This window comes from Pelophylax lessonae (genome assembly GCF_965119305.1).
Source record: "Pelophylax lessonae genome assembly, chromosome: 4".
Lineage (NCBI taxonomy): Eukaryota > Metazoa > Chordata > Amphibia > Anura > Ranidae > Pelophylax > Pelophylax lessonae.
Window position 1 is genome coordinate 548531975 of NC_138771.1, and position 144179 is coordinate 548676153.

The 144179-nt window shown below is 46.6% G+C and overlaps 3 protein-coding genes across 3 annotated transcripts in view; 1 reads left to right on the plus strand and 2 right to left on the minus strand.

Moving 5' to 3' along the window:
* Positions 1–11066: 11066 nt before the first annotated feature.
* LMAN2L (lectin, mannose binding 2 like) lies at positions 11067–58437 on the minus strand. The gene is made up of 8 exons (XM_082252787.1): positions 58166–58437; positions 41885–42003; positions 38088–38205; positions 37921–38003; positions 17455–17616; positions 14750–14864; positions 11551–11670; positions 11067–11447 (listed from the first exon to the last, which is right to left on the minus strand). Exons 1-8 carry the CDS (start codon positions 58317–58319, stop codon positions 11305–11307), a joined length of 1014 nt encoding a protein of 337 aa, XP_082108913.1. The 5' UTR covers positions 58320–58437; the 3' UTR covers positions 11067–11304.
* A 335-nt stretch (positions 58438–58772) lies between these two features.
* ANKRD39 (ankyrin repeat domain 39) lies at positions 58773–97218 on the plus strand. The gene is made up of 4 exons (XM_082254553.1): positions 58773–59026; positions 69096–69199; positions 92596–92799; positions 96921–97218. Exons 1-4 carry the CDS (start codon positions 58918–58920, stop codon positions 97056–97058), a joined length of 555 nt encoding a protein of 184 aa, XP_082110679.1. The 5' UTR covers positions 58773–58917; the 3' UTR covers positions 97059–97218.
* A 10688-nt stretch (positions 97219–107906) lies between these two features.
* Positions 107907–144179, minus strand: part of CNNM3 (cyclin and CBS domain divalent metal cation transport mediator 3) — a 44080-nt gene continuing 7807 nt past the window's right edge. Inside the window, exons 4-9 of the mRNA XM_082254551.1 lie at positions 138269–138438; positions 138094–138190; positions 137886–137992; positions 128203–128338; positions 116051–116127; positions 107907–108374 (exon numbers count right to left, since the gene is read on the minus strand). Coding sequence (XP_082110677.1) covers positions 116078–116127; positions 128203–128338; positions 137886–137992; positions 138094–138190; positions 138269–138438 — 560 coding nt within the window. The 3' untranslated portion in view covers positions 107907–108374; positions 116051–116077. The remainder of the gene's footprint in view (positions 108375–116050; positions 116128–128202; positions 128339–137885; positions 137993–138093; positions 138191–138268; positions 138439–144179) is intronic.

Sequence of the window (144179 nt, forward strand, 5' to 3'; positions counted from 1 at the left end):
AAGTAGGGAGAGCTGCAGGACAAAGCCGCCAGCTCCGACACCCTGCGAGCCGAAGTGATCGCCACCAAAAAGGCAACCTTTTTGGACAACAGAGACGAGATCTCCCTGATCTTTTCAATGGGAGCCTGTTGTAACACGGACAGAACCAAGTTCAAGTCCCATGGAGGCAAAGGTTCCCTCCTAGGAGGGGCCAAATGTCGCACCCCCTGAACAAAAGGTGCTAACCAATGAATTAGACGCCACAGGGCGTTGAAAAAGAACGGCCAGCGCAGAAATCTGACCCTTAATTGTGGCCAGCGCCAAACGCTGGTCCACTCCAGTTTGGAGGAAAACCAACACTCTCGACACCGAGTATGAGCGAGGGGAATACCCCCTGGACTCACACCAGGCAAAGTACGCTTTCCAAGTACGGTAGTAAATTTTTCCCGAAGAGGCTTTTCTAGCCTTGATCAAAGTGGGAATGACCTCAGGGGAGAGACCCCTATCCTTCAGGACCTGGCTTTTAACAGCCAGGCTGTTAGAGCCAGCGACTGTAAAGCAGGATGGAATATCGGCCCTTGAGACAGAAGGTCTTCCCGAAGCGGCAGGCGCCACGGAGCGTCGACTGCCAGATTTACGAGATCTGCGTACCAAGACCGGCGAGGCCAGTCCGGTGCCACCAGAATCATTGCGTGCAGTTCCGGAGGCCAATCTGCGAAGCAGCCTGGACAGCAGCTGAATCGGTGGAAAGGCATACATCAGACGATACTGATGCCAGGGCGCCACTAACGCGTCTGAGGATCGCGCGTCCTTGCCACGAACCTTTCCACCTTGTTGTTCAGACGAGACGCGAACAGGTCCACATCCGGAAGACCCCACTTCGCGCACAACATCTGGAAGACATCCGGGTGAAGGGACCATTCTCCCTGGTCCAGGGTCTGGTGACTCAGATAGTCCGCCTGCCAGTTCTCCACCCCCGGAATGTGCACAGCCGTTATCGCCGGGACGTGTGTCTCGGCCCACAACAGAATGCCGTTTACTTCCCGAGCAGCACGGGCACTCCTGGTGCCCCCTTGATGGTTGATGTAGGCCACAGCTGTGGCATTGTCCGTCTGAACCCGAACCGGACGGCCCTGAAGCCGTTCCGACCAATGCAGAAGGCAAAGTTTTATCGCTCGCAATTCCAGAATGTTGATCGGAAGGGAGGATTCCTCCTCCGACCAAGTTCCCTGGGCGGACAGAACGCCCAGAACACCACCCCAGCCCGACAGGCTGGCATCCGTGGTGATCACCGTCCACGACAAAGGACGAAAGGACTTGCCCCCCGACACCGCCAGGGACTGGAGCCACCACAAAAGACCCCTTCGGGTGTGGCAGCTCAACGAAAGCTGCCGATCCAGAGATTGCGGACACCCGTCCCACCTGGCCAGGATCTCCGCCCGAAGACCCCGCGTGTGAAACTGGGCGAAGGGAATCGCCTCGAAAGCCGAGACCATTAGACCTAGACATCGCATACATGTCCGGAGGGACGAACACTGAGTGTCCCTGAGGGACCTGACCTCGTCCCGAAGTGTCCGGAGCTTGTCTTCCGGCAGGAAGACCTTCGCTTGAGCAGAGTCCAGGATCATCCCCAGGTAGGGAAGACAAACCGACGGGCACAACGTTGATTTTGGAAAATTTATCGTCCAACCAAACTCCTGCAGAGTCCGCATCGTGGTGGACAGGTCGTTCACCAGGCCCTGACTGGTCGCAAACCGAAGCAAGATATCGTCCAGATACCCCAAGACAGACGCCCTGGGCTCTCAATAAAGCCAGGACCGGCACAAGCACCTTGGTGAAAACCCGCTGAGCCGAAGCGAGACCGAAGGGTAACGCCACGAATTGGTAATGATTCTCCGCAACGGCGAATCGAAGGTACCTCTGGTGACCCTCGAAAGTGGGGATGTGAAGGTACGCATCCTTCAGATCGATGGAGGCCATGAATTCCCCCGGACTCAGGGCAGCCACCACTGAGCGCAGGGATTCCATGCGGAACTTGCGAACCCGCACAAAGCGGTTCAGAGCTTTCAAGTCCAGAATCGGACGCACTTTGCCCTCCTTTCTGGGCACAGTGAACAGATTGGAGTAGAACCCCCGAAATCTGTCCCGATGAGGCACTGGAACCACCCTGGGCCCGCAGATCCCGCACCGCCAGGTGCAGATCCTGCAAACCCTCCGGAGACAGCTGAAGATTTGAGGGAAAAAATCTGCTCGCCGGCCGAGAGAGAAACTCGATCTTGTATCCAGATCGAACGATTTCCTGAACCCACCTGTCCCGAATGCGGGCCAGCCAGAAAGAAAACCGAGCAAACGTCCCCCCACCCCAGAACCGGGTGAGGGCGCCCCTTCAGGCCGAATGGGTATGGGCAGCGGACCCGGACTGACCGGACTTCTGCTTACCTGCCCACGGCTTCTTCTGGGAGCCTTGGCCCTTGAAGGGCTTGCCCTTGTATTGCGACCGAAAGGCACGAAAGGACCCCTGAGAGGGCCTAAGCGAGGTATTCTTCTTACCGCGAACAAACTTCTTCTTGTGAGTTTGTGGTAAGAGTTTGGGGTAAGAGAGTGCTCTTACCCCCGGAAATTCCCTTTATCAGAGAATCCAAAGACTCGCCAAAAAGGCGAGATCCCGCGTAGGGAAGATTTCCAAGTCCGCATCGCACAAATACATGACACCCTGATGAATTTGATCTACCATAGCCAACGTTGTCGGCGGAGCAGAGTCAGCCACCAGGGTGCGCCTGAGCACCTGCGTCCAATCCGCAATAGCTTGGGCTGCCATAATGGAAGCAAAAATAGGCTTCAGCATAGAACCAGCAACCGTATAAGTATGACGGGCCGGAGACTCCAATCTCCTGTCCGTAGGGTCCCGGAACACCGGGGTATCCTCAGCAGGAATCGCAGTAGATTTATTCAAAACTGCCACCGCGTGATCCACCTGAGGCGGCACACACCAACGCTCATCAGTGGTGGGTGTAAACGGATAACGCAGCTTGAACTTACTTGGCACAGTAAAAGGCTTCTTTAAATTGCGCCATTGCTCATCAACAGCGCGCTGAAATTCCGCTGGACAGGGAAAAACCCGCGTGGATTTGCGTTTCCTTTTCGTCCCATAAGAGGACATCAAAGCAGGAGGACATGGTTCATCCTGCAGATGCAGCGTTTCCTTGATAGAAGTAATCAGCTCATCCATGAGTGCAAGCTCTTCAGGCGAGCCAGGGGGAGAAGTATCAACCCCTTCTACCTCAGCCTCCCCCTCTGACCCCACAAGGTCCAGAGATGAACGAGACCCTGAGAAGGGCACTCCAGCCATAGCAGCCCCATCGCCCTCTGAATCAGAGGAAATAGATAATCTGGGCCGTTTTGCGGATCGATCAGCCAATAGCATCTGCACCTGAGAAGCCAAGGTTGCTACAACAGCAGCCAGATCACGCCCTTCGGGGGATGCAACAGCCCCTTGGCCCCCCACCAGAGTGGGAGGAAACTTGCAATCCTGAGAATCCATGCCCCAGTATCAACTGAAATAAAGGACTGCCCCTTTAAGACCGCGGCGAGCGCAGCCCACCGCACACTACTGTATGTACCGACCCCCGCAGGGATGAGGAGCACTGAGCAAGGAAATACAGGATAAGGAAGGTAAAAACCTGGAGAGACCACACAGGCTGCTGCCACCGATCGCTGTTCTAGAGCAAAAGGAAATGATGCAATGACTGACCGCCCTATATAGCCTATGAGGCTTCACAAACATGGCCGCTCGGCTGAGGGAATCAAGGCAACAAGAAAATGGTGCCGATATGTGCTCGCAGGAGCGATCGCCGCCAAAATGGCGGCGTTTGGCGCCAAAACACTGCGCTGTACCACACAGGGCCGGCCACCACAGTTTGCCGAGAAAAAAGGGCGGGCTGCATCAGCGGTCACCGCACAGCATGTCTGAGCCCAGTCTGCCCCATACATCACACACAGCAGAGCGGGAGAGCCCCCCCCCCCGCAGCTATTCCACACAGGAATCTGACAGAGAGCTCAGCATTTACACAGACATGCAGGGTCACACAGTCACAGACTGACACCCAAACAGACAGGTCCCCACATAGAAATTTACTTACCAGTCCAAAATCGCTGTACTGAGGACAGGGAGTGTCGCAGCCAGGACGCAGTGGACTGCGGTGCGAAACCGCAAATGGCGTCCGGTGAGGTAGCCACCTCACAGGCAGCATCCCTGCAGCGAACAGGGATGGGTCGTTCAATATGCCAGGAAAACCTGAGCTGAACGCTCGATGGCAGGCTGGGGAAACCCCTGGCTTCCAGCCCTGGGATCCAGGGTGGCCAGACCGAGACCCAGCTCCGCATGATCATCTTCATCCGAAGAAAACTAAACTAATGCCAAGTAAAAGAAAGAGAAAAATACTTGAAATAAAATCAAAAAGAGGATAGAAGGCTGAGACTGAAAACCCCAGCACAGGAACAGCCAGCTACTCCTAAGCTAGGCAATTGAAAACTGAGTTGAGAATGCTGGAAGCAGGGAGGTATTGACTGAGGGGACCACCCCCTAGGGGTGTGATATGCTAAAAGCTTTGATATTAACAAATCTTGTTGCCTAGCTACTCCTGCGGAGCAAAGGTCAATTACCCCCCATTAGTGAAGATTATGAAGTGGCGGCGACTGTCGGAGGACGCAAGAGAAAACAATATTTTTTACATTCTGATATATAACATTCCCCAAAAAAAATTAAAAATCAAAATTTAACATTTTAGGCCAATTTGTTTTACGCTACATATTTTTGGTAAAAAAAAAAAAAAAAAAATCACAAGCAAGCGTATTTTGATTGGTTTGCGCAAAAAAGTTATCGCGTTTACTAACTATGGGAAAGATTTTTGTTTATTTATTTATTTTTTTTTAACTAGTAATGGCGGCGATCTGATTTTTTTTTTGCAGGACTGCAACATTGCAGCGGACAGATCGGACCCCTAACTGACCATTTTTACACTTTTGGGGGTATCAGTGACATTACTACAGTAATCAGTGCTATAAATATGCACTGTTACTGTAATAATGACACTGGCAGGGAAGGGGTTAATTTTATTGGTGATCAAGGTGTTAAATGTATGCCTCATGCTTACTGACGTGTGGGGGGGGGGGGGGGATTGTGTGACAGACACAGATCCCAGGTTCAGCTATGCTGAATCCTGTAATCGGTCTCTGTCTGTCACAGAGGAGATCCACCCGCTTTGTTTACACAAGTGGGCGGATTTCCTCACTCGATCCCCAACGATCGGGGAAGAGCGGCGGTGATCACCACCTCTCCTCCCCTGGCCCGACTCCCGCTGTGTCTGAATACAGCGGGAGCGCCCCGCCGAGAGGGGGCGGGATCCAGCGACATAGGTCTTTGTCGCTGGACGATAACGAGCCACTTTGCCGCAGTACCAGCTCAGTGAGCGGACAGCAAGTGGTTAAAGTGGTAAACCAGGGAGGGGACTGGTAGTAAAATTCTAGCTTGTAGCGCCTGGAAACCACCTCCCACACCTCTAAGAAGCAGGCTTCCCAAGTGTCCACAAAGGCTAAAAAATGGAAAGGCAGGAGGCCTCCAAAAACCCATCCACACTATAGCTCAAGACAGCAGGCATAAGTTCCAAATGCTCTATGATCAGATCAACTGCCACAGTGATCAGATCCCTTATAATAAGCCTTAGACCAGTCAATCTGGGTTTGATAAATCAAGGTCATGGCTAAGCCTAGAAAGGACCTACAGCCACTTGTCAGTGAGGTTCTTAAAAACCGGTGTATCTTCTAAAGCAGGGATCCTCAAACTACAGTCCTCCAGCTGTTGGGGAAACTACACGTCCCATGAGGCATTGTAAAACTCTGACATTCACAGACATGACTAGGTATGATGGGAATTGTAGTTCTTGAACTGGAGGGCCAAAGATTGAAGACCCCTGTTCTAAAGGAATGGTAGATTCTTTGTTAGCAGAGGGTAAAATTCAAAGATGCAGACAGTAGGTCACGGCTGTAGGCATGGCTAGAGGCACTGAAGTCAGTGTGAACTGGAAGCACCTGGTGCAGCCGCACTATAAAAACAATGGATGCAAAAGGGGTCCTTCTGCAGTATTTGACATGTGCTGTTGATCTGGAAACAGTCAGGTGCTTATATTATATGTAGAACATTTGATTTTATCAATAAACGGTGTATTCTGGTAATTCACTAGGCTGGTTCACCCTTTTATTTGCAGTGCTCCATACAAAATAATACCCTTAGTCCCAGGAGGACGGCAAAGCTTGTGAGCACTGCAACCATAAACTAGTAGAGGGGAGAGGCTGTAGACTCCTAGCACCACATTAGAGCACAGGAGATTGAGTGTATAAAGTTCTTGACATGGTAGAGCTGGAGTGGCACCCCTGTGTCTGGAATCAGACAAGTTGCACCACAAGGCGAAAAGCAATATAACTAAATGTAGAGAGGCAAAGTCTATGATACTAATGAAGTGAACTGCTTGGAAGATGGTGCAGGGTCACTGTAAGTAGGCAGTAGGAACAGACCGATTGAACTCATGCAGGCCAGAGCAGCAGAAAGGTGCTTCCGCAATGCTGATAAATGGGAAAGAGAGGGCCAGAGCAATATACAGTAGATAACAGCAGTATTAAACCCTTCTGCAGTAAAACCAAAAAGTAAAGTGGGACACTTCAAGCACTCAAGAGTACCAAATAACTATGCAGCTTCCACTGTTTAACAAAGTTAGACTTCAGTGCCAGGGTAAGCACCAAGGCGATGCCATGGAACTAGACCTCAACAGTAAGTACCCTGCAGTGAACACCAGTATACAATGTCTGGAAGGTGGCACATGTGCAAGAAGGTCACATTCCAGACTAGCTTCTCAACATCCAGTCCAGCAGGGTCCAGGTACAGGGCAGTGGGAATCTGGATTTAAGAGGGGGGGGGGGGGGGGGAATATGGGATATATTTGTGCATTCTTAACAAGCAATTAAAGCAAAATCCCTGACTTCTATAGTTGCAGGTAGTGTCAATTCATCCCCAAATATCATAAACGAGATCCCCTTTAAAAGCTGCCCAAGAAGTAAAAGGGAGAGGAGCCACCTTTTCAAAGCCTCTAATGTGAACTTGAAATATACATAAATATACATTTGTGTTGTGAGAATGTGGTGTATGTAATCACATCTCAATGTTTGCATGAAACTCTTTTCACATGTAATAATAAAAAAAAAAAAAAAAAAAAACTGTTCTTGCAAAGAAACAAATGCCAGCAGTAGGTACTATTGCCAGAAGATGGTTTATTGAAACACACAGGCAGATTTGAGATGTAGGCAGCAAAAGACACATTCACAGCTTAAAGTTCAGTGCTACGCCCGGATAGATATTTTCCCTGAGCCAGAAATGGACGCGAACAAGTATGCAAGGTTGGTTTCTGTGTGTACGATGCACAAACCCAGGAGGCACAGTTCATAAGGGTAGTAGAAAAGCCCAGCTACACAGCCTTGTAGGTTTGTGAATCCCCCCAACCTGCAGCAAAGTGGTATGCACCCATATGTAACAACAATTCAACAAATAATTGAAGCATTTTTTTCCAAACATAAATCTCCCTTTGTTGTATAGTAATGTATTGGCATAAGACAATGACATGGTATTGTAGAAATACAGAACAAGTATTTTAACAAATAGGCAAAAGGAAGCACACATTAAAAAACACAAAAATGATAAAACAATGAGCTGGATGGAGCACTAACCGGTCTTTGGGGATGCATTCCTACTATAAAGAATTTCCCCTACTGCATTCTTTGGTAGAATTCAAGCCAGGTGACTAGAGTCAAGAGACCTTGTGTGTAGGAAAAAGCTATAAAAGAAAAAACCCGCTGCTACACCAGCTATTACAGACATTACTGTAGTAGTATGGAGACACATTTTATACTCAGGCTGCATAGTGTCACAGTACTTTAACAGCTGCTATTCATCACTGTTCTAACAACCAGAAAATAGTTTGTCTCAGAATTCTGTAAATCTAGAGATTAGTTAAGTGAAATGCCTTAACAGTTTTGCTGTAATCCTGGTTTCTCAGCCAGGCCCTTGCACTACATAGTGGTTGGTAGAGCTGCAAGGAGATTGTATAATTTGATTGTAATACATGTGGTGCACTTTATAAATGATGGCTTTGTACCAGTATCCCACTGTTCTGGGACTCCATACTGATGTGCTCCCTAAATAGATAAATAAGTAGCCCAATTATTAATGTGGTCATAGCCCAAAAAAGTATTGACACATACTGTGCTGCTTGTTATTATTGCATGAGAAATTATATTTCACAAGTCATACTAAAACACAAATTTAAAGCCTTTACACACATTAGTTTAAGGAAGTGCAGGTGTATTTCTCCACAGCCTCAGTGCCTTCCTGCCACTTTCTTATACCTAGCAGCATTTTTTTGTTACTGTGCCAGCATTCAGAGTAGACATACTGGTTAAGGCCTCAGTCACAAGGACGTACCAATCTCTACGAAGGGCATGTATCAGACCTGATGGGATGTACCCCCCCCCCCCCCCCCAAAACCATTGCCACGATGCTTTGCATCACAAAATAAGCCCCCAATCCAGTTCGGCAGATGGTACCACCCACTAAACAGGACCTATTTAACTGAATAGGGCCGCACTGCAACTGCCACAGTTGTGTGGTATTTTAGGGGTGTTGAAGGTGATGCAGCACCTCCTCGTCACCCGTCAACGATCCTTTTAAAACTAATCTGTCACAGTTTGCTCTTGAGAGGGCAATTTATAAACAAGCCTTTAGGCCCTGTTCACACCTAAGCGTTTTCAGCTCGTAAAAAACGCTCATCTCTGAAGTATCAAAAGCCCAACAAGCAAAATTCTATTCATTTCAATGGCCCCAGTTCACATATGGGCGTTTTGTCACCTGAAGCAAAATGCCTGAAGCTCAAAAAAGTACATGAGGTTCTTTTTTGGCAGATTACAAGCATTTGTTAGAGGTCAATGCCTGCCTCCAAACACCTGCAAAAAAAACGCTAAGGTATGAATGGAGCCTTATGCTGAAATCCAGTCAAGCAGATAATTACACAGCTTACATGTGTGGGAACTGTTTTACCTAACAAAATATTCTGCCAGTCTTGTAATTCAAAACACAGCCAGGTATTTGACCTCCAATGCAGCAGATGCACAGCTAGGTCAAAACACCCAAGGCTACTGCCTAACAAGCAAGCAAAAAACATTTTGGAATTTAAATTTACACTGGTTTATTCTATTTTTTTTTTTTAAACTTTTTTGCCTGGAGTTAAGCTCTAAACTAGAAATAGAAAGGCAGATATCTGCCCAGCTACGGCCAACTTAAGAATCCTTACTTCGTGGGTGCTCAACCTGTGGCCCTCCAGCTGTTGTGGAACTACAAGTACCATGAGGCATTGCAAGCCACTGACAGTTACAAGCATGACTCCCAAAGGCTGAGCATGATGGGACATAGTTTTGCAACAGCTGGAGGGCCACAGGTTGAGCACCCATGCCTTGCTTGAATACTGGCCACTAAGGCCCATCTATAAGCAATGGTGGTGCACATCTGGTACTTGTTCTTTTAAGCTTCCCTCTTCTCCAACAAAAGGAGGAAAGGCCAGAACTGCATGGAGATTTTCAGTCAAACTACATTTTAGGGTTCAGTAATGGGTTTCTCAGACTGCCTAAAGGCCCACTCCTGGATAATTCCAAGAAATTCACTACCACATACGGTTATCAGTCACTCCAGGGGGAAAAAAAAAAAAAAAAAAAAAAAAGTGTAAAATAGGATGACGGAGCAGATATATGCAATGGTAACATGCAGCAAGTGAGTATATAGGGAAAAAAAAAAAAAAAAATGTGCTGACAGAGCCAGAGTTTCTCATGCATACCAGGAACAGCTTGAGTCACCTCCAAGCCATATACAGGCACTAAACAGCAATCCATAAAGCAGAACAGGATAATCCTTAAAAATTCTTACATTAGTTGCATCAGCTGTGGAGCCAGCTGACTCTCTTCTAAGACACTAAGAAAAGAAACCCTATAGTGTTTACCCAAAACTGAAACACCAACTTGGGGTGTACTGATCTTTAAAAAAAAACAAAAAAAAAAAAAAACACAATCAATAGTTTTTTTTTTTTTTTATCTCTAAACTTTTAAAACCTTTGATATGTAACTGGATACATTTCTCACAACTGTTTGAAAGCAGAAGTTAATTTGTGCTGGTGTGTTCGTTTACATCCAGAACAGATATCAAAATAATTGCCCAGATCCATATGAATAACCCCACAAGTGGCTTCTACCCCTGCATAAAAGTGAGAAGTCTAAATGGTATATTATGTTGCAGTTTTGTAGGGTCCGATAGCAGCTCCCAGCTGATAAATATATAACATATGCAGATAAACAAGGTGTAGACTAAACCATTGTCTTTGGATAGTTTCAGCTTTCCTGGACAGCTATTTAAACTATAATAAAAAAAATAAATAAATTCAGGGCATATATAACGTTGCGAAGTTCTAAACGATCCACATTTCATTTATTTTCTAGTTTGCATTTGCAATAATGACCGAGTATCCTGTAAAAGAGGTGGAACTTGCTTCAATGGAAAAGTCTGGTGGTTATAGATGTAGAACAGCAACAAAAGCTCCATTTGGAATGACATGGAGCACAGCAGGCATCTATTCCTACAGATGCTTGGAAAACATCTGTGTGCCATTAATATATAATTTGGGGGGGGGCTCAAACTGGTAATTATATACAAGGAGAGCAAGAATAACACCTACCTAGTGCATTCTTATGATTGTTCTTAGGAGGTCCTGTCACTGCCATACAGTAAAAAGAGCTATTCGGTAGACTAGTTACCAGCCTATCACTTTATTAAAAAGGCAACCCACTGAAAACATATAGATGGGTGTCTAGCAGTCACCAGTACCTACACCATTGACCACTCATATATTCTTATTCATCAATGTCACAAGTATGCAGTAAGGTGACAGGCTGTCTTCTCAGAATGGTCACAAAAATGGCTGAATGGCTGATTAGGCAGTGAGTGACAGGTAGATAAAAAGGTAAAAACTGCATTGATATACAAACTGAGTTCAGTAGCAGCTTATAAAACATAAAACCAGTGTCAAACAAATGAAAAAAAAAATAAATACAGGCAGCACATTTGGCTACGTTGGTTGCCACAAGTTAAAGGATAACAATCTGGCTCATTCACAGAATGACTCTCCTCACAGACTTCTGTCTGTAGGTCCTAGCAGTGCTCTGATTCTCCGTATACCATGCTCAGTAGAAATGCTTGCGACTTCTTTCCTGCCACTTGTTGTATACAATGAGCAAGATGACGCCGGTGAAGACCAGACCGATCAGAGAAAAAAATACAATGAGGAAAATGGCAAAATTGCTCATGGACTCCAAGGATTCATCAACTGAAATGCATAAAAGGAAGATACATAGGTTATTTTAATAAAAAACACAATAAAAAAAAAAGAAAAAAAACTGTAAAAGAAAGCCAGAAAATGTTGTGGTCACCTCCTGGTAGCTTCATGTTGTCCACACTGGGGATAAAAACTTCTTTGTCCATCTTCTCCTCTGCAGGAGTACGCTCCACAGTGATCTGGTACAATTTCAAAGATATGACGTCATGGTTATCTGTGGAAGGAGATTCAATAGATACAAGATATAAAACATGAAAGAAGCAGCAAGACATTATGGTTTGAGACAGGATGTTGCAGAACGGTTTATAAATGTGCAAAATAAGGTTCTCACGCTATCCTGCATAATTGTTCTGTTATCTGCCAAGGTAAAAAGATGGATAACAACCCTCTGACCTAAATTTTTAAAAGCAACAGCAGTTCCAAAATTTCGACCTGAGCGTCTGAGTTTAAATTTACACTTGAGGCACCATCTGTACTGAGTAAATATGTTTCCTAAAATAGGTCTGTGGTAAAATACATCCCAAAAATATGCAGATAGCCAATGATGAACATTTCTTAGTTGCTCGCTTTTGGTCTGTCAATTTAAAAGCGTTCCGAAAAAAAAAACAAAAAAAAAAAAAACAAACAAACACACCTTTTGACACTGATAGAAACCCAATTAGCTAATAACTTTCTGCCTGCTCTACCTTGGCTATCATTGGTCATGGACAGTTCGGCAGGAACTGGCTGACTTTTGGCCTGTGTGTATACCTGTTCATCCGACAGATGCAGGCCTTAGTGAGGGGAGATCGGTGCACTAATTAGTACAGCGAGCACTCTGTGTTGATTTAACCCGCTGTGATGGGGAAAAAAAAAAAAAATGCCTCATGTGTACTAGGCTTTTGACTATTATAGAGATGGAAAGAGGGAGAGGTGTTCTGTAGTTGGAAACCCTGCTTCTTCAAAAGATACAGAAGAGTGTTGTCACTCTAGGACAGAAGTGTATTGCTGCCAGTATCACCAGGTAAAATTAAAAAAGGGTTTGATTCGTGGGTGGGTGGGGTTCATTGGTCATCCAATCCGTTTAAAATTTGCAAAACCTGAATTCTATCAAAGACTATGAGGGCCGAATCTAGATACTAAATTCTGGCCATTTTCAAGGCTAAATAGGCTAGCTACTGTCAAAAAGGGCATGGGGTAATGGGCACTGGCGTGGAGGACATTTATCCGGAAAAAAAAAAAAAAAAGTAATCTAAAGCCCAAAATTTATATATTTTTTTTTTTGTTGATTTGAGCGTAGAGGGATTTAAACACCTATGAGGTTTTTACTACTGTCTGTGTCCCTGGTAAGGGATATACAGGTCCCTCTCAAAAAATTAGCATATTGTGATAAAGTTCATTATTTTCTGTAATGTACTGATAAACATTAGACTTTTATATTTTAGATTCATTACACACAACTGAAGAAGTGCAAGCCTTTTATTGTTTTAATATTGATGATTTTGGCATACAGCTCATGAAAAACCAAAATTCCCATCTCAAAAAATTAGCATATTTCATCCGACCAATAAAAAAAAAAAAAGTGTTTTTAATACAAAAAAAGTCAACCTTCAAATAATTATGTTCAGTTATGCACTCAATACTTGGTCGGGAATCCTTTTGCAGAAATGACTGCTTCAATGCAGCATGGCATGGAGGCAATCAGCCTGTGGCACTGCTGAGGTGTTATGGAGGCCCAGGATGCTTCGATAGCGGCCTTGAGCTCATCCAGAGCGTTGGGTCTTGCGTCTCTCAACTTTCTCTTCACAACATCCCACAGATTCTCTATGGGGTTCAGGTCAGGAGAGTTGGCAGGCCAATTGAGCACAGTAATACCATGGTCAGTAAACCATTTACCAGTGGTTTTGGCACTGAGCAGGTGCCAGGTTGTGCTGAAAAATGAAATCATCTCCATAAAGCTTTTCAGCAGATGGAAGCATGAAGTGCTCCAAAATCTCCTGATAGCTAGCTGCATTGACCCTGCCCTTGATAAAACACAGTGGACCAACACCAGCAGCTGACATGGCACCCCAGACCATCACTGACTGTGGGTACTTGACACTGGACTTGAGGCATTTTGGCATTTCCCTCTCCCCAGTCTTCCTCCAGACTCTGGCACCTTGATTTCCGAATGACATGCAAAATTTGCTTTCATCCGAAAAAAGTACTTTGGACCACTGAGCAACTAGTCCAGTGCTGCTTCTATGTAGCCCAGGTCAGGCGCTTCTGCCGCTGTTTCTGGTTCAAAAGTGGCTTGACCTGGGGAATGCGGCACCTGTAGCCCATTTGCTGCCCACGCCTGTACACGGTGGCTCTAGATGTTTCTACACCAGACTCAGTCCACTGCTTCCGCAGGTCCCCCAAGGTCTGGAATCGGTCCTTCTCCACAATCTTCCTCAGGGTCCGGTCACCTCTTCTTGTTGTGCAGCGTTTTCTGCCACACTTTTTCCTTCCCACAGACTTCCCACTGAGGTGCCTTGATACAGCACTCTGGGAACAGCCTATTCGTTCAGAAATTTCTTTCTGTGTCTTACCCTCTTGCTTGAGGGTGTCAATGATGGCCTTCTGGACAGCAGTCAGGTCGGCAGTCTTACCCATGATTGCGGTTTTGAGTAATGAACAAGGCTGGGAGTTTTTAAAGGCCTCAGGAATCTTTTGCAGGTGTTTAGAGTTAATTAGTTGATTCAGATGATTAGGTTAATAGCTTGTTTAGAGAACCTTTTCATGATATGCTAATTTTTTGAGATAGGAATTTTGGTTTTTCATGAGCTGTATGCCAAAATCATCAATATTAAAACAATAAAAAGGCTTGCACTGCTTCAGTTGTGTGTAATGAATCTAAAATATATGAAAGTCTAATGTTTATCAGTACATTACAGAAAAAAATGAACTTTATCACAATATGCTAATTTTTTGAGAGGGACCTGTACACCCTCTCCATTTGTCCTGTTTATTGTATTCACCATAAGTAAAAGGAAGGGAAAAAAAAAAAAAGAAACCCCCAAAATTTTGGGTTTTCCCTTAACAGTAATAGAGGGAAAATCTTCTAATGCAGACATTAGTTTCAGTGCCACTAGTGACAACCAGGCATACCCTCACTTGGGAGTTCCACTCATTTTCTGTTTTGGCTATGGGACAGGAAAAAAACAACATTAAAAAGGCTACTGTTCTGCTTTAAGCATAGGATACAAAGGCCTTACTTTTAAAACCTTTAAAATACACATGGGTCACTGTTGCCCGTAAAGTTATTTAAGTTTATTAAGTGCACACTGTACCTGAAAGATCCCCAGTAACTGCAGAAGAGCCAAAGTAATATCCACGGGGCAAGCGTACGCCAGGTACATCCAAGCAATCTCTCCATTCTTGTTTTCCATCAATATCTAGCATGATCTGTAAGTGAGGTGCACAGCAGAGAGTGGAGGGGCTTAGTGAAATGAAGGAGGCAGGTAATGAAAAAGAATCTTAAGAATTTAGCTAGACTGATGTACTGTACTGTCACATCTGCAGATAAGCCATTCCTTTCTGCAGTTTAATTAAAAAGACTTCTCCATAGTCCCACTAGCACAACAACTCCAAGCAAAAAGTAACTTCAAACTAAAAACATACAACCAGAGATAAATCAGCTTTTCATGAAGATTTTCAGTCGGTGCACTGTCTTTTCTAAATGAGTGAGTTTCATAGTTGAGGTGTATAGGTGTATGAGTATACCAACAGCTAGGCCTATAATAAGGCTTCATGCAAGTACAGTAAATATCTCCTAAATGTGCACCATTTAGGAGATATCTTTAGTAGCAAGCTGTGATGTCACCGGCGCAAGCATTCCCAATGGACAGTATGCGATCCATTAAGAAATGTGGGGCGGCCATGACACCCGCGCACATGCACAAGAGTGACATCATCATGGCTCAGCCACTCAAACGCCCGTGAACCAGGAGGGAAGATCAGGTGATGATAAAAACCCTGTCGGCAGGGACATCGTGCCACTGGAGGGCTTTGTTTTAGTCAAAGTCTATCACAATCTGCTTAAATGTGATGCTTACCAGCACATTATGACATTATCCTGCAGGGGCCCAATTTTTTAATTATTTTTTTTGCGGATTACTACTGCTTAAACACAGCAAACTCTTCAGAAGACAAACATGAGAGATACAGATATAGCAGCGCTTATCTGTAATTCAAAACACAAAAACTACAGACACAAGTTTTTAAATCTGAAAATTTAAACCTTTTTTTTTTTTTTTTTTTTTTTACAGCCAAGACACCTTTCCATAATTAGAGCAGTAGGTTTTAAAATATATTAAACTACAGTAAGTTTAGACACCTTTTTCCTCATACAAGCCCCCCAAACCAATAAAATCTTCAATTTTTTACAGAATGACTGGAGGATAACTGGTAATGTAGCCGCTGTACACAGCGGCATTTATACTTTTAGGGAGCCTGGTATTGAATGCATTTATATCTACTATACTTGGGATCAGCAACCAGTTGATGGGTAGATCACATCTCTTCCTTGATGACCCCTTGACTATTCCTCCCGCATATGCAGGGCAGTGCAGGGAAGGAACAACTTCGTATGCTGTGCCACTGACAAGCAGAAAGGGAACTTGGACGGGAGGGTTGGCATTTACTGGAACCAATCCCCTGTAGTTTCCCCCTGCAGCTGAAAGCCTGCTTTTCTCCCTCCCGCTGTCTTTCAGTTGGGAGTATTACAGAGGATCGATTCGGTTAACAGGGGGCTATTGAAAATAAATGAATAAAATAAAAAACTACTGGCAACAAACTCCTGCCCTACTGACTTACATGGTCTACTTTTAGGGTAGGTGAAGGTTATATATTTCTACAGTGACATTTGTTTTATTCTATTTATTTTTCCTTACTATTGTAGTTAATTTCCTACCACACTCCAGTGATCTTTTATCTCTTTCATACTGTTCAGGTAGATCCTCACCTCTTAAAAGGTTGCCTACCCCTGTACTATACACTAATGAAACAGGCCTCCTAACATGGATATTTCCTAAATTTGTACATGCTAGTGAGTTAAATCAGCTGACAATATTCTAAAATGGTTATATATCTGTGCCGGTTGTATCTGTTTTATTTTATTTTATCATTTATTTCAGGTACTTGTATAGCGCTGTCAATTTACGCAGGGCTTTACATATACATTGCACATTCACATCAGTCCCTGCCCTCAAGGAGCGTACAATCTAAGGTCCCCAACTCACATTCATACATACATAGTAGGGCCAATTTTATATAGGATCCAATTAACCTACCAGCATGTCTATGGAGTGTGGGAGGAAACCAGAGTACCCGAAGGAAACCCACGCAGGCACAGGGAGAACATGCAAACTCCAGGCAGGTAGTGTCCTGGTTGGGATTCGAGCCAGCGACCCTCTTGCTGCTGAGGTGAAAGTGCCAACCACTACACCACTGGTTTTTACTTCCCTTGTGGATTTACTAAATATTATGTAAAATCGAAAAAGGACATACTGGAACATGCAAAGGTGGGTCAGAAGACCCAACTTCCCAGGTGTCGGAAATTATGAGTGAGGTTTTGCAGACTCCTCTAACAAAGCTAAGCATCACTTTGGTGAGCTGTTCAACAGGAAAGTATATATACAGAAAATGGCTGTATTATGTGTTATTAATGCTTGTTCCAAGAGGATTGAAATTCTGAAGCGAGTCTGTGGTAGAACAGGCAATACTGACTTTATGTATGCCTGGAAAATACACAGAGTTTCCAAGCCATAACATGTCACCCCATTGCCACCTTTTTACCCCAATTAATGGCTATACATACAAAGAACAGAATTTAAAAATGAAGTGGACAGGGAAAAGAAACGAAAAAAGGACGGGAGGGGACCATGATAAGTAAGATAGAAAACCAGAGAAGTGGCACAGATCAATAAAAAAAACAAAGACCGAAAAAAAAAAAAAAAAAAAAAACACCTTTCCTCAGAGACTGTAAAATTCTTACCGTGAGTCTGCGTTTCACGTAACGGATGACCAGAAAAGTGTCATGGTTGAGATTCCGCACCATGGCTGTGCAACCTCCAAGTTCAGTAGGACGGCCATCTCTGCTGTGATCATATACCAGTGATCCATTGCTCACCATTGCAGAAACATAGGGAAACACACGCTGTCAGGAGACAAAGTTTGCATTAGGAGGAGCGAATGTAAGCCTGTTTAAATACATTGGGTATAGAAAAGATCACCCCCTTTCAAATAAATCAATTTTTTTTAATTTTCAGCCTGAAATGAAGACAGACACAGTTTTTGTTTTATCCAGCTGTATCTGTGCAACTTATAGCATTCAATTCAAAGATAGGAACACCAACATGTTTGCTAATCCCCTTCTCAGTGCAGACAAAGGCATTGGACTTTCAGCTGTGATGTGCTGTACTCGTTTTGATTAGGTCAGCATGAAAAAGGAGCTTTCCTGGAGCATTTTAGTCCCTGATAGTGCAACTTAAGCAAGCAAACAATCAACTATGGTTGGCAAGGCATTGCCAAAAGATCTCCAGGATAAAGTGGTGGACAGAAAAAGTCAAGAGATGAATACAAAAAAAAAAAAAAATTCAAAGGCTTTATCAATGCCTAGAAGCACAGTGAAGTCTTATTAAAAAGCAGAGTTCCAGACATGTTTTGTTTATTAAAAGTCAGCAGCTACAAAAAGTGTAGCTGCTGACCTTTAAAACAGCCACTTAGCTGTCCCACGATCCAGCGGTGTACTCACCCCAGCCCTGTTCTCCCCCTATGTCCTCCCTCGGTGGGGCCAGCATCTCTACTGTGGGCACTTGCGGCTTCACAGCCAGGTGCCCAATGTACATGCATGAACGGTCCCAGAAGACTTTGGGAACGAGAACTTCCGATCACATAAGGCAACCGGAACAGAAGTGGGAGCAGGTACCTGTCAAAATCGGGTACCTCCCCCCCTCCTCCCCAAAAGCACAGTTTCACATACAGGAGCCGGGGAGGAGGCCTTAAAGCGAAAAATTCCACTTTAAAAAGTGGAAGGTATTTGATACAATACAGACACTCCCTGGATCAGGATGTCACTCCAAACTGGTTGAAAGAGCCAGAAGGAAACTGGTCAGAGAGGCTACCAAGAGGCCTACAGCAACTCTGAAGCAATTGCAGGAATTTGTGACAAAGAGTGGTCATTGTGTGCATGTGGCAATATCACAAATTCTTCACAAATGTGGCTTGTATGGGAGGGTTGCATGAAAAAAAGCCACTCCTCAAGAAAGACCACATGCAGTCTGCCAAAAACGCACCTTGAAAATTCTGAGGCCACATGGAAAAAGGTGTTATGGTCAGATGAGACTAAAGGCCCGTACACACGTACCGATCGTCGGCATACAAACGTCGGTGGACGAAGGATCTGCCGATTGTACGCGTGTTAGTATGGTGCCTCCGACAGATGTCTGCGCACAATCCGCGGACAAAAGTCTTTCGTGCAAACATGAAAATATTTGTATGCCGACACCAGAACGGACGATTGTTCGCCTGTCAGTACACAATTCGGCCGACAGACCGCAGATTTGCAAGACTGGGCATGCTCAGAAAATAGAAAACACAGGGAAAGTTAACCATTACATGACATCACTTCTGCAGTCGGCGGACAAAATTCTTGTGCTGTCCTTGTGCTGTCTTTGCACTTTTCAGCAGACACCGACATCCCGGGGAGAAAAGAGGAACATTTGTAAGCCGACCATCGGTACGTGTGTACGGGGCTTAATAGTGAATTATTTGGCCTCAGCACCAAAGGATGTCTGTCGGAAATCCAGTACAGCTCACTATCCAACTAACCCCATTACTACAGTAAAAGATGGAGGTGGCAATATCCAGTTGTGGGGGGTGTTTCTCTGCAGCAGGGACTTGTCAGGATAGAAGGAAAAATTGATTGGGCAAAATGTAAATTCTTGAGGAAAATCTGCCAGAAAGCGGTCAATGGGAAGAAGGGTTTACCTTCCAACATGACAATGACCCAAAGCACACAGCAAAAGTGATCACACAGTGGTTGAAGGAGAAAAAAGGTCAATGTTCCTGCATGGCCTAGTCAGAGCCCAGATTTTAACTCCATTGAAAATCTGTGGAACGGTCACCATCAAATTGAACTGAACGTGTGCAGTTCTGCAAGGAAGAGTGGGCAAATATTGCAGTCTAGATGTGCAAAGTTAGTAGAGACATAGCCCAACAGACTAAAGGCTGCAATTAAAGAAAAAGGTTGTTCAACAAAATACTGACACAATGGGGTGATCCTTTTTTCCAACAGGGATTCTGTTTTTGATTTTTTTCTGACATGTTTGTGTTACATCTTTCATTTGGATGTTATAAGTTGAAAATATAAAGTAAATAACCGCGCTAAGCCAAAGAAAAAGCAGCAGCTGTAGTGGGAGTCACTAAAAAGAAGATGTAAAGGGAGAGCTGCGCTAAATTGATGGAAAACCAGAGTCACCCAGTATGAACAAAATAAGGTAAACCCACAATAACAGATGGTGCTATGTCAAATAAATTCTCCTGCAACACAGACACATGTATGTCACAAATTGTCAGCAGGCATAAATACAGATGTGAGAAATAGTCCATCAAAAGAGTCCATAAGGTTGGATAGGTGTCCAGTGAAAAGGGTGAAACCACACACTACTTTCAACGTGTCTAATTCCACAGGTGCCACATGCAAAGAGCTCAAGATCTGCTTACCAGAGCTCATAGGATTATGAGCATAACACACATGTCCACAAATGGGCCAACCAAAATCGACCATGTGTAGCGTAATACCACTATTCTTGGGCGGATGACCTCGAGCTGAAATAGGAGCCTCTCGGTGTTCCACGTTCCAAAAAAAAGAAGGGTACGATAGCGTAGTACGTCCACACAAGTTTATTAAACATAGGTTAAAAGAAACACTTACATTGTAAAAAAGAACAAGCGCTTGTAATAGTCTAATGCCGCCCGACTTCCGGGTCGCGTCGTGGTGACGTCAGCACGCCTTCCCTACGCCGTTTCGTGACACCTCACGTCTTCCAGGGGATGCGGGCGGCGCGCTGACGCACCACTTAAATAACAAACAACAGACCACCTCCTCCGCTGTCACACGGGACGGAAGCCGCCATCTTAACTAATGGAATGCCACTACCCAAGAGGTTTAACACCAAGGCAGGCAAAAAAAACCCATAATCTCAAAAACAAAGCCACCGGAAGGGGCTAGGTCCGTATCGATATGCCATTTTAGACAGAAAGCTACATTGCAAAACAAACATCGTGTTGGTCCAAAAGCCCCCATGATGCTGCAATCAATTATACTGACAAACGATATGCAGTTAGCCTCAATATCATAAAACCTTCACAAATGGGCAAACGCCCAATCTGCCATACTAAATGCTGGCAAAGTGGAAAAGGGAACCTGATCCATATAGCATAATGACAATAATATGAATAGATACTAGTATTTAAATAAGTCTACCGGGGCAGACAAAAAAGTAATTTGGGCAAAAGTAAGGATAGATTAGATCGTAATCTCTATATTACTAGATACTGTCCAGGCCCTTCTAAAATATATAAAAAATAATCAAAGTTCACCTATGTGACATTACATGAAATGTCCACATAATGGAAATGTTAAAAAAGGGGGCCAATCTTTATCCCAAATCCATACAGCATAAACGCAGCATCATGAAAACCCATGGACACTACCCGATGCTTGTTGATAAATACATGTAAATTACATAAATACATATAACAGCATTTTAAATATGTCAAGCATAGCCAAATAAATACACACTTTACGTGCGAACAAATGAAGGCAACCCCAAGTAAAAGGATCTGGAAGATTTTTAAATAAATAAGAAGATCCAAGCAGCGAAAATAAAAGGTGAATAAATAAAAATTTTAATAAATAAAAAATTCCTTTTACAAGGAAGCATAATCCAAGGGACAAAAGGGGTTGAGAAGGATCAGATGAGTACATAGACCTCAAGAATTATCTATGAATGCGTTCACATCCGTATCAATATTCAAACCAAACGGAGTGAACGTCTTCATCTTGTAGATCCAGGTCATCTCAAGTTTGGACAATCCCCTGACGAAGGGCAGTATATGCGGCTCAAACGCAATTGTACCCGTCACGAGGACTTTGTATGTCAAGCACAGGTCCTTACTGACCGTTTTTTGGACAAGGGTTATGAGGAATCTTTTCTCACTGGGACCCTCAATACAGTGGAGGCTATGGATAGATCTGCCATGTTAACTGGCTCTACTAGATCAGCTATCACACAGCCTGCTTACACTGCTCCCTTTGTGACCACCTATTCCACTCAATATAGAAAGATAAAAAACATCATAGAACGACACTGGCACATCCTAAAAAATGACCGGACCTTGAGAGAGGTTTTACCCACGAAACCCAGGGTCATCTTTAGGGGTGCCACTACTTTGCGTGACAAATTGGCACCGAACGTTCTTGATGCACCTGGGCCTAAGCCTACTTTCTTTGATCAACTCAAGGGTTACTATAAGTGTAACCGTTGTCAAACTTGCTATTATAATGCATGCAAACAGAGAAATACCAGGGATATTCGCTCTACTAGCTTGGGTGTCAGCTTCCCTATCAAGCCCTGTATTTCTTGTACTTCAACAGGGATTGTGTACTTGTTGCAGTGCCCGTGTGGCCTGCAATATATTGGCAGGACCAAACATGCCTTTCAAGTGCGCTGCAACGAGCACATTGCTAACATCAAGAAGGGCTTCAGGAAACACTCTGTTTCCAATCATTATAGGATCAAGCATAACAAGGACCCTCGAGGTACTATCTTTCTCGGGATCGATAAATTTTCTCCACATTGGAGAGGGGAACCCTTCGTCAGGGGATTGTCCAAACTTGAGATGACCTGGATCTACAAGATGAAGACGTTCACTCCGTTTGGTTTGAATATTGATACGGATGTGAACGCATTCATAGATAATTCTTGAGGTCTATGTACTCATCTGATCCTTCTCAACCCCTTTTGTCCCTTGGATTATGCTTCCTTGTAAAAGGAATTTTTTATTTATTAAAATTTTTATTTATTCACCTTTTATTTTCGCTGCTTGGATCTTCTTATTTATTTAAAAATCTTCCAGATCCTTTTACTTGGGGTTGCCTTCATTTGTTCGCACGTAAAGTGTGTATTTATTTGGCTATGCTTGACATATTTAAAATGCTGTTATATGTATTTATGTAATTTACATGTATTTATCAACAAGCATCGGGTAGTGTCCATGGGTTTTCATGATGCTGCGTTTATGCTGTATGGATTTGGGATAAAGATTGGCCCCCTTTTTTAACATTTCCATTATGTGGACATTTCATGTAATGTCACATAGGTGAACTTTGATTATTTTTTATATATTTTAGAAGGGCCTGGACAGTATCTAGTAATATAGAGATTACGATCTAATCTATCCTTACTTTTGCCCAAATTACTTTTTTGTCTGCCCCGGTAGACTTATTTAAATACTAGTATCTATTCATATTATTGTCATTATGCTATATGGATCAGGTTCCCTTTTCCACTTTGCCAGCATTTAGTATGGCAGATTGGGCGTTTGCCCATTTGTGAAGGTTTTATGATATTGAGGCTAACTGCATATCGTTTGTCAGTATAATTGATTGCAGCATCATGGGGGCTTTTGGACCAACACGATGTTTGTTTTGCAATGTAGCTTTCTGTCTAAAATGGCATATCGATACGGACCTAGCCCCTTCCGGTGGCTTTGTTTTTGAGATTATGGGTTTTTTTTGCCTGCCTTGGTGTTAAACCTCTTGGGTAGTGGCATTCCATTAGTTAAGATGGCGGCTTCCGTCCCGTGTGACAGCGGAGGAGGTGGTCTGTTGTTTGTTATTTAAGTGGTGCGTCAGCGCGCCGCCCGCATCCCCTGGAAGACGTGAGGTGTCACGAAACGGCGTAGGGAAGGCGTGCTGACGTCACCACGACGCGACCCGGAAGTCGGGCGGCATTAGACTATTACAAGCGCTTGTTCTTTTTTACAATGTAAGTGTTTCTTTTAACCTATGTTTAATAAACTTGTGTGGACGTACTACGCTATCGTACCCTTCTTTTTTTTGGAACGTGGAACACCGAGAGGCTCCTATTTCAGCTCGAGGTCATCCGCCCAAGAATAGTGGTATTACGCTACACATGGTCGATTTTGGTTGGCCCATTTGTGGACATGTGTGTTATGCTCATAATCCTATGAGCTCTGGTAAGCAGATCTTGAGCTCTTTGCATGTGGCACCTGTGGAATTAGACACGTTGAAAGTAGTGTGTGGTTTCACCCTTTTCACTGGACACCTATCCAACCTTATGGACTCTTTTGATGGACTATTTCTCACATCTGTATTTATGCCTGCTGACAATTTGTGACATACATGTGTCTGTGTTGCAGGAGAATTTATTTGACATAGCACCATCTGTTATTGTGGGTTTACCTTATTTTGTTCATACTGGGTGACTCTGGTTTTCCATCAATTTAGCGCAGCTCTCCCTTTACATGTTATAAGTTGCACTGAGTGAATACAGCTGGCTAAAACAAAAACTGCATCTCTTCATTTCAGGCTGCTGCAGCAACAAAATGGGATTTTAAAAGGGGGGGGGGGGGGTGTGATTCTTTTCTATACCCACTGTATGTTAAAGTCAATAATTTCCATAAGGAATACAAACTTTTTCACATGACTATGCACCGTGGAATGATCTAGTACCTGCAATGCAGTGAAAGCAATCCACAAAACTCCCTGGACTGTCATGTACCAGCTCATGCCACCATAGTACTGCTATTGGAGCAGCAATATGTTATTTTCAAACAGTAATACATTTCCCAGCTGCATAAATTCATGGTTTCAATTTAGGCAACCTGAAAAAAGCACTTTCCCTTCCAGTACGAGTGTATGGTATTGAAGCAGAGCCCAGAAAAAAGCAAAATGTACAGAGGGGACAACCTTAAAATAAAGCCATGGTTCCAAGGAGTTCAATTTCTACTGCTTTCTTTAGAATTACTGAAAAAACATACTGTATTCATTCCTTTGCTCTGAATCATACAGACATTTTTGTATTGCAGACCAGGATAATTGGCACCAGATAGAGCAAAGGGATGCAGTTTTACAAAAGATGGTTTTCTGCGATGCCAAGGAGGGGAGGGGCTGGACCAATGAGCTTCCCAAGATGCATCTGGATAGCAGAAGGCTCATGGGTTTGTTGTGAGGACCCGATTAGATTTCATCTGATTGTACAATCTATTGCATTTTTAAATAGGTTCTGGGGCCTCCCATTAACTGTGCTTTGTTTAAATTTAGACTCGCTTTAAGCAAAAGGAGAAAAAGGTTTCCCCGATACACTGATCAGCCATAACTTTCACCCACACAATATTGGAGTGGGCCCTCCACTTCTGCAGCCAAAACAGTCCTGACCTGTTGTAGCATGGACAGACTTCTGAAGGTATGCTGTGATATCCAGCACCAAGCCGTCAATAGCAGATTCTTTAGGGTTCAAGGTGGGGCCTCCATAAATTGGACTTGTTTTTCCAGCACATCCCTCAGATGCCTGATTGGACAGAGATCTGGAGATTTTTAAGGCAAAATCAACACCTCAAACTCATTGTGGTGTTCCTCAAACCAGTCTTGAACCATTTTTGCAGTTTCACAGGGCACATTATTCTGCTGAAAGAGGCCACCGCCATCAAGGAATCCCATTTCCATAAAGGGGTGTACTTAGTCAGCAACAATGTTTACGTAGGTGGTACATGTCAAAAGTAACATCCACAATAACAGCAGGACTCAAGATTTCCTAGCAGAACATTGCCTAAGGCTCCGTTCACATCTAGGCATTTTTGGGCGATTTTCCGCTCTAAGCCTTAGCTCTAAAAACGCCCAACAAGACAAATCCCATTCATTTTATTGGCCCCTGTTCACATCTGATCGTTCTGTCGCCTTAAGCCAAATGCCCGTCTGTCAAAAAAGTACATGAGCTTCTTTTTTTGGCAGATTATGGAGGTTTTTATTTTTTATTGGTCACTTGCCAACCTAAAAACGCCTGTAAAACACCAGAAAAAACACCTGTAAAAATAGCAATGCCTAGATGTGAACATAGCCTAAAAAAAAAAAAAAAAAAAAAAAAAAAAAAAAAAATCACACTGCCTCTACTGTCTTGCTTTCTTCCCATACTTCATCCTGGTGCCATCTCTTCCCCAGGTAAGTGATGCACCCCAGCCATCCAAATGATGTTAAAAAACATGATTCACCAGGCCACCTTCTTCCACGGCTTTGTGGTCCAGTTTTGATGCCCACATGCCCATTGTAGGTGCTTTTGGCTATGGAAACGGGTTAGTAGTAGTTTAAGGGTGGAGGGTTCGGAAAAATTTATTTTTTCTGTGCATTACTGCAACCCATGGTGCCTCACGGTTTTTTTTTTTTTTACATTTTAAATGCCACTATAAATGGACCTATGACAATGGTATACTGGGATAAAAAAAAAAAAAAAAAAGAACCAGGAGGTGCATTAAAGTGATTGTGAACCTCATGAAAAATGAACAAAGCATATATCTCTATAATGTGTACTTGTCTCAATCTCAAGAGCACCAAGTGTAATTTCTGTCTGCTGCTTTGTTCCTCTGCTATCAGCATGAATCACTTCTGACAAGTTTACCTGACACCAAGAGAAAAATGGTGACAGGAGAGGGAGCTCCAGCTGATTGACAGCCTCAGCTCTGTTCCTGTGTGAAAGGGGGGAGTGGTGTCCCTTCCCTCCAATCACCTTTCAGAGCTCACCTCACTGAGCTCTGCAGGGTGTAAACTTCAACTCTCTGCCCTCTGTTTTCTGACAGCTCAGACAAGCTTTAGGCTCCTTTCACACCATAGCATTCCGGATCATGGGCGGAATCTGCTCGTGATCACAAATCGCCGCAAATCACAGGACGCGCTTGCGATTCCCGGTAATTCCAATGGCACCCCAAACGCGGCGTGATTTTGCTACGATTGTCGCCCAATGAAATGCTGTAAAATAGCGCAAAAAACGGAATCACGATTTGCGGCGATTCGGGATTGCGGGAAGATTCATGGCGATTCCACCTGCGATCCGGAACTCCATGGTCTAAAAAAAGAGCCTTATAAAATTCTGGACCTTGAACAGCTGGAGAGAAGAGAATACTGCAGATAAACAGGGACAACTTAGGTAGGAGGATTTGTATAATCTCTGTATCACCTGAGGCTAGTCACTTCACTGGGGATTTGTAAGGGTTTACAATTACTTTAAAAAGGTCCATTGTGGTTTGTTGGCAGCCCATTCATTCTAAACAGGCTTACTGCAATGCAGGGTAATGTGCATTTGGTGATGTACCACAAACGTCTGCACATAAAATTATTCATGCCCACTGATGTCATGGCCTAGTTCTTTACAGATCACACTAATCTGAATATTGGCATGTCCAAAAAAATAACTATTTTTAGGCAGGGTAGTTCAAATTTCATACAGCAATGTTAGAAAAGCCAAGTAAAACAAGTCTGAGGCAGCTTTTCCAACTCAATTCCACAACGACCAAGTGGTTAGCTACAAAATCCTCTGCTATTATCTTTACTACGATTTAAAAAAAAAAAAAAAAAAAAAAATTTATATTTATTATATATTTATATATATATATATATATATATATATATATATATATATATATATATATATATATATATATATATATATATATATATATATATATATATATATATATATATATATATATATAAAAATAACTTATCGTTAGTTCACTGGTAACGGCTTTTCTCTTCAATCCTTCCAGGACGGCCTACATTTGGGGAGATTGTGGCTCCGCCTCACAGGAAACAAAACTAATTTGCAGCTGTTTAAAAGGGTCCCACCCATCCTTAGCTCCAGTAAATAGGAAAGTAGTTTCCAACCGAACTTTAAGGAATATAGTCAATCAAACAGCTACATATAAATACATATACATTTATATATACATATTCTTTTAGAACTCACCACCACATAGGGCGGGAAGTAGGCCGGCCGTCCTGGAAGGATTGAAGAGAAAAGCCGTTACCGGTGAACTAACGGTAAGTTTTCTCCTTTCATCCTTCCAGGACGGCCTACATTTGGGAGGATAATGAAGGAATCCATACTGGCCTACCTTAGGGCGGGACCACTGCCTGTAAAACCTTTCTGCCAAAGGCAAGGTCTTGTTGCGACAGTACTTCCACACGATAGTGCTTTAGGAAGGTATCTTGACTGGACCAAGTGGCAGCATGGCGGATCTGTTCCCAGGATGCTCCGGCTTTTTCGGCCCAGGAATTTGCCATGCCCCTTGCGGAATGTGCCTTTAGAGTTGTTGGTGTGGGGGTACCGGACACCTTATATGACAAACTAATGGCTTGTTTAATCCACCTAGAGGATTGAGGGTTTTGATGCTTGTAAACCCTTCCTTGGTCCAGAATGCAGAACCAACAAGTGACTAGATCTTCTAAAACTCTTGGTTCTTTCTAGATATGCTAGAAGGCATCTTCTAACATCTAAGCAATGGAATTTTTCTTCTTTTGCACACTTAGGTTTCTCACAAAATGATGGGAGAACCATCTCTTGATTCTTATGAAAAGAATACACTACCTTGGGCAGGTACAGTGGATCTGGTTTAAGAATCACCCTGTCTTGGAGAATTCTCATAAAGGGTTCTTTTATGGATAAGCTTTGCAAATCTCCCACTCTCCTGGCTGTGGTGATTGCTAACAAAAAGGTTAACTTAATAGACAAAATATTTAAACTAATTTTGTTTAAAGGTTCAAACGCTTCACTAGATAATGCCTCTAGTACTAGCGTTAAGTTCCAGGCTGGAACAATAGTTCTGTTAATTGGAGACACCCTTCTCCGAGCCAACAGAAATCTTTTAATTAAAGGTTCTTGGGCTAACCTTTTGTCTAAAAAAACAGAAAGTGCCGCTATCTGTACTTTAAGGGTGTTCACCGCCACCCCCTTATCCACCCCATCCTGTAAAAAATCCAGGATCCTTGGGGTTGAGGCAGAGGAATCCTTCTGACACTGCCAAGTACAAAAAGTTTTCCAGATTTTGGAATACATTTTTCTAGTTACTGGCTTTCTACTAGAAAGGAGGGTCTCAATGACTCTGTCTGAGCATCCTTTTTCTTTTAATATTTGGCGTTCCCTATCCAGATTGTTGATCTGGGGTGAATCAGAGTTCCTTGTAGTGATAGATCTAGTATTTTCCGAGGTACTGTCACTAATAGAGACACCAGGGTTGCAAATCACATCGTTTTTGGCTACCCAGGCGTGACTCGGATGAGGCGTGGTTGCGACCATCCTTGAACTCTTGATATTGGATTCTGTAGTGGAAAGGCATAGGTTAGCTTGAAAGGCCCAGGTATTACTGGGGCCTTCAAGCCCAGCATATCCTTCTGTACTATCAGAAGGGAGAACTGCTCTACTTTTTGGCTCTGCTGCGTGACAAACATGTCCACTTCTGATTGCCAAATTTATTGGACCAGGTGTTAGAGAATTATGGGGTTCAGTTCCCATTCTACCTGTTGGATGAGATGGTAACCGATTCCCAGTAGATCTGCTGGTTTTATCCAAATCCACATATCGTCCAGACACGGGACCAAACTTTGGCCTAGTAGGTACAGAAGACCTACTACCTTGACCCAGATTTTTATAAAGATCCCTGGATTTGCTGCCAAGCAAAAAGGAGAAGCTCTGGGCTGTCCACGTGCAGCCCCCTCTCTCCACAGCTGCGTCTGCCAAATAGGACGCAGCTTTACTAATCATGTTTAAGGAATCTATCAGATCTTGTGATCCTGCCATACTGCGGACACGTTTTAACAGTTCCTTAAGCCAAAAGTCTATATTCCTGACCAAACATGTATCAGCTAAGGCTATAGTTGTATTATATGCATTAGAATCCCAGGCCTTAATACGGATTCAATCCTGCGATCCATAGGATCTGTAATATGCCCGGCATTTTCAAAGGATAAATCTGTTCCTTTTGATAACTGTGCCAGGGGAGCATCAAGTTTAGGATTTTTTGTGAATACCTCCAATTCTTGAGGCTCAAAGGGAAACCTTCTTTTCCAGTTTTTTGGTCTGGAAAAGGCATGTGTAGGCACCTTCCATTCCTGGTGTATTATGTTTTTTAATGACTGGTGAATGGGAATGGTTCTGTACTGGGCTTTCCCCAAGCCCTTGTACACTTTGTCTTTGCAAGAAGACTTCTTTGCCGGAATAGGAATTTCGTCAGTGTCATATACCACTTTAAGAAGACCCTGCATATATTCCAAGGAAAAAAGATTTTTTAACTTTTCCCCCTTCACTGTTATTTTCTGAGTCCTCCTCTGAACTAGAAGGGTCTCTTAAATAACTAGAACCTTCTTCTGGATCCTCTTGTTCCCTAACTTGAGTTGAGGGAATGGATAGAGAATCTTCCCAGAGGGATGGGGGTCCCCTTGACCACCCACCGTCTTGGGAGGACGCATTATCTGCTCCTTCCACTGCTGGGACTAGAGGGATAGCTGCTGTAGCCTTAAAGGACTGTACTGTAGCTACCATTTCCTCCCTCATAGATTTAAGCAAATCTTTCATTAGGTCCTGCCCTGCCAATTTATTAATGCAAGTCTGACATAAGGGCTTTGTGTAAGATTTAGACAACCTAACCCTGCATTCCCCACATTTTTTAGTTGAGGATAAGGGTCTGGCAGGGGCTTCCTGTGCCGGTGGCGTACCTGTGACACACATGAAACGACAAGAAGAGAGGACACCATGAAGCGACATAACCTTCTTGCCTACCACTACGGCAATATACAGGAAAAAGCATGGCATGGCATACCTGTCACATAATAGACAGCAGTCGGCCGCCATCGGTATCACTTACCCGATCCTGTCGCCACCTGCGTTGCCGCTTTCTCCCCTGTAAGGATTGCGGCTGCTTGTGTCTCTTTCTGGGGCTCCCGCCCTCTCGGAGTCGGAGAGTCAGCCATGGTAGTACCGAGTTCGCTCCGATCCGGCGTCTCCTCCACGCTGGGTTTCTTCCGGGAGTCAGCCGCTCCGCCCCTTCCGCCGGAACTTCCTGTCTCCATAGCGAGGCTTGGGGCTCACCGCTCGGCGGGAAATTCAAAATCCTTACCGCTCAGCAAAGTGAATGGAGGAGACTTCCTGCAGAGACCAGCAGGACTTCAGGTATGAGGGACCTTCACCACAAGGCAAACCGCACTACCTGGTATGTTTGGCGACCTGAAAGCTCCTTTTTCCAAGGACACAGCTAGGGAGGAACCTGCTATTAGGCCGACCGAAGCTGCCTTCCAGGGGTACCGTCTTGACCAGCTATTTGCCTCAGGTTAGTAAAAAAAACAAACGTTCCGATGTGAGGTTGGAAACACAACTGAACTGGAGCTAAGGATGGGTGGGACCCTTTTAAACAGCTGCAAATTAGTTGTGTTTCCTGTGAGGCGGAGCCACAATCTCCCCAAATGTAGGCCGTCCTGGAAGGATGAAAGGAGAAATATATATATATATATATATATATATATATATATATATATATATATATATATATATATATATATATATATATATATATATATATATATATATATATATATATATATATATAAGGAACAGAAGTGTACACAGCACAGAACTGCTGATCCACTGAGCTTGGCTATTCCACATCAAGAAATAGTTGGGGACTGTGTGTACCTGGTCTTACAGCCTCACCTTCACACATCCAGATAAGGTTAATGTAGATCATGCTAAAATAAGCACAGTAAATCGTTCACCAGTAACCGCACTGTTAGCAATGCCTGAGGACTAGTCCTTGGGGAACACTGTTCTAGGGAAGGAGGGCCTAAATTACCACAGACATCTGAATATTATTAGTGCCATTTTACCATATACCACCAGAGGGTAAAACAAAGAATGCATATTAATAGACACAGAAGAGATACCTGGTCGCTTGGAGAAAACCTTTTCTTCTGGGAACACCATCCAAATGTAGCAGAGGAGAGAGAGCACACAATACAAACATTGCAGCTTAGTTACACAGTAGATAGAATAGAAGCTAGAGAACCCAGAGAACCCCTTACACATAAAAAAAGCAGTTAGATTGTAATGCGATTTCTTACAAACATTACTTTGGTTCATCAAAATTTTTAAAAGAGACTACAGGAAACAGATTTTACTCTTATAAGGATAGGTTATTTAAAACCACTTATGTATAGTGGTATTTTTTAGCTTTTATTTATTTTTATCAGGTCTTTCAGTAGCCAGACCTGTCTGTGGACATTTACTGGCCAAAAAAAAAAATCAAGCACGTGAACCTGTTCCTATGGCTGTGGTTCCTATGCTGTAAACTATATTTAAAAAAGATCCAACAGCAGATTAGGACCATGTAAAGGCCACAATAATTTGAAGAGTGGAAATATCAGATTAGATATTTCACAACTACAAGCTCTGACAGATACAGAAAAGTGCACAGAGCAGGAGGGGGGAACCCAATACACACAGAGCAGGAGGGGAGAACCCATACACACAGAGCAGGAGGGGAGAACCCATACACACAGAGCAGGAGGGGGGAACCACCAATACACACAGAGCAGGAGGGGGGAACCACCAATACACACAGAGCAGGAGGGGGGAACCCATACACACAGAGCAGGAGGGGGGAACCCATACACACAGAGCAGGAGGGGGGAACCCATACACACAGAGCAGGAGGGGGGAACCCATACACACAGAGCAGGAGGGGGAACCATACACAGAGCTTGCACAATTCCCACCTCCTCTGTACATCTGCAGCCCTCCTTGCTGTCTAACTCGGTTTCTCCTCTGCTCCCTTTGTACTGTGAAAAAACAATCTCCCACAGCCATTAGCTGGTTCAGAGGTTACTGCAGTAGTAGTTGACGGCTTATGTTGTGAATGACGGTGGCTGGAGAGCAGCACAATCATTTGCAGGAATAAAAGCCTACAGCAACAAACTGGCAGCCATCACGCTAGTATCTCTCAGACAAATGTAGTAGTTGTCAACTTGTGCTGCTTTCGGCTTGAGTTTAGTGACTGAAAGCACTGATCTTCAATCCCCGTCATAACATAGGTTTTTCTTCAAGTCTAGTTTAAAATTTAAAAACAAATATTCAATCAAATTCAGTACTATGGTAGGGTGTGACAGGCAATCTCATCACTGGTGTAATCACTACTGTTGTTGCTGATAATTAGCAGACAGCAAAAGAAATGCTATTAAAACTATAGAAGATACATTTTTATTATGCATTATGAAAAAGGGTCAGTCTTCTATTCGGCCCTCACTGAACAAAACTGCATACAAGCGTGTTCTTCCAATACTGACCGCAATTGGATCGGCTAAACTAAAGATAAAAACTCAGTACTCCTTCATCCTTAGATGATCAGTACTCCAAATTCCCTGTTTCTCAGTTCAGGCACACTAGTATCTTATGAATGGACTCCTCAAAAGAAAACCATTATGGTATTTCCTAAAGAATAGATATCAGTTTCATTTTCACCAAGAAGTATAATCTCTATTAAGAAATGCTCAATCCCCAACATAACTATAAAATATTTTAACAAAATTAATGCAATTTTAGTCAGATTATATAGATGGGGGGGGGGGGGGGACTAAAAGCAAGACTGTTTTTTTTTTTTTTTTTTACAGACTACTGTTACTTCCATTTAGGAACAACCTCCAACAATATATCTGTCTGGAGACTGAGGTCCATAGGAACCAGATTACTTTTTCATTCTTCTAGTGAAGGTTAGAATAAATGATTTGATTGGTTGACCTTGGCAACACAAACCGTTCTGTTTCAAATAATTTTAAGAATGAGGTTAAATACCATATAAATCATGACTGACAAATCCAAAAACAAGGCAGCCAAAACATCTTTAAAAATTACAGCAGAAACCATTTGAGTTTTTCTATCCACTTGCGGACCAGCGATGTACCTGTATGTCACTGGATTTCAAGTGGTTGTATTGGGAGAATGCCTGCAGCTGCAAGCAACATCCCAGTACCGTTTTTTAAAGCTGGCAGTCAGCGCTCTTTTAACCACTTAAGCCCCAAAAGATTTTACCCCCATTCCGACCAGGGGGTATTTTGCGATTCGGCACTGCGTGATTTTAACGGACAATTGCGCGGTCGTGCGACGCTGTACCTAAACGAATTTGACGTCCTTTTTTTCTCACAGAGCTTTCTTTTGGTGGTATTTGATCACCTGTGCGATTTTTTGATCACGCGCTATAAACAAAAAAAGAGCGTCAATTTTCGGCCAATTTGTTTTATGCTACCTATGTTTGGTAAAAAAAAAAAAAAAAACGCAAAAAGCGTATTTTGATTGGTTTGCGCAAAAGTTATCGCGTTTACTAACAAAGGGAAAGATTTGTCATTTTTGTTGTTTTTTTTTTAACGCGTAATGGCGGCGATCTGCGATTTTTTTTGCGGTACTGCGACATTGCGGCGGACAGATCGGACCCTTGACTGACATTTTTGACACTTTTGGGGTTACCTGTGACATTTCTACAGTAATCAGTGCTATATATATGCACTGTTACTGTAAAAATACACTGGTAGTGAAGGGGTTAACTTTATTTGGGAGGGAGGGGCTGTGTGTGTCCCTAGGGGCGTGCTTTCTACTGTGATTGGCTGTGGCTTGAGCTGTAAGGACACTGATCAACGGATCTACATAGTAGATCCATGTGATCAGTGTCTTTACAGCGAGAAGAATGACAGGCAGCTTGTTTATACAAGCTGCCTAACATTCTCCCTCTCCCCCGCCGATCGCCGAGTGGCCGGCGGACATCGGGTCCGCTGGTCACACGCGCGGGGGGGGGGGTCCGTGACCGCGCGATCCCTAGACCCTCACAAGCAAGCAACGTAGCCCTACGTTAGTTTGCCTGTGAGGGGCTGACCGCCGACGTAGATAGTCGTGCGGCGGTCAGCAAGTGGTTAAAAGCAATCCTAGCGGGTATTTAGCCGCTGAATTGCTTTTTTTAAAGCAGCAGGAGGGGACATGGGATGCCCTCCCACCGTCTTACATGGCTTTCTCAGGCTCTTCCGTCCCACCGGGAGATCCAAGCAACCAGATGCCGCTTCCGCCAGCTGATAGGAGAGCCGAACAAAGGCTGGATTGGCTTTGATCGTCTCTCGGCTATGATAACCCGGAAGCGATGACCTGACATCACTTCCGGTTTACCCAGATGTCAACGCAACCATAAAAAAAAAAAAAGAAAAATCAAAAGCATTCGGAAACCTTAGTCAAGAGCCTTTCAGGACAGCACCTGGAGGAATGGAAGAGGACTCCAGTGGCAACCTGTGAAGCTCTGGTGAACTCCATGCCCAAGAGGGTTAAGGCAGTGCTGGAAAATAATGGTGGCCAAACAAAATATTGACACTTTGGGCCCAATTTGAACATTTGCACTTCGCCCCGGTTCACACTTGTGCGAGTGCCGGGTTCGCATGTAATGTCGGAGCGCACTGCTCCTTCATTACATGCGATCGGCTGTGCGGTGCGAGTTCAGCCATACACTTTGTATGGCTAAATTCGCACCGCAGCCAACACGCACAGGGACCCTTTTTGGAAGCCGCATCAGGATCGGATCGCACAGCGGTTCACACTTGTGCGATCTGCACGATCGCACTGTGATATGCGATCAAACTGGGGGTGTCGTTAAGATTACATTGACACCCCCAGCGTATCGCATATGGCAGTGTGAACTGCCGGGGGTGCGTGTGCGATGCGGGAACAGGCTGCGGATTCGCAGCCTTCCCGCACTCGCATAAGTGTGAACCGGGGCTTAGGGATGTACTCACCTTTTGTTGCCAGAGGTTTAGACAAAATAATGGCTGTGTGTTGAGTTATTTTGAGGGGACTGCAAATTTACACTGTTATTCAAGCATTAAACTCACTACTTTACATTGTAGCAAAGTGTCATTTCTTCATTGTTGTCACATGAAAAGATATAATAAAATATTTACAACAATGCGAGGGGTGTACCCACGTAGATCTGCTAGTAGATTCTGTGACCCCTTTAGGTGAATGGCAGACAGAGGGGCCACATTGCGATCTGCCCAAGTGAGGATCTGCAAGGCCAGCTCCAAAAGACCCCTGCTTCTTGTTCCCCCTTGTTTGGGCACATAGGCTACTGCCGTTATGTTGTCCAAAAGGACCTGCACATGCTGTCCCCTAAGCTCTAGCTAGTTCCCTCCAGTTGAACGATTTTCTGGCCTCTGTCTTTGACCAAGACCCGCCAGTACATTCGAGTGGGCTCCCCAACCCCACACGCTAGCATCTGAAGTCAGCCCTTTGTCCTGGGGAAAAGACCAGGAAAGACCCTCTGTCAGGTTGATCGGGTTCCACCACCACCGCAGGTCTCTCTTCACACTTTCCCTTTGGAGCAGACGAGAATGCAGTCTGGCCCACTAAACAGCCAGAATGGATACCACAAGTTGCCCCAGGGTCGCCATGGCCATCCGGACTGACTCAGAGAGGTTGGTCTCCATCCGACTTACTGCAGATTGGACCTACCCCATCTTCTCGTGGGAAAAAGATCTTTTGGCATACTGAATCTATAGCGTAACCCAAGAAACACACCTCCTGAGCCGGAACCAAGGTGGATTTCTCGAGATTTAGCAACAACCCAAGCCCCCCCCCCCCCCCCGGGTGCTTCTGCCATTACTTTTGTGAATACCCTGGGGAAGGCTGACAGACCGAAAGGTGGGGCTCTGAATTGGAGATGCCAAAAAATTATTCCCAGATAGACAGCCAAGCGGAGAAATTTTTGAGATGACTGGGCTGGTGGGGATGTGTAGATATGCATCGCTTAGATCCAGTGATGCCAAGAAACAACCTGGTGACAATAACTTCTTCACTAAATAGATTGTGTCTATCTGGAAGTGTTTGTATCAGATTAACTTGTTCAGAATCTTCAGATTCAGGATCAAACTGAACTATCCAGAGGGTTTTCGGAGTAAAAAGCTGGCCCTCCTGATCTTTGGGAACTTTAATTATGACTTCCTGTTGCATCAGCTACTCTAAGAGGGACATCATTGCAGAAGCCATCTCTTTGTCCTTTGGAAGTCTGGTGACAAAGAACCTGCTTGGAGGGGTTTTGGAAAACTCTAGGTTGTAACCCTGGCTAATGATGTTCCTGATGAAAGGGCTTGAGGTTGTTGTCTCCCATTGTGGAATAAAGGATGCTAAGCCACCTCCCGATGAGGGGGGTTAGCATCCTGTCACTTGTTTTTAGCAGACTGATCCGGGGGACTGAAAAGCACTCCTCTTCCCTTGCCCTTCTGGAAGGTCCATTTCCTCTTTTGGCCCTGGTTACCATCTCTTTGGGAATGCAGAACAGTACAAAACTTTGGGGGAAAGCTTTTTTTCTTATCAGCTGTCCTATCCAGTACTGACTCAAGATCTGGACCGAAAAAAAAAAAAAAAAAAAAAAAAAAGAATCGCCCAAGAAAGGTATCCCACACAATTTGACCTTAGAAGAGTCCCGAGGCCAAGTCTTAAGTCAGATGGATCGCCTGGCCGGGTTGACCAAGGCTAAAGACCTTTCCGACATCTTCCCTGCCTCAGCCGAAGCATCTGCTATATATTTTAACGCTTTTAAAAAAGGAGAGGAAAGGATTCCAGCAGATCTTTCGTAGAGGTCCCGGCTTCCAATTGCTCTTTCAGCTGATCCAGCCAGCCCTCTAGATTCCTGGAAACCACAGTGGATGCCTTTGCGAGCTTGAGGTTGGACAAAGTGAAGTCCCACGCTTTAAAGGAGAGAGTCTGCCCTTTTGTCCATCTCATACTTTAAATAGCCCATATTCTCAAGCTGCACTCTCCCCAGGTGCTGTTCTGAAAGGCGATTGGGGAACACACAGATCTTGGTGTGATCAGATGCTTAAAAAAGGGCAGAGGAGGGATTTAGGGGGTCTTAGATCTCTCCATAAAAAGTACCTGTCACATGCCTATTGCGGTCACAAGGATGTTTACATTTCTTGTGACAGCAATAAAAGGGATACAATTTTTTTTTTTTTTTTTAAGCAACAGTGTAAAAATAACTAAACCGGCATGTGCAATTTTAAAGCGTGACAGGTTTGGAATCTATTTACTCAGCTGTGCAACATTTTTTTTTTTTTTTTAGGTTTTGGGGTTCAAAGTAATTTTTCTAGCAAAAAATACTGATTGTTACACGAAAACAAAGTGTCAGAAAAGGCCTGGTCTGGAAGTGGCTATAGAATGCAAGAACATCCACATGCGTCCTTTACTCCTGGAGCCTGTTGGACCTGTATAGGCTGACAGGCTGCCAAGTTAAAACTCAGTTTGATCACTGCCTACATGAATACACAAATAAAGGACATGCAAGGAGTAATGTATTGGTGAAAGGGCAGACTTACTTCATGTTGTTTCTCCTCATTTGGGTAGGTGTCTACAAATATACCTAGACCAACAAAGTTATCTTTGCTCCCAAACACAGAACCTGTAACACAACACAAGCCTCAGTGTATATTCAAAATACAGTGCTTTAAAATAAAAGATGGAGAGAGAAGATGACCATCTTTACCTAGCTGCATCCGATCCTTAGTGTACCAGAGAGCGAAGCCATCACCATTTAAGTTCTTCTTACCCTGACCGTGAATTTTGAAGTGGACTTGTAGCTCCCAATCTCTCAAATAACATGGCTGAAAACACAAACACTGTATTATTAAAGGCACACTTGCACACTGATAAACTGCCAAGTACTCCCTTGGATGGATATCCTCATCAGTACCTATCGTCATTTGTACATTAAATACTAGTACCCTCTAACTAGGTCTAAATGTTTTTCAAACAATCCATTGTGGTTATAATTGATATCCTGTCCTGAAAAATATTTAGGAGGCTTTCATTGCTGACCTCCATCTGGAAAGGCTAGTTCCCCGTCTGTTATGCTGACCCTTTGACTTAAAAAGCATGTCAAGCCAAACTTTTTTCTTTTTTTGTGTGGGGGTATTGAACAGAGTGGGGTGAAGGTAGAACACCTGTTTGGTTTTGCCAGACACCAGACAGGAAGCAAGGGGAAGGTTATATTCTTCATTATGAACACAGGCAGAAATTAAAGTGGTTCTAAAGTCTTAAAGGGTTTTAAAAAAAAAAAAAAAAAAAAAAATCTTCTGTGCTGCAGAATCCGCCCTTATATTTACTGAAGCCCGATCTGATGCAGCGATGTGAAAAAGAGTGCTCCTGGCTCTGTCCCTCCTCACCGAGTAGATTGATAGCAGCTGGAGATACTGGTTCCTGCTGTGGTCAATCAAATCCAGTGATCAGGGAGTGGGGGGCATCAATGGGCGCAGACAGGGCAGTTCAGGAGCGAGCCTGCGTGAGTGCCCCATTGAAAGTGGCTTTCTATGGGGGCAACTGTTGAAGAGGAGGAGTCAGGAGCTCAAGCGGGGAACCCCAGAAGAGGAGAAACAGAGCTGTTCTGTACAAACCATTGCAAAGAGCAGGCAAGTACAACATGCTGGTTATTTTATTTTATTTTTTTTAATTAGATGATAGATATATTTATATATTCCCCCTCCCCCTTTCTATTGCAGTTACTCTTTCACTTCCGGTCTTGCAAAACTAGGGCTGTAAAGGAAATGGAGGGGGAAAACACATAACCGAAGCCCTGGATAGCAATAAAAAGGCAACAGTGAATCTAACACTTCCACACTATTCAAAACTTAAAAAAAAGCCAACATTTGGCATGAAATACACCTAAACTTCTGTCTAAATCATGTGCCCAGAAGACCTATACAGAACAGAAATGTCAAAGAAAAGTCAGAAGTCCTTATCTGCATACAGGCACTGTGATTCAAACTAATGAAGCAAGAGGGTCAATGTACCATTTAGATAAGTAAAGTTGTATCAAAAGAAGAGATCTGCAATGGCAGCTTACATATTACTCCAATACAAGTTTGCTTCAAGTCAATAATTATATATGTTATTTTCCTAAACCGTTGAAACTCATTTGAAGAACCTGTGGTACATGATAAACGTGCGCTTAACGCTGCATTCGCTCCTCAGCGGAGTGGTTTTCTGGCATATTCACTTTATTCAAAAAGCTTCATTTATATACACAAACATTTTAGAACCATATTTAAAGCATTTTACATGTGCATTGAAGCTTCAGGGGTTTTGTTTTAGTCAATTGAAAGCACTAGGGGGGAGGAAAACGTACAGGCTAAAAAGAGCTTTAGAAAAAGTATGAAAACACTCAATGCATGCATTTTCAAATGTTCCTATTCTATGGAGGCCAAAACACCAATTTTTGCCTCAAAAGTAAGCAACTCATACAGCTTTTGTATTGCCAGGCATTGAGCTACAGGCAAATGAGCACTCATGTGAGCAACCACCATTAAAACACATAGGATTTTGAATGTTGGGCGTTTTGTAGCTTGACTCTTCAAAATGCTCAGGTGTTAATGGAGCCTTAACCACTTGCCGAACAGGCCATAGCCAAATGAAGGCTACAGCACGGTCAGCTAGTTCTGGGGGGGCGTACAGGGACATCCTCCAGACCCTGCGCTTTCTACGCACCCCCTGGGGCGCGCACATGGAAGTGTTCGTTTGCGCAGGGTTCTGCGTCACAGATCACGGTAAAGGGCCAATCACAGCGGCCCTTTACCACGTGATCGCTCCATCCAATGACAGAGCGATCACAACGTAAACAATCAGAGGCATGCAGGGGTTGAGCTCTCTCCTCTCCTTACACTGATACAGCCTTGCCTTCCTTCCTGGGAACTGTAAACAGGTTTGAGTAAAAACCCTGAAAACGTTCCGATGTCGGAACCGTGTTAATTACCCCTTGAAGTAACAGGTCTTGCACCGCCCCAAAACAGACCCTGTAAGCGGTCTAGGGACAGGCACAAGTTGGAAGGAAAGAACCAAGCCAGACAACGTTCACTTGGATCCACCAGTGGAGGTCCTGAAAGGCTTTGATCCCTTGTCAGTCGCCCCTGAGGGACAAAAAAAAAAGTATTAGCTGAGAAGGATGGCCCACATCTACGACGAGGGTCCTTGCCCTTACTAGCCTGCAAAAGAAAAAAGGTACTCTTCCCCCCTGTGAGACCCTTAATGAGGTCATCTAGGGTAGCTCCAAACAGGCGATCGCCTTGAAAAGGAAAAATCAGTCAAGGCCTTTTTAGAAGTCTGGTGCACAGACCAGCATTTGAGCAAAAAAAATACGCAGAAGGACCACTGCTGAAACAGAGAGCCTAGCAACTAGGGGAGCTGAGTCCAAAGAGGCATCACAGCTAAACTGCAGCCACTGGACCAATTGGTCTGCCAGCTCAGCAAAGGCAGGGGGGAGCTGCTCCCTCTCCAGGTCATGGTGTAAAAGCTTAGCCCACTCGGCCTGCCCCCAGCACAGCACCCTGCCCCCAGGGTGTGGACAAGGCCACGCCCACAGCCCCAGAGCATATGAAGGAGAGGGGGGGGGGGCGTGAGATGGACCACCATGAGGGGGGTTCCTAACAGGAGGGAGGGGAACCCTAGGGTCCGACTGTCCCAAGGAGGGGCCCACGTCCACCCCAAAACCCTCCAGGGGGAGACAGTTACTTACTATACCAGGAACCAGACGGGCACCGCTCCAGACAGAACCTCCTCTCCATCAAAATAGGGGGTTTGTCGGCCAGGAGGAACCCTGCGACTCGGGCACAGACCAGGTCATATGCGACCTTGCAAGGCGTTTAACTGGCAGGCCAGTACCCGTCTGGTGTGGCTAGGTTGTGGTCGGCCTAGCACGAAGCTGAGGTCTGCGTGCGCTCGCTAGCCAGACTGAGGTGACAACTGGATCTAGATTATCCAGCCTGTAGCCCAGTCCTTCAACTGATTGTAGATCTCACAGGAAAAAAAAAATAAAAAGACCAGAGATCCCAGCAAGGTACTAGGTCCTTACCCCTGACTAGGCAGAATAAAAAAAAAAAAAAAAAACTGGAGTACCTATAGCAGAGAGAGGGAGTATACCCCAGGGACTGCCTATAGGCGTAGCCTAGCCAGACTTTTTTCTGCTTAGTGTCCTACTCCTGTAGGGGGCAGTATAACCCAATGGTTAAAAAAAAAAAAAAAAAAAACAGGAGCTAGGTCAGTCAATGATTGAAAAATTAATCTTTCCCCATCAACCCGCTGTGTCCGCCAGACTCTGGATAAGGAATATCCCCTTTTCCAAACATATGAAGTTTCCTACAAGAGAAGAAGAAGTTTTCACTACTACCACTATATTTTGACACTGCCATCCCAAATCCCAAAACATGGGAGCACCTGTTAAATCCTGGGTTTCAAAATCATTTTCTCAGACACATCATTAATTGAGAACTAACGATTTTGTAGATATCTTACCATTCGGTTCCAGATGGCCCCCTGTTTGCTTTGCTGGTCTGGGGTCAGACGTACATACTGAGGAGTAACAAGTACATTGCCCATTAAATCCCATAGCGATGAGGAAGAGGAGCCCACCCCTGAAGAGGAGAGAGAAAAAACAAGATTTTGAAGATGCATGTCAACTTCCCGGAATAATTGGTTTTCTGCAGTAATTTGCCATAAAATGTGATCTGATCCTCAGATATTCACAACAACAGACTCACAACAACAATAGACACACACACTGAACTTAAACTGATAACACACAAACAATTCTAATTTCTTGTGTGTTTATTGAACACACCCATTAAACATTCACAGTGCTGGGGGAAAAAGGAAGTGAACCCATAGACTAATTAGTAAGTCAATGAAAGGCAACCTGTTAAAACCTTTCAGAATTCTTGTGATTTAATTGGGGAAATGTGCAAAGTTTCTACTTGTAACTACATTGGATTGCCTTGCAGCTTTGTTGATTACTTCTGGGACTACATCCATTACCAAACTAAAGGGCTATACACACTATAAGATTTTCTGAAGACTTTTTCCTTCAGATTTACCTTTTCTATGTAGTGCAAGGGCCTGTCAGATTGCATACAAATTGAAAGTGTTTAGGTTTGACCTCATATTATATGGTTTTGGTAAATCTAAAGGAAAAAAGTCTTCAGAAAATCTTATAGTGTGTATGGCCCATAAGTCTATTACTAGTGGAGTACTTTACATAGATGTCTAGATTCAAGGAAAAACGGATTTTTGTAAAATCTTACCGTAAAATCCTTTTCTCTTAGCTCATTGACAGACGTAGTCCTTGGTGATTCAACACCCTCGGGTTATGCTGCCCTCCACAGGAGGACTAGACAGGAAAGAAAATACTCTGGCCACAACCTAGGGGCAGTCCCCGAGGGTATATCCTCTCTCTCTCTGCTACAGCAAATCAGTTATGTCACAAAGCAGTGTTTAGAGAATTTAACCCAACCCAACTCAAAAACAGAGGGCGGGTACTACGTCTGTCAATGAGCTAAGAGAAAAGGATTTTACGGTAAGATTTTACAAAAATCCGCTTTTCTCTGTTGCTCATTGACAGACGTAGTCCTCGGTGATTCAACACCCTCGGGACGTCCCAAAGCAGTACCACAAATGAGGGGTGGGAAAATGGAAATCAAATCCAATCTAGAAGGCCCAACCGGTGCCAACTAGAAGTTTACAATGCTCATCCTCAGTGATGAGACTCAACAGAAATTTTTCAACAGAAAAAAACCCTTGAGGTAGACCATCGGTCTCCTCAAATTGCGGCCTGCAAAACCTTGCGGCCAAATGAGGCATCCGCCGATGCCATCACATCAATCTTGTAAAATTTTGTAAAGGTATGTACCGACGACCAGGTGGCCGCCTTACATACCTGGACCACTGACGGCTGATGGCGGAAGGCCCAGGAAGTACTGAGCGCTCGTGTGGAGTGCGCCCTAACAGGGAACGGAGGATTCCGACCCTTAATAGAATAAGCCTGTACCACCGTCTGTCTGATCCATTTGGAGATAGTCGCGGCAGATGCAGGCAACCCCTTTCTGGGGCCATCCGGGATCACAAAAAGTGAATCCGTCTTACGGAACGATTCCGTCGCCTTCAGGTATAACCTGATTGCCCGAACCACATCCAAGGAATGCAACGCATGTTCCCGATGATGATTGGGCTGAGGACACAAGGAAGGTAGTACAATATCTTCATTCAGATGAAAATCTGAAACCACCTTTGGAAGAAAGGATGGCTTAGGATGAAGCACTACCTTATCCCTATGAATCACTAAGTATGGGGACTGGCATGATAAAGCAGCCAGTTCTGACACCCTGCATGCAGACGTGATAGCCACCAAGAAGGCTACCTTCTGGGATAATGTAAGCAAGGGAATCTCCCTGATGTTTTCAAAGGGAGGTTTCTGTAGAACCGACAAAACCAAATTAAGATCCCAGGGCGGTAAGGGCGCGCGGACTGGTGGAGCCAGGTGCCGCACCCCCTGGATGAAATTCCGCACCAAGGACTTAGTAGCTAAAGGCTTCTGAAAGAAGATTGCCAATGCTGAAACTTGACCCTTGATGGTGCTCAAGGCTAGTTTCTGCTCAACCCCTTTTTGCAGAAAGGCCAATATTCGGGTCACCGAATAGGTACGTGGAGGAATCCCTAAAGATTCGCACCACGCGATATAAGTCTTCCATGTGCGATAATAGACCTTGCTGGAAGTCGCTTTCCTTGCTTTAATAAGGGTAGGAATAACTGAAGCTGACAACCCTCTGTCCTTCAGTACCTGGGTCTCAATGGCCAGGCCATTAAAACCAGCGACTGTAAAGCACGATGGAAGATTGGTCCTTGAGACCGCAGACACTCCCTGAGACAAAGTTCCCAAGGAACGTCCGCGACTCGCATGTCCAAGTCGGGTAGATCGGCTTGACGAGGCCAGCCTAGAATTTCTAGGACCACTGGCGCTGACTGGATCTGAACCAGGCGGCCCTAGAGCTATCTGGCCCCGACCATCCGACAAAGTCTGATCGTTCTCCGTTCCCACACATTTATCAGACACCTGATTCCTATCAGGAACGGTGATCTCTCCTGGTTGAATCTCAGGGACCAAAGTCACCCGGCTAGAGGCTTCTTGGTCTGTCTGTTCAACCGGATCCGATTCTTGTGGGGAACTGAGACTAATCTTTGGAAAAGGTAAAGAAAAAGATCTGTTCAGGGAACGGTAACTACCGCTCCCTGTAGTACTTAAATGTTGGAAGGGAAGAATCGCACCGGTAGCAGTGGTCGATGCTCGATCTAATGCCCTGAATACCGGTGAAAACGTCCCCCCACCCTCAAGCCGGGTGGGGGCGCACCTTCAGGCTGTGTAATCCTTTGCTTCAGGTTTGGCTGAGTCGGTCTTTTGTTTGTCCGACCAGCCCTTCTTGAACCCTCCTGGAGGAGCCTTGCCCTTCCCGCTTGCAGCAGTCGGGCGCAAAAACCCTTTATGGGCGGTAAAGAAAGGTCCCCGCTTGTTACAAGGTCCTTTAGCTTTAGCAGCCTGTGGCAAGAAAGTGCTCTTGCCCCCAGTGGCATCCTTAATGATCTCATCTAGGGTGGCCCCAAATAGGCGATTCCCCTGAAAGGGAAGATTCGTCAAGGTCTTTTTGGAACCTAGGTCTGCTGACCAGCATTTTAACCACAGCACACGTCTGAGGATTACCGCTGACATGCCCTAATAGGGGGGTAGCATCCAAGGCTGCGTCACAGATGAACTGTAGTCCTTGTATGATCTGTTCCATCAATTCAGATGTTCCCTGGGGGATATCTTTCCCCTTCAGGTCCTGGCGCACCAATCTCGCCCATTCCGTTAGTGTCTGGGAAACTAGACCAATGACAATTACTGGTCTAAAGGCTGACCCTATCAGGGAAAAGATAGTGCGGGACTCCGCTTCTACCTTCCGATCCACCGGGTCCTTAAAGGACGAAGTGTCCTCCACTGGAATAACCGTGGTTTTATTCAGTCTGGAAATAGGTGGATCCACCACTGGTGGTACCGTCCATTTCTTAATGAGGGATTACTCAAACGGATAGCGTCTAGCAATACGCTTGGAAATAGTAAAAGGTACGTTTAGAATGCTCCCAGTCTTCTTTAATTTTATTACCAAAACACTTGGGTACAGGAAAAACCTTCACCGTTTTGGTGGGTTTGTTAGTACCAAAGGGAGTCTGTTTCAGTTGCCTCTGCCGGTAAAACCTCAAGTCTTAAGGTTTCCCGAACCGCCACAACTAGTGCGTCCACCAATGCTTCTTCCCGAATTATGGCAGAAGCATGAACGTCCTCCTCACTGTCTGAAGGAACTTTACCTGAGGTCTGAAGTGTCAGATGATATAGGGGTAGGCGGGGGTCGCTTTCTTGACCCCCGTTCCTGACAGGCGGTCTCCACCCGAGCCACCAAAGACTCCAAAACTGCTGTAAATGCATCTATATTCTGTGCACCGGCGGGTGCCGCAGCCCCCTCGAGGGAAACAGGTGGGGTTACCTGTGTGGCAGGGTCCATGATAATTCCAGTTACTACCCGGAAAACAATCAATCCAAAAAAAAAAAATAAATAAACTTTTTTTTTTTTTTTCAGACCCCCAGCGCCACAAAGCCCCTCAATGTTACCTGCTTAGGGACCCCTATCGAGCGAGAGATAGACCCCTAGGCTCACCACTTGATGCTCAGAGTTTACTGCAACTTGTCTCAGCACTGTCTAGAACAGACAGGAAGTCTCTTGGCTGGCTGCCTGGGAAGAAAGGAGGCGGCTCCGCCCCTCTGTACGCCTTCCGGCGCCTCCCCTAGCTCCACGAGGTGTTTTGAGTCACCTCAAACATGGCCGCCCCCATGCTGGAGACACGAGGCTACGCCAAAATGGCGGCCTCGTGCGATCTACCAAACAATGGCGGCGGACATTTACAGGATAGCGGCGTGACTGCAGAGTATCTCGGCATCAATAAACCTCTCTCTACATGGTGATCCGCGTGGCCGGCGGTACCGGACCCTGGCGGACCGCGTGGCCGTCGGGAGGCATGCTTTTGCTGGAGGAATGACCTGGAAAGCAGTATACATGTCCTGTGGCTTCTGACAGGTAGGATACCATATCTATCACAGTAAGATTCTAGTACTGCCACTGATTACAATCATTTAAACATACTTGCAATTAGATTGTCAGCTCCCAAACCAAGCCTCCTGGCTTTTTGTACACAAAAATCACACTCAAATAGGAGAATCTGTGCCATGTTATAGGATAGAGGGGAACCCATCCTTACCATACAGAGAGGGGCCCGCGTTCACCACAAGACCCGTCGGGGGAAAGGGGGGGAACATACTACTCACCATACCGGAACCAGGCGGGCGCCAACTCCTGACAGTACCCCTCTCCACCGGGGTGGGAGGGCTGTCGACCAATACGGACGCAGTGACTCCTGGTCTTCGGCGTTTCAGCGAGACGTTTAACTCGCAGGGTCAGTCCCCGTCCAGTGGAACTATGTCGCGGCCGACCCAGCGCGGAGCTATGGCCTGCACGCGCTCGCAGGCTGAACTGGGGTGACCACTGGATCTCAACATCCAGCCCGTCGCCCAGTTCAGCTTTCTTGCTTGAAGATCTCACAGGAACACTGGAGAAAAAAGCTGTCTAAAAAAAAAAAAATCTTTCTAAGAAAAAAATCCTGCCAGGACCGAAGATCCCAGCAAGGTATCTAGGTCCTTACTCCTAACTAGACAGAAAAAAAACTGATTTGCTGTAGCAGAGAGAGAGAGAGGATATACCCTCGGGGACTGTGGCCAGAGTATTTTCTTTCCTGTCTAGTCCTACTCCTGTGGAGGGCAGCATAACCCGAGGGTGTTGAATCACTGAGGACTACGTCTGTCAATGAGCGACAGAGAAAAGTACATTGGTTTATGAGCTAGAGACTGCCGTGCCTGAGTTGATCTCTTAGGTGTAGGGGATATGTTCTCCAAATTAGCTGGAAAATTAACTACTTGTTTAGAGCTTTGATACTTGCTATCAAGAGCCAAATACTTGCTCTTGATACCGTCTCCTGTACCATGTCTGCGGTCTCTGACCCTCTCCTGTAGTGTCTCTGCGGTCTCTGACCCTCTCCTGTAGTGTCTCTGCGGTCTCTGACCCTCTCCTGTAGTGTCTCTGCGGTCTCTGACCCTCTCCTGTAGTGTCTCTGCGGTCTCTGACCCTCTCCTGTAGTGTCTCTGCGGTCTCTGACCCTCTCCTGTAGTGTCTCTGCGGTCTCTGACCCTCTCCTGTAGTGTCTCTGCGGTCTCTGACCCTCTCCTATAGTGTCTCTGCGGTCTCTGACCCTCTCCTATAGTGTCTCTGCGGTCTCTGACCCTCTCCTATAGTGTCTCTGCGGTCTCTGACCCTCTCCTATAGTGTCTCTGCGGTCTCTGACCCTCTCCTATAGTGTCTCTGCGGTCTCTGACCCTCTCCTATAGTGTCTCTGCGGTCTCTGACCCTCTCCTATAGTGTCTCTGCGGTCTCTGACCCTCTCCTGTAGTGTCCCTGCGGTCTCTGACCCTCTCCTGTAGTTTGTCTGTGGCCTCTGACCCTCTCCTATAGCGTGTCTGTGGTCTCTGACCCTCTCTTGTAGTGTGTCTGTGGTCTCTGACCCTCTCCTGTAGTTTGTTTGTGGCCTCTGACCCTCTCTTGTAGTGTCCTGTTTGTTTTAAGAACAGATAAAATAACCATGGGCGTTAATCGTGATGCATCGCGGAATCAAATCGTATCGAATCGTGACCCTAATAATCGCCCTACCGCAGATACACTTTAATGCTCCCCCTATTCCATTTCGCACTCCTTCGCAGAACTGCAGCCTCCAGGAAAATGTTAACATCCATCCCCTCCAGGAGTAACAGATACCTACATTCCCTGCCATGCGATGTGGTTTCAGCTACCGGCCCTGTGTCATTACTGCATCCTGTAGGCACTTCGGGACCAACAGATGAAACCAAAGCGTGTGGCTGGAGATGCAGCCATCTTTCAGTCACTCTTTCAGGTGTCCGGTGTAAAGATTTTGCCTGAGGCTATATCCCAGCATCCCTAGGAAAAGAGGGAGAACAGAGCAGTTTTCAAGCACCCGGATCCCTGCATTGGGTTGAGAGGACTGTGAAACTATCATCCACAGAGCAGCGGGGACCGGGAGGGTGTAGGGTGTTACTTCACCTTTTCATTTTTTATAAAAAGTGAACACTTTAAAAAGGTGAGCTCCAGGAATTATCTGTATTACATAATTACATCGGTCCAGCTTGGAACAATGTCATACTTCCCCAACTTTTTGAGACTGGAACGAGGAACACACTGAGGTGAAAACACATCGGAGGAAGATGCGTAAAGTTTTGTGGAGTGCGGAACAGAGCCGGGGCCCAGGATGCTGGTGAAGGAGTACTGGATCTGTATGCCGCCATCAGTGGACTAGAGTGTCTTTCCCTGGGAAATTGATTATTTGAAGTCACTATCGAACATGGGAGTTCTGCTGGGATTGAGGAGACCGGATGAGCCTGTGATGGTATATCTGAATGCTCTCATAATATCAGCCGGATTGTAAGAGGCAGCGTGGTTGGTGGTTTGCTGGTGTTACTCATCTGCCTAATCAGCTGATCCCTGCTAAAGGACTATTGGACTAATTTGCCTGTAGCGCTGCATCTTTTATTTTAAAACGAGGGACACCTATTAGCAAACGTATGTAGGCATAGGACACCCCCCCTGCCATGCATCCTTAACCACTTTCCAACCACAAGCAGTACATGTACTGCAGCAAGTCGGCTCTATTGCGCGAAACGACGTACCTGTACGTCGTTTCCTGCAATAGCCAGTGGGGGCGCGCGTTGATTGGCCAGAAGAGGAGCCAATCAGCGGGTCTGGTGGACGCAATGTCTGCTGGTCACCCGCGATCTCTCCCCATTGAGGCAGAAGGTCAGTCTGCAGATGTAAACAAAGCAGACCGACCGTTCCGTCAGAGATGAACACCCCGATCTTGTGTTCCTCCTATTTAGGAACACAAATATCTATGTTCATCTAGCGAGACCTTCCCCCACACAGTTAGAAAGCACCCCCAAGGGACACACTTAACCCTTTGATCGCCCTGGTGTTAACCTCTTCCCTGTCAGTGTCATTAGTAAACTAACAGTGCATATTTTAGCACTCATTACAGTAGTGTCATTGGTCCCCTCAAAGCATCAGTTAGGGGTCCGATCTGTCTGCCTCAATGTTGCAGCTCAGAAAAAAAAAAAAAAAAAAAAAAAAAAAAAAGGCCATAAATCTATCTTCTAGTTTGGTTTGCACAAAAGTTATTGCATCTACAATCAATATACACTTATGGGGATTTTTATTTTACCAAAAATATGTGGCAGAATATATATTGGCCTAAAATAAGTGTTTTTTTTTTTTATTGCCTGTGTTTTATAGCAGAAAGTTAAAAAAATATATTTTTTTTTTTCAAAATTGTCGCTCCTTTTTTGTTTATAGCGCAAAAAAATAAAAACCTCACAGGTGATCAAATACCATCCAAAAAAAACGTAATTTTTGTAAAATCTTACCTGTAAAATAACTTTCTCTGAGTCCTCCGACAGTCGCCGCCTCTTCATATTCGTCACTAATGGGGTTATTGACCTTATCTCCGTAGGAGTAGCTAGGCAACAGAATATATTAATATTAATATCAAAGCTCTTAACATATCCCACCCCAGGGGGTGGTCCCCTCAGTCAATACCTCCCTGCTTCCTGCATACCAACTCAGTTTCAGTAGAATAGCAGTAGAGTACATAAACAAACCCCAAAAGAGGGGCGGGGGCGGCGACTGTCGGAGGACTCAGAGAAAGGAATTTTACAGGTAAGATTTTACAAAAATTCAGTTTTCTCTTACGTCCTCCGACAGTCGCCGCCTCTTCATATTCGTCACTAATGGGGACGTCCCATAGCAGTGTAGACATGAGGGGTGGGAAAAAAAGCAGCCGCGCCTAAAGCAACGCAGTACCCACATCAGAGAAAGGAACCTTACCAAAGTAAGAGAACCAACTGGGCAACAGGAAAAAACGTGCTCAACGGGAGCAACAACCCAGGAAAAAACAAGTAACCCAGGGGTAACAACACCCCAACAGCCAAGGACCCAAACAAGGGACCCTAAGGCACTGCCGCACTAAGAACTTTGCGGCCAAAAGAAGCATCCGCCGATGCCTGAACATCCACCTTGTAAAATTTCGAGAAAGTGAACGGACGACCAAGTCGCCGCCTTACACACCTGGGCCACAGAAGCCTGATGACGATAGGCCCAAGACGTACTCAGAGACCTGGTAGAGTGCGCCTTCACAGGAAAAGGAGGAACCTTCCCCTTCAAAGCATAGGCTTGCACAATGGTCTGTCTGATCCATTTGGCGATGGTAGCAGCCGACGCCGCCATGCCCTTCCGAGGTCCCTCAGGAAGGACAAAGAGAGAATCCGACTTGCGAAAGGATTTAGTCGATGACAGGTAAACCCTGATCGCCCTAACAACATCCAAGGAATGCAAAGCCACCTCCTTCGGATGCTTAGGCTTCGCGCAGGGCGAAGGCAGAACAATATCCTCATTAAGGTGAAATGCCGAGATCCTCTTCGGAAGAAAAGACGGGTTAGGTCGCAAGACCACCTTATCCAAGTGAATCACCGAATACGGAGACTTGCAGGACAAGGCCGCCAGCTCTGACACCCTGCGAGCCGAAGTGATCGCCACTAAGAAGGCAACCTTCTTGGACAACAAAGACAACGAGATCTCCCTGATATTTTCAAAAGGAGCATGTTGCAACACGGACAGAACAAGGTTCAAATCCCATGGAGGCAAAGGCTCCCTCCTAGGAGGGACCAAATGTCGCACCCCTTGAACAAAGGTGCTAACCAAAGAGTTAGACGCCACAGGGCATTGAAAGAGAACGGCCAGCGCAGAAATCTGACCCTTAATCGTGGCCAACGCCAAACGCTGGTCCACGCCCGTTTGAAGGAAAGCCAACACTCTCAACACCGAGTATGAGTGAGGGGAATACCCCCTGGACTCACACCAGGCAAAGTAAGCCTTCCAAGTACGGTAGTAAATCTTCCCCGAAGAGTCCTTCCTAGCCTTGATCAAAGTGGGAATGACCTCGGGGGAAAGACCCCTATCCTTCAGGACCTGGCTTTCAACAGCCAGGCCGTTAAAGCCAGCGACTGTAAAGCAGGATGGAATATCGGTCCTTGAGACAGGAGATCTTCTCGAAGTGGCAGACGCCACGGAACGTCGACCGCCAGATTCACAAGGTCTGCGTACCAAGACCGGCGAGGCCAGTCTGGTGCCACCAGAATCACCGTTTTCGGTTCCGAGGCCAACCTGCAAAGGAACCTGGACAGCAGCTGAATCGGTGGAAAGGCATACATCAGGCGATACTGATGCCAGGGCGTCACTAACGCATCCGAGGCGTCTGCCCGAGGATCGCGCGTCCTTGCCACGAACCTTTCCACCTTGTTGTTTAGACGAGACGCGAACAGGTCCACATTTGGGGACCCCCACTTCGCGCACAACATCTAGAAGACATCCGGGTGAAGGGACCATTGCCCCTGGTCCAGGGTCTGACGGCTCAGATAATCCGCCTGCCAGTTTTCCACCCCCGGAATGTGAACTGCCGATATCGCCGGGACGTGCGTCTCGGCCCAAGACAGAATGTCGGCTACTTCCCGAGCCGCCCGGCCACTCCTGGTGCCCCCTTGGTGGTTGATGTAGGCCACCGCTGTGGCATTGCCCGTCTGCACCCGAACTGGACGGCCCTGAAGCCTGTCCGTCCAACGCAGAAGACAGAGATTTATCGCTCGCAATTCCAGACTGTTGATCGGAAGGGAGGATTCCTCCACCGACCAAGTTCCCTGGGCGGACAGAACACCACCCCAGCCCGACAGGCTGGCATCCGTGGTGATCACCGTCCATGACAAAGGACGAAAGGACTTGCCCCCCCCCCGACACTGCCGGGGACTGGAGCCACCACAAAAGACCCCTTCGGGTGGGATGGCTCAACAACAGTCGCAGATCCAGAGATTGCGGACGCCCGTCCCATTTGGCCAGGACCTCCGCCTGAAGCTCCCGTGTGTGAAACTGGGCGAAGGGGATCGCCTCGAAAGCCGAAACCATCAACCCCAGACACCTCATACACGTCCGGAGGGACGAGCACTGATTGTCCCTGAGGGACCTGACTTCGCAGGAAGACCTTCGCCTGAACAGAGTCCAGAATCATCCCCAGGTAGGGAAGACGAACCAACGGACACAACGTCGATTTTGGAAAATTTATCGTCCAGCTGAATTCCTGCAGAGTCCGCATCGTGATGGACAGGTCGTTCACCAGGCCCTGACTGGTCGCGGACCGAATCAGGATATCGTCCAGATACCCCAGGACAGAAATGCCCTGGGCCCTCAGTAAGGCCAGAAGCGGCGCAAGCACCTTGGTGAAAACCCGCGGAGCCGAGGCGAGACCAAAGGGCAACGCCACAAATTGATAATGATCCTCCGCAATGGCAAATCGAAGGTACCTCTGGTGACCCTCGAAAATGGGAATGTGAAGGTATGCATCCTTCAAGTCGATGGAGGCCATGAATTCCCCCGGAACCAGGGCAGCCACCACCGCGCAGGGATTCCATGCGAAACATGCGAACCCGCACAAAGCGGTTCAGAGCTTTCAAGTCCAGAATCGGACGTACCTTGCCCTCCTTTCTGGGCACAGTGAACAGATTGGAATAGAACCCCCGAAATCTGTCCCGATGAGGCACCGGAACCACCACTCCCTGGGCCCGCAGGTCCCACACCGCTAGGTGCAGATCTTGCAAGCGCTCCGGAGTCAGCTGAAGGTTTGAGGGGAAAAATCTGCCCGCCGGCCGAGAGAGAAACTCGATCTTGTAACCAGATCGAACGATTTCCTGAACCCACCTGTCCCGAACGCGGTCCAGTCAGGGTTGAAGAAAACCGAGCAAACAGTCCCCCCACCCCAGAAACGGGTGAGGGCGCCCCTTCAGGCCGCATTGTTATGGGCAGCGGATCCGGACTGGCCGGACTTCTGCTTACCCGCCCACGGCTTCTTCTGGGAGCCTTGGCCTTTGAAGGGCTTGCCCTTATAGTGCGACCGAAAGGCACGAAAGGACCCCTGAGAGGGCCTAAATGAAGCATTCTTCTTACCACGAACAAACTTATTCTTGTGAGATTGGGTCAAGAGAGTGCTCTTACCCCCAGAAATACCCTTTATCAGAGTATCCAAAGATTCGCCAAAAAGTGAGATCCCGCGTAGGGCAAATTTGCCAGAGTCTTGCGAGAAGATTGGTCAACCGACCAGCATTTCAGCCATATCAGGCGACGGTTCAAGACCGCCACACTAGAAAGGCGCGCAGCCAAAGGGACTAAATCCAAGTCCGCATCACACAAATACATGACACCCTGATGAAGCTGATCCACCATAGCCAAAGTTGTCGGCGGGGCAGAGTCAGCCACCAGAGTGCGCCTGAGCACCTGCGTCCAATCCGCAATAGCCTGGGCTGCCATAATGGAAGCAAAAATAGGCTTCAGCATAGAGCCAGCAACCCTATAGGCATGACGGGCTAGAGATTCCAATCTCCTGTCCGTCGGGTCCCGGAACGCCGGGGTATCCTCAGCAAGGATCGCAGTTGATTTATTCAAAATCGCCACCGCGTGATCCACCTGAGGCGGCACACACCAACGCTCATCAGTAGCTGGTGTAAAGGGATAACGCAGTTTGAACCTACTCGGTACAGCAAAAGGCTTCTTTAAATTGCGCCATTGCTCATCAACCGAACGCTGAAATTCCGCAGAGCAAGGAAAAACCTGCGATGTTCTGCGTTTCCTCTGCGTCCCATAAGAGGACATCAAAGCAGGAGGACATGGTTCATCCTGAAAATGCAGCGTTTGCTTGATAGAAGCAACCAACTCATCCATGAGTGCAAGCTCTTCAGACGAGCCAGGGGGAGAATTATCAACCCCTTCCACTCAGCCTCCCCGTCAGACCCCACAAGGTCTAGGGATGAGTGAGACCCTGAGAAGGGCACTCCAGCCATAGCAGCCCCATCGCCCTCTGAATCAGAGGAAATAGACACCCTGGGCCGTTATGTGGATCGATCAGCCACCAGCATCTGCACCTGAGCAGCTAAGTTAGCCACAATAGTGGCCAGATCAGCCCCCTTGGGGGAAGCAGCAGCCCCTTGGCCCCCCACCAGGGCGGGAGGAAACTTGCAATCCTGAAAATCCATGCCCCAGCAAAATAATTAATAAAGGGTACTGCCCCTTTAAGATCACGGCGAGCGCTGCCCACCGCACCCACTGAACACACTGACCCCCACAGGGACAAGAAACTGGGCAAGGAATACAGGAAAAAAGGAGATATAAAACCTGGAGAGCTCACACAGGCTGCTGCACCGATCGCTGTCCCAGAGGAAAAGGAAGTGATGCAAGACTGACTGCCCCTATGAAGCCTATGCAAGGCTACACAAACATGGCCGCTCGGCTGAGGAAAACCCTGGGCAAATAGAACATGGCGCTGACATGCGGCCTGATCGATCGCCGCTCAAAATGGCGACGTTTGGCGCCAAAACGCCGTGCAGTACCGCACAGGACCTGCCACCGTGATTTTTGCCCCACAGCATGCCTAAAAACTGACTGCTTTACTATGACACCCAGCAGAGCGGGAGAGCCCCCCCTTCACAGCCCACACACAGGCAGCAAGTCCACACAGGACTGACAGGGAGCTCAGCAGCCACACAGACATGCAGGGTCACACAGTCCCAGACTGACACCCAAATAGACAGGTCCCCACATAGAGATACACTTACCAGTCCGGATGGCGTGGGGAGCCTGCACCAGCGACCAAACCGCTGCACTGAGGACAGGGAGTGTCACAAGCATGACGCAGTGGAGTTGCAGTGCGAAACCGCAATGGCGTCCAGTGAGGTAGCCACCTCACCGATGGCATCCCTGCAGGGAACAGGGATGGGTCGTTCAATGTGCCAGGGCAAAACCTAAGCTGAACGCTTGATGGCAGGCTGGGAAGCCCCTGGCCCTGAGCCCTGGGATCCAGGGTGGCCAGACTGAGACCCAGCGCCGCACGATCATCTTCATCAGAAGAACTAACCAACGCTGAAAATAAACAGCTAAGTAAAAGAAAGAGAAAAAACTTCAAATAAAATCAAAAAAGAGAAAAGTAGCTGAGACTAAGAGCCCCAGCACAGGAACAGCCTGCGTACTCCTGAGCTAGGCATTAGAAACTGAGTTGGTATGCAGGAAGTAGGGAAGTATTGACTGAGGGGACCACCCCCTGGGGGTGGGATATGTTAAAAGCTTTGATATTAATATATTCTGTTGCCTAGCTACTCCTACGGAGAAAAGGTCAATAACCCCATTAGTGACGAATATGAAGAGGCGGCGACTGTCGGAGGACGTAAGAGAAAAGCTATTTGTGGAAAAAAAAAAAAAAGGGAATCAATTTTATTTGGGTACAGCATCGCATGACGGCGCAATTGTCAGTTAAAGTAACACAGCGCCGAATCACAAAAAATGGCCTTGTCATTAAGGGAGTAAAACCTTCCGGTCCAGAAGTTGTTAAAGAAGAATTATACAAAAAATGATTAATTCTTCTTTTCGGATGTCTTTCGGTTGGAAATTCTGTAGAATAATTTGATATACTTCCCAAATTCCACAATGCTAGAAAGGGACATCCGAATCATCACTGTTGTCACTTTCCGTACCGGATGAGGAATTTTCCCACGAATCCCTATCACTCAGTTCTTTAAGCAACTCCGTTTCGCTGTCTCTGTTTTCCAGTTCGTCTAAAAGCGATTTTGCGCAAAAAGAAAGCTTTTTGGATGCCATGGTCGTTCTCAATTTTCCAGGCACAAAGAACTGGAGAAGCATAGGCAGGGCACTGGAAAAGTCACCAGGTGAAATGGCATGATACAGTATAATCCATTAGGATCTCAGCTTTGTATCATGTCATTTAGCATACTTACATTTTTTAAATTGCCGCCGGTTCCACCCCCCTGCGTCGTAACGCTCACAGGGAACGGAGCCGGAAGGCAGGTGCCGGCATCGGCCGAGCACACAGCAGGACGACGGCGGGGGGAGGACAGTAAGGAAGGTAAATTTTAAAATGTAAAACAGATTTCCATGCAAAACAACGTACCACTTTGAGCACAGAAATCCGGACATAATCAGGGAGGTTAAAAAGGGTGAGCTGGATTTCGGCTTCAATTTGTTAATGTACCCAAATCTGTCCATCTAACAACCCCCCCCCCCCCCCTCCAGACTGACAATGTTGCTGTGCCTCCCCTGTGCTCCTTCCTCTAGGGATGTTTGTTACTGGCCTGATCAAGTGAAAACAGGAGAGGAGGGGGGGGGGGAGCCTAAAAAGAAAGAACGAATGCAATGACCACATCTAAGGATTAAGAGCGCACAGCTGTAATAAGCCCCTCTCCCCCCCAGGCAGCACACAGCTGTAAGAATAGCCCCCCCCCCCCAGCACAATAGAGGAGGAAGGGGTCTATGCTGAGGACAAGGCCACCCCCTGACACACACACTGGACATTGTGATTTTATTATTGTAGGGAGGGACTGTGCCCCAGGTGGGGTATGAAGTAGCAGCTGTGGGGGGGGGGGGGGGGGAGGACTGTGCCCCAGGTGGGGTATGAAGTAGCGGGGGGGGGGGAAGGACTGTCGGGTGGGGTATGAGGTAGCGGGGGGGGACTATGCCCATGGTGTGGTATGAGGTAGCGGGGGGGGGGGGGGACTATGCCCCTGGTGGGGTATGAAGTAGCGGGGGGGGAGGACTGTGCCCCGGGTGGAGTATGAGGTAGCAGGGGGGGGGGGGGGGGACTATGCCCATGGTGGGGTATGAGGTAGCGGGGGGGGGGGGGGGGACTATGCCCCAGGTGAGATATGAAGTAGCGGGGGGGGGGGGAAGGACTGTGCCCCGGGTGGGATATGAAGTAGCGGTGGGGAAGGACTGTGCCCCAGGTGGGGTATAAAGTAGCAGGGGGGGGGACTGTGCCCCGGGTGGGGTATAAAGTAGCGGGGGGGGACAGGACTGTGCCCCGGGTGGGGTATAAAGTAGCGGGGGGGGGGGACAGGACTGTGCCCCGGGTGGGATATGAAGTAGCGGGGGGGGGGGGACTGTGCCCCAGGGGTGGGATATGAAGTAGCGGGGGGGGGGGGACTGTGCCCCAGGGGTGGGATATGAAGTAGCGGGGGGGGGGGACTGTGCCCCAGGGGTGGGATATGAAGTAGCGGCGGGGAAGGACTGTGCCCCAGGTGGGGTATGAGGTAGCGGGGGGGGGGGGGGGAGGACTGTGCCCCGGGTGGGGTATGAGGTAGCGGGGGGGGGGGGGGGGGAGGACTGTGCCCCAGGTGGTGTATGAGGTAGCGGGGGGGGGACTGTGCCCCGGGTGGGGTGTGAGGTAGCAGGGGGGAGGGGGTATGAAGTAGCGGAGGGAGGACTGTGCCCCGGGTGGGGTATGAAGTAGCAGGGGGAGGAGTGTGCCCCGGGTGGGGTATGAGGTAGCGGGGGGGGGGGGGGGGGGACACTGTGCCCCGGGTGGGATATGAGGTGGCGGGGGGCAGGGGACACTGTGCCCCGGGTGAGGTATGAAGTAGCTCCTCCATTCATTGCTGAGCACTGCCCTCACCTGCCTCCCCAGTGCCGTGTTATGTAAGTGTCCTCCCCCCATGGCCGGACTTACCTTGGTAGGGTTTGCTGAGGGAATGCTCTCTCTTCAGGTACTCCTCTGTCTGATCGCCACTCACTGAGCTCACCAGCACTATCAGCAGCCACACACAGCCCGGAACCTTCCATCTGCCCCTCCGCCGAGCACTCTGTTGCTCCATAGTCGCCATCTTACTACTCTCTAGTCAGGCGGCTGTGACACCGACCGGCCAATCAGACACCAGCGCCACGGAGCGTTGATTGGATTTCCCCAGAACTCGAGACGTCCCTACTGAGTATGCGTCAGCCAATGGCAAGAGAACTGGGCAGGACGAAGGAAATCTTGCAACGTGGTTGGTTGTTCGCGGATGTCTGGTTACCCGGGCAACCGGGAGCTATACAGTGGCAGATCGGCCTTCTCCTGGGTCCCTAGAAGAGGGCGTGTCATTCCCTGGAGTTTATAGTCTGATGGGAAGGTTATAACTAAATAACTCAGAGTCCAATGTAACTGACTGAGCCCGGGAGGAAACGAGACAGCCAATGCAATGTACTAGCTGTGTGGGTGGGATGGTTTATAGTGCAAATCACCCTGAGAGGACCTTGCTCTGCTTTGCCATCTGCTGGCGGATGTGGAGGATGACAACTGCCCTGGAAAAGTTATCTTATTGGCAGGCCTCTTCTCACAGCCAATTGGATGAGATGTTTCCCTCGCTGATTGGCCGCTTGGCACATGCTTGTTAGAGGTCCATGGCCGTTGTATGTGGAGGAGTGTGAGTGGTATTGGTCAGTATGGACGGAGCGGGAGAATGCTCCTCTCACCCTCAGGGCTGTGCCGGGTGTTGTATGGGAGCGGAGAGCGGCCTGAGGGAGACTGTGCGGGAGATGGACTTCCAGAGAGGTGAGAGGTCACACAGGGCGGGCTGAGTTCCTGGAATTCATGGAGACTGGCACAGGAAGGTTGGGTGAAAGTGGCGCTAATGCATTCTAAAAGTGACTAGAACTTGTACTTGAATCAGACGCACACTGTGACACTTGTAGAATGCCCCAAAGACACTTTCACAGGATCTGTCTGAGACAGTTTTCCTCTCCGGTTGCCAAAATTGAGTTGGTCTCACTCAGCTTCTCTTTTACACTTGGTACATTCCGTGCCACACAAAGTAGAAATGTCACGTATTACACCTGCGTGCCTGGATCTGGTGCCCCAAGAACCAAAAGTCTCAGAAATGCTTTGTGAGTTTGGTGGATTACATTAACACTAGAAAAGTGTCTCAGCAGCTTTATTCATTTCCCCCAGTGTGTCCTCACTGCATGGTGGCACTACCAGCCTGGACTGGATGGGGCTAGAGGACGCTGCAAGTCTGCACCTGGCTAGGGGGCGCTCCCCTGTCATTACCCCGGAGTCGGGTTACACTCTCATTTTCATGCTTTCACTTTACCAGTACTCAGGTTATATCTCTCCCAATGGGGCGCTGGGAGCCTGGACGGGGCTACAGGGGCGCTGGGAGCCCGGACGGGGTTAGGGGGTGCTTGGTGCCCGGACGGGGTTAGGGGGCACTGGGAGACTGGACGGTGCTACAGGGGAGCTGGGAGCCTGGACAGGGTTAGGGGGCGCTGGAAGCCTGAGGGGGTGCTTGTTGGAGACCATACTCTTCAGGAGTCGGGACATACTCTTGCTCCGCCCATGCTTAGGATATTTCCCCCCGTCGCTATCCGGGAGTCGGGCAACGATTCCCCCCCCCCCCCCTGCCAGTACCTGGGAGTCAGGTTACACTCTCATTTGCCAGTAAAGAGGGCATACAAACCTTGACTGTTCTAGGGGGTCGCTGCCAGCCTGGCCCGTTCTAGGGGGGTGCTTTTTGGAGACTTTACTCCTCAAGAGTCAGGACGTACTCTCGCTCTGCCCGTACTCCGGACATCACGCCCTGTCGGTACCCGGGAGTCAGATTGCATTCTCATTTGCCAGTAAATAGGGCATACTTTGCCGAGTAAATAGATACCCAACATTTTAATGCTTCAAAATTGCACACGCTTGTGGAATGGTGACAAACATTGGTACTTAGGCAACACTTTAAGAATCTCTACAGGTTACCAGGTTAGCGTTACAGAGTCTAGTCTAGGGCTAGAACTATTGTTCTCACTCTAGCGATCGCGGTGATACCGCACGTGTGGTTTGAACACCGTTTACATATGTGGGCCCAACTTGCGTATGCTTCTGCACGTGAGCCCGGAGGGACCGGGCGCTTTAAAAGTTTTTTTTTTTTTCTATTTATTTTACCTTTTTTATTTTTACACTGTCCCTTTATAAAATGTTTTGTTTTGATCAATTGTATTCCTATTACAATGAATGTAAACATCCCTTGTAATAGAAATAAGCATGACAGGACCTCTTTAATGTGAAATCTGAGGTTTAAAAAGACCTCAGATCTCAAAAGCAAAAAAAAAAAAAAAAAATTGAATTTTTTTTCAGTAAGAAAAAAAAATGGGCCCTTTAGGGCTGTTGGGAGGAAGCGACGTATGACTGATCGTTTTCCCCGCTACCGATGGCTCCGGTAAGCTGGGAAGTGGCAGGAGGGGTGTGGGCATAAAAGTGATGCCGCTGGGACCATGTTTTTGTGAAAGAGGACTGCCGACCGAATAAGCAAATACCCGGGTTATGGCAGCTATCTTAGTTACATAGTTACATAGTTACATAGTAGGTGAGGTTGAATAAAGACAATAGTCCATCCAGTTCAACCTGTGTAGGCATGTGTGGCTGTAATCATCTCCCTACCCCTGAATGTTCTGATCCTTGAGATGTAAGTCTAAGAGTCTTTTGAAAGCCACCATACTACCCGCAGAAACCACCTCTTGTGGTAGAGAATTCCACAATCTTGTTGCCCTAACAGTAAAGAACCCCCCGCGTTGCCTGAGGTTAAAACGCTTCTCCTCTAATCGCATTGTATGCCCTCGAGTCCTCATGCAATCCCTTCGAATGAACAGCTTTTTTTCTAAGCTGGGATCCCCATTAAGATATTTATAAATTGCTATCATGTCCCCCCTCAGACGTCTCTTCTCCAGGGAGAATAAATCGAGCGATTGTAGACGCTCTTCATAGTCAAGGTCCTCCAATCCCCTAATTAGTTTAGTTGCCCTTCTCTGGACTCTCTCCAGCTCCAATCTGTTAAAGTAGGGATGTAAAACTGCGGCGGGAGGTCCGGAAGTGGTTAAATAGACTAACAAATTGAAACTGAACTCCAACTAAAAACTTTACAATCAGTTACTGTACTGCCTTTTTGGGATAAGGGTTGTGCATAAATAAAAGCTGATCATTTTAAGCACTCCTGTCAGTGTTATTAAACAGTAGTAAATCATAAAGTGGAACTAAACCCATTGTTTCAAAAAACAGTTTCATTCCTACTGTCAAACCATTAAATGGCTGGTGTCATAACTGATCACATGTGCAGCACCATGGCAGTTGCAGTTTAACAGCTTCTGGACCGCCCCACGCATATATACTGCGGCAGGGCGGCCCTTCAGCGAGCACTCGCATACCTGTACGTGATTTTGTTTCCTGGGTCTGGAGTGTCCCTCCGATGTGATTTGGTTCAGAACTGATCAGTCATCGGGTCCAGGCCAATGATTTATGGCCTGGACCTGGTGATCGGTTCTGACCAATTGTAATGTAAACGCAAGCACAGGAAATTATGCAATCTCCTCTCCTGGAGCCCTTTTCAGTTCCAGCGTGAGAGGAAAAAGCATCACAGTGATTACACAAGCACTACACTAACACCAGTACACATAGGCACATTTAACCCCCTGATCACCCCCCAGTTAACCCTTTCACTCACTGTCACAGTGTCACTATATACAGTATACAGATAATTCACTGTATTAGTGTCACTTGTGATGCAAGTTAGTGTGAGCGGAAGTTAGCGTTAGTAATCGTCAGTCCCAGATAGGTTTAGCGTACCCGCCATATATCCCCTAATAAAGATTTACCCTTGATCACCCCCAGTTAACCCCTTCACTGCCCTGTCACAGTGTCACTATATATAGTATACAGATAAGTTACTGATCACTGTATTCGTGTCATGGGTGACGCTAGTTAGTGTCAGTCTTAGCATAGCGCCAGGGTCCGGCCACATATTTTCTAATAAAGTTTTAACCCCCTGATCGCTCTCCAGTTAACCCTTTCACTCCCTGTCACAGTGTCACTAGTAAAGTGTACAGATCTTTTTTTCTTTTTTTGTCTTATCACTGTAGTAATGTCACGGGTGACACCAGTTAGCGTCAGCGTCAGTTAGAGTCAATCCCAGATAGTGTCAGATTTTAACTCTTTAATTGCCAGTAACACGGCTTGTAAATGTCTCACTTAGTCAGGGGGAGAGAGCCTTCTTGAGGTGCAATGAATTGCTTGCAATGAAGTGGAAGGACAAACCGGAACGTGTTCGTTCTGTCTTCCATTCACGCAGATAAGGCAGTCCAAATTAAAACGGCGATTGCTGTTGAGAAGCCCCTCTGTGTCCGCGAATACAACCATAAATGGGAGGGGGGGTGGACTTGCACTTCAACGACCAGATGATGGGGCCATACCCAACTGCCCATAAGGCCAGACTCTGGTAGAAGAAAGTGTCTGTATACTTATTCCAATCAGCTCTTTTCAACGCTTATGTGTTATACAAAGCGTCTGGAAGAAGTGGATCCTTTCTAATATTCCAGTAAGAGATCATCACAGCCCTTCTGTATCCAGAAGGTGCTGTGGCCCAATTTCCTAATCAAGATGCAGTGCACCGGCTGCATGAGAGGCATTTTCCAGATGTCCTCCCTGTTACCCCTACCCAAAGAACACTAAAAAAGATGCCGTGTCTGTAGCAAGCACGGATATAGGCTTGACACCCACTATTTTTGTCCCTCCTGTCCTGGCGAACCTAGCCTCTGCATCTGTGTTTCCATCACTACCACACACTAGTGGAGTATTAGTATATGGTACAGCATGGCACAATCTAGGGCACACTTTCACACAGGGTCCCGAAAGATTAGATAGCTATCACATTTTGAGAGACCCTAACCTGGAATGTTTATAGTTCCAATAAAAGTGTAAAAAAAGCCAAAAATAGTTGTCGTTTTATGTTCCTACTGTTTTACTGTATTTTATGCTATACTGTAACGTTACTGTGTTTTTATTGTTAACCATTGTTTGCTTTGCAGGTATGTCCTTGTACTGTTAGTCTGTTACTGTGTATTGTTAACCACTGTTTGCTTTGCAGATATGCCATTCAGCTGCAGCACTAATTTGCTTGTTTTGACAGCAACAGGGTTTGCTCTCACAATACGTAAAATCAGCGACTCCAGCGCTGTAGTAGGTGATTTCACCACCAAAGTTAAAAAAAAAAAAAGAGCATATATGGTGAAGCATAGGGGCAGGGGCGGACATAGGAGCGGATTGCCCCTCTGCTTCGCCATATATTTTTTTACTCTTTATTGCATTCTGTGCCAAAAAAAATAAATAAAGTTGTTTTATTGAGTTAAGGTTTTATTGATACTGTGTTTTATCGTTAACCATTGTTTGCCTTGCAGGTATGCCATTTCGGTGAGGCACTGATTTGTTTATTTTAACAGCAACAGTGTTTGCTCTCACGATACATAAATCCGTGACTCCAGTGCTGTAGGAGGTGATTTCACCACTGCTGTTAAAAAAAAAAAAAAAAAAGCATATACGCGGTATGCTGAAGCATAGGGGATGAGGTGGACACACAGGGCAGATCTCCCCTATGCTTCGGCATATATTTTTATTTACTTTTCTTGGTAGAAATTTTGATCGATGCGACTGGAGGAATCTGCCAATGGGCTGAAAGGAAAAAGGAACAGTGCATGTATGCCCATCATTAGACGTGGGTGGATGCTGGGCAGTATTCTAATGGTGGGCATACCACCGATCGATCTATGTGAATAGAGGAATCTGTTAGGTTGTCTTTTCTTGTTCAGTCCACAGGCTGCATGAAAAAAAATGAACATTACAATATATGCCCAACAAGGGCCAGCAACGTACTGATATGTTGCTTGACTTTGAGTGGTTATACCGGAATGATGCCTGTAGGTTTAGACATCATCTTGGCATTTGTTTTTTTCAGCTGGCGGTTGGCTTTCATGTACAGTACCTTGAAAAAGTATTCACCCCCCTTGACTTTTTACCTATTTTGTTACATTACAGCCTTAAGTTCAATGTTTTGATAATCTACATTTTATGTGCTGGATCAGAACAGATTATTCTAAGTTGGTGAAGTGAAATGAGAAAAATATATACATAAACTATTTTTTTAGAAATTGAAAACAGAAAATTTGCATGTGCATATGTATTCACCCCCTTTGTTATGAAGCCCATAAAAATCTCTGGTGCAACCAATTACCTTCAGAAGTCACATAATTAGTGAAATGATGTCCACCGGTGTGCAATGATGTCCACCTGTGTGCAATCTAAAGCCCCGTACACACGCACCGATTGTCGGCTGACCGTTCGGCCGTCTTTTGTCCGGTGCTGTCGTGTAGGTTGAAAAGTGCTAAAGACTGCACGCGAATTTTGTCGGCCAACAACAACCGACTGTAGAAGTGATGTCATGTGATGGTTAACTTTCCGTGTGTTTTTTCTTCTCTGAGCATGCCCAGTCTTGCTCGTCTGCTTTTTGTCGGCCGAAATCTGTACTGACTGAAGAACAATCGGCCGTTCTTTGTTGGCCTACAAAAATTTTATAGCCTGCACACCAGATTTTGTTCGGCCGAAAAGTCGCATTCGGTTGTCGGAAGCATCATACTAACAAGCCGACAATTGGCCGAATATTTACGGCCGACAATCGGTACGTGTGTACGGGCCTTTAGTGTCACATGATCTATAATTACATTTACACACCTTTTTTGAAAGGCCCCAGAAGCTGCAACACCTAAGCAAGAGGCACCACTAACCAAACACTGCCATGAAGATCAAGGACCTCTCCAAACACGTAAGAGACAATGTTGTTGAGAAGTACAGGTCAGGGTTAGGTTATAAAAAAAAAAAAATATCCAAATCTTTGGTGATCCCCAGGAGCACCATCAAATCTATCATAACCAAATGGAAATAACATGGTACAACAGCAAACCTGCTAAGAGATGGCCATCCACCAAAACTCATGGACCGGGCAAGGAGGGCATTAATCAGAGAGGCAGCACAGAGACCTAAGGTAACCCTGGAGCAGCTGCAGAGTTCCACAGCAGAGACTGGAGTATCTGTACATAGGACAACAATAAGCCGTATGCTCCATAGAGTTGGGCTTTATGGCAGAGTGGCCAGAAGAAAGCAATTACTTTCAGCAAAATAGCATGTTTTGAGTTTGCGAAAAGGCATGTGGGAAACTCCCAAAATGTATGGAGGAAGGTTCTCTGGTCTGATGAGACTAAAATTGAACTTTTCGGCCATCAAAGAAAACTCTGTCTGTCGCAAACCCAACACATCACCTCACCCAAAGAACACCATCCCCACAGTGAAACATGGTGGTGGCAGCATCATGCTGTGGGGATGTTTTTCAGCAGCCAGGACTGGGAAACTGGTTAGAGTTGAGGGAAATATGGATGGTGCTAAATACAGGGATATTCTTGAGCAAAACCTGTACCACTCTGCGTAATTTGAGGCTAGGACGGAGGTTCACCTTCCAGCAGAACAATGACCCCAAACACACTGCTAAAGCAACACTTGAGTGGTTTAAGGGGAAACATGTAAATGTATTGGAATGGCCTAGTCAAAGCCCAGACATCAATCCAGTAGAAAATCTGTGGTCAGACTTAAAGATTGCTGTTCACAAGCGCAAACCATCCAACTTGAAGGAGCTGGTGCAGTTTTGCAAGGAGGAATGGGCAAAAATCCCAGTGATAAGATGTGGCAAGCTCATAGAGACTTATCCAAAGTGACTCGGAGCTGGGATTGCCGCAAAATGTTGTACAAAGTATTGACTTTAGGGGGGTGAATAGTTATGCACATTGACTGACTTTTTTTTCCTGTTGTTTTGTCAGATTTGTTTGCTTCACAATAAAAAAAAAAAAAATCTTCAAAGGCTTCTTTTACATGGCCGCTCAGTTTATTTCGTCCGCTGCAGCACTTTTTTTTTTTTTTTTTACGGACACGGATGACACTTGTGTCATCCGGTCCGTATGTCCGCATATCCGCATATCATCCCATCCGTTTGCGGATGATATACGGACATAATGTATGTCTATGGAATTACGGATGTCAGCGGATGACACCGCTGACATCCGATTTTGGGTCCTTTCCATTTTTTAAACGGAAGATAAATAGGGTTCTGTTCCGTTACAAAAAGCGGAACAGAACTGAAAGGACGCAAATCGGATGTCAGCGGATGGCCATCTGCTGACATCCGCATCCCATTGACATGCATTATGTCCGTATATCACCCGCAAACGGATGGGGTGATATACGGACATACGGAAGGCCGTGTGAAAGAGGCCACAGTTGTGGACATGTTCTGTAAATTAAATGATGCAAATCCTCAAAAAAATTCATGTTAATTCCAGGTTGGGAGGCAACAAAACAAGAAAAATGCCAAGGGGGGTGAATTCTTTTGCAAGGCACTGTTAAAGCAATTCTAGCAGCTAATTAGCCCCCCCCCCCCCCCCCTCCATGGTTTTCTCTGGCTTAAAATTCAAAAAAGTGTTTTTTTCCCAAAAAATTGCGTTTGGAAAATCAAGGTGTAGAGAAAATTCCGCGCTTGTGGACAAAGGAGTGGGCTGCAGCCAACCTCAAAATATAGTCCGAAGGCTATATCAATAACTGTGGAAAAAACGTGAGGTAAAATGGCGCTGCATAGCTGAATCCAAGTTATATAAGGAAGATGTTAAAGTAATTATCACTGGGTAAAGTGCTAGTGTGCGTGTTTAAATGATCACATGCAATCAAACAATGTACACTATACATAAAAACATAAATATTAAAAAGTGTAAAAAATGTCAAAGGTAATCTGATTAAAGTATACTCTCACTTAGGCCCCGTTCACACTGGGGCGACGCTAATTGCCGGGGCGACCTCATAGGTCGCGGCGCGCTGCTCGCACCGCGACCTCGGAGCCGCCGGCACGGACTTCATAACATTGAGATCTATGCAGGTTGCTCCGGGTCGCCCCAAAGAAGCTTGTGTCGCTCCTATTAGAACGGGTCCGCAGCTTCTCTATGGAAGGCGACCTGTCAGGCGACGAGGTCGCCTGACAGGTCGCCCCAGTGTGAACGGGGACTAAATGTGTACTCCAGGTGATAAGTACAATACATAGATAAATAAATTTGATGGCAAAAGCCTGTGTGCCAGTGAAAAAATTAGAGTAATGGTGATAACAACAAATTTAAAAAATGTAATGATCCAACAAAGGAAATAGTCCATAAAGTGCTATACAATTTAAAATTAAAAAATGTGATGATCCAACAAAGGTGATAAGCAGTCCTTAAAGTGCTATATGGTGAAACGGGTGTATCAATAAATTAAATGGGTGTGCTGGGTGATGGGTGAGAAAACCAGTGCACCTCTCCACTATCTCCCGCACTCACCAGAATTCTATACCCTTGCAGGGGTAATGTGCCTTGGGGTGATATCCTCTATCCAGCAATTCCTATGAATGGGGCTCTTGGGAGAAGGTACCTCCTTCACCTAGGCAATGAAGCCTCGTATTCCCTTTCCACATACGATAGGTGTCTCCCGTGATGATATGTAAGAAGTCTCATATAGTGATGTACCGTTTTAAAAAATCTTTATTATAAAGTAAAATCAGGTACTCACATAAACACAACGGTAAACGGGCATCCAGAGCAGTAGGGGCCGCGAGTCCCTTGTTGGCGGCTACTTCCGGGACGCTATACGTGTCGTGTCAGCGACCGGATCTGCGTTCCAGTGGGCGGAAATGGCGTAACCACGCATGATGCGTTTCGTCACAGCTGACGTCATCAGGTGTACTGTGGGGGGGGGGGGGAAATTGCAACACCCACCATTTTAATCTGTAGGGACTTTTTTTACGATATAAAACTAAAAAAAGACCGACTTTTTTTTTAAAATGGAATTTTGTCTTAACGTAAAATCTATTTCTCTGATGTTCATTGACAGACACAGCTCTTCATCTTCTTGATCATAGGGTTATACTGCCCCCTACAGGAGCAGGACACTAGGCAGAGAAAAAGCTTAAACACTCCTATTTTTTTTTTTTTTTTTTTGAGCCTGTAAGGAATTGCAGCAGCGATCAGCATGGTATTTATAGTTTGTAGATGCTATACCTTTAACACAAATCAATTAATATACACTCTTTGGGATTTGTTAAAATTACCAGAAAACAGTCACAAATAACGAACCAAGAACTAGTAAGAGTAGCGCAGATAGAAAAATTTGTAATCCTCCACATAAAATGATAATAAATAAAGTCTCTTTAAATCATATGCAGAGTCTCTTAAAGTGTTCTCCACTAATTTGGGAATATTCGTGATTTTAGAGGGTCACCACACCACACATCCTTCACCCTGGTGCTCAATGGGGGGAGTGAGGGGAGTTTTTTTTTTTTCAATGTTGGGTCTTTTTTAATTTATATCGCAAAAAAAAGAAACCCAGTGGTAAGCAAAGCTGTATTTGTGTAAAAAAAAAAAATGCTATACATTTAATTTCTGTACAGTTTTGCATGACCGCGCGATTGCCAGTTAGTGGTAGCACAGTGCTGAATAGCAAAAAAATGGTCTGGTCATGAAAGAGATATAACTTTCCAAAGGTCAAGTGGTTTAGTAGACTACAGTAATTTGGGAAAGTCAGATCCAGAGAAAGAATTGGAACTACTGATTAAAGTGCCGTGGGGGTCGGTCAGCTTTAGTTATAATTTTTTCCAAGGTATACAGTATGTGTTTTTTACAGATATTCTAAACTCTAAATGAACTGATTCTAAATTCCTTTCAGTAATAAACGTAAACTGTCATTATTACAGGAATTTGGTCTGCTGCTCTGGATGGAGACCTGAACCGTGTCCAACGCTTTATTCAGAAGGGAACAGATCCTAACCTGACTGATCACTTTGGCTATACAGCACTGGTGAGCCCTGTGTATTCCTCTTCCATTGGGTTGCATGTTTAAAAATCAGCTTTTGCAATGCCTGTGGAATAAAAAGACTTCTGTACCATTCCGCATTTGATAAATGACTAGAAAGAAAACCTCTAGCGGAGGTGTATTGATTTAATATCTTCTCCACTTTGGATGATCCAATGTTATTTAATTTCCTTTATTTATATGTTTATATGTTAAAAATGCAGAAGGTTCTTTTATAAAGCTATGTACAATATTTGTGGGCTGCCTATTGGTCCTTATATGATATGATGTATAAAGGGCCTGTAGAAGTTGGTGAAGTTGGGTTATTGCTTGCCCAGTACCATTTATAACCCTACTACTCTATACAGAGCAAGAGCACAGAATGTCAGAATATAAACATCTGATCAGAGGTCTTTTTTTATTACACTGAAGTTTTGTGGTCTTTTGTTCCACTCTAAACCCCAATTGTACCTTTCATTTGTTTTATATAGTCAGAGTAAAGTATTCATCAGTACTGTTTTTATATGATAGTGTTGTTCCTCTGTGCCAAAGTCCTACCCTCACTCCACTCTGTGTTAGAACAGTAGTAGGATCTCCAGCAGTCCCACAAGCCCCATACACAATCACAACTACTGCGCTCCAAGCAACAACCCTTACATTCCCTGATGCGGGCTCTCTGAGGCCACCCCAAACTCACTGACATTAGGCTTCCTTTAAAGTGGAACTTTGCTCATAATGTGATAAAAATAATGTTCTTTAGCAAGGAACATACCTTCCACATTAATAATTATGCTACCAAAATGAGTGTGTGCTGTAAATTGCCTACAGCGTTGCTCCTGTTTCTTTTTGCTGGAAGCGGCCATTTTCCTAAAGCCCAGAGCCTCTGAGCAACATATATTTAGACTGTCAGCAGATCAGCCTCTAGAAATTTCAGCACAGTGCAAAGTAGAGGGCAACTGAGCATGTGCAGAGCAGGGTGAGACAGTGCATTACTGGGTTTTAAACAGCATAAGTACTATTAACTATTTTTTAATGTTTACATAGCTATATCTACAACAGGGGACAGTCTGAAGTGATCTAGCAGTACTTAATTTTCTAAGATTCCACTTTAATGACCATGTACCAATAGGAAACTTCCAGTAAAAAAAAAAAACTATGCCTGTACATTGCAGGACTGCTTCTTGCACATTTTGATGAACCCTATGAGCAGCCTGGTTCAGGCAGAACTCAAGTAGTCTCTATTTTCCATAGCCATGTACATCCATCCATAATACATTTTATTTCAGGCCCTATAGAGCGGCAAACGTGGCTGCACTCCTGAATATATTTGGTGTCGGGTATGATTATTATGCTTGGCGCCGTTAGGCGCAGTAATGATATTAAAAGCATTGCTGTACATAGCATCTAATTATATTTTCGTTCATCGACGAACACAGCGCTCCATAAATTATAACTATTGGGTTATATTGCCTCCTGTAGGAGTAGGACTAGGCAGAACAAAAAACACCTGACTACGCCCATGGGCCGTCCTCAGCTTGGTATATAGCCCCCCCCCTCTCTGCTCTAGGTAATCAGTTTTGTGCTGTCTAGTCAGGAGTAAGGACCTAGGCTCCCGGCTGGGATCTCTGGTCCTAGCAATTTATTTTCGTTCCTTACATCTTTTTTGTTTTTTCTCTTGGGAGATCTATAATCAACTGCCGGGCTGGGCGACAGGCTGGATAATATAGATCCAGTGGTCCCCCCAGCTAGCGAGCGCATGCAGACCACAGCTACGTGCTAGGTCGACCGCGACATAGCCTTACGGACAGAGGCTGGCCCCGAGTTAAAAGTCTCACAGGGTTGCGTACGACCGGGCTTGGATCTGAGTCGCAGCAGTCCCTTGGCCGACAGCTCCCCTTGTTTGGTGGTGAGGATTCTGTCAGGAGCATTGCCCGCACCATAGAAGGGTAAGTACAGTCCCCCCTCTCCCCTTTTGGTGTTTGTTTTTAGGTGGTGGACGTGGGTAACCACCAGGGATGGCCGGACCTCCTCCCATCCTTAAATCCCTCAGTGAGCTGGGCCTCTCCCCCCCCCCCCCCCACTCCCTTTCTCCCCTGTCTGGGCCTGGAGTCTGGTGGGGGTCCCAGGACAGAGAATGCAGCGAAGACCCCTGGGGTCTCCCCTGCTATCCCCACTCTCTAAGGGTCCTGGTATAGTGTGTGTCCTGCCCTGGTATTCTGGAGGGGTCCCAGTGTAGGAGGCCCCTAGGTGCATGCCCTGCTGTTTGCAGTGTGGGTATAGTGCAGGGGGGGGTCCCAGTGCAGAGACTGGTGCTGGGTGTGCAGCGGAGTCACCCCTAACGCATGTCCTACCTTCGGAGGGGGGTCCCCTTGCAGAGGGTGCAGCGTTGCAGAGGGCGCAGGGAAGATCCTGGCATCATGCTTTAGCGTTTGTAGCTGATGGTGGCCATTTTTCCTTAGTCTGGCTGGTCTCCGGTTGGCGGCCATGTTTATGTAGCCCGATGTCAGGGGGGGCATTTTCCCTTAGTCCGGGAAATGCTGGGGATGCCGAAGCTCCTCCTCAGTTTCCTCTTCCTGTGCCTAGGCCATATGAACAGGGATGGTGTCCATGATGATGCTGGGTTCAAATTCTCGGCGGTCCCCTGGTCAGTAGGGTGAGTCCTTGGGGGTCCCTGTTATCTCTCTCTCTCTGCTGATGGGTACCCTGAGCCTTGAGGGGATCCTTTAGTGGTGCCAAAAGTTTGTTTGTTTTTGTACTGCAAGGTCTTCCTTTCCTTTATGGAGCCTCAGGGTCACATCTCCTCCACTGACCCCCTCATGGAGGTGACAGGTCCCACGGAACCCCAGCTTCCCATGTTTGCACTGACTGCGGTCCTTCAGTCCTTAGTGTCCCGAGTGGAAGTGGCGTGTGGGCAAGGGCCCAGGAGGAAGCGTCCCCCACCTTCCCCTGCTCAGTCTGTCTCATCTGATTCTGAGGCTGATGCCGCCGTGGACACGGCCCGTCCAGGGGAACTTAATATCACACCCTCAGATCCACCCGATAGTGAGGATGATTCTTCCATGGTCGCAGCAGCGAATGAAAAAGCGCTGGTATCACTGCAGTGCGTAGGACTTTAAAAATGGAGGATGCGGCTGATGTAGCTGCGGCCGTGGTGGTGTTTCCTTATTTTCCTTATTTTGACAGGTTTTCCAGGAAGGAAATGGGAACAACCAAAATCACTCTTTGTGGTCCCCAAACGTTTTGCTGTACATTACCCATTTGAGGAGTCCCTTTTAAAAAAAAAAAGAAGTTGACTAGTTCACCAGTGGTGGACCCTACTGTTTTCAGGTTGAATAAAGCAACCATGATCCCAGTAGAGGAATCCCCGTCCTTTAAGGACCCAGCTGACAGGAAAGGGGAGGTTGTGGCACGCAGCAAGTTTGCTATAGCTGATTCGGCATTGAGGCCAGTCTTTGCCTCAGCCCTGGTGTCTCAGACCTTAACTGAATGGGCCAAGCTTTTGCACCAGTAGGGAGTGAGCAGGTCCCTGCTGTTTGTTGATTTAGCGGACCAGTTGTGTGATGCAGCTTTGGATACAGCTCCTGTGCTGTCCAAACTTTGTTTTAGTGGTGGTGATTAGGCGCGGGTTGTGGCTTAAGAATTGGTCCGCAAACCAAGCCTCCAAGCAAGCTCTCATTGATCTGCCCTTTCAAAGCGATCGCCTGTTTTGGGCTACTCTGGATGACATCATTAAGGGTATTACGGGGTGGAAGAGTACCTTCCTGCCACAGTCAAGGAGGGGGAAAGAGCCTCATCAGACGGGGGCCCTCCTTCTCAGCCCATAGAAAATTATTTTGTGCTTCTGGGACGGAGAATAAGGGAAATAGATCTTTTAAATCTTCCCCGGGAGGTTCCAAGCAATCGTGGTCTGGCAAGCCTAGAGCTAGCTTCTCCCTGGACCGGCAGACAAGGCCCCTTCATCATGAAGGTCTGCCCTCACCCATTATTGGGGTAGGGGGACTTCTTCGCTGGTTTCTGGCCCCATGGACCTCTTTTGAGAGCATCAAGGAGATCCGCAAAATGTTTCTTTTGGGGGGTACCCAGAAAGGGGGGCAAAGTTTGTTCTTTTCAGGTTAGATCCTGAGTCTCCTTTGTGAGGATTTAATTCCTGCAAAGGTTTAGGTGATGTCCGAACTACCTAAGGTCCACCCTATCCCTGTCCAGGTAATTGATTTACCTAGGTCTGATTTTAATTCTGACCAGGGTGGTCTTTCCTCTGGACAAATTTCAGGAACCCCAGGCCGTGATTCACTGGCTGCTGTCACACAGACCGTTCTCTCTGCTGATTTGAATACAGGTTCTGAGTCTGGTGGTATCCACATTCAAGACAGTTCTGTTTGCACAGTCTTATATGCAGCTCCTTTAGCAGGTTCGGCTCCACAGGAGGATACCGAAGTTCGCAACAAGGTCACGGGGTCCTCTAAAAGACGCTGCAGCGTCCAAGGGCCACGGTAGGGCCAGTATTATCCTCTGCTCAGGTTTCTTCTTCGGTTCCTGCGAGGAATCAAGAGCGAGGATCTTCCAATCATCCTGGTGGCCGTAAACATCCCTTGGGGACTTCCTCTCAGAGAAGACCAGTTGTCCCAAGGGCTAATCTACCACCCTGCTTTCCAGTCGCTGGTTTTAATGGCTTAACTATTGAAAGCCAGGTACTGAGAGATAAAGGCTTGTCTGGATCATTAATTCCTACTATGGTGACGGTGAGTAAGTCCTCTTCCAGCAAGATATACCATTGTACATGGAAAGCATACATTTCTTAATTTGAGTCGGTTGGCGCTCAGGCTCAATCCTTTTCTGTGGCTTGGATCTTAACCTTTCTTCAACAGGGCGTTGATCAGAAGTTGGCCTTGAGTACCATCAAGGGCCAGGTGTCTGCCTTGGCAATCTTCTTTCAGCGTCCCCTAGCTCGTACCTTCATTCAGGGGGTTCGATATGTGGCTCCACCTGTACAATGTCTTTTTTGCCGCAATGGGATTTAAGTTCGGTTCTCCAGAAACCCCCATTTAAGAATATTCAGGAGATTCCCTTGTCTACGTTATCCCAAAAGGTGACATTCTTAGTGGCTATTTCCTCGGCCCGCAGGGTATCTGAACTGGTGGCATTATCCTTTCGCAGTCCCTATTTAGTGGTCCATAGGGATAAAGTGATTCTTTGTCCCTGTCCATCATTCCTGCCCAAAGTTGTCTCTGACTTCCATTTAAATGAGGACATTGTTTTGCCTTCCTTGTGTCCCAAGCCAGCTCATCCCAAGGAATTTGCTTTGCATACCTTGGATGTGGTTCGTACGATTCTGGTGTATCTGGCAGTTACTGAGTCCTTTCGGAGGTCAGACTCGCTTTTTTGTGGTTATGGACGAAGCAGGAAAAGGGCTGGCTGCTTCTTTGGCTACCATCTGCAGATGGATCAGACAGACGGTAACTCAGGCCTAGTCAATTAAAGGTCTAGTTCCACCTTTGCCTGTCACAGCACATTTTACTTGGGCGCTGATGTGCTTCCTGGGCCTTCCGTCATCGGGCATCAATATCGCAAATTTCCAAGGCGGCCACTTGGTCGTTGGAGCATACCTTCACAAAATTCTATAAGGTAGATACTTTTGCATCTGCGAATGCTTCTTTTGGCTGCAAAGTTTTGCAGGCTGCTGTTTTAAGAAGGGCTGTTCCCTCTTGAGGGGTGTTTTTCGTTACCGTGAAACCATTACCGTGTACCATTTCTCTGAGTTAATTGACAGACACAGCACCCACCACTCTACAGTGGGGATCGAAAGTTTGGGCACCCCAGGTAAAAATTTGTATTAATGTGCATAAAGAAGCCAAGGAAAGATGGAAAAAACTCCAAAAGGCATCAAATTACAGATTAGACATTCTTATAATATGTCAACAAAAGTTAGATTTTATTCCCATCATTTACACTTTCAAAATAACAGAAAACAAAAAAATGGCGTCTGCAAAAGTTTGGGCACCCTGCAGAGTTAATATCTTGTACAGCCCCCTTTGGCAAGTATCACAGCTTGTAAACACTTTTTGTAGCCAGCCAAGAGTCTTTCAATTCTTGTTTGAGGTATCTTTGCCCTTTCTTCCTTACAAAAGCCTTCCAGTTCTTTGAGATTTCTGGGCTGTCTGTCAGGCACTGCTCTTTTAAGGTCTATCCATAGATTTTCAATTATGTTGAGGTCAGAAGATTGTGAAGGCCATGGCAAAACCTTCAGTTTACGCCTCTTGATGTAATCCCCCATGGATTTTGAGGTGTGTTTAGGATCATTATCCATTTGTAGAAGCCATCCTCTCTTTAATTTCAGCTTTTTCACTGATGGCATCAAGTTACCATCCAAAATTTGCTGAAATTTTATTGAATCCATTTTTCCTTCTACTCATGAGATGTTCCCTGTGCCACTGGCTGCAATACAACCCCAAAGAATGATTGATCCACCCCCATGCTTAACAGTTGGACAGAGGTTCTTTTCATTAAATTCTGTCCCCCTTCTTTGTTCCCTGTGCCACTGGCTGCAATACAACCCCAAAGCATGATTGATCCACCCCCATGCTTAACAGTTGGACAGAGGTTCTTTTCATTAAATTCTGTCCCCCTTCTCCAAACGTACCTTTGCTTATTCTGGCCAAAAAAGTTCAATTTTAACCTCCATCGGTCCACAGAACTTGTTTCCAAAATGCATCAGGCTTGTCTATATGTTCATTTGCAAAGTTCAAATACTGATTTTTGTGGTGAGGACGTAGAAGAGGTTTTCTTCTGATGACTCTTCCATGAAGACCATATTTGTACAAGTATCTCTTTATAGTGGAATAGTGTACCACAACTCCAGTGTCTGCCAGATCTTTCTGGAGGGATCGTGCAGTCAAACTTGGGTTTTGAATTGTTTTTCTCACAATCCTGCGAGCTGATATTTTTCTTGGTCTTCCAGATCTTGCTTTAACTTCCACTATTCCTGATGACTGCCATTTCTTAATTACATTTCAAACAGAGGATATTGACATCTGAAAACGCTTTGGTATCTTATAGCCTTCTCCAGCTTTGTGAGCGTCAACTATATTCAGTTTCAGTTTTCTAGACAACTGCTTAGAAGATCCCATGATGCTGATTGTTGGGGCAAGGTCAGATGAGTCTGGGCATTTAAAACCTTTGAGATTGACATCACCTGGTCTTCCCAGACGATGCACACAGCCCGGCTCAGAAGCAGGCCCTCCCGAGTGCCCCATAGCAAGCTACTTGAAACATGGAGAAGCAGACAGCGCCGGCAGGGGAACCCATAGAAGAGGTGGTTTGGGGCCACTCTGTGCAAAACCATTGTGCTGAGTAGGAAAGTAGAACCTCTATGCTCTTATAGGAAAATAAATAAATTATGCTTTAAAGCTGTTTAAGCGCTTTAAGATCATTGAAAGTAAGAGCGCGGTGTGCTGCTTTCTACTCGTACACTGTAATGAACTGCTATGGCAGAAAATTTTCCACAGTACTCAGGGTTTTTTTTTTTTTTTTTTCGTTCTTTGACTTTTGAACCCCACAAACCTTTATTTCTCTTTCGTTCACTGACGGACACAGCTTCAAGTCTTTAGACCATACGCTGCCTCTCTTCAGGAGTAGGACTAGGTGGAAACCTTTTTGGTTACACCCTGGTGCAATCCCATAGGGTATACCATCTCTTCCTGCTGTAGGACTCCAGTTTTTTTCTGCCTAGTCAGGAGTAAGGACCTGGCTCTCTGCTGGGATCTGCGGTCCTGGCATTTTTTCCTTTTTAAATGGAATTTTTGACTTTTTCCTTTTTTTAATTATTTTTGTTCCTGTGTGAACTACAATCAACAGCCGGACTGGGCGACACACTGGATATTCTAGATCCTTATGGCCTTCCCAGTCTGGCCTGCAAGGGTAACCCAACTATTAGCTCTGCACTAGGTTGGCTGCGACATAGCCCCACTGGACGGGGGCTTGCCAGCGAATGAAACCCCACGCGAGGTCGCATAGTCCTGGGCACGACAGCAGTCACGATCAGAGTCGCTGTGTACCTCAGGCCGCAGCACCCCCATTCCAAGATGGTGCGGTGGACTGCTGGAGTAGTGCCCGCCTGGTGACCGTAGTATGGTGAGTAGTGTCCCCCCTTCTTTCCCATGGAATTGTTGGGGTGGTCATGGGCCCTCCATGGGGATGGTAGGCCCCTCCTATGTCCTTCCTCTGCTTCATACCTTTTCCCCCTTCTCCTTAGCGTTGTTTCCCCTGTGTAGGTGCCCTCATCTGCCCCCTGTCCAGCCCCCAACCACCCCCCCCCCCCCCATCGGCCCCCTCGGAGGGGCATAGGTGTTTTTGGCTGGGGGGGGGGGGGGGGCTTGTATGGTACTGGGCCAGAGAAGTGATGGGTAATGCCACTGCCAGCCCTCTGGTGGGGGTGTCCCTACCTGTTTGTATTCCCGGCTTCGGCGGCTATGTTTGTGTAGTCCAGCGGCCATGTTTCATTGGCGGCCATTTTCTTGTAGTCAGATGGGGTGCTGGGCTGCGGGGAGGGGGGGGCCTCTAGTGTCAGGTTAAAATTTCCTCTTCCTTTTTCTAGCAGTGTGGCAGACTGTTTTGGCGCTCTCTGTGAGTCTCTGGGGGTATTCTATCCTTCCTCTGCTGTATACAGCGCCGCGGGTACGCTGATTCTTGTGGTGCCCCAGCGGTGCACGGCGGGGAGGGGCCTCCCATTTTTTCCGGCAAAAAATTTTTTTTTGAGAAGCGCGGTTCCGATTAACTTCCAATGGTCATGGATTCTCTGGAGCGTGTTTCACCACCCAATCCACTCCTGGAAGCTGCGGGACCCTCTGGGCCTCATTCTGCCCTGGTGGCCATGACAGCAGCCCTGCAGTCGCTAGTAGCCGGAGTAGATACGGTCCTGCAAAGGATGCCTGGCAAAAAGCACAGCCCCCCCCCCCGCCTTCGCCTGCGCACAGTTGCCAAGAAGGAAGGCAAGGTTCGTCTGATCTTAAATCTCAATGCTCTGAACCACTTTGTGCGGGTTCAGAAATTTCGAATGTAGTCCATACACACGGTAGTACCTTTCCTGCATCAAGGAGATCTGCTGACCTCTTTCAATCTCAAGGACGCTTAGCTTCATATTCCAATATACGTCGGGCATCAGTGTTTTCTTGGTTTTGCTGTGGGCGAGGAGCACTTTTAATTTGCAGCGTTACCCTTTGGTCTCGTCTCTGCTCCTCGGGTGTTCACAAAGGTTTTGGCCCCAGTGTTGGCCTTGTTACTGGAGAAGGGGATCGCGGTACTGGGTTACCTGGACTATCTGCTTCTGCGTGAAGAGTCCTCCACGGCTCTAAAAGCCGACTTGGACATTACGGTGAGAACTCTGCAAGAGGTCGGGTGGACACTAAATTTTCAGAAATCGTCACTGTCTCCACAAAATTGGACTACTTGGGTCTGACGCTGGACTCGGCGCCAGCCCGGTTGTTTCTTCCTCAGACAAAACTTCTGAAGCTACAGGATATGGTTCACCTCCTGTTGTCCAACCACCTATCATTACTCAGGACTTGAATGCAAGTGCTGGCTTTGATGGTCTCCACCTTGGAGGCGGTTCCGCTTGCGCAGTTCCACACCAGACCTTTGCAAAGGGAGATTCTGCTCAAATAGGACAAGGATCCGCTGTCGTTGGACAATCTGATCCTGTTTCGGGTTCAAGGGAGTATCTCCTATGGTGGCTCTGCTCCCCGGCCCTGCGTCAGGGGAAAATCCTTTCTTCCCCTGTATTGGACTGTAATCACCACGAATGTCAGTCTATCTGGATGGGGAGGTGTCCTGGGAGTGTGTTCGGCCCAAGGTGTCTGGACTCGGAAGGAGTGCAGGTTGCCAATCAACATCCTGGAAATTCGAGCGATCAGATTTTGTCCGTCTCAAAGGACGGATCATCTGCAGGGACACCCTGTGCGGATGCAATCGGACAATGCTACGGCTGTGGCATATGTCAATCATCAAGGGGGCACAAAAAGTGCCCTGGCGGCCCGGGAAATGGCCGGTATCTTGAGGTGGGAAGAACGATATGTTCCGGCCCTCTCTGCTGTGCGCATTCCGGGGGTAAAGAATTGGGAAGCGGACTATCTCAGTCGGCAGAGGTTGGATCCGGGAGAATGGTCTCCTCACCCGGAGGTATTTCATCTACTTTGTCTTCGGTGGGGGATCCCTGATGTGGACCTGCTGGCTTCCCGTCTCAACAGGAAGGTGCAGAGGTTTGTGTCAAGGCCTCAGGATCCTCTGGCCAACGCTGCAGACACCCTGGTGGCCCCTTGGGGTCAGTATCATCTGATTTACTCCTTTTCTCCAATACAACTTCTGTCGAGACAGCTACGCAGAATCGAGGTAGAAGGGATTACAGTCAATCTGGTGGCACCTAGTAAGGCTGGTAGCAGATGTCCCTTGGAAACTTCCTGTCAGGGAAAATCTTCTCTCTCAGGGACCAATCTTCCATCCTGCTTTACAGTCACTGGCTTTAACGGCCTGGCTATTGAAAGCCAGGTGCTGAAGGACAGAGGGCTGTCGGAATCTGTGATTCCTACACTGTTGAAAGCTAGGAAATCTACTTCTAGGAAGGTTTATCTTCGAGTTTGGAAGGCGTACATTACTTGGTGTGAGTCGCGGGGGTTTCTCCATGCTCCTTTTCTGTGACTTGCCTTTTGGAGTTTGTACAACTAGGTGTAGACCAACGTTTGGCTCTAGGCACCATCAAGGGCCAGATATCCGCCTTGGCTATCTTTTTCCAAAGGCCGTTGGCGGCAAAGTCCTTGGTTTACACTTTTGTGCAGGGAGTTTGGCATCTGGCTCCTCCGGTGAGATCCCTGGTACCTTCGTGGGAATCTCAATCTGGTACGGTCATTGCTTCAAAAGCCTCCTTTTGAAAATATTCAAGAACTTCCTCTGTTGACTCTGTCGCAGAAGGTGGCTTTCTTGGTAGCTATCACTTCTGCGCGTCGAGTGTTGGCCGCGTAGTCCTGTCGGTTGCCTTACCTGGTGATTCATAGGGACAAAGTGGTGTTGCAACTAGAGATTGACCGATTCTCGGCAAAGCTGATATATCGAGGGCCGATCTGCACTTTCCCCGATATATCGGAATTGGCCACCAAGGTGACCGATATTGCCAATATTTGGGGAAAATGCTTGTACCGTAGTGATGCCTGCAGCTAGAGGAATCATCCCGGTACCGGCGTCCATAGCTGGTCGGCTGTCTTGTAATGACAACTGATGCGGCTGAGAAGCTGCTCGGTTGTCATTACAAGGAGCGGGAGGGCACGCCCCCCCCCCCCCTCCTGCCTCCTTCCACGGCTCGCCCGGTGGGACGGGAGACCCGGGTAACCATCCTTCACGGCCGCCGAAGAGGAAACCCGATCAAAGCTGCATTCGGCTCTGATCAGGTTTCCATGTAAAAACCCAGAAGTGATGTCATGACATCCTTTCCGGGTACTCTGCGCCAAATTCAAAAAAATTACAGCATTCAAAACAGCCAAACTTGGCATTTTGAATGCTTTTAAGGGCAGATGAGGGGTTTGGGGTCTTTAAGACCCCCAGATCCCTCCACAAGAGTACCTGTAAAAAAAAAAAAAAAAAATTTTAATGTATGAAAATATGGGCGATACCGATATGCGATGAGAAAAATATTGGTACCGGTATCGGCAATGAAAAAACGATATAGGTCGATCACTAGTTGCAACCCTGTCAGGCGTTCCTTCCTAAGGTTGTCTCGGGGTCTCATTTGAATGAAGTTATATTGTGTTGCTGTCCCTATATCCTAAGCCAAAACATCCTAATGTCTTTACATTCCTTAGATGTTGTAAGGGCAATTCGGGTGTACCTGGCGGTGACTGAACCAATTTGAAAATCCGATTCTTTTTTGTTTTTACGGATGGACCTCGTAAGGGGCAGGCCGAAACTGTTGCGAACATTTCCAACTGGATCAGGTAGACGGTGGTGCAGGCCTACTCCATTAAGGGTCAGGTTCCTCCTTTCCCTGTTAAAGCGCATTCTACGAGGGCGCTTAGTGCTTCCTGGGCGGCTAAGTGGTAGTCTGTACACACATTCACAAAGTTTTATAAGGTGGATGTACTTGCATCTTCGGATGCAGCGTTTGGCAGCAAAGTTTTGCAGGCTACGGTTGCAGAGACTTCTGCTTTTTGAGGGTGTATTTTTTTTCCTGGTGGTGAGCTCCAGTTGTTGCTGGTTGGCTAGGTTTAGCCTTGTTGGGAATTCTGCGTTTGCTGTGTTTTTTTCCCACCCCTCATATTGACGCTGGTTTGGGGCATCCCAATGGTCTAAAGACTTGAAGCTGTGTCCGTCAGTGAACGAAAGGGAAAACTGGATTTTTGTCTTACCGTAAAATCCTTTTCTCTGAGGTTCACTGCCAGACACAGCACCCGCCTCGCTGTTGGGGTTGAGTTCTATGTCTTCTGACACTGCTTGTTACAAACTGGAGTCTTAAAGCAGGAAGCGATGGTATACCCTCTGGGACTGCCCCAGGGGCGTAGTCCTACTCCTGAAGAGAGACAGCATAAAGCCTAGTGGTCTAAAGACTTGAAGCTGTGTCCGTCAGTGAACCTGAGAGAAAAGGATTTTACCGTAAGACAAAAATCCAGTTTTACCAAGTTCTCTTTCAGATTAGCTTAACCACTTGACCTCAGGAAGATTTACCCCCCCCCCCCCTTCATGACAAGGCTGTTTCTCTTTCGTTCAATGACGGACACAGCTCGTGATATTCATAACCATTGGCTTTTACTGCCCCCTACAGGAGTAGGGCACTAGGCAGAAAACAATTCTGGCTACACCCATGGGTAGTCCAACGGGGTATACTCCCTCTCTCTGCTATAGCCAAACTCCTGCTTAGTCAGGAGTTTGCTAGTCTTTTGGTCCTGGCAGTTTTTTTTTTTTCTTTTTAGATAGAAATTTTTTCTCCTGGATTTTTCCTGTAAGATCTACAATCAACTGCCTGGCTGGGAGATGGGTTGGATAATCTAGATCCAATGGTCACCCTAGTCTGGCCAGCGAGCGCATGCAGACCTCAGCTCCACACTAGGTCGGCTGTGACATAGGCCCACTGGACGGGGGCTGGCCTGTGAGTTAAATGCCTTGCAGGGGTCTAATACGATCGAGTCGCAGCGTTTCTCCTGGCCGATAGCCACCCCCATTTCGATGGGGAGGGGTTCTGTCTGGAGCGGTCCCCCCTCTCCCCCTGGAGGGTTTTGGGGTTCCCCTCCTTTCTGCAGGCACCCTCCCTTACCGAGTCCCTCACCTGCCCCCCTCCACATACGCTGGGGCTGTTTGGGTGGTCTGGCCACTGCTCCTGGGGTGGGGGCAGGGCGCTTACTAGCGATGGGGGGGTGTGCCGCTGGCGACCAGATGATCGACGATGTGCGTGGGAGGGTTGTACCTGGTGGGGGCTCCTGCCAGGGCCCCCATCCTGCCAGGATCTGTCCCTGAGGCCTGGGCTCCTTCCTGGGTCCCTTTATGCCTCGTGGTGCCGCCATTTTGTTGTAGCCTGTGTATTCCTATACACGGTGGCCATGTTTGTGTAGGCCGGCAGCCATTTTGCTGTGGTTTGCCATTGAAAATAGCAGTGGCCATGACAGTGGAGCCCTGTGGGCGGCGATTTTGGCAATGGAAGCCCCTCCTCATCCCCTGATGCTGACTGGATGATTTTACTTCCTGATCGCCACATGTGTAGTGCATTATCCTGGTGGCTGCAGGCGCTTTTTTCTGTGGGTGGTGAGTCTGGTGGGGTCCCCTCCCTCTCTGCTGAGGATCGTTTGGTACTTGGTTCCTGGCGACCGGGTGTTGCTGCCAGTGCGGTGGGGGTTGTCCCTTAGCGGTGTTTTTCACCTTGTGTGGGGTCCCCCTGGTGGCTCTTGGAGTCTTTGAAGCACAGTTCCCCACCTGATTCCCCTCTCTAAGGCTGCAGGGCCCTCCTGGGTCCCAACCATCCATCCATCCATGCACTGACGGTGGTCCTGGAGTCCCTTGTGTCCTGGGTGGAGGTGGCTTGCGAGCGACGGGCTAGCAAAAAGCGACCCCCGACTCATCTGATCCTGAATCTGATTCAGCCACGCGGACTTGGGTCACTTTGCTGGGTCTGCAACCACGCGCCTGGAATCCTCTGATAATTCCTCCACGTCTGCGACCGCGCACGAAAAGGCGCTGGCTGATGCACTGATTGTAACTGTGTATGAGATCCTAAAGATGGAGGATGCAGCTAAAGCTGCGACGGAGGCGCAGGTACCCTTTGGCACTCACAAGCCATCCAGAGCGGCAAAGGTGTTTCCTTTCCCTGCCTATTTTGACAGAATTGTCACCAAAGAGTGGGGGACGACCAAAATGTCCCCTTGTGGTCCCTAAGCGATTTTCTATGCGGTACCCCTATGAGGAATCCCTTCTTAAAAAGTGGACAGTTGCACCGGCGGTGGACCCTCAGGTCTCCAGATTGAATGATTAACCACTTCCCGCCCGCCCTATTACAAATTGACGGCGGGAATGTGGTTGAGTTATCCTGACCGGACGTCATATGACGGCGGCAGGATAACACCGCTCTGGGCGCCCCCCGGGGGCGCGCAGAGCGGCGATCGGTGATGCGGGGTGTCAGTCTGACACCCTGCATCTCCGATCTCGGTAAAGAGCCTCTGACGGAGGCTCTTTACCATGTGATCAGCCGTGTCCAATCACGGCTGGTCACATAGTAAAACAGGAACAGCCGTTGATCGGCTTTCCTTAGTTCGTGCCTGACAGGCACGAGTAAAGGAGCACCGATCGGCGGCTCCCCTGACAGGGGGGGGGGGGTCGTCACTGGTAATCAGATCATTGATTACCAGTGCAGACCCTCGGGGGGGGGGGATGCCACTAGATCCACCAGGGATGCCCACTATGACCCCAGGGATGCCCACTATGGCCACCAGGGATGGCGATCAGGGCTCAGGGAGCCCCCCATTGCCCTCCCCATCAGTGATGCCCACTAGTGTCCTCCCTATCAGTGCTGCCCACAAGTGCCCATCATTGCCATCCTTTAGTGTCGCCCACCAGTGCCCATTATTGCCCACCAGTGCCGCCTATCAGTGCCCATTAGTGCCCATCAGTGCCGCCCGTCAGTGCCGATCAGTGCTGCCCATCAGTGCCCATCAGTGCCCACCAGTGCTGCCTATCAGTGCCCATTAGTGCCCGTCAGTGCCACCTATCAGTGCCCGTCAGTGCCGCCTATCAGTGCCCATCAATGCCGCCTATCAGTGCCCAGCAGTGTCGCCTATCAGTGCCCACCAATGCTGCATATCAGTGCTACCTATCAGTGCCACATATCAGTGCCTATCAGTGTCGCCTATCAGTGCCACCCCATCAGTGCCACCCCATCATTGCCTCCTCATCAGTGCCTGTCAGTGCAGTCTCATCAGTGCTCATCAGTGCAGGAAAAAACTTATTTATTTACAAAATTGTATAACATAAACAAAAAAACTTTTTTTTTTTTTTCAAACTTTTCTGTCTTTTTTTATTTGTTTAGCAAAAAGTAAAAATCGCACAGGTGATCAAATACCACCAAAAGAAAGCTCTATTTGTGGGGGGAAAATGATATAAATTTGGTGTAAGTACAGTGTTGCATGACCGCGCAATTGTCATTCAAAATGCAACAGCGCTAAAAGGGGAAAATTGGCCTGGGCGGGAAGGGAGGGAAGTGCCCTGTATTAAAGTGGTTAAGGCAACCATGATTCTGGTTGAAGAGTCCCCTGCCTTTAGGGATCCGGCTGACCGGAAGGCGGAGGCTGTGGCCCGCAATATGTACACTGTGGCTGGTTCGGCAATGAGGCTGGTATTCACCATTGCCCTAGTGTCGCAAACTCTGACTTAATGGGGTAAGCTCTTACGCCATGACCTGGAGGGGGAACAGCTCTACCCTGCCTTTGCTGAGCTGGCTGATCGGCTGGTCCAGGGGCTGCAGTTTATCTGTGATGCCTCTTTGGATGCGGCTCCCCTGATGGCTCGCCTGTTTTGGCAGTGGTCTTTTGGCTCAAGTGCTGGTCTGCGGATCAGACTTCAAAAAAGGCCTTGACCGATCTTCCTTTCCTGTTTGGAGCTACCCTGGATGACATTAAAGGTCTCACAGGGGCAGAAGAGTACTTTTTCTTCTGCAGGCTATTAAGGGCAAGGAACCTTGTTGTAGAGCTCATAAGAAGTTTTTTCATCTCTCAGGGTCGACTAACAAGTGCTTGAAGCCTTTCAGGGCCTCTTCAGGAGGATCCAAACGAACCTGGTCTTGCAAGCTAAGATTGGGCTTCTCCAGATCCGTGGATAAGGCTCCTTCAGCATGAAGGCGCGCCCTCACCCATATCGGAGGTGGAGGGATGTCTTCGCTTGTTTCCGGATCCGTGGCCTTCCCTGGTGCAAGACAAGTGGGTCCACAAAGTAATTTGGTCCGGCTACAAGATCGAGTTTTGCTCTTGTCCCCCGGCAAGGTTTTTTAATTCCAACTTGTGCCTGTCCCCAGACTGCTTATAGGGCCTGTTTGGGGTGGTACAAGACCTGTTCCTTCAAGGGGTGATTGTCCCGGTTCTGACTTTGAAAAGTTTTCAGGGTTTTTACTCAAACCTGTTCACAGTTCCCAGGAAGGAAGGCAAATTGTGTCCAATCCTGGACCCCAAGGCGCTCAACTGCTTTGTGCGGGTACAGAAGTTCAGAATGGAATCCATTTGAATGGTGGTGGCATCCTTGCATCAGGGAGATTTCCTCGCCTCTATCGATATCAAGGATGCCTACCTTCACATTCCAATATGTGCCAGCCCCCAGCGTTTTCTCCACTTTGCTATAGGATTATGATACCAGTATAAAGTATACCCATGTGTGGTAAAGTAAAATACATTTTTTCTGAAAATGGTAGGTGACCTAGCCTGACTCTAATGCTAACGCTTTGGCTCCAGTACTTTGAGTCAGACCCAGAACAAGCAGGCATATCAGAGAAATTTGGACCTGCTTATCTGTTATGAATTAGTCACTTAATATGACCCTGTCACCACAGAATCACATTTTTAAAAAAAAAGGGCTACCTGTACTAGCCTTTCAATGGCCTCTTCAAGCATTCGACCATCAAATTGAGTGGAATGTTTGCAGCCCCTGCTAGTTGCTGTGGTTCCTCCTGTTGCAAGGGGCAGACTTGATGGACCACTTGGTCTTTTTTTCTTCCGTCACTGTGCTGTCAGAGGAGCATTAGCAGTTTGTGTCGTTACCCTTTGGTCTCGCCTCTGCTCCTCGGGTCTTCACAAAAGTGGTAGCCCTTGTGCTAGCTTTGCTATGCCAATGGGGGATCGTGGTACTGGGCTACCTGGACGATCTCCTTCTGCGAGCAGAGTCTCCCTCTGCTCTTGTGGAAAACTTGGAGATCACAATACAAATTCTGCGGGAGTTTGGCTGGATTCTGAATTTTCAGAAGTCTGCTCTGGCTCCGTCCACCAAGCTGAACTATCTGGGCCTGCCTCTGGACTCAGCCTTAGCCATAGTGCTCCTTCCTGTGGACAAACTCCAGAAATTGCAGGCTGCAATAAGCCTCCTGATGTCCAACAGCGGGTTGTCCCTCCGGACTTGCATACGGATGCTGGGCCTGATGGTGTCTACTTTTGAGGTGGTTCAATTTGCACAGTTCCATACGAGGTCCCTACAAAGGGAGATTCTGACCAAATGGGACAAGACTCCATAGTCCCTGGACAATTAGATCCGGATGAGTCAGGGAACGAGGGAGTCCCTGATATGGTGTCTTTGTTCTCTGGTGCTTTGGCTGGGAAAATCCTTCCTCCCCTTGTATTGAACAGTGGTTACCACAGATGCCAGCCTGTCCGGCTGGGGAGGCGTCCTCGGCAAGCATTCTGCTCAGGGGATCTGGCCGCTGGAGGAGTCCAGACTATCGATCAATGTCTTGGAACTCCAAGCAATCAGACTGTGTCTGGATCATTGGATGGATCGTCTTCAGGGTTGTCCAGTGCGCATTCCATTGGACAATGCCAAGGCTATGGCTTATGTCAATCATCAAGGGGGCACAAGAAGCGTCCAGGTGGCTCTGGAGGTAGCCGGCATTCTAAGGTGGGCAGAACGATTCGTTCCAGCTCTCTCCACTGTACACATTCCCTGGGTGGAAAATTGGCAGGCCGATTACCTCAGTTGGCAAGTGTTGGACCAAGGGGAGTGATCCCTTCATTCTGAGGCGTTTTCATCAGCTGTATCTCCGGTGGGGCACCACTGGGATGGATCTGTTGGTGTCTCGGCTCACCAGAAAGGTGCAATCATCTGATTTACGCCTTTCCTCCTCTCTAGCTTCTGCCAGGACTTCTACGCAGAATCGAGGCAGAAGGGCTTCCGGTCATCTTGGTGGCCCCAGACTGGCCTCGCCAGGCTTGGTACGCCGACGTTCCTTTGGAAGCTTCCTCTCAGGCGGTTCTGCTTTCCCAAGGACCAATTTTCCATCCTGCTTTACAGTTGCTGGCTTCGACAGCTTGGCTATTGAAAGCCAGGTACTGAAGGATAGGGTTTTATATGAAATCGGTAAATCCTACACTGTTGAAAGCTAGAAAATCTCCTTCAACCTGAGGTTGAACAGAAATTGGCCTTGAGTACCATCAAGGGCCAGGTGTCTGCTTTGGTCGGTCTTCTTCTAACTACCTTTGGCCACATACTCCCTGGTGCATACCTTTCTTCAGGGTGTCCTACATTTGATCCCTTCAGTGTGGGCTCCGTTGCCGCCTTGGGATCTCAATTTGGTGCTTTCACCGCTACAGAAGCCTCCCTTTGAAAATATTCGGGAGATTCCCCTGCTTACGCTGTCCTAGAAGGTGGCCTTTTTGGTGGCTATCACCCCTGCGCTCAGGGTGTCAGAACTGGCGGCGTTATCCTGTCGTTCACCCTATCTGGTGATTCACAGGGATAAGGTGGTTTTTCGCCCTTGTCCGGTTTTCCTTCCAAAGGTTGTCTCTGATTTTCATTTGAATGAAGACATGGTGTTGCCTTCCCTGTGTCCCAGGCCTAAACGTCTGAAGGAAAATGCCTTGCATTCCTTGGATTTGGTCTGGGTAATTAGGGTGTACCTGGGAGTTACGGAGTCTTTCAGGAAGTCCGATTCTCTATTTGTGCTCACGGACCGACCTGGAAAAGGGTTGTCCGCTTCCTCTGCGTCCATTTCCAGATAAGGCACACTCTACTAGAGCGTTTAGTGCCCCCCCCCCCCGGCCTTCAGTCATCAGCGACGCAGGTTTGCAAGGCGACTACCTGATTGTCGGTGCACACTTTTACAAAGTTTTATAAAGTGGATGTGTTGGCATCTGCGGACGCTTCCTTTGGCCGCAAGGTTTTGCAGGCTGCTGTTTAAGAGAACCTGATCCTCTTTGAGGGTGTATTGTTTTTTTCAGGTGGGCTCCATTTGTTTGAGCTCCTGTTGCCTGGTTGGCTAATGTTTGGCCTTGGGGAATTTTTTGGTTGTTCCCACCCCTAATGTTTAACACTGCTTTGGGACCTCCCAATGGTTATGAATACCAGGAGCTGTGTCTGTCAATGAACGAAAGAGAAAATGGGATTTTTGACTTACTGTAATATCCATGTCTCTGATGTTCATTAACACAGCACCCACGCCTCTGTGGAGTTATTATTCTCCTGACACTGCTTGTACCAAAACTGAGTGGCTATAGCAGAGAGAGGGAGTATACCCCCTAGGATTGCCCATAGGCATAGCCAGACTTTTTTTTTTTCTGCGTAGTGTCCTACTCCTGTAGGGGGCAGTATAACCCAATGGTTATGAAGATCAGGAGCTCTGTTCGTCAATGAACATCAGAGAAATGGATTTAATGGTAGGTCAAAAATCCCGAGAGGGAGAGACACCGCACACCGGCTGGCCCTTGAGTTCTTGTGTTGCTATCCTGCAAGCATGAGCTCTGAAGATGACATTCATCCCCAGTTTATTTATTTATTTTTACCTTGTCCTAGGCAGGCGTCCTTCGATACCTCCTCCCTCTGTCCAACTGGTGAGACAGCCTCTTCCAGGCTTCCTTTGGGGAGGGATGGAGGATACCCAGGGAAGAGCTCTGTGGTTTCAACAGGGCTCCCCCTACCTTTATTCCTTCTTGCTATTCCTGAACCAGGGAGTGTGGTAGGAGAAGGGGATTCTTGGCTCCCCCCTCAAGGTTTTTTTCCACTCACCCCTGCTTCAGATCAAGTGTGGGAGTGTGAAGAGCCCACAGGCACTTGCCAACCAGCTGGAGGTCCTGTGTTAGGCTGCCTGCCACCCATCCTACTCGGGCTCGCATGAGGGGCTCCAGGGAGCTGGGGATATCTTGTGGAGCACGCCAGCGTGTTGCCTTCCGATCGGCGCACCGGAAGTGACGTTTTCAAGATGGCTCGGCTAAGGGATGTAGTCCGGTGGCAATCTTGAGCAAGGGAAGAAGCCACAGCCAGCACTGGGGAAGCTTCCCTTGCAGGGATTTGCCGGCAGCTGAGGGAGGGGCGGATTGGGTCCCACCTCTCCCTCTCTACTTCCCTCTTCTAATCTCCCTTATATATAGGCCGTCCGCAAGATTGCAGCGGCGCTTTTCAGGAGAGGCTGGCATGCTCCCTTCCTTCCAGGTGGTCCTAAAGGTGGAGGACCTAGCCCCCCCCTACCAGACGCTGCAGAACAAAGCCCCAGCCTTGCAATGGTAGGTGGAGGGAAGGATGTGTGTGGAGTACTGCCTTTGGTGGGCAGCTGCTTTGGGGTGTGCCTCCCATGCATGTCTTAAGTATGATAGATCCTCCCCTCTCTGTTTTTTTTCTTGCGCTCAGCCCAAAACACAGGAAGCTGCAGAGGCGGTAGACAAAACAAAAAAGATGAAATCCGTTTTTGGTATAAAAAAAAAATCCCAATAAGAGTATATTGATTGGTTTATGCTAACGTTATAGTGTCTACAAACTAAGGGCTATTTGGAATTTTTACTTCGTTATTTTCTTTATGCTAGTAATGGCGGTAATCAGCGACTTATAGTGGGACTGTGATATTGCAGTGGACAATTGGACACAAACTGACACTGGGGGAACCAGTGACACCAATACAGTGATCAGTGCTAAAAATTAGTAATCAACGATATCGTTTTTTTTATTGCCGATACCGATATTTTGGTCATTGCATATCGGTATGGGCCGATATCTGCCGATATTTTCGGGCATTTAAAAAAAAGTTTTTTTTTTTTTTTTTTTTTTTATACAGGTACTCTTGTGGAAGGTCTGGGGGTCTGAAAGACCCCCAAACCTCTCCTCTGCACTTAAAAGCATTCAAAACGCCAAGTTTGGCTGTTTTGAATGCTGTCATTTTTTTAAAATTTGGCACTGAGCACCCGGAAGTGATGTCATGACATCACTTCTGGGTTTTTACATGGAGACCCGATGAGAGACGAATGCGGCTTTGATCGGGTCTTCGGCGGCCGTGAAGGTATATCGGTATTGCGGATAATCGGTCGATTCCCTACTAAAAATATGCACTGTCATTGTGCTAATGACACTGGCTGGGAAAGGGTTAATATCAGGGGCGATCAAAGGGTTAACTGTGTGCCTAGCCAGTGTTTGTGTACTTTCTGCAGTGCTTTTTCTAAAGGCAAGAGATGGATTTTGTTCCCTGCTTTGCAGGATCACAGACATTTTTATTATTTTACCTTTCAGGCCTGTGTGCTAGTGTCAAGGGCCTCCCTAGGTACAGTCCCCCATGTCAGTGGCAGTTAACCTGGACCTGTACCTCGTGTATCTCAGGGGACACGGTGAGTTTTGTCTGCATGAGATGGGGACCCTCTCTTATTTTATTCTCCATGAGGTAGAAGCTACTGGTCTGTGGGAATAGTGAGCTTGCCTTGTGTCACTATTACTCTCTTTGGTTAGGGGGCATTAATAGAAAGCGTATAATCCTTTTTTTTTTTTTTTTTGCACTGCCTGCCTGTTCCACATGGTCAGAAGGTGGCGGGTTATGGCTCTCCTTTGTGATGTCATGGGGCATATATCGCATTGATGGAGGCGGCAGAGAGCATGGGCACTAGAGATGACCAAGTGAGTGACACCACTTCTGGTGGAACGGTCTGCCAGGCCCCGTAAACGCGCACTCCCTTTATGTTGCATTCCCGGGAGACTATCTCTGGCGGCCTGGAGCATGTGGATATGGAGGGGCTGTGCACAATAGCACTTGGTTCAAGCCATGCTGGGAACCTGCCAGGGCGGAGCTTTAGGCAGCCTTATGTACGGAACTTGGCAGCAGACACTGGGGAGACCCGGCACACATGAAGACTGCATTTTCAGTATTAGTAGAGCTGGTAAAACATGCTGTTACTGGTCCTAAGGTAGGACTGAGATTATGTTTGGGAGTATCTCTTTTCCTGCAGCTTGTTCTGTGAAAGGGGCACAGGGCAAGGCTCTAGGTGCTAGTGCTCAGCTCTGCAGACTATTGGCACTTTTTTGTGGTGTGTGCGGGATCTGTGTTAGGGCGTATGCACATACTACTTACGGTAGTAGGGATCGACCGATTATCGGCAAGGCCGATATGCACTTTCCCCGATATATTGGTATCGGCCCTGGGACTGGCCGTTATTTTCGTGACGTCATTCTGCATTCTTAAGCCGCCTCCCTCGCCTTGGATAGCCTCGTCTGGAGTCGGGACTAGTCTCGCAGGAGTGTATCACAGCCATACACCCACCCATAGGCCCTGTACCAGCCACCCACAGGCATTGTATCAGCGAGCCAGCTACCCACAGGTCCTGTACCAGCCAGCCACCCACCCACATCCCCTGTGCCAGCCAGCCACCCACCACAGGGTGCCAGCCAGGCAGGCCATCTACAGGCCCTGTACCAGCCCTCCACAGGCACTGTACCAGCCCTCCACCCACCACCACAGGGTGCCAGCAAGCCAGCCTCCCACCCACCACAGGGTGTCAGCCACACACCCACCACAGGGTGCCAGCCAGCCACCCACCACAGGATGCCAGCAAGCCAGTCATTAAGCATGTTCCGAACCAGATTTGTGTCAAAAATTGTCTTTATTTTTCAAAAATTTAAATGTACAAAACATCGGCCGATACCGATATGCGATGGCCAAAATATCGGTATCGGCAACAAAAAAACGATTTCGGTCAATCCCTACTACTTACATTTGGGGGGGTTGGATTCTTATTGATTTGGGATTACGCTTGATTTTTAGGCCAAAGCCCAAGAAGATAAGAATCCAAGTGAAAGTTCTAACCTGACAAAGAAAAAATGCGCTACGTGCAAAATTATGTTCTTTTGAAGTTGGGATTATATTTAAAAAATGTACATTATTCATTAGGCTGAACCTGTTGGTTGCACTGTATATAAAACTATACTTTTTCTTTTTTCTTGCTTAGCACTATTGCTGCCGAAATGGCCATTTGCCTGTGTGTAGCTTTCTTTTGAGTGTTGGCGCGGAGTGCAATGCTCAGACACATGGAGGCAGCACAGCTCTACACCGGGCAGCATACTGTGGTCACCTTCCTGTAGTCCAGCTATTACTGAAATATGGAGCAGACCCCTTCAAGAAAGACTCCGATGGAAGGACTGTTCTCCACAAGGTAAATGTAGCGGAAACGCATGAAACTGTAGCAAAGTGTGTAAGCTGTTAAAGAATGCATTGGAATTGTTTAAAAGATCATCTTTATTATAGAAAAATAATAGTAATGCACTTGCACGCTAAAATCTTTGCACAGAAAACATCCAGTGAGGTAATATGTACAGTAACCAGGCGTCTCCACAGAGCCTTGCTTGAGTGGAGCTGAGAGTCCATTGTGTGGAATGCGCACTCTCTCTCGTGATCCTCCACTTCCTTTCTTCTTTAGGCTCCATTCACAAAAGCATGACCTGTCATGCGACTTTGGACAGGACAAGTCGCAGCCCATTTTTTTCAATGGCACCCATTTAGAATTCAAAAAACCCTAAGTTTTAATATCACTTTAAAGAGGAGCTCCAGTCCCCTCCCCCCAAAAAATGAAAAGTCAGCAGCTGCTGACTTTTAATAGACACTTGCCTGTCCAGGGTTCCAGTGATGTCCTCACCAGATTCTTCAATTGGCTTTGGGTGCAGGCAGTAGCATCTTGGGTAAGTGAAACTGGCAGTGAAGCCTTCCAGGTTCACGGCTGATTTCCTACTGCGCATGCGCAAGGCGCGCTTTGTAAATGGCCCCAAAGTCTTCTGGGACTTGTGATATGTCCCAGAGGGCTGTGGGGAGGCGCCGAACTTCCACACAGATCGACGCAGCAATCTGACCAGAAGTGTCCGCGGGTACCTCTAAAAACCAGGTACCCGCCCAAAATAAGTGCCAGAGAAGGGGGAGAGAGAGCAAAGAACCGGAACTTCCCCTTTGGGGTGAAGTTTCAGCTTAAACAGCTTTTCTCTATCGCTCATTGACAGACGTAGTCTTCTTGATTCTCAAGAGCTGGGTTATGTTGTCTCCGCAAGAGTAGGACTAGGCAGAAAGACAAAACGTTCTTGCTCCACCTTAGGGGCAGTCCCTGAGGGTATATCCTCCCTCTCTCTGCTACAGGGAATCAGTTTTTTTCTGTCTAGTCAGGACCTAAGTTCCTTGCTGGGATCTTTTGGTCCTGGCAAGATTTTTTTCTTTAGAAAAGACATTTTTTAGGTAGTTTTTCTCCAGTGTTTTTTTCCTGTGAGATCTTCAAGCAAAAACGCCGGACTGGGCGACACTTGTGGTCACCCCAGCCGGCCTACGAGCGCGCGCAGACCAGAGCTCCGCGCTGGGTCGGCCGCGACGGAGTCCCAGTGGAGGGACTGACCTTGCGAGTTAAAAGTCTCGCTTGGACGCCAGGAACCAGAGAGTCGAGGCGTCCGGAGTGGTCCACAACCCCCCACCCCGGTGGAGAGGGTATTGTGAAGAGAGGGTGCCTGTCGGTTTGGTATGGTGAGTAAACGTTCCCTTTTTTCTTTCCTCGTTATGAGGCAGTATGAATTATGGGCCCCTCCATACATGGTCAGTATATATCTGACACTAAAAAGTCCCCCTTGTAAATACAGTATGTGTTTGTGGGAAGTGGACTTGGTTTGAGAGCTAACACTCTACCCAGCAGACTGTAACATTACAGCAGACATAGGAGGTATAATCCTACCTTATTTGTAGTGTATCTCCGGTAGATCCATATATCGCCACTTAGCAGAGATGCAGGTGGATGTGTTGGGAAAACGATTTCGGCGGTCCGCCGCCATTTTGCCGTAGACCAAGTGCATGTATGTCCTCGGGTCACGCCGGCCGCCATGTTTTTGGAGTCTTATGTCTCTTGTATGGGGGCGGCCATGTTTCATGAGCCCAGCTACCTCGTGGAGAGCTGGGAACGCCGGAAGGCGTACACAGGGGGCGGAGCCACGTCCTTCTACCCGGGAAAAAGCAACAGCTCCTTCCAGTCTGTAAAAGACAGAGCCTATCCGGATGGGGAGGAATTCTCGGTCAGTTATCCGTTCAGGGACTTTGGTCCCCGGAAGAATCCAGGTTACCGATAAATGTATTGGAACTGAGAGCGATCAGACTTTGTCTGATTCACTGGACCGAGCAGCTCCAGGGCAGCCCGGTTCGGATCCAGTTGGACAACGCCACGGCCGTGGCTTATGTCAATCACCAGGCCTTCCCTCCTCTTGGGTTACTGCCAAGACTTCTTCGCAGGATAGAGGAGGAAGGAATTCCAGTAATCCTGGCAGCTCCGGACTGGCCTCGTCGAGCTTGATACGCCGACTTGGTCAGACTGGTGGCGGACGTCCCGTGGAGACTTCCTCTCAGGGAGGATCTACTGTCTCAGGGACCGATCTTCCATCCTGCTTTACGATCGCTGGTTTTAAACGGCCTGGTTATTGAGACCCAGGTGCTGAAGGACAAGGGATTGTCAGCTTCAGTTATTCCTACTCTAGTTAAAACAAGGAAAGCGACTTCCAGAAAGATTATCATCGTACATGGAAGTCTTATATTGTGTGGTGTGAATCCCTTGGGTTCCATCTACATCTTTATTCGGTAGTCCGAATATTGGCTTTTCTGCAACAGGGAGTTGAGCAGAAGCTGGCCTTGAGTGTTAGCAAATGCTGAAACCAGACCCTTGATATCTTCTTTCAGAAGCCTTTGTCTACTCATTCCTTGGTGCGGAATTTCATCCAGGGGGTGCGACACCTGGCTCCGCCAGTGCACGCGCCGTTACCATCCTGGGATCTTAATTTGGTGCTGTCGGTTCTTCAGACACCTCCCTTTGAAAATATCAGGGAGATTCCCTTGCTTACTTTATCCCAGAAGGTGGTCTTCTTGGTGGCTATCACTTCTGCACGCAGGGTGTCAGAACTGGCTGCATTATCCTGTTGTTCCCCAGATCTGGTGGTTCATAGGGATAAGGTTGTTCTTCATCCGAATCCATCCTTCCTTCCTAAGGTGGTTTCAAAGTTTCATTGAATGAGGACAGTGTATTGTCCTTCCTATGTCCTTAGCCCAATCATCCTCGAGAATTGCGTTGCATTCCTTGGATGTAGTTCGGGCGATCAGGATATATTTGAATACTACGGATTCAATTTGTAAGACGGATTCACTGTTTGTGATCACGGATGGCCCTAAGAAGGGGTTGCCTGTTCTGCTGCGACCATCTTTAGATGGATCAGACAGACGGTGGTATAGGCTTATTTTATCTAAGGGTCGGGATCCCCCGTTCCCTTTTAAGGCGCATTCTACTCGGGCGCTTAGTTTCCTGGACCTTCCGCCATCAGGCGTCAGTGGTTCAGGTTTTCAAGGCGACTGTTTAGTCGTCGGTTCATACCTTTACAATATTGTATAAGGTTCATGTGATGGCATCGTCAGATGCCGCTTCTGGCCGCAAGGTTCCTGCAGGCCACTGTTTGAGGAGACTGTTGGTCTACCTCGAGGATTTGTGGGGTAGGTCTCATCTGTTTACTCGATGAGTCCTTTGATACTTCTGGTTGGCTCCGGTTGGGCCTTCTAGATTGGATTTTGAATTTTGTCAATCCCACCCCTCATTTGTGGCACTGCTTCTGGATGTCCCAGCTCTTGAGAATCAAGAAGACTACGTCTGTCAATGAGCGATAGAGAAAAATGGATTTTTGTAAGATCTTACCGTAAAATCCTTTTCTCTTAAGCTCATTGACAGACGTAGTACCCGCCCCTCTATCATTGAGTTGGGTTGGGTTAAATTCTCTGTTACTGCTTTAGAACAGAACTGATTCCCTGTAGCAGAGAGAGGGAGGATATACCCTCAGGGACTGCCCCTAAGGTGGAGCTAGAACGTTTTGTCTTTCTGCCTAGTCCTACTCCTGCGGAGACAACATAACCCAGCTCTTGAGAATCAAGAAGACTACGTCTGTCAATGAGCTTAAGAGAAAAGGATTTTACGGTAAGATCTTACAAAAATCCATTTTTTTTGGGATAAGAGTTAAACACTCAACCTTAACTATTTTTTCCATGGCGAAAGCTAATGGTTTTATATTAAAATGACACTCCAGTTACTGAAAATCTGCGATTTATTATTACTTTGTTCATGACTAATTATATGTTGCCTTTTAGATACATGCTTTTATTTTTTTGCAATTATCATCTTAGTAGATGAATGGTTTTGAGATTTTCTCCCTTTGAGTCTGTGAGATCCTGAATCTTTCATTGACGTCATTCTCAATTTTCTCATATTTGTTGTTTGCCCAACAGGCAGCAGAAGGAGGTCAACGGGAGATGTGCCATTTCCTCCTTCATCACTGTAAAGGCATCAGTGATATACGAGACTGTAGAGGCCAAACTGCTGCAGATCTGGCGCCATCCAAGGTGGCTGATGTTTTCTCTATATAAATTTTAAATGTCACAAAGTGAGTTCCATCTCAGTGGAAGTCTCTATACTGCCTCATGCCTTTGTCATGCGCTTCAGTGTGACTAGTATTTTTGCTTTAAATATAAAATGCACAGAGAAGAAGAACTGAAGTAAATGGAAATGCATCTGTCATGGGTTTTCCAAGCAGAACGAAAGCACTATTTAAAAAGACTCAATTTTGTATGAACGACTGACACTGATACAGTGTTAAAATTATGCACTGTCACTGTACTAATGACACTGGCTGGGAAGATCAAAGTGTTAAATGTGTGCCTAACAGGGCTCGGTGTGTTTATGGTGTGGTGATTTTACTAAGGGATGTGCCTGTTTTTTTATTCTCTGCTTTGCAGGGAAACCAGAACCAGCACATCCCTGCTGCCAGGACAGAGCTCTGTCCTGTCTTCCTCCTCACCGATCAGTGGGTGCTGACAGTCAATCATTGGCCGGCACCCGCTGATCGACTTGTGCTAATCACAGCATAGCCAGTGCCCCCTCTACTCGGAAGTGCTGGATCACGTACTAGATACATGATCCAGCCCAGGAGAGCTGCTCTGTCGCCGTACTCGGGTGAGGTGGTCGGCAAGCTGTTTGTTCTGTCCATCCTTGATAATGGCCATTACCGACACAAGAAGTGATGGTAAATTTCATCAATTAGAAACAAACCTCAGTAAAAAAATCTGACACATTCAAATCCCCTTCACTCATATCAGTCTTTGATATGCACTTGTGTATACATAAAATACGACAATTTTACCTAGCTGAGGGTAGCGAATAGGTCAGACTTCTTCACTCACTGTTATGATTTCCTTCATCCTCTGATGAAAGCAAACGTCCACCCGAATAAAGGGTCAATCTGCTCAAAGTAATAACTAAGTTAGAGATAGAACCTAGTGGTGGTGTTTGAATCTGTATTTAATAAAACCTTAACCTGCTAACCCCGTGGCTCGGGGTTAAATTTCAGTGCCAAATGCGGTAACCCCGAGCCACACTCGGGTACCGCTAGGAAGATCGCTGGATCCTGGAAGAGGGGTTACTTACCTTGTCACCGGGATCCAGCGATGTATCCCGGCGGTGTGCGGCAGCGGAGCTTCCTCCCGGTCCTCTCTGTGCCCCGGCTTCCGTCTCCTGCGACGTGACGTTCGCAGGGGGGTGGAACCGGCAGCAAATTTTCAAATGTAAAACCCACCAAACACACTGATACAATGCAAAATAAAATAGTCACATTAGTTTGCCCCCCAGTGCCCTTTCCTGCAGTTTTACTGTATGTGTGTGTGTGTGTGTGTGTGTGTGTGTGTGTGTGTGTGTGTGTGTGTGTGTGTATATATATATATATATATATATATATATATATATAAACTTTAACTTATCTATAGCTTTTTATTATATTATAATTTATGATCTTTTGTTTGAAACTTTATCATACCCAAGATGTTATAAAGAAGAACGCACAGTAAAAAACAAAAAACAAAATGATATGTAAATAGTTGGTTTGGGGTGCTCATTCTTAAGAACTACATGCAAAATAATGGTACCGCTTTCAGCACCTAAAATCCAAAAGAATCATACCGCCAGGGAGGTTAAATAGCTGGGCCAGAGCTCAGACCTAGGCACTCAAGCATATATTTCTTTATCGTACATTACGAGACTCAGAGGGTCTTTATATTCATTACAAATAGGGTTATGCTGCCACCTTCACGTAATTGGACACTGGCAACAAAAAAAAATAAAAAATACAAGAAGGTCCCTCCCAGGCATAACCCCTCCCCATTATGCAAGGCTTTCGTTTTTGCTAGTGTCTGAAGATAACTAGCTTCTCACTGGGATTAGGATACTAGCTTCATCCAGATCCATTTTCCTGCAGCTTGTCAATGCTCAGAGGCATGGTACCTGGACTCTGCAGGGATGGCCTGTAATGTTGCTGGTCGGTACTGGACCCTGCGCAATGATACATTTCTTAGAAGGGTGCTGTACAGGTCCAGGGCAGTGACCCCCAGCTGAGAATTTGTGTCCCTGAATGCCCTCTGTGACAAAGCCTGCCATAATGGGTGAAGATATTGGTACCCCTTACCCTGTTCTAAGTAACCCTCTTCCCCTTTCCTACCTGCTAGTAGGACAAGGATTTTAAATTTTTTCTTTTATTAATGTATGTTTTTACTGTGCTGTAAAGGAGCCTCCTGGGCAGCCCTGAGTGCTACATAGTAGGGGAGGGGAGCCAGAGAGTCTCTCTTCCCCTTGTAAATCCCTCAAGGATACCGAGCCATGCCTGTACAGTATAGCCAGTGATGTCACAAGGGGGTAGGAAGAGCGCTCTGGCCATCTTGGATCCCCACTTGAGAGCAGCCATTCAGGCTCTCGCAGTGCCCTGCAATGGCAGAGCATTGGGGGACTACAGGTTGGGGCAGATGCTGCTTGTGGAACTACTGGGTACAGCTGAGACTCCATTGGATGACTACAGTTCACAGCAAAAACTCCTTGTGGAACTGCTGGTCGTAGCAAGTATTTCAAGAGCCACACAACTTCCTTACAGGGGTGGGGCCACTGGTAAAAAATTATAGTAGAAAGATTCTACTGGGGTGACCAGCAGTGTTCTCGTAGCAGACTTGGACTGCTGTTCTCAGTAAGGGTTCCTCATTATGTTTCAGCAGACCCTGTCTCACCAATGGCAGAAAGGAGCGGATGCAGGGGGAGAGAGAGCTCAAATACCTGCATGTAGGAAGAAACATGGATGCAGTTCCCTGGTAACATATTCTCTAGGGGGTCAATATGTTCCTTGCGACTCTCTTCTACTATCTCTGTTACCTCTGGGGAACTTTCTTCTAGTTCCTTTGTGACTAAGGAGTTCACATCTGCTATTGCTTTAGTACAAAGCAGCTCTCTGGTATACTTGCTGGCTGCTTGGACTGCCTTGGTCACAAAGAGAAAAGTTCCTCCTCGTTAACGGAGAAGGAACCAGTGGAGGACGAGGAGAGGAAGATATTCTGGTAGAAAGGGATCCTGAAGAATCTACTCCTAAAGAAACACAAGCTCTATCCTTGTAGGCCTTGTGAGTTTTCTCACAGAAGGGGTCTTGACTAATTTAGGCTGCTGCTTCCCGAGTCTTCTTCCAATCTCCGGATCATGGCAGCCACCACAGCATCTTCAATCCTTTCACATGCATACTCCTTTAAACTATTTTTTCATGCGGACTTCGCTCACCATGAGTAGGTGTTTGTTTCACCTAAAAGCTTCACTCAGTGCCCTATGGGAAGCGACTTCACTTAAAAATGGAGTATGTTTTCACTTCAATAAGAACATCATGTGCCCAGTGAACACTGTCCTGGCATTTAAAGAATGCCTCAGACAAATGCCTGGAGAAGTTATTTAAAGCTTCCTTTGCTCTGGAAGAGGCAGTTCTACAACAGCAATTGTGGCTATAAGTGTATGTCAAAGCCTTAAAGTGATACTAAAATCTATCTTTTTTTTTTTTTGCCTAAAAATAACAAACAGGTCATACTTACCTGCTCTGTGTAATGGTTTTGCATAGAGCAGCCTTTTTCTTTCTCCTTCAAAGGGCCCCTCTTTGGCTCTCCTGCCCCCCCAGCAAGCAGCTAGCTATGGGGGCACCCAAGCTGCCCCCCCCCCTTTCCTCATTGGCTCACTGACATTGACAGCAGCGGGACCAAATAGCATTCCACTGCTGTCTCAGCAAATGAGGAGGAGAGTCCCAGGCAGCCATGTCTCTCCTACAACATTACAGGATAGCAATGGGCTCAGGTAAGTATTAGGGGGCTGCTGCACACAAAAGGTTTTTTTTTATCTTGATGCAAAGAATGCATTAAGATAAAAAACCTTCTGCCTTTACAGTCACTTTAAGGTCTAGGTTCATCATTTAATGAGAGAGAGGGCTCCCACTCCTGGAGATATGGAAACCAGGGTCTCTGCAAGAGGAGCCATTTCATATCATGGATCTGAGGGCAATTTGCCTTGCTGATTCATTGGTTTTTGTTGAAGGGCCTCCCAGTTGGACTACACCATGAAGGTGGCGTACATTAATCGTCAAGGAGGTACCAAAAATTGAGTGGCCCATGAGGAACTGGATCACATGCTGTCTTAGATGGAACTCTATGTTCTAGCTGCCAACAACTATCTGGATGCACCACCCAGAAGTGTTTGAGGAGCTGTTTAAATGATGAGGAACCCCTACATGTAGTCCTGGTGTCCAGAATCAATGCAAAGCTTGACAGGTTTTCCCCAGGAATTCTCAAGTGTTCAGAGTGAATTCTCTGGTGACACAGTTTCCCCAACTCTTCATATGTTCACTGTTAAAGCTCCTATCCTGTCTACTTTACAAATTTAAGTGGAATTCCAGTGCTTCTATGGCTGCTCTCTCTTGTAAGGAACTATTCCTGGTACTCCACTGTAACAAGATGGTTTTGGGGACCTTTTTTTTTTTTTTTGCCTTAAGGTGGTGTACTCCTTCCATCTCAACCAGGACATTGTGTTAGACTTTTTGTCCTAAGCCACAGACAAGTCTCTCCACACTTTGGATGTGGTTCATGTTGTCAAGTGTCACCTTAGGTAGACTGCTGCTTGACAGTCAGATTTTCTCTTTGTGCTTCCTGAGGGTCCAAAGAAGGGTCACACACAGCTTCCAGAATTACTATTTTGATCGTTGGATCAGTCAGCTTATTTTTCAAGCTTATGGCCTAAAAGTAAAAGTTTCATCTTTTTTTACTGACAGTTCATGTGATTAGGGGTGTCTGGACTTTCTGGGCTATCCATCATTAGGCTTCGGTAGCTAAAGTTCGTAAAGGCACCACTTGGTCTTTGGTACATACTCTTATCAAGTGGATGTTAAAGCCTACCTTCGGGAAGCGTGTTTTGCAGGCTGCTGCCTTAAGATGTAACCTGTTGGATTTTTTTTCCCACCATGTTCGGTGCTTTGGGACATCCCTATTTACAACCATGAATTATAAAGATGCTCTTTATCCGAAGATGTACAATAAAAAACAATTGGATTTTTGGTGCATCAAGGGACCCGGTCTCCCTTTCATTTTGGTTCAGTTCATGACTTGTTACACAAAACTGAGGGTTTGCCAAAATGGAAGGGCTTTCTGTCTTGTTTTTCTTTGCCAGTGTCAGCATACCCCTTATCTGTAAAGAATATAAAGAAAAAGATTTTATAAGCAAACCAAACTATCGTTCATTGACAGACGCAGTCTCTGATCTTCATATCAGTAGGGTTATGCTGCCCCCTACAGGAGTAGGACACTAGGCAGAAAAAAGTTCTGGCTATGCCTATGGGCAGTCCCAGGGGGTATACCCTCTCTCTCCCTGCTATAGGATGTCGGCATTAATCCGCCTAGTCAGGAGTAAGGACCTAGTTCCTTGCTGGGATGTCTGGTCCTAGCAAAGTTTTTTTTTTCTAGATAGTAGTTCGCTTTTTCTCCGGATTTTTTTCCTGCTGGATCTGGGCGACGGGCTGGATGTATAGATCCAGTGGCCACCCCAGCCAGCCAATGAGCGCGTGCAGACCTTGGCTGTGCGCTGGGTTGGCCGTGACAGTCCCACTGGACGGGGACTGGCCCCGTGAGTTAAACATCTCGCCAGGTCACATACGACCAGGTCTAAGCCCGAGTCGCAGACCTCCCCCCCCCCCCCCTCCCCCTCACTTCGTTGGAGAGGAGTTCTGTCAGGAGATGGTGCCCGCCTGTTCCGGTATGGGGAGTAAATGTTCCCCTGGCGGATTTTGGGGTGGACGCGGGCCCCTCCCTGGGACGGTCGGACCCTCACAATCCCGGGTTCCCCTCTGTCTTGTCACCCCCGCACTACTGGGGATATTGAGACTTGGTGAGTATTCTTGGGGGCTGGGTCCGAGCTTCAGGCCGCAGGTGCGGATGGGGGGGGTGCGGCGATGGACAAACGATCGTGCAGGGGGGGGGTTTACCTGTCACTCCAGGGCCCGCCTTCCAATCGATCCCGTTCTGGAGGCCGGGGGGTCCCCACTATGGTCCTCAGTAGCTCCGCAGGCTGCCATTTTCTTGTAGCCCATGTGCTCTGCATGACGCAGCGGCCATCTTGGTACACCCAACGCCATTTTTCTGTTTGTTTTTTTTTTTATTAGGAATCACTGAATGGGAGTTCCTGGAGGTGCTTTTTGTGGGTGGAGCCCCTCCCTATGCCCTGGTGCTGATCTTCAGATCTTTCTTCCTGGCTCGAGATCGCTGCTGACATGTGCTGTGCAGACGTTCTGGGCCTCCTGATGCATCTCTGGTGTTGGGTGGTGAGTCTGGGGGGGGGGTCTCTCTCTCTCTCTCTGCTGGGGCTCTCCAATGCACTCTGCCTGACCTCTTGGGGGCGCTGTAGCACGGTGGGACAATTTAAAAAAAGAAAAAACTTTTTGCTGAAGGGTTCCTCTGGTGCAATATGGACCCTACAGAACATGTGTCCCCACCTGACCCCCCCCCCCCCCCCCCGGTAGTGGTCCTCTGGTGTATACTTTGGCTAAAGTGCTGGTCTGCGGATCAGACTTCAAAGAAGGCCTTGACTGATCTACCTTTTCAAGGAGATCGCCTGTTTGGGGCTACCCTGGATTACATTATCAAAGGTCGCACAGGGGGTAGGAGTATCTCTACAGCGGCCTAACAAGGGTAGGGTCCCTCCTTTTCAGCACAAAAGAAGTTTTTTTTTGTCTCTCAGGGTCAGTTGATAAGCCAAAGCCTTTTAAGACTCCCTCGGGCAGTTCCAAGTGACCCTGGTCTGGCAAACAAAAATCTAGTTTCTCCAGACCGGAGGACAAGGCCACTTTGGTCTGAAGGTGCGCCCACACCCGTATCTGGGGTGGGGGGGATGTCTTTGCCGATTCCCGGACCTGTGGCTATCCCGGATACAAGACAAATGGGTTCAAGAGGACATTCGGTCCGGTTACAAGATTGAGTTTCGATCCGTACCACTTGTAAGGTTTTTCCCTTCCAATGTGAGAATGTCCCCGAATCGCTTACAGGCTCGGGACGTTTTCAGGGCTTTTATTCAAACCTGTTTACGGTCCCCAGGAAGGAAGGCAGGCAAAGTGCGTCCGATCCTGGACCTGAAGCCACTGAATTGCTCCATGCGAGTTTAAAAATTCAAGATGGAGTCAGTTTGCACGGTGGTGGCTTCCCTACATCAGGGGGCTTTTCTGGCTTCCATAGACATCAAAGATGCCTACCTTCACATCCCAATATGTGCAAGGACACCAACAGTTTCTCAGTTTTGCTGTGGGATAGGATCACTATCAGTTTGTGGTGTTACCCTTTGGTCTTGCCTCTGCTCCTTGTGTTTTCACGAAGGTGTTGGCTCTGGTCCTGGTCCTGGTGCTGTTGCGACAGCGGGGGATATCTGTCCTGGGTTACCTGGACGATCTGCTTCTACGTGCAGAGTCTCCCACGGTGCTGGAAATAAATTTGGAAATCACCATGGGAACTCTGGAGGAGTTTGGGTGGATTCTGATCCTTCAGAAGTCATCCTTAGTCCCTTCCATGAGACTGGACTATCTGGGCCTGACTTTGGACTTGTCCTCAGCCAGGGTGTTTCTTCCTCTGGAAAAAATTCCAGACCGCAGTTCAGCTGTTGCTGTCCAACAAATTGTCATCCCTTCGGACCTGTATGAGAGTTCTGGGGCTGATGGAGTCGTCCCCCAAGCGGTCTCCTTCGCTCAATTCCACACAAGGATCCACCAGAAGGAAATCCTTCTCAAATGGAACAAGAATCCAAATTCCCTGGACAATCAAGATCCAGGTGACCAGGGAGTCCCTGATATGGTGGCTTCTGGCCCTGATGCTCAAGCTAGGGAAAACGGATGCCAGTCTGTCTGGGTGGGGAGGGGTTCTCAGCAGGTTGTCTGCTCAAGGAGTCTGGTCCCTGAAAGAATCTAGGTTACCGATCAATGTTCTGGAGCTGAGAACGATCAGGATTTGCCTAGTCCACTGGACCAAGCATCTGCAGGGTTGTCCAGTGCACATTCAATCGGAATATGCCACAGCCGTGGCTTATGTCAATCACCAAGGGGGGCACCAAAAGTGTCGTTGCGGCCTTGGAAGTGGCAGGCATCCTTCGATGGGCGGAAAAGCTTTGTTCTACCTCTCTCCGCTGTTCACATTCCAGGAGTGGAAAATTGGCAGGCGGACTACCTCAGCCGACAGGCCTTGGATGCAAGGGAATAGTCTCTCCATCCGGAGGTTTTCCAGCAGTTGTGCCTTCTTTGGGGCACTCCAGGTGTAGATCTGTTGGTATCTCAGATCAACAGGAAAGTGCAGAGGTTTGTGGCCCGCTCCCAGGACCCTCTGGCAGACGCATTGGTGGCCCGTGGGGTCAGTATCAGCTGATGTACGCCTTTCCTCCTCTCAAGTAGTTGTAAAGACTTCTTCGCAGGATTGAGGCAGAGGGATTCTTGTGGCTCTGGACTGGCTTTGCCGAGCTTGGTACGCCGACCTGGTCAGACTAGTCGCAGACGCTCCTTGGAGACTTCCTCTCAGGGAGGATTTACTGTCTCAGGAGCCAATCTTCCATCCTGCTTTACGGTCGCTGGCTTTGATGGCTTGGCTGTTGAAAGCCAGGTGCTGAAGGATAGGGGTTTGGCTGCTTCAGTAATTCCTACTCTGCTTAAAGTGAGGAAAGCGACTTCTAGGAAGATCTATCATCCTATGTGGAAGTCGTATATTGCGTAGTGTGAGTCTCTAGGGGCTCCCCCTCGCTCTTACTCGGTGGCTCGGATCTTGGCTTTCCTTCAGTGGGGAGGTGATCAAAAGTTGGCATTGTGTACTACTATCAAGGGTCAGGTCTCGGCCTTGAAAATTTTTTCCCAAAGGCCATTAGCCATCCATTCCCTGGGGATGTGACACTTGGTACCTCCGGTGCGGCCTCAGTTGCCACATTGGGACCTTAATTTGGTGCTGTCTGTTCTTTAGAAACCTCCTTTTGAAAGTATTTGGGAGATTCCTCTGCTTACCTTATCTGAGAAGGTGGCCTTCTTGGTGGCTATTACTTCTGCGGGCAGGATGTCAGAACTGGTGGCGTCCTGTCGTTCTCCCTATCTGGTGGTTCACAGGGATAAGGTGGTACTTCGTCTGGATCAGTCTTTCCTTCCGAAGGTGGTTTCCAGTTTTCACTTGAATGAGGACATCGTGTTACCCTCTGTGTCCTAAGCCAAAACATCCTAAGGAATTTGCACTGCATACTCTGGATGTGGTTTGGGCAATCAGGGTGTACTTGGCATCTTTGAAGTTAGAAGTCAGATTTGCTCTTTGTACTCACAAATGTCCTGAAGAAAGGGCTGCCTGCCTCTGCTGCGACTATTTCCAGATGGATCAGGCAGACAGTGGTGCAGGCTTATTCAGTTAAGGGTCAGGTTCCTGCTTTCCCTGTTAAGGTGCATTCTACTCGGGCGCTTAGAGCTTCCTGGGCTTTTCGCCATCAGGCATCTGTGCTTCAGATTTGCAAGGAGGCTACCTGGTTGTCTGTTCATACCTGCACAAAATTTTATAAGGTGTATGTGCTGACATCTGCAGAAGCCTCTTTTGGCCACAAAATTTTGCATGCTGCTGTTTAAGGGGGGGGGGCTTCTTAATCTTCCTTGAGGGTGTTTAATGTTTTTTTTCAGGTGGGCCTCATCTTGTTGGTCTGATGAATCCTATGTTGCCTGGATGGCTTCTTTTTCTGCTGTTTCCCACCCTCATTTTATGGCACTGCTTTGGGACGTCCCTACTGATATGAAGATCTGAGTCCGTCAATGAATGATAGAGAAAATTGGATTTTTGTCTTACCGTAAAATCCTTTTCTCTGAAGTTCATTGACGGAAGCAGTACCCATCCCTCTATTTTGAGTTGGGTTGGTATCATTTTCTCTGACACTGCTTTGATACAAAACTGACATCCTATAGCAGGGAGAGGAGAGGGTATATACTCCCTGGGACTGGCCATAGGCGTAGCCAGAACTTTTTTTTTTTCTGCCTAGTGCCCTACTCCTGTAGGGGGGCAGCATAACCCTACTGATATGAAGATCAAAGACTGTGTCCGTCAATGAACTTCAGAGAAAGGGGTTTTACGGTATGACAAAAATACAATTTTTCATTACTGACAGAGCTGGGCCAATTGGTATCTGGCACAGGGGACATCCATTCCCCTAGGTAAGCTACTACTCCAGCAACTTGTAATTTTCTTTTCTTTCAATTTTGGGGAAGTGAAAAGAAGGTAAGTAAAAGTATGTGCTGGTGGGGAAGGCGAACCTGTTGCTTTTTCAAATCTGGGTAAGCATAACTTCTCTTCAAGGAGAACACGACAAACTGCTTGGCACTTGTGACTTTACTGCCTCCATCAAGTAAATACAGCAGAACAGAGTGTTTAGGTGAATGATGGAAGATGTTTAGTAGATATTTGTCTTAAAAGAAAGTCAACAAATTAGTCATTCATCCAACAGAAGATTTCATAACACGGCTGCTTAAAGAAATTGTAGATAGAGTTTAAAAAAAAATAAAAAATCTGTCCATGCAAGAATGCAAGACAGCAATATTTATGACTTACATTGCTGAATAAAACTACTGATTTATTATTTTTTTCCTAACAGTATCTTACTACATCTGTATGCCTCTAACCTAACAGAAATGAAATCTTCGGGTCAAAGCATCTCTTCTTTTTGTAGTCTTTTGTTATGTAGGACCACAGACTAAGCTTACTTTCAATTAGCTGTTTTGTTGGTACACACACACACCTTGAGATACAATGTCTGACACATGCACACACCTTGAGATAAAATGTCTGACACACACACACACACACACACACCTTGAGATAAAATGTCTGGGGCGCGCGCACACACACCTTTAGACAAAATGTCTGTTCTTTGTTAATGCTTCCAATTTCCACTTTTCCAGCCACCGATTTAGCTTAATACAAAATAAACATATCTGTTCTATAAAACATTAATAGCCCGACACCTTCGCAATTTCAGTCCTCCAGTCAGCAGTGGCGCTTCCACTAATACTCTGCCTCCCTTTACAATTGCCTCTGTGGACGGAAATGCCGGGTAATGGCAAGAAATGTCTACACCTAAGAGTAGTGATGTTGCTGTGACCTGCCAGGGAACATCACTCTGTCTAATGGATGTTCACTTGAAACATCACTTTCCACTGAAAATAGAAATGGCACCAGTAAGACTGTGAGGCAGGATCAGTGCTACTCATGATTCTTTGATCCCGGGTTCTTGATGAGGTAAGGGTAGATAAGGTGATGATCACTCAGCTCTCATCTGTATTTCAGTGCTTTGTATCCCATCCTTCTTTAGATCTGTAAGATGAAACACAGATAACTACAGTGCATATTCTCATGGAGGAAGGCAATTTGTTTAAATTGTTTCACAAAAAAAAAGGGGGGGCACAATGCCAAAGCAAGCTTTATTGAATGGAAGGGAGCCAAAAGCAGACTATGTAAACTATATTGGCAAGTAAATTATTAAGTCTTCAGTTTGTTGGATGTGCCCACACACTGGCTGCTTAAGGATAAACCAAAGTCCACAGAATACTCACCTCTATTCCAGTGATGCAACCTTGCTCACCTTCCCCCGGATGTTGGCATTTCAGCCTCCTGGTGGACCAGTATACATTCAAAAAACCACTGTCTATTCTGCAATGAAACAAACTTGCTTGCCTGTTTGCAGTTTATCTGTTCTGCAATAATAATAAAAAAAAAAAAAAAAAAACTGCCTGCTAACAATTAGTTACTAAAGGCTTAATTCCACTTTAACGGAATCTTTCTTCAGAGATGGCTTAAAGGATAAGTTCACCAAAAAAAAAAATAAATATAAAAAAAATATATATCTATTATATAAATGCACATCTCTTTGTAGGTAAAAATTATTATTTTTATTTGGAGCCTGTAAAGCATGGCACCCTCAATCAGCAAATTGCAGGTGCCATGCAGGACTCCTGCAAACTTTGTCAGTGGATCTGTCGGCTCGTACCTCACATGGGCAGGTAGATACACACATCATTTTATTGAGAACTACAAGCCAACAGCTGCAAAGGCTGTCAGGAAGTGTAATTTTCAAATTAACAGAACACTGTAAATAGATGACGTTGTGGGCCATTTTTCAGATTGTGGCAGTGAGCAGGAGGAGACGATCCCCCTCCCCTCACTGTCAAATGAGGGACTCGGGAGGAACGGGTGCAATTGTAACGTGTTACACCCCTGAATATGGGTGTAACATTTAACATGTTGCAAAAGGTGAACTTATCCTTTAAAAGGAACCCTGTCAAGATATAAATCATAGGCTGCTATTGCTAATTGTCTTCTATTGCTTATTGTCTTCTAAGAATGCTAGCTGTAAAGCTATCTCCAGCTTTAATACTTTGAGTTATTAATCATTTTGTTTCAGTTGAGTGATCGTTTGCCAATTAATTTCTAAAAGTAAAAATGTCAGTCTACATAGTTCCCTTTATAGCTTGTTTCCTTAAAATGAGTCAGTACTGTTACAGCTTTTAGTTGCCTATTAAAGCGGTTGTATCCCGCTTTTTGACACTTTTACCTACAGGTAAGCCTATAATAAGGCTTACCTGTAGGTACAAATAATATCTCCTAAACCGGCACGGTTTAGGAGATATTTACAGTGCATGCAGCCGCATGCGCTCTGAAGGTCCGGGAGGACCTTCAATTAACTTGCCGGGAGCTTGCCTGGAAAAATCACTCCCGCGCGCATGCCAATCAGCGCGCTGGAGCCGTCTCTTCCGGCCAATCAGCGCGCCGGAGCCGCCGAACCCGGAAGAGACAACGAGGGATCATGGCAGCGCCCGCATCGATGTCCGGGGGTCCGTGTCGGGGCTTCGTTTTAAGGTAAGTTAAACATAATGGGCTAGTATGAGATGCATACTAGCTCATTATGCCTTTGTCTTGCAGGGTTTTTTTTTTTATTTTTTTTTTTCATAGGGTTTACAACCGCTTTAAGATTAAATGATGGCTTTGGAGAGCCAAACTGCTAGGTACAGCTGTATTGGTAAAAAAAAAAAAAAAAAAATCTGAAAGGTTACATTTTGCCTCAAACTGTGAAAATATCAAACTGCTGCACTCAAAAATTCCTTGAATAATAAGGAAATGCCTAAATATACAGTACAGACCAAAAGTTTGGACACACCTTCTCATTCAAAGAGTTTACAATTTTCATAGTCATGAAAATAAAGAAGAGTCACACTTCAAGAGGTAGTCACCTGAAATGGTTTTCACTTCACAGGTGTGCCCTGTCAGGTTTAATAAGTGTGATTTTTTGCCTTATAAATGGGGTTGGGACCATCAGTTGTGTTGTGCAGAAGTCAGGTGGATACACAGCTGATAGTCCTACTGAATAGACTGTTAGCTGCTTTTTTCTTGCCATAATACAATTTCTAAGTACAGGAAAATGAGTGGCCATCATTACTTTAAGAAATGAAGGTCAGTCAGTCCGAAAAATTGGGAAAACTTTGAAAGTGTCCCCAAGTGCAGTAAAAAAAAAACCATCAAGCGCTACAAAGAAACTGGCTCACATGTGGACCGCCCCAGGAAAGGAAGACCAAGAGTCACCTCTGCTGCGGAGGATAAGTTCATCCGAGTCACCAGCCTCAGAAATTGCAGGTTAACAGTAGCACAGATTAGAGACCAGGTCAATGGCACATGGAGTTTTAGCAGCAGACATCTCTAGAACAACTGTTAAGAGGAAACTGTGTGAATACAGTGGGTACGGAAAGTATTCAGACCCCCTTAAATTTTTCACTCTTTGTTATATTGCAGCCATTTGCTAAAATCATTTAGGTTCATTCTTCTTCCTCATGAATGTACACATAGCACCCCATACTGACAGAAAACACAGAATTGTTGACATTGTTGCAGATTTATTAAAAAAGAAAAACTGAAATATCACATGGTCCTAAGTATTCAGACCCTTTGCTGTGACACTCATATTTAACTCTGGTGCTTTCCATTTCTTCTGATCATCCTTGAGATGGTTCTACACCTTCATTTGAGTCCAGCTGTGTTTGATTATACTGATTGGACTTGATTAGGAAAGCCACACACCTGTCTATATAAGACCTTCCAGATCACAATGCATGTCAGAGCAAATGAGAATCATGAGGTCAAAGGAACTGCCTGAAGAGCTCAGAGACAGAATTGTGGCAAGGCACAGATCTGGCCAAGGTTACAAAAAGATTTCTGCTGCACTTAAGGTTCCTAAGAGCACAGTGGCCTCCATAATCCTCAAATGGAAGACGTTTGGAACGACCAGAACCCTTCCTAGAGCTGGCCGTCCGGCCAAACTGAGCTATCGGGGGAGAAGAGCCTTGGTGAGAGAGGTAAAGAAGAACCCAAAGATCACTGTGGCTGAGCTCCAGAGAAGCAGTCAGGAGATGGGAGAAAGTTGTAGAAAGTCAACCATCACTGCAGCCCTCCACCAGTCGGGGCTTTATGGCAGAGTGGCCTGACGGAAGCCTCTCCTCAGTGTAAGACACATGAAAGCCCGCATGGAGTTTGCTAAAAAAACACCTGAAGGACTCCAAGATGGTGAGAAATAAGATTCTCTGGTCTGATGAGACCAAAATAGAACTTTTTGGCCTTAATTCTAAGCGGTATGTGTGGAGAAAACCAGGCACTGCTCATCACCTGTCCAATACAGTCCCAACAGTGAAGCATGGTGGTGGCAGCATCATGCTGTGGGGGTGTTTTTCAGCTGCAGGGACAGGACAACTGGTTGCAATCGAGGGAAAGATGAGTGCAGGCAAGTACAGGGATATCCTGGACAAAAACCTTCTCCAGAGTCCTCTGGACCTCAGACTGGGCCGAAGGTTTACCTTCCAACAAGACAATGCCCCTAAGCACACAGCTAAAATAACGAAGGAGTGGCTTCACAACAACTCCGTGACTGTTCTTGAATGGCCCAGCCAGAGCCCTGACTTAAACCCAATTGAGCATCTCTGGAGAGACCTAAAAATGGCTGTCCACCAACGTTTACCATCCAACCTGACAGAACTGGAGAGGATCTGCAAGGAGGAATGGCAGAGGATCCCCAAATCCAGGTGTGAAAGACTTGTTGCATCTTTCCCAAAAAGACTCCTGGCTGTATTAGATCAAAAGGGGGCTTCTACTAAATACTGAGCAAAGGGTCTGAATACTTAGGACCATGTGATATTTCAGTTTTTCTTTTTTAATAAATCTGCAACAATGTCAACAATTCTGTGTTTTTCTGTCAGTATGGGGTGCTATGTGTACATTCATGAGGAAGAAGAATGAACCTAAATGATTTAAGCAAATGGCTGCAATATAACAAAGAGTGAAAAATTTAAGGGGGTCTGAATACTTTCCGTACCCACTGTATCTGCTAGGAAACCACTGCTAAAGAAAGGCAACAAGCAGAAGAGACTTGTTTGGGCTAAAGAACACAAGGAATGCACATTAGACCAGTGGAAATCTGTGCTTTGGTCTGAGGAGTCCAAATTTGAGATCTTTGGTGAACGGATGAACTGGTTCCCACCGTGAAGCATGGAGGAGGTGTGATGGTGTGGGGGTGCTTTGCTGGTGACACTGTTGGGGATTTATTCAAAATTGAAGGCATACTGAACCAGCATGGCTACCACAGCATCTTGCAGCAGCATGCTATTCCATCCGGTTTGCGTTTAGTTGGACCATCATTTATTTTTCAACAGGACAATGACCCCAAACACACCTCCAGGCTGTGCAAGGGCTATTTGACCAAGAAGGAGAGTGATGGGGTGCTGCGCCAGATGACCTGGCCTCCACAGTCACCAGACCTGAACCCAATCGAGATGTTTGGGGTGAGCTGGACTGCAGAGTGAAGGCAAAAGGGCCAACAAGTGCTAAGCATCTCTGGGAACTCCTTCAAGACTGTTGGAAGACCATTTCAGGTGACTACCTCTTGAAATGTGACTCTACAATTTTCATAGTCATGAAAATAAAGAAAACTCTTTGAATGAGAAGGTGTGTCCAAACTTTTGGTCTGTACTGTATGTCCATATGATGCGCTGTTTCTAACTGAAACATGATCCAAAGTATTTGTAACAATAGTTTAAAAATAGATACGGTGGGTTGACTGCCTAGGCCGATGAATACTGTGGTTTGAACTTCTCATATGTACGGTGGACTCAGTTTCCAAGTGCATGTGCCCTTTAACAAACTGATGTATTGAGTACTGTTATACGTAGGTATGGTCCGTAGGATTAAGGTGCATCCAACTCCTGGCTCCTTATTTTAAATTACGCTTGCACAATCAAAGTCCGTCAGCTGGTATTTCATAGGGAGGGACGGTTTGGTTAGGGAGTTGATTTTTTTTTTTTGTCTAGGTAGACTCCCCCAATGGGGTGGACACTGGACTAGTTTCTGTGTTTTATTGTTGTTTGTCTTTTGTTCTATGCTTTCTTAAAATCAAAACTAATATACAAAAAAAATGAAACCTAAAAATAATTCTCAAAGTATAAATAGTAATAAAAAAGTATAGCACTTTATACACAGTGTGGAGTACTATGTGCAACAATACAAAGTTTTGTATGCTGTGATATTATCATACATATGTGCCAGAATGCATAAGATTAAAAAAAACCTGCTCCAACAAATAAAAAATTAGATTGTATAGTTGTTCCAAAAGTCCATAGATAATATTTGATGCTCCAGCAAATCTTGTGCTTGATTTGCAAAATGAATGTGTTGTTTCAACTTCCCACATGTGAATTATGGTGAAAAGTGTCCTTGTGCAAAAAATTATTCCCAAGTGCATGTGCATCACCACCATGCTCAAAACAAAAGATTGACCACTTACAAGATGGAATGATCCCACTAAGATCACATGGGCATACATGAGATCACCTCTAAGGGTAGGTTGTCAGCCGATTTCAGGAGATGGATCCAAGCTCATGTCCCCCACAGCATGTAGTGGGAAAAGCAATGAAGAATGCTCATAGTGCATTAATGTATAAAACTACGCGTTTCCTCTCAGAAGGCATTAACTGGAAATGGGGGTTCCATTGCCAGTTTATGCTTCTGGGAGGAAACACGTCGGATCCAGTAGTGTGATATCAACCCACACGGACCGTTCTGGAGGCGGCTGTGCAAAACTTGATGACTATCTGCTCAATTCAAACAACCATGTTGCAAGTGCATTTTTATTTTTTACTAAACAGTTTTATACATGAATGCCCTATGAGCCCTCTGTGTTGCTTTTACTACTACATGCTGTGAGAGACGTGAGCTTGGATCCATTTTCTGAGGCTGGCTGACCACCTACTCTTCAAGGTGATCTCATGTATGCGCATATGATCTCTAATGTCCCTTTCACACATTCCGGTCCGTCGGCGGACTCCATTTATCTCAGCAGGGATCGATCCGCCGATCCCCCACTGAGCAGGCGGGTGGCAGCTGTGTCTCCGCGCTGTGTGCGGAGACAGAGCGGTCAGGTCCCCGCTGTTCTCTATGGGGGAATCGGATGGGAACGTACCAGCTGTCCATTCTCATCCGCTGGACAGATGGAAAATAGGGTTTCCATCCGTCCAGATTTGATGGATCGGATGTCAGCAGACATCCAATCCCATCCGCTGGACAGATGGAAAATAGGGTTTCCATCCGTCCAGATTTGATGGATCGGATGTCAGCAGACATGTCTCCGCTGACATCCGATGCCCCATAGAGATGCATGGGGTATCCATTCAGTTCCGTCAAAAAAAACGAACAGGCTGATCTGAACGATTCGCTAGTGTGAAAGGGGCCTTAAGAGGATCATTCCATCTGGTAAGGAGCCAATCTCTTGTTTGGAGCACAGTGGTGATGCACATGCACTTTAGATTTATTTTTTTGCACAAGGACACTTTTCACCATAATTCGCATGTGAGAAGTTGAAACCATACATTACATTTTATGCAAACAGAGCACAAAGGTTGCTGGAGCACCAATTATTTATGGACTTTTGGAACACCTGTACAATGTAATTGTATTTGTTTTAGCAGGTTTTTTAACCATATGCATTCTGGCACATACATAGGATAATAGCACAGCATACAAACATTCTGTATGTATTTTAGCACTTTTTACAGTGTGGAGTACTATTATTTTTATGTTTCATTTTTGAATCTATTATTACATATACTTTGGATTCCATTTGCGTTAGAAACAGCACATGATGTGGATATATATATATATATATATATATATATATAAAATAAAGTGTAGCTGTATACCTGTTTGGAAAAGTGTAGAACTGGCACATTTCGAGGAATTAACACATGTAATATCAGTTTGCAGAGGTAAAATGGAGCAATGCATAATATTAATACATCGACCAGGTCTAAGATGCGTGGCGTTTTAATTGGTAGAAACAATATTAGCATTTTTTTTTTTTTTTAGGTAAATGTATTGCAGGCCAGTCTCCACGTTCTCTGGTGTTTAGGGATTATAATTAAACTAAGGGATTTTCACTTGATCTTTTTCTTCTGTAAATTCTCTATACTGCATGTTCCTTAATGTAACTGTAATAACACATTAAAATAGTTAGAAAGATGGGTTAAACAAATCTACCAGAGGGGTGGGTACTGGGGAATTATAGCTCTACTGTGAAGAAATGAAAAAAAAGCATACATTGAAAGGAAGTCATATCATGGCTTTTACACCTTCACTTAAATCTTTTGTTGTAGAGAAGATGTGGTATGTATCATTTACCAATCTTTGATTATTTTAATAGATATTAGAACTGAAACAGTAAAGCCTGGCATATGCCACTGTGGTAGCATGTGCACTGTGAATTAGCCCAGCCTTTTGGGGGGGTACAGCAAGCTTAGTGCACAGTCTACTTTTTAAGCATGTCTCTGAGGCTATTGCTATATTAAAAAACTAAAAAAGCCATCATAGATCCTTTCAATGTAGAGCCCGGTGATCTTGCAGCAAGCAGAGGATGCAAAGTGTGCACTGCTAATTAGGGAGGAGATTAATATGTTTAAATTTACCTCTGCATTTACCAGCATGGTCAGCTATTAGCTGACACTCTCTATTGTGCCCATAACAGCAGCGTTGCTTAGAAATGCTGGAAATAGACAGGTTTACAAAAGATGAACAGAAGGGAGGCCGTTCAATTATACTTTGTACATAGGTCTCCCTGGTGCCAGTTACAGGTCAATTACTCTGTATGCTGGCATGAAGGAGGACTCAATTCTTGACAATGAACTGCACTCTATTTACCAACAACATCCGTAAATAAGGTTTTACAACATTGCAAACTGAAGTTCCTCTTAGACCGCATTCACACTGGTACGACTTGGACCGCGACTTGTCAGCCTGACAAGTTGCGGTCCTCACGCTCCCATTGTGTAGTACAGGAGCCGTTCTAATAGGAGCGACACAAGTCGCTCCGACTTAGAAAAAGGTCCTGTACTACTTCGGGGTGACTTGCAACTTGCATTGACTTCCATTATGTGAAGTCCGTGCAAGTCGCGCTGCACGTGACTTCACAGGTCGCCCCCTAAGTCGGAGCGACCTAATGTGAACGGAGGTTTAAAATCTAGGTTCACACATATGCGGCTCTGTGAGCCGTGTTTTGCGCAGGCATGGCAGCTCATTCATTTGATTGAGCTACCATGCCTCCTGAAACACAGGGAAAAAGTCTCTGCTGCATTTTAGAAATTGCAGCCTGCACTGGAACCGCAAGCGCAGTGCAGTTTCCAGTGCGGGTGCGATTTTCAGTGTGTGCGGTGTGCCATTAGGATTAAAGTAATTGTAAATGATCGCTTTTTAAAACAGCCCATTCAATTTAAAATAGAAATGAAAGGTAAAACGTGTTTTTTTTTTTTAAATCATCACATTCCCTCTGTTCTCAGCTGCATAAGAGCTGGGGGAGGAGCAGCAACAGTATACTGAGCTTCCCAGTGAAAGGCTGTGCAGGACAAGTCTGATCATTGGAGGAGAGAAGACTGAGTTCCCAGCATAGCTAGAGAACTGACCACGCTTTGCTCTTCTGCTTAGTGTGGTCAGTTGAATAGGAAAGCAGAGGGGCTGGCAGGAACACCAGAGATTTCACACAAAGGAAGCACTACAAAGAGAAAAAATGGATTTTTGTAAAATCTTACCGTAAAATCCTTTTCTCTTAGCTCATTGACAGACGTAGTCCTCGGTGATACAGCACCTTCGGGTTATGTTGCCTCCACAGGAGCAGGACTAGACAGGAAATAAAAATGCTCTGGCCACACCCCAGGGGCAGTCCCCGAGGGTATATCCTCTCTCTCTCCGCCACAGCAAATCAGTTATGTCACAAGAGCAGTGCTTAGAGAATTTAACCCAACCCAACTCAAAAACAGAGGGGCGGGTACTACGTCTGTCAATGAGCTAAGAGAAAAGGATTTTACGGTAAGATTTTACAAAAATCCATTTTTCTCTATCGCTCATTGACAGACGTAGTCCTCGGTGATACAGCACCTTCGGGAAGTCCCAGAGCAGTATCACAAATGAGGGGTGGGAAAATGGAAATCAAATCCAAATCTAGAAGGCCCAACCGGTGCCAACTAGAAGTTTACAATGCTCATCCTTAATGATGAGACTCAACAAAAAAAAATTTTCAACAGAAATAAACCCTGGAGGTAGACCACCGGTCTCCTCAAATTGCAGCCTGCAGCACTTTGTGGCCAAAAGAGGCATCCGCCGATGCCATCACATCAATTTTATAAAATTTTGTAAAGGTATGTACCGACGACCAGGTGGTACATACCTGGACCACTGACGCCTGATGGCGAAAGGCCCAGGAAGTACTGAGCGCTCGAGTGGAGTGCGCCCTAACAGGGAACAGAGGACTCTGACCCTTAATAGAATAAGCCTGTACCACCGTCTGTCTAATCCATTTGGCAATAGTCGTGGCAGATGCAGGCAACCCCTTTCTGGGGCCATCCGTGATCACAAAAAGTGAATCCGTCTTACGGAATGATTGCGTAGCTTTCAGGTATACCCTGATTGCCCGAACCACATCCAAGGAATGCAACGCATGTTCCCGATGATGATTGGGCTGAGGACACCAGGAAGGTAGTACAATATCTTCATTCAGATGAAAATCTGAAACCACCTTAGGAAGAAAGGATGGCTTAGGATGAAGTACTACCTTATCCCTATGAATCACTAGGTATGGGGACTGGCATGATAATGCAGCCAGTTCTGACACCCTGCGAGCAGAAGTGATAGCCACCAAGAAGGCCACCTTCTGGGATAATGTAAGCAAGGGAATCTCCCTGATGTTTTCAAAGGGAGGTTTCTGTAGAACCGACAAAACTAAATTAAGATCCCAGGGCGGTAAGGGCGCGCGGACTGGTGGAGCCAGGTGCCGCACCCCCTGGATGAAATTCCGCACCAAGGACTTGGTAGCTAAAGGTTTCTGAAAGAAGATTGCTAATGCTGAAACTTGACCCTTGATGGTGCTCAAGGCTAGTTTCTGCTCAACCCCTTTTTGCAAGGCCAATATTCGAGTCACCGAATAGGTACGTGGAGGAAATCCTAAAGATTCGCACCACGCAATATAAGTCTTCCATGTGTGATAATAGACCTTGCTGGAAGTCGCTTTCCTTGCTTTAATAAGGGTAGGAATGACTGAAGCTCACAACCCTCTGTCCTTCAGTACTTGGGTCTCAATGGCCAGGCCATTAAAACCAGCGACTGTAAAGCACGATGGTAGATTGGTCCTTGAGACCACAGACACTCCCTGAGACGAAGTTCCCACGGAACGTCTGCGACTAGCATGTCCAAGTCGGCCAGGCCGGCTTGACGAGGCTAGCCTAGAATTTCTAGGACCACTGGCGCTGACTGGATCTGAACCAGGCGTCCCTAGAGCTATCTGGCATCGACCATCCAAGAAAGTCCGGTCGTTTTCTGTTCCCACACATTTATCAGATACCGGATTCCTATCAGGAACGGTGATCTTTTCTGGTTGAACCTCAGGGACCGAAGTCACCCGGCTAGAGGCTTCTTGGTCTGTCTGGTCAACCAGATCCGATTCCTGTGGGGAATTGAGACTAATTTTAGGAAAAGGTAAAGGAAAAGATCTATTCAGGGAACAGGGACTACAGCTCCCTGTAGTACTTAAATGTTGGAAGGGAAGAATCGCACCGGTAGTAGTAGTCGATGCTCGATCTAATGTCCTGAATACCGGTGAAAACGTCCCCCCACCCTCAACCCGGGCCTTCAGGCTGTGTAATCCTTTGCTTCGGGTTTGGCTGAGTCGGTCCTCTGTTTGTCCGACCAGCCTTTCTTGAACCCTCCTGGAGGAGTCTTGCCTTTCCCGCTTGTTCCAGCCGGGCGTGCGAACCCTTTATGGGCGGTAAAGAAAGGTCCTCGCTTGTTGCGAGGTCCCTTAGCTTAAGCAGCCTGTGGCAAGAAAGTGCTCTTGCCCCCAGTGGCGTCCTTAATAATTTCATCTAGGGTGGCCCCAAATAGGCGATTCCCCTGGAAGGGGAGATTCGTCAAGGTCTTTTTGGAACCTAGGTCAGCTGACCAGCATTTTAACCACAGCACACGTCTGAGGATTACCGCTGACATAGATGCATGCCCTAATAGGGGGGTAGCATCCAAGGCTGCGTCACAGACAAACTGTAGCCCTTGTATAATCTGTTCCATCAAATCAGATGTTCCCTGGGGGATATCTTTTCCCCTTAGGTCTTGGCGTACCACTCTCGCCCATTCCGTTAGTGTCTGGGAAACTAGACCAATAACAATTACTGGTCTAAATGCTGACCCTATCAGGGAGAAGATAGTGCGGGACTCCGCTTCCATCTTTCGATCCACCGGATCCTTAAAGGACGAAGTGTCCTCCACTGGGATAACCGTGGCTTTATTCAGCCTGGAAATAGGTGGATCCACCACTGGTGGTACCGTCCATTTCTTAATGAGGGATTCCTCAAACGGATAGCGTCTAGCAATACGCTTGGAAATAGTAAAGGTACGCTTAGAATGCTCCAATTCTCCTTCCTGAATTATAGCGGGAGAAAGAACGTCCTCCTCACTGTCTCAGGGAGCTTTACCTGAGATAACAGCCCTTGCAGAGGGACCTGCAGCTGCAGTGACCATCTCTGAATCTGAGTCAGAGGTGTCAGATAATATAGGGGTAGGCGGGGGTCGCTTTCTTAACCCCCGTCCCTGACAGGCTGCCTCCACCCGAGCCACCAAAGACTCCAAAACTGCTGTAAATGCATCCATACTCTGTGCACCGGCGGGTCCCGTGGCCCCCTCGAGGGAAACAGGTGGGGGTATTTGTGTGGCAGGGTCCATGATTATTCCAGTAATTTCCCAGAAAATACAATTCAAATTTAAATAAAAAAATGTTTTGTGTTTTTTTCAGACCCCCAGCGCCACAAAAGCCCCTCAGTGTTACCTGCTAGGGATCCCTATCGATCGAGAGAGAGAGAGAGAGAGAGAGAGAGAGAGAGATAGACCCCCAGGCTCACCACTTGATGCTCAGAGTTCACTGCAACAGGTTACAGCGCTGTGTTCACAAACAGGAAGTCTTTTGGCTGGCTGCCCAGGAAGAAAGGAGGCGGCTCCGCCCCTCTGCACGCCTTCCGGCGCCTCCCCTAGCTCCACGAGGTGTTTGGATCACCTCAAACATGGCCGCCCCCATGCTGGAGACACGAGGCTACGCCAAAATGGCGGCCTCGTGCGATCTAGCAAACAATGGCGGCGGTTAGTACCGAATAGCGGCGTGACTGCAGAGCATCACAACACCTTCTCTACATGGGGATTTAGCCTGGTCGGCGGTACCGGCCCTGGCGGACCGCATGGCCGTTCGGAAGGCCTGCTATCGCTGGAGACTTGACTAGGAAAGCAGTCTACATGTCCGTGGCTACTGACTGGTAGGATACTTATATTATCACAGTAAGATACCCATACTGCCACTAATTACAATCTTTTTAACATGTTTACAATTAGATTGTCAGCTCCCAAACCAAGCCTCCTGGCTTTTTGCACATAAAATCACACTCAAAGTAGGGGATCTGTGCCATGTTATAGGATAGAGGGGAACTCATCCTTACCATACAGAGAGGGGCCCGCGTTCACCACAAGACCCGTCAGGGGAAAAGGGGGAACATGCTACTCACCATACCGGAACCAGGTGGGCAACAACTCCTGACAGTACCCCTCTCCACCGAGGCGGGAGGGCTGTCGACCAATACGGACGCCGTGACTCATGGTCCTTGGCGTTTCAGCGAGACGTTTAACTCGCGGGGTCAGTCCCTCCAGTGGGACTATGTCGCGGCCGACCCAGCGCGGAGCTATGGCCTGCACGCGCTCGTAGGCTGAACTGGGGTGACCACCGGATCTCAACAACCAGCCCCTTAGCCCAGTTCAGCTTTCTTGCTTGAAGATCTCACAGGAACACTGGAGAAAAAAGCTGTCTATAAAATCTTTTTAAGAAAAAAATCCTGCCAGGACCGAAGATCCCAGCAAGGTATCTAGGTCCTTACTCCTGACTAGACAGAAAAAAAACTGATTTGCTGTGGCGGAGAGAGAGAGGATATACCCTCGGGGACTGCCCCTGGGGTGTGGCCAGAGCATTTTTATTTCCTGTCTAGTCCTGCTCCTGTGGAGGCAACATAACCCGAAGGTGCTGTATCACCGAGGACTACGTCTGTCAATGAGCGATAGAGAAAGAATACTTTTTCATACAAGTACATGGTACAGCATGCACATATCAGAAATATGAAATGTTGTGGTAACAAAAACTAGTCAAACTGGTACATGAATCTGTTGGAGGCCAGAGGTGTCTACACTGCTGGCAGCTATGAAATCCAACCCTTGCTGTGAGCGGTCAATGAAAAGCAAGGGGGACCTGATGGGGAACAAGTCAGTTAACCTTCAGGTTCCACCCACCTAGGTGCTTGTCCTTCCTGTGCCATATCTGGGTAATGACATACTAGTATGCCTGTCCCCTTTGTTTACATTCAGCATTTAGCCAGAGAATCTCCTAGCCTGACAGCTGAATGGAGTTGGGCATAAAGTCCTGTGCAAGAAGGGGTCAGATTTATGGCAGCATCCCAGCACAGACATGCCCCACTCTTAGTAAATGCATTTCTCTGTATGCCAACTCAAGGCTGCTCTTAATTACACCAGTCAGATGTGACTTGGACTGTCCATACATTACAATGCTTTAGATAGATCATCAACTGTCTAAATAAGTAACTTCAAGCTCACATCTGCAGATCTCCAGTCTAAGAGTTGTCTGACCCACGTTTTGTATTAGTCTTGGACATGGTCGCCTCCGTCAAGGCAGTTTTCTTTTGCCCGATTTCACTCAAGCCCTCTACAATGCAACATTCTGCCATCATAGGACAAGCAGTCAAGTCTCAGAACAGAGGAATTCATGTGGCACAGAGGACCAGGTTGCCAGAATAAATGCCAGACTATTGGGCTGAGGAGGAGTCCTGGGTACCTTGTTGGTACATGGGCTTGCTGATCGGAGGAGGATAATTTCCTAGTCAACATCCTTTATCTTTAGGCGACTGGGCTATCTTTGCAGCATTGTACCATCCTGCTCCAAAGTTATCTAATTCAGAGTCAGACAATGCCTCAGTGGTGACATACAACATCAGGGAGGAACCAGAAGTCTTTACTGCAGCAAGAAAAGTAGAACCCTGTCTACCTCTACATCCCAGGCATAGACAATTGGAAGGCAGACTTTCTCAGCTGAGAGCAAGTGGACCTGGGGGAGAGGTCCTTACACCCAGATGTGGACCTACACTTTTGTCTCCAGGTACAGGAGGATCCTCTAGCTGCTAGCAGAAGCAGTGGATGCTTTGGTGATTCAATGGAATCAGTTCACCGATTCGTGCCTTTCCTCCCCTGAAGTTTCTTCCTCCACATCACAGGATTGATATGGAGAGCATTCCAGTGATCCTCATTTTTCAGGAATGACCCAGGCAGAGGTGCTAAGTCGACCTTGTAAGACTGTGGGCTCTGCAAGAGTGTCAGGATATTAAGCCTCTAGGATACCATATACTCTAGGATGCCATATTTGGCATCCTGCTTCATGATCGCAGTCTTTAATATCAGGATTTTTGAAACCCAAGTTTTGACAAACAGGTCACTTCTGACTTTGGGATTCCTAAAAGGCTAGAAAGGCATACTTCACTTGGTGTAAATCTTGGATCTTCCACTCTTGGGATGAATTTTCTTCTTCATGCAGCTGAGTCTGGCCAACAATTGGCTGCCAATGCTATTTAAAGTTCAGGTTTCTGCTCAAATTTGTTTCAGAGACTAATTTTGCTTCTTAATTAAGACCTTTGTACAGGGAGTGCCCCATGTAGCTCCCTGTGTGATCTCAATCCGTTTCTGTTTCTTTCTGCTCTTTAGAAACCAATATTTGAACCAACCAATCAGGAACATTTCTCTGTGCTCTCACTTACAAGGTGATATTCTTCATAGCCATGACCTATCTGAAGCCAGTGTCTATACCAGCAGCCTTACCCAGCAAGGAATCGTACGCAGTTTTGCAGAAGGACAAGGTGGTTGGGGCCTAGGACATTCTTGGTAATTTCTGCTTTACACCTCAACACTGTTTTTCCTGTCTGGCTCCAGTTTGACCAAAAATAAATTTTATTTCATTTCATTGTCTGGATGTGGTTTCGGCATGTGAGGGTCTAAGGGTGTATTTACTAAGTAAATAGGCTCTTCACTCTCCAAAGAAACACATGCACGAGAAAAAAAAAAAAAAAAGACGCAGCTCCATATTCTTCTTGACCATTGGGGTTATGCTGCCCCCTATAGGAGTAGGACACTAGGCAGGAAAAATCTTTACCACGCCTATGGGGCAGTTCCTGCAGGCATACACCCACACACTCCAGCTCCATATTCTTCCTTACCATTGGGACTTCCCAAAGCAGTATTTGCATGAGGGGTGGAAAAACGCAGAAAAGAACGTGATTCCCCAAAGGCTAAACTTAGCCAACCAGTGAACATGGAGCTCAACCAGGAACAACTGGAGCTCACCTAAAACACATACCCTCAAAGAGAATATTTTCTCTTTTAAACAGCAGCCTGCAAAACCTTGCGGCCAAAAGACGCATCCGAGGATGCCAACACATCTACTTTGTAGAAGTTTATCAACGTGTGTACACAAGACCAAGTTGCCGCCTTGCAAACTTTCATTACTGACGCCTGATAGCGAAAAGCCCAAGAGGCACTCAGCGCCTTAGTAGAATGCGCCTTCACAGGGAAAGGTGGAACCCGACTCTTAAGTGAATAAGCCTGCACCACCGTCTGCCTGATCATCTGGATATGGTCGCAGCCAATCCTTTTCGAGGTCCTTCGGTGAGGACAAAGAGTGATTTCCTGAAAGATTCAGTAGCCCCCAAGTAAACTCTAATTGCCTGAACCACATCCAAAGAATGCAAAGCAATTTCCTTGGGATGCTTAGGACAGAGTGAAGGGAGAACAATGTCTTCATTCAGATGGAAATCAAAAACCACCTTAGGAAGAAACGACTGATTAGGTAGGTCGAAGTAGCACTTTCTCTGTGGGCCACCAGATAAGGTGAACGGGGCAGGACAGCACCACCAATTCATATACTCTGTGGGCAGAAGTAATAGCCACCAAAAAGGCAACCTTCTGAGACCGTGTAAGCAGAGGAATCTCCCTAATGTTCTCAAAAGGAAGTTTTTGAAGAACAGACCATATGAAATTAAGATCCCACGGAGGTAGCGGGGATCGCCTCAGAGGAGCCATATGGCGGACCCCTTGAATGAAAGTGTGAATCAAGGCATGTATAGCTAAAGAACATTGGAAAAACCCAGCCAAAGTCGACACTTGGCCTTTGATAGTGCCCAAAGCCAACCGCTGTTCAACTTTTTGAAGAGAGGTCAAAAGCCTAGCTACTGAAAAAAGGCGAGGACGCACCCTCAGCGTTTTACACCATGATATGTACAATTTCCACATACGATGATAGATCTTCCTGGAAGTAGACTTTCTGGCCTTCAACAGTGTAGGAATCACTGAATCAGACTGACCCCTATCTTTCAATATCTGGCTTTTAACAGCCACGCCGTTAAAGCCAGCGACTGTAAAGCAGGATGGAAGATCAGGCCCTTGAGACAGCAGATCTTCCCCGAGTGGAAGTATCCAAAGAGCATCGGCGACCACTAATTAATACAATAAGTCGCGCTGAGTGATAAAAACAACAAATAAATGTCCAACAAAATGAATGTCCCAAAAAGTGAATTTAAATTAGTGAATAATGTCGAAAATAATGTTGAGAATCTTGAACAGCCTTCAAAGTCTCTTAGGAAATGTGCTTACCAGAAGGGCAATTTAAAAATTGCAAGATTCATATGCTGAGGTAAATTCACATGCCAAGGTGATCACATGGAGTTCGTGCGTTGGATACTCGATGTATATTGCCATCAAAAGATAAGCGTAAACGTGTGTTTCTATCCCAGTGATAGGAAAGGAGGAGAAACCACCAAACGTAGAGCCTCTTACCAGATTAAAATAAAAAAAATCAGCAGATTACAGATAGGTCCAAATACACCAAATGCCAGCGAGACACCCAAAGACGCCTTAAGACTCTTACCAGACCACAGATATAATGCACAATGTAGTCACTTGATGCACTCCCCCAACGTGTAGATAGGTAGCCTCAGGGACCCAATGACACCGATGGATAAGCCACTGTAAGTTCTCAGTAACCAGGGTATGCCAGCAGACCAGCCCAACAAAGAAAAAGGCGCCAATAGTGTAAAATCTTCTAATACATTTTATTTGTAAAGGAAATGTACTTACAAGCAAGTGATAAAAAAATCGCAAAGGGATGTGAAGCCGCCGGCCAGACGGCAAGGCGCATCCGCTCCCTCAATACGCTTCCGGGGATGACGTTAGCACGCCGTGACCTAACGGCGTTTCGTCCAAGGAGACGTTATCAGACCAACCTTACCAGATCTGCGTACCAAGACCGGCGAGGCCAGTCTGGGGCCACCAGAATTACCTTAATCCCTTCAACCTCTATTCTCCGCCGAATCGTTGGCTGGAGTTTCAGGGTAGGGAACGCATAGATCAGCCGATAATAACCAAGGAGCCACCAGTGCGTCTGTAGTTTCAGCCAGAGGATCCTGCAACCTGGCTACAAATCTCTGAACCTTCTTGTTGAGTCGAGAAGCTAACACGTCATCAGGTGTCCCCCACCGGACACACAGGAGGTGAAACACCTCCGGGTGCAGAGACCATTCCCCCTGATCCAACACCTAACGACTCAGGTAATCAGCCTGACAGTTTTCCACACCTGTGATGTGCACAGCGGAAAGGGCTGGAACAAAATTTTCTGCCCATTTCAGGATCTCGGCCACCTCCCGTGCCGCCAAGACACTCTTGGTGCCCCCTTGATGATTGATGTAAGCCACGGCCGTGGCATTGTCCTATTGAATCCAGACTGGACAACCCTCTAAATGATTTGTCCAGTGACTCAGGCGAATATTGATCAGAAGTCTAGACTCTTCTACTGTCCAGGACCCCTGGAAACACAGCTTCCCCAGCAGTCCTCCCCAGCCAGGAAGTACTTGCCCTAGCGTAGCCAGCAGTCTGGCTGTTGATTGCAGTTCTCTCAGGAACATAGCTAGCTTAAAAAAAAAAAAAAATTTCAACTTTAAATAAAAAGGACCAGCTAAGACCGAAGTCCCAACTGGGAACTAGGTCTTACTCCTAAACTAGGCAGAAACAAACGGAATCCTATAGCAGAGTGTGTGGGTGTATGCCTGCAGGGACTGCCCCATAGGCGTGGTAAAGATTTTTCCTGCCTAGTGTCCTACTCCTGTAGGGGGCAGCATAACCCCAATGGTCAAGAAGAATATGGAGCTGCGTATGTGAATGAACGATAGAGAAAACAGCATTGTTGCTTGCACATTATTGGAAGATGGAAGTCAGCAGAGCTTTATCTCATTTACTAAACTCTGGGGAAAATTCCCTTGAAAAGTGCAACGTCCGTTGCAAAGTGAACAGCCTATTTGCCTTCAGTAAATCATCCACTGCTTCTTTTTAAAAGATTAAATTAACATTTTGTCATCCCGGAGGGTCCCTGAAATGGTACATCGGATTCCCATTCCACCATCTCTAGGTAGCCTCTACAGTCTACAGACCGTTATTCAAGCTTATGGTCTCAAGGTTCCACTCTTTCCTGTCCAGGCACAATCTCCTAGTTCTGCGAGTGCTTTAGGCTTTCAGTGTAAAGTATCTGTTTCCCTGATCTTCAAGGTTGGTCTTCTGTTCACATTTTCTAGGTGTGAACAGTCCCCAGTTGTTTTCATTGGCTCGATTAGCATTTGTTTTTTTGTGTTGTCCACCCAACAGTTGGACTTATTTTGGAGGTCTCGATTATAAATGACTTTCTGTATCCCTCAACATTTTTGTGCTGATGTTGGAGTCTATTGCGAGACACTGGTCCCATCCCTCTGTGATTAGGATCATGCTCTCAGTACTGCTTGCTGCAGAACTGATGCATGCTGGTAGTAGGATGGGTTATCCTGAGCTGGCCAACATTTTTTTTTTTTTTTTTTTTGCGGACTTCCGATTGCCCCTCAATAGACCCCCCCCCCCAAAAAAAAAAAAAAAAGGATTTTTAGAGTTAAAAAAAAAAAAACTTAATATTGTTCCATTCATATTTACACATCATATACAGTAAACCCCCCTCCATTGCAGGGGTTACGTTCCGGACCCACCCACGAAAAGTGAAAATCCGCGAAATAGAAATACCCTATTAAAATACACTGTAGGCATGTTTTTTTTTTTTTTACTGTCACTGTACTTTTAAAAGCATTTTAAGGTCTTTAAACACACTTTTAAAACAATAGAAACTCATTTAAACACGTAAAAGATACTGAGAGACAGAGCAAGAGCTATGGAAAACACAAAAATATTTAATTTTCAATGATTTAAATAGTAAAATAACATTACAGAAATAACCGCAATATACCGGGACCGCAAAAACTGAACCGCGATGGAGCGGGGGTTTACTGTATTCTCATTGTAAATATCCACTTGCATTTTGTTTCAGCCATTACAATTAAAATTGGAGATAGGACTTGACTATCATGTGTCTTAAAGACTGGTTTATTAGTAATTAGACACACACATCAAACGCTCTGCTTATTACCTGATCCAACATTCCTGTCATTCAATAGCTGTGTCTGGCTGTTTGGAAAGATCTTCAGCTCTATGCTGTCTGGAGACTGGGCACTGGTGTGTGAATGCGATGACCGCACAGCATTGAGATACTGAAGCCGAGAGACCTGGATCAAGAACAAAGACAATCAAAAAACAGAGAAAGTGCTCATGAAATAAAGAAGAAAGAGTGATTAGCTACTGGATGCCCTTATGCAGCAGAGTAACGTTTCTGTTCTGCTCAGAATCCACTGAATCAGAATGCTTTTTTAGTCATATGACACGCAGATTAAGGTTTATGGCTCAAATTTCTCTATTTATTATTTATAACTGTTATATAAATAGACCAACATTAACCCTTTGACTGCTAGAGCGGTTTGTGTTTTTTGCGCATTTAAAAAATGGGGGCAAAAACAAAAGCGGGTGGGTTTATGCTCCTCCCATCAGGAGTAGTCTAGGCAGGAAAATTTGAATACACACGCCCAGGGGGCTGTCCCTCCAGGCATAAACCCCCACTGCACAACCCAGCACATCTTTTTGTTTTCTGTCAAGAGAAGCAGTAGACCTAGGTTTCCTGCTGGGACTCCAGTTTTTTCGTTCTTTCTTTTCTTTTATTTCTCTTTACTCACTTGCTAGCTAGTATTCAGGGAAGAATTTCCTGGTGATCTACAAGCAACGATGCTGGCTGGGGCTTCGTAATGGATAATCTAGATCCGTATGGTCCCCCCAGTCTGGCCTATGAGCCTGAGCAGGTTATAGTTCTGACCTAGGCCTAGCCATGACGGTGCCCCCTTGACCAGAGGGGGACGAGCCTGCGAGCGGATGCCTCACCGGAATGCAACAACCTGGAACGCCCCAAGTCTCAGCGCATCCCTTGGCTGGCAGCACCCCCACTTCGGGTGGGAGGCATTCTGCCCGGAGCGGAGCCCACCCAGTCTATGGTATGGTGAGTAACTGTGCCCCCCTTGGCCACACATTCCCAGCATCGTACTTTTCTTCAGGGAGTTCGGCACTTGGCTCCTGCAGTGCGGTCTCAGTTACTCCCTTGAAACATCAATTTGGTGCTCTCAGTCCTCCCTTTGAGAATCTTCGGGAGATTCCCCTGCTTACGCTGTCCCAGGTGTCTTTTTTGGTGGTTATCTCTGTGCGTGGGGTGTTGCAATTGGCAGCGTTAGCCTGTTGTTCACCTTACTTGGTAGTTCTTCGCCCCTGTCCATTGTTCCTTGCAAAGGTTGTCTGTCATTTAAATGAAGACATTGTGTTGCCTTCCCTGTGTCCCAGGCCAAAACATCCATAGGAAGTTGCTTTGCATACCTTGGATGTAGTCTGGGTGATTAGGGTGTACCTGGCAGCTATGAAGTCTTTTAGGAAATCAGACTCACCATTTGTGCTCACGGATGGGCCTCGGAAAGGGTTGTCCCACTTCCTCTGCCACCATTTCCAGATGGATCAAACAGACAGTGGTTCAGGCCTATTCCATCAAGGGTCAGGTTCCTCCTTTCCCTGTCAAGGCACATTCTATTAGGGCCCTCAGTGCCTACTGGGCCTTCCGTCATCAGGCGTGACGCAGTTTGCAAGGCGGCCACCTAATTGGTGCACACTTTCACAAAGTTCTATCAAGTGGATGCTTCCTTTGGCCACAAAGTTTTGCAGGCTGCTGTTTAGAAGATCTGGTCCTCTTTGAGGGTGTATTGTTCTTTTCAGGAGGGCTCTGGTTGTTTTGGTTGAGCTCCTGTTTTGGTTGATCTCCTGTTTACCTGGTTGGTTAAAGTTTAGCCTTGGGAATTTATTTTTCACTGTTCCCACCCCTCCAGTTTAACACTGCTTTGGGACGTCCCAATGGTTAATATCAGGAGCTGTGTCCGTCAATGAACGAAAGAGAAAAACTGAATTTTTGTAAAATCTTACCTGTAAAATTCCTTTCTCTGAGTCCTCCGACAGTCGCCGCCTCTTCATATTCGTCACTAAGCTTTTAGCATATCCCACCACCAGGGGGTGGTCCCCTCAGTCAATACCTCCCTGCTTCCTGCATTTCCAACTCGGTTTCAGTAGCATAGCAGTAGAGTACATAAACAAACCCCAAAAGAGGGGCGGGGGCGGCGACTGTCGGAGGACTCAGAGAAAGGAATTTTACAGGTAAGATTTTACAAAAATTCCGTTTTCCCTTACGTCCTCCGACAGTCGCCGCCTCTTCATATTCGTCACTAATGGGGACGTCCCATAGCAGTGTAGACATGAGGGGTGGGAAAAAAGCAGCCGCGCCTAAAGCAACGCAGTACCCACATCAGAGAAAGGAACCTTACCAAAGTAAGAGAACCAACTGGGCAACAGGAAAACGTGCTCAACAGGAGCAACAACCCAGGAAAGAACAAGTAACCTAGGGGTAAAAACACCCCAACAGCCAAGGGCCCAAACAAGGGACCCTAAGGCACTGCCGCACTAAGAACTTTACGGCCAAAGGAAGCATCTGCCGATGCCTGAACATCCACTTTGTAAAATTTTGAGAAGGTGTGAACGGACGACCAAGTCGCCGCCTTACACACCTGGGCCACAGAAGCCTGATGACGATAGGCCCAAGACGTACTCAGAGACCTGGTAGAGTGCGCCTTCACAGGAAAAGGAGGAACCTTCCCCTTCAAAGCATAGGCTTGCACAATCGTCTGCCTGATCCATTTGGCGATGGTCGCAGCCGACGCCACCATGCCCTTCCGAGGTCCCTCAGGAAGGACAAAGAGAATCCGACTTGCGAAAGGATTTAGTCGATGACAGGCAAACCCTGATCGCCCTAACAACAACATCCAAGGAATGCAACACCACCTCCTTCGGATGCTTAGGCTTCGCGCAAAGCGAAGGCAGAACAATATCCTCATTGAGGTGAAATTCCGAAATCCTCTTCGGAAGAAAAGACGGGTTAGGTCGCAAGACCACCTTATCCAAGTGAATCACCAAATACGGAGATTTGCAGGACAAGGCCGCCAGCTCCGACACTCTGCGAGCCGAAGTGATCGCCACCAAGAAGGCAACCTTCTTGGACAACAAGGACAACGAGATCTCCCTAATTTTTTCAAAAGGAGCATGTTGCAACACGGACAGAACAAGGTTCAAATCCCATGGAGGCAAAGGTTCCCTCCTAGGAGGGACCAAATGTCGCACCCCTTGAACAAAGGTGCTAACCAAAGAGTTAGACGCCACAGGGCGTTGAAAGAGAACGGCCAGTGCAGAAATCTGACCCTTAATCGTGGCCAACGCCAAACGCTGGTCCACGCCCGTTTGAAGGAAAGCCAACACTCTCGACACAGAGTACAAGCGAGGGGAATACCCCCTGGACTCACACCAGGCAAAGTAAGCCTTCCAAGTACGGTAGTAAATCTTCCCCGAAGAGGCCTTCATAGCCTTGATCAAAGTGGGAATGACCTCAGGGGAAAGACCCCTATCCTTCAGGACCCGGCTTTCAACAGCCAGGCCGTTAAAGCCAGCGACTGTAAAGCAGGATGGAATATCGGTCCTTGGGACAGGAGATCTTCTTGAAGCGGCAGACGCCACGGAGCGTCGCCTGCCAGATTCACGAGGTCTGCGTACCAAGACCGGCGAGGCCAGTCCGGTGCCACCAGAATCACCGCGTGCGGTTCCGAGGCCAACCTGCGAAGGAGCCTGGACAGCAGCTGAATCGGTGGAAAGGCATACATCAGACGATACTGATGCCAGGGCGCCACTAACGCGTCTGCCCGAGGATCGCGCGTCCTTGCCAGGAACCTTTCCACCTTGTTGTTTAGATGAGACGCGAACAGATCCACATCTGGGGACCCCCACTTCGCGCACAACATCTGGAAGACATCCGGGTGAAGGGACCATTCTCCCTGGTCCAGAGTCTGGCGGCTCAGATAATCCGCCTGCCAGTTCTCCACTCCCGGAATGTGAACTGCAGATATCGCCGGGACGTGCGTCTCGGCCCAAGACAGAATGTCGGCTACTTTCCGAGCCGCTCGGGCACTCCTGGTGCCCCCTTGGTGGTTGATGTAGGCCACCGCTGTGGCATTGTCCATCTGCACCCGAACTGGACGGCCCTGAAGCCTGTCCGTCCAACGCAGTAGACAGAGATTTATCGCTCGCAATTCCAGAATGTTGATCGGAAGGGAGGATTCCTCCTTCGACCAAGTACCCTGGGCGGACAGAACGCCCAGAACACCACCCCAGCCCAACAGGCTGGCGTCCGTGGTGATCACCGTCCACGACAAAGGACGAAAGGACTTGCCCCCCACACCGCCGGGGACTGGAGCCACCACAAAAGACCCCTGCGGGTGAGACGGCTCAACGGCAGCCGCAGATCGAGATTGCGGACGCTCGTCCCACTTGGCCAGGACCTCCGCCTGAAGCTCCCGTGTGTGAAACTGGGCGAAGGGAATCGCCTCGAAGGCCGAAACCATCAATCCCAGACACCTCATACACATCCGGAGGGACGAGCACTGATTGTCCCTGAGGGACCTGACTTCGCACTGAAGTGTCCGAAGCTTGTCTTCCGGCAGGAAGACCTTCGCTTGAACAGAGTCCAGAATCATCCCCAGGTAGGGAAGACGAACCGACGGACACAACGTTGACTTTGGAAAATTTATCGTCCAACCGAATTCCTGTAGAGTCTGCATCGTGATGGACAGGTCGTTCACCAGGCCCTGACTGGTCGCGGACCGAATCAGGATATCGTCCAGATACCCCAGGACAGAAATGCCCTGGGCCCTCAATAAGGCCAGAACCGGCGCAAGCACCTTGGTGAAAACCCGCAGAGCCGAAGTGAGACCAAAAGGGCAACGCCACGAATTGATATTGATCCTCCGCAATGGCAAATCGAAGGTACCTCTGGTGACCCTCGAAAATGGGGATGTGAAGGTATGCATCCTTCAAGTCGATGGAGGCCATGAATTCCCCCGGAACCAGGGCAGCCACCACTGATCGCAGGGATTCCATGCGGAACTTGCGAACCCGCACAAAGTGGTTCAGAGCTTTTAGGTCCAGAATCGGACGTACCTTGCCCTCCTTTCTGGGCACAGTGAACAGATTGGAATAGAACCCCCGAAATCTGTGCCGATGAGGCACCGGAACCACCACTCCCTGGGCCCGCAGGTCCCGCACCGCCAGGTGCAGATCCTGCAAGCGCTCCGGAGTCAGCTGAAGGTTTGAGGGGAAAAATCTGCCCGCCGGCCGAGAGAGAAACTCGATCTTGTATCCAGATCGAACGATTTCCTGAACCCATCTGTCCCGAATGCGGTCCAGCCAGGGTTGAAGAAAACCAAGCAAACGTCCCCCCACCCCAGAACCGAGTGAGGGTGTCCCTTCAGGCCGCATTGTTATGGGCAGCGGACCTGGACTGGCCGGACTTCTGCTTACCCGTCCACGGCTTCTTCTGGGAGCCTTGGCCCTTGAAGGGCTTGCCCTTATAGTGCGACCGAAAGGCACGAAAGGACCCCTGAGAGGGCCTAAACGAGGCATTCTTCTTACCACGAACAAACTTATTCTTGTGAGTTTGGGGCAAGAGAGTGCTCTTACCCTTTATCAGAGTATCCAAAGATTCGCCAAAAAGGCGAGATCCCGCGTAGGGCAAATTAGCTAAAGTCTTGCGGGAAGATTGGTCAACAGACCAACACTTCAGCCATATCAGGCGACGGTTCAAGACCGCCACACTAGAAAGACGCGCAGCCAAAGGGACCATATCTAAGTCCGCATCACACAAATACATGACACCCTGATGAATTTGATCCACCATAGCCAAAGTTGTCGGCGGGGCAGAGTCAGCCACCAGGGTGCGCCTGAGCACCTGCGTCCAATCCGCAATGGCTTGGGCTGCCATAATGGAAGCAAAAATAGGCTTCAGCATAGAACCAGCAACCGTATAAGCATGACGGGCCAGAGACTCCAATCTCCTGTCCGTCGGGTCCCGGAAAACCGGGGTATCCTCAGCAGGAATCGCAGTGGATTTATTCAAAATCGCCACCGCGTGATCTACTTGAGGCGGCACACACCAACGCTCGTCAGTGGTGGGAGTAAATGGATAACGCAGCTTGAACCTACACGGCACAGCGAAAGGCTTCATTAAATTGCGCCATTGCTCATCAACAGCGCGCTGAAATTCCGTAGAGCAAGGAAAAACCTGCGATGTTTTGCGCTTTCTTTGCGTCCCATAAGAGGACATCAAAACTGGAGGACATGGTTCATCCTGTAAATGCAGCGTTTGCTTGATAGAAGCAACCAACTCATCCATGAGTGCAAGCTCTTCAGACGAGCCAGGGGAAGAATTATCAACCCCTTCCACCTCAGCCTCCCCTTCAGACCCCACAAGGTCTAGAGATGAGTGAGACCCTGAGAAGGGTACTCCAGCCATAGCAGCCCCATCGCCCTCTGAATCAGAGGAAATAGACACTCTGGGCCGTTTTGTGGATCGATCAGCCACCAGCATCTGCACTTGAGCAGCTAAGTTTGCCACAATAGTGGCCAGATCAGCCCCCTCGGGGGAAGCAGCAGCCCCTTGGCCCCCCACCAAGGTGGGAGGAAACTTGCATTCCTGAGAATCCATGCCCCAGCAATATTAGGAATAAAGGAGTACTGCCCCTTTAAGATCGCGGCGAGCATAGCCCACTGCACCCACTGAATACACCGACCCCTACAGGGACAAGAAACTGGGCAAGGAATACAGGAAAAAAGGGAAGATAAAAACCTGAAGAGAGCACACAGGCTGCTGCCACTGATCGCTGTCCCAGAGCAAAAGGAAGTGATGCAAGACTGACCGCCCCTATGAAGCCTATGCAAGGCTACACAAACATGGCTGCTTGGCTGAGGATTCTATGGGCAAACAGAAAATGGCGCCGACATGTGGCCTGATCGATCGCCGCCAAAATGGCGGCGTTTGGCGCCAAAACGCCGAGCATTACCACACAGGCCCAGCCACCATGATTTTGCTGCAAAAGAATGGCGGGTCGCCGCAGCGATCGCCGCACAACATGCCCAAAATCTGACTGCCTCCTGCTGACACCCAGCAGAGCGGGAGAGCCCCCCCCCCTTCACAGCCCACACACAGGCAGCAGGTCCACACAGGAACTGACAGGGAGCACAGCAGCCACACAGACATGCAGGGTCACACAGTCCCAGACTGACACCCAAATAGACAGGTCCCCACATAGAGTCACACTTACCAGTCTGGATGGCATGGGGAAGCCTGCTCCAGCAACCAAACCGCTGCACTGAGGACAGGGAGTGTTGCAAGCATGACGCAGTGGAACTGCGGTGCGAAACCGCAATGGCGTCCAGTGAGGTAGCCACCTCACCGATAGCATCCCTGCAGCGAACAGGGATGGGTCGTTCAATGTGCCAGGGCAAAACCTAAGCTGAACGCTCGATGGCAGGCTGGGAAGCCCCTGGCCCTGAGCCCTGGGAACCAGGGTGGCCAGACTGAGACCCAGCTCCGCACGATCATCTTCATCAGAAGAAGCTAACTAACGCTGAAATGAACAGGTAAGTAAAAGAAAGAGAAAAAAAACTCCAAATAAAATCAAAAAGAGAAAAGAAGCTGAGACTAAGAGCCCCAGCACAGGAACAGCCAGCCTACTCCTGAGCTAGGCATTAGAAACTGAGTTGGAAATGCAGGAAGCAGGGAGGTATTGACTGAGGGGACCACCCCCTGGGGGTGGGATATGCTAAAAGCTTAGTGACGAATATGTAGAGGCGGCGACTGTCGGAGGACGTAAGAGAAATGGGATTTTTGACTTTCCGTAAAATACATTTCTCTGACGTTCATTGACAGACACAGCACCCACCCCTCTGTGGAGCTGTAATTCTTTTGACACTGCTTGTAACAAAACAGAGTAGCTATAGCAGAGAGAGGAGTATACCCCCTGGGACTGCCCATAGGCGTAGCCAGTCTTTTTTCTACTGCCCCCCTACTCCTGTAGGGGGCAGTATAATCCAATGGTTAAGATGATCAGGAGCTTTGTCAGTCAATGAGCATCAGAGAAATGGATTGTACAGGAAGTCAAAAATAAAAAAAATTTCCCCATTAAATAGGGGACAAAAAGTCCCCCAATGATTTTACGTGACAGGTTCTCTTTAGAGAGACACGCATGTCTCCTCTGTGCTCCACTAAATGTTTTGCAGTGCAGATTATCGTATATTACAAAACATTCCTTCCAGGCTAAGCTAGCTGGGGATACCGAGAGGCTGTCCCTGAAGTGACATCACTTTCCGGGTCACAGCAAGGAGTGGAGAGCGGATGTGTGTCCGCTCTTCTCCAACACCCGGCACCCGCCATGTTGGCCCCCGGGCCTGCAGATGGGCAAGCGGAAACAGTTAAACATGGCAGGGGGTGCGTGCCGGTACCGGAGTTGTTTTTGAGCAATTGGGCAGCAGTGAAGTGCAATGCAGCTGCAGGAGTCTGCCTGTCAGTTTTACACACAATCACTGTGGCTGCAGCCACCGGATTGTTTGTCAGATCTGTACGATGGACCTGGCAGCCAAAGGGTAATTCTTTTGGTTCTTGGCTCTTAAACTGAAAAACTAGAAACAAATGATATGGTGGTACAGTAAAACCTTGGTTTACGAGCATTTTGAAAGACTAGCAAAGCTTTTTTTTAAATGTTGCCTTGGTTTGCGAGCGCTGTCTTGATATCCAAGCAGTAGTATTAATGTAAAAAAAAAAAAGAAGAATGACACTAAAAATGTTAAAGTGTTTGTTAACCCACACTGCTATGTGACTTTAATCCCCTGTTTCCCAATGCTAGCTGCTCCTGTCACTGTGTTTTATAAAAAAAAAAAAAAAATGCTGGCTTTACCCGATTTCAGAGCGCTGCTCGGCCGTCACGTGACCCGCTGCCTCTCTCTTCTCCCCGCCTGACAGCTGCAGCGGGCGGAGCGTCAGGAGGGGAGGAGGAGAGAGCTATCCGGTCACGTGACGGCCGAGCGGCGCTCTGAAATCGGGTAAAGCCAGCATTTTTTTTAATAAAACACAGTGACAGGAGCAGCTAGCATTGGGAAACGAAGAGGATTATGTAAGATAATAAAAGATTTTTCAGCATTAGAAGGGGAGGGGGCGGGCACCTGACACAGGAGCAGAAAGGGAGGGGGAGGAGGACAGGGGAAGACAGAGGACAGTGCAGGGCTGCGGATAACAGAGACATGTACGCTGACTACGGAGTCGAGTCTCAGCAGCCATGATTAACCCTGGTCAGTGTACAGTGGGGGAGGGCAGAAACTGGCAGGATCAGCCAGGTTTTTCTTTTTAGGTGATATGGGGTGCCAAATTACACACAGTATAAAGTACACTTTATACTGTATTTTGTATTGCCGTAATCATTTTTATAGGAATAAATGGTTGCAGAACGAATAATCCGAGTTTCCATTATTTCTTATGGAGAAATTTGCTTTGATATAAGAGTGCTTTGGATTACAAGCATGCTTCCGTAACGAATTATGCTCATAAGGTATTACTGTATATTATACACAATGAAAAACTGCTCTAGCTAGGGGGGAAAAAAAAAAAAAAAACTGGGAATGTGGGTCTCAGCAAATAAGATGTAAAATCCAGCATCTGCGAAAAAGTATCCTTCCATAAATGTAATCCCTGGAAGCTCAGCTTTAGAGCAGCACAAACACATATGCTTGTTATAGATGTTTAATGTGTAAACATCACACACATACCTTGACTATCTGTAGATCAGACAACGCTCTCACAGAGTAGTCGGGACAGTAAAAGCCAGTGTCTGGAGACTCATTCTGCTCATGGCCACTGGATGGAGAGTTAGGACCTAAAATGTGGATAATGAAAAGTCAGCCTGAATATGAAAGACACATTTAGAATTAAAGTAGCTCCAGGCCCAGTAAGGGACCCCTTTTGTACTACTCTCACTTAAAAGGCATGGACTCAATGCAGCAACTCCATAATAAGTAAATGCTCCATTCTCAAATTTTAGACTTTCCTTCCCAATCTCAACCTGCACTTTGCCCTGGAAACAAAGAAGACAAAATGAATACAGTGAACTGAAGAATAAAGCTTACTGAATGCCATCCCTCAAAGTATTCACCTGTAGAATAAGTATGAAATAGTCCACAGGTTGGCTGCGCAGGTACAGATAATGTTCAGGGGCAAACCGTTCACTGTCATCAAATTTCACCTCGTGTGTGACTCCTGGGAGTTTGAGCAAGTGCAAGAGTGCCTTCTCTGACATCCGAGAGGAACTGAAGAGCTCCACTTCTGTCAAGCAAACACAGAAAAGCATGTTATAAAATATTTATATCTAAACGACAGGATTACAGTTGGTTTTTAACTGATTTGCACAGATTACAGTTCACAATAAGGGGTAGAAAAAAATCAAGTGATTTATCTTGGTCCGATTGTTCTACATCTCAAAAAGGCATTTTCTCTACCGTTTATTGAAAGACGCAGCTCCATATTCTTCTTGACCATTGGGTTATGCTGCCCCCTACAGGAGTAGGACACTATGCAAAAATCTTTACCACGCCTATGGGGCAGTCCCTGCAGGCATACACTCACACTCTGCTATAGGCTTCAGTTTGCTTCTGCCTAGTTTAGGAGTAGGACCTAGTTCCCAGCTGGGACTTTGGTCTTCGCTTGCTTTTTTTATTTTAAAGGGAAAGCCAGGTATTGAAGGATAGGTCTTTTTGATTCAGTGATGCCTACACGGTTGAAGGCCAGAAAGTCTACTTCCAGGAAGATCTATCATCATACATCTCATGGTGTGAATCGCTAAAGGTCCATCCTCGCCTTTTTTCGGTGGCTAGGATTTTGACCTCTCTTCAAAAAAGGGGGTTGAACAGCAGTTGGCTTTGGGCACTATCAAAGGCCAAGTGTCGGCTTTGGCTGTGTTTTTCCAATGTCCCTTTAGCTACGCATGCCTTGATTCGCACTTTTATTTAAGGGGTTCGCCATATGGCTCCTCCGAAGCGATCCCCGCTAACTCCATGGGATCTTAATTTGGTATGGTCTGTCTTTCAAAAAACTCCTTTTGAGAACATTAGGGAGATTCCTCTGCTTACACTGTCTCAGAAGGTTGCCTTTTTAGTGGCTATTACTTCTGCCCGCAGAGTATCTGAATTGGTGGCGCTGTCCTGCCGTTCACATTATCTGGTGGTTCACAGTGATAAAGTGGTACTTCGACCTAATCAGTCATTTCTTCCTAAGGTGATTTCTGATTTCCATCTAAATGAAGACATTGTGCTGCCTTCACTCTGTCCTAAGCCCAAGCATCCCAAGGAAATTGCTTTGCATTCTTTGGATGTGATTTGGGCAATAAGGATTTGCCTGGCGGCTACTCAATCTTTAAGGAAATCAGACTATCTTTGTCCTCACCGAAGGACCTCAAAAGGGATTGGCTGTGTCTGCTGCGACCATATCCAGATGGATCAGCCAGACGGTGGTACAGGCTTATTCACTGAAGAGTCAGGTTCCTCCTTTGCCTTTTAAGGTGCATTCTACTAGGGCGCTGAGTGCATCTTGGGCTTTTCGCCATCAGGCGTCAGTAATGCAAGTTTGCAAGGCCGCAACTTGGTAGTCTGTGCAAACATTCACAAAATTATACAAAGTAGATGTGTTGGCATCCTCGGATGCTTCTTTTGGCCACAAGGTTTTGCAGGCTGCTGTTTAAAAGCAATTTGTCTCTTTGAGGGTGTATGTGGTTTCTAGGTGAGCTCCAGTTGAGCTCCCTGTTACCTGGTTGGCTAAGTTTAGCCTTTGGGGAGTTACGTTCTTTTCTGCGTTGTTTTTCCCTCCTCTCATGCAAATCCTGCTTTGGGACGTCCCAATGGTCAAGAAAAATATGGAGCTGCGTCTTTCAATGAATAGAGAAAACTGGATTTTTGACTTACCATAAAATCCTTTTCTCTGAAGTTCATTGACAGATGCAGCACCCACCCCTAATTATGAGTGGGATGGGTTTTTTTTTTCTTCTAAACACTGCTTGCAACAAAACTGAAACCTATAGCAGAGTGTGTGGGTTATGCCTGCAGGGACTGCCCCATAGGTGTGGTAAAGATTTTTCCTGCATAGTGTCCTACTCCTGTAGGGGGCAGCATAACCCAATGGTCAAGAAGAATGTGGAGCTGCATCTCTCAATGAACTTCAGAGAAAAGGATTTTACGGTAAGTCAAAAATCCAGTTTTTACAGGAGTGTGCAGACTTTATATATCCTCTGTACATTATTTTTGTCCTCGCACATTCTGCAGGCATTTTTCAGTGAAAGTGGATTGCAGCCATATTACTACTCTTGACCTTTGAAAAAGGGGGTATATTTCAAAACCTTGCACAAAAAAATTAAATTTCAGGACAAACGGAAAAGTATTATGGACAGTACTCAACTAGGTTACTAAAAAAAGGCAAATTCCTTTTCAGCCCTATGCATGAAAGAACACACACAATTCATGTGTGGTTTTACAAGCTGTACTATTAATCATTATTGAAGTGAGCCGTTTCTAGAAACAAGAAGCAACATTTATTTTAAATGAAAAAAAAATAAATAAATAATTCTACAGAACTTTATGGCTTTAATATGTGGGAAACAATGTGAAAGACACAAAGGAGTAAGCAGGCCCCAAAACGAACAGCAAAAGGACTCAACACAAGGCAAAAAGGCACCGACTTCCAGTTCTCTGATCTAATCACAAATAAAACTAATATACAGTTGCCATAGACCTACGCAGCAAGAAAAGCACACCTTGGGTTCACAGCAATGGAGCATGCCTCCCTCCCATGCTTTCAAAGGGATACTTTTTTTTTAAAAACAGCAAAACTAAAATCCACAGAAGCTGACATAAATAAATCCCTGGTAAATATACAAAAAGTACAAATTAAATAGTTAAAAGTGGTTCTAAAGGCTCAAGGTTTTTTACCTTCATGGATTATATCGATGAAGGTAAAAAACCTTCTGTGTGCAGCAGCCCACCAGCCAACCCTAATACTTACCTGAGCCCCATCGCGATCCAGCCATGTGTGCACAGAGCCTCGGCTCTTCAGGGACTTTTCACTTCTCATTGGCTGAGGCAGCAGCCATTGGCTCCCACTGCTGTCATTTACAGCTATTAAACCAATGAGGAAAGAGAAGGGGCAGGGCCAGGCTACGGCTCTGTGTAAACAGACACGCAGAGCAGGGCCTCTGGAGCAAACCTGCTTGGGTGTCCCCGCAGCAAGCTGCTTGTTTTGGGGGCACCCAGCAGGATGGAGGGGCTGGGAGTGCTGGCGGGGGACCTGCACAGAGCGAGTACGACACGTTTTGTTATTTTTAAAAAAAATCAAACAAAAAAAAAAACTTGACTTCCAGAAGATTTACCCCCCTTCATGACCAGGCCATTTTTTTGGGATATGGCACTGCGTTACTTTAACAGATAATTGCGTGGTGATGCAACGCTTTTTTCCCCACAAAGAGATTTCTTTTAGTGGTATTTGAGTGGCTACAGGACAATTCTGAATTTCCCTGAGTGGCTGTAATTGGTGCCAAAGGTGCTTCAACAAAGTATTGAGCAAAGCCTGTGAAGACTTCTGTACATGTGATTTTTTTTTTTTTCATTTGTATTTTTTTAATAAATTAGCCAAAGATTTCCAACAAACTTCTTTCACGCTGTCATTATGGGGGTATTGTTTGTAGAATTTTGAGCAAAATATTGAATTGAACCCATTTTGGAATAAGCCTGTAACATAATGTGGAAAAATTGAAGCGCTGTGAATACTTTCTGGATGCACTGCATATACAGGCGCAATTCAGAAAATTAGAATATCGCCAAAAAGTAAATTATTTTCAGTAATTCAATTCAAAAAGTGAAACTCATATTATATAGATTCATTACACACAGAATTATATATTTCAAGCATTTTTTTTTCTTTTAAATTTGATGATTATGGCTTACAGCTAGTGAAAACCCAAAATTCAGTATCACGGAAAATTATTACATAAGCCCAATAAAAAAAAAAAAAAAAAAACTTTTAATACAGAAATGTTGGCTTACTGAAAAGTATGTCTATGTACTGTATAGTATTCACTCAATACTTGGTTGGGGATCCTTTTGCATAAATTACTGCATCAATGCGGTGCGGCATGGAGGTGATCAGCCTGTGGCACTGCCGAAGTGTTATGGTTATGTCCCAGGTTGCTTTGATAGCGGCCGTCAGCTGGTCTGCATTGTTGGGTCTGGTGTCTCTCATCTTCTTCTCGACAATACCCCACAGATTCTGGGGGTTTAGATCAAGCGAGTTTGCTGGCCAATCAAGCACAGTGATACCATGATCATTAACCCAGGTCTTGGTACTTTTGGCAGTGTTGGCAGGTGCCAAGTCCTGCTGGAGAATGAAATCCGCATCTCCACAAATCTTGTCAGCAGAGGGAAGCATGAAGTGCTCTAGAATTTCCTGGTAGAGGGCTGAGCTGACTTTGGACTTGATAAAAAAACTGTGGACCAACACCAGCAGATGACATGGCTTCCCTAAATCATTACTGCCCATGGAAACTTTACACTGGACCTCATGCAGCTTGGATTTTGTGCCTCTCCACTCTTCCTCCAGACTCTAGGACCTTGATTTCCAAATGAAATGCAAAATTAACTTGCTTTCGAGAAGAGAACTTTGGACCACTGAGCAACAGTCCAGTCCTTTTTCTCCTTAGCCCAGATAAGACACTTCTGACATTGTCTCTGGTTCAGGAGTAGCTTGATACAAGCAATGCGACAGTTGTTGCCCATGTTCTGGATAGGTCTGTGTGGTGGCTTCACAATCCTCTCAAGGCAGCAGTTATCCCTGTTGCTTGTGCACCTTTTTCTACCACACGTTTGCCTTCCACTCGACTTTCCATTAATATGCTTGGATACAGCACTCTGAACAGCCAGCTTCTTTAGCAATGGCCTTTTGTGACTTTTCCCTCCTTGTGGAGGGTCTCAACGACCTGTCTTCTGAACAACTGTCAAGTCAGCAGTCTTTTCCATGGTTGTGTAACCTACTGAACCAGACAGACCATTTAAAGGCTCAGGAAACCTTTACAAGTGTTTTTGAGTTAATTAGCTGATTAGAGTGTGACACCATGAGTGTACAATATTGAACTTTTTCACAATATTCAAATTTTCTGAGATACTAAATTTTTGGTTTTCACTTGCTGTAAGCCATAATCCTCAAAATTCAAAGAAAAACTCTTTAAATATATCACTCTGTGTAATGAATCTACAGAACAGGAGTTTCACTTTTTAAATTAAATTACTGAAATCACCTTTTTGATGATATTCACATTTTTGGAGATACAAGTGTATAGGCGATTCTGTGCAGAGCTACCGCCATGTAGTGGTTAATATCTCTTTAAGAGCTGTCTGGGTACATGTCCTAGAAAGGAAAAAGCAACCCAATTTAGGAAATCTTGCAAAACAAGAAGTAGCCAAAGCACCTATTGACACAAAAACCTAACCTTAGGATCTTTTCTTTTAAATGTGTGCCTTAGAACATGAGACACTGAGGCGGTGTTCACCAAGGTTTAGCGTTGGGACCCTTACTTTTTAATATCTTTAAAAATGATATAGGGTCTGGGATTAAAAGTACCATTTCAGTATTTGCAGATGACACCAAGCTTTGCAGTGGAAAAACCTTTACAGGAGGTCTCCAACTTGCATGCCGACCTCAATGCACGGTTTCATTGGGCAACTATGTGGCAAATGAGGTTTAATGTTAATAGATGTAAAGTTATGAACTTTCAGGCTAAGAATATGCATGCATCATAAATACTAGGTGGAGTAGAACTGGGGGAATCCATAGGAGGAGAAGGATCTGGGTGTTCTGGTAGATCCTAAGGTTAATAATAGCATGCAATGCCAAGCTGCGGTTTCCAAAGCAAGCAAAGTCCTTTCTTATATTAACAGAGGCATGGACGAGAGAGAGAGAGATCAATAATTTTGCCCTTCAAATCATTAGTTAGACCTCATCTGGAATATGCAGTTCACTTTTGGGCACCA

Excerpts from the sequence above, each read along its gene's own strand:
- ANKRD39 (XM_082254553.1), top strand. The coding sequence starts at position 58,918 with ATGGACGGAGCGGGAGAATGCTCCTCTCACCCTCAGGGCTGTGCCGGG. Across the intron at positions 69,200-92,595 it reads ACTTTGGCTATACAGCACTG|CACTATTGCTGCCGAAATGG; the intron begins GTGAGCCCTGTG and ends TTTCTTGCTTAG. Across the intron at positions 92,800-96,920 it reads GAAGGACTGTTCTCCACAAG|GCAGCAGAAGGAGGTCAACG; the intron begins GTAAATGTAGCG and ends TTTGCCCAACAG.
- LMAN2L (XM_082252787.1), bottom strand. The coding sequence starts at position 58,319 with ATGGCGACTATGGAGCAACAGAGTGCTCGGCGGAGGGGCAGATGGAAG. Across the intron at positions 17,617-37,920 it reads ATGAGGAGAAACAACATGAA|CGTGTGTTTCCCTATGTTTC; the intron begins GTAAGTCTGCCC and ends GTCTCCTGACAG. Across the intron at positions 11,448-11,550 it reads CAACATGAAGCTACCAGGAG|TTGATGAATCCTTGGAGTCC; the intron begins GTGACCACAACA and ends TATGCATTTCAG.